The sequence below is a fragment of the Mytilus trossulus genome, chromosome 14 (genome assembly GCF_036588685.1).
Source record: "Mytilus trossulus isolate FHL-02 chromosome 14, PNRI_Mtr1.1.1.hap1, whole genome shotgun sequence".
NCBI classification, from domain to species: Eukaryota; Metazoa; Mollusca; class Bivalvia; order Mytilida; family Mytilidae; genus Mytilus; species Mytilus trossulus.
This window is the reverse complement of record NC_086386.1, coordinates 33978974-34105160: the sequence shown is the minus strand read 5'-3', so window position 1 is coordinate 34105160 and position 126187 is coordinate 33978974. Positions and strand designations below refer to the sequence as shown.

The 126187-nt window shown below is 32.6% G+C and overlaps 1 protein-coding gene across 1 annotated transcript; it reads left to right on the top strand.

The window, feature by feature from the left end:
• The first annotated feature begins 13445 nt into the window (after window positions 1-13445).
• Window positions 13446-70464, top strand: LOC134697424 (protein mono-ADP-ribosyltransferase PARP14-like). The gene is made up of 10 exons (XM_063559702.1): window positions 13446-13503; window positions 15480-15553; window positions 27211-27438; window positions 35025-35246; window positions 45124-45172; window positions 54021-54103; window positions 56498-56734; window positions 60694-60918; window positions 66088-66733; window positions 67709-70464. The coding sequence occupies exons 1-10, from the start codon at window positions 13449-13451 to the stop codon at window positions 67969-67971; spliced, it is 2082 nt and encodes a 693-aa protein (XP_063415772.1). The 5' UTR covers window positions 13446-13448; the 3' UTR covers window positions 67972-70464.
• Window positions 70465-126187: the final 55723 nt, after the last annotated feature.

Genomic DNA, 126187 nt, shown 5'->3' with positions numbered 1-126187 from the left:
TATATTAAAATTTCGAAACTAATGTGGATGGTACGACAATGTTAAGTCAAGACAATATAACGTTTGATGATTCGACAAAATATTTGCCATTTAGGCAGCTAGACCAATAAAAGAAACAATTGATGGAGACTGAATAAAACAAGAACACCAAAAATAGAAAAACACGAGCATTATCTCACGTTATAAACTTTAACTTACAGTCTATCTGAATATCAGAACCACCCGCTGTCCATGCCAGCCCCTTCTAATAGTCCCATAGACACTAAGTGTTACAGTATATATTTTCGTGGTCCGTTAGCTTTCATTGTTTTGAATTACCTCTTTGAAAATTGTATCCGGTCATGATGGTAACACGATTGGTGATAAAGGCCACTCCAGCTTTTTTAATGCAACAGTAGATGAGTAACTGTAATCCATAACATTAGAGTTTTATGCGGGAAAATCAACGGTTTAGCAGAGACACACCGAATCAACATCTAATGTAAAAATTTGATAACACTTTTAGATATTTGGATGATATATTTACTCTATAATGACGACTTCAGTATGTTCACTATAGATATTTGTTCTGCTAAATTGATTTTAAATAAATTTAATACTAACAATGAACACTGTCCCTTCCTTGGTATAGATATCTTTAGATTTAATGGGAAGAATAATTTTAAGCGTTACGATAAAAGGGGTGATTTGTCATGTCCTAGGATTATTAATAATTTGTAGATTGCAACCTTCCCTTTACACCATCGTATGATATTTTTATATCGCATCTTGTGGGGTTTTTCTTGGTTTTTTTTGTCGACCGCGCAAAGGTTGTTTAACCAGTCATGTTCGTTAAAAACTTCTCTATATAGTTAGTGTATGTTAAGCCTCGGTCACACCTTACCGGATAAGACGAACGGACGCCTAACGGATGAAAATAAAAGTTGTCCGTTGACAAAATTGTTATCCGTTGGGAGTCCGTTGATGTATTGACAAACTTAAACGGACGCCTAAAGAATGCATAACGGACATGCAACGGATATGCAACGGACGAGAAACGGAGACGTAACGGACAGAACGGATGTCGAACGTACATCCAACGGACGAGTACCGCATAAAACGGACACCTAACGGAAGCGTACCGGATAAAACGGATAAACAAGATATACGAAAAAATTAAAGGCGACAATAATAATGCATGTTAATCGCATTAATAATGAAAATGTCGTGTGTAACTGGTTTCGGTTTGTTCTTCAAAATGCCGTTTAAGAACAGTGCCTGACCTGAATAACAGCTGCTTGATTGTGAAGATGTGCCTTACTCTAAGATCGATTATGAAAAATAAGAATTCACGAACCTTAAGGTGGTATGGGTGTCTTCCACCATCTTGGATTGGCAAAAACTGAGGATCTAAGGTCCAGATTTTCAATCAAAGTGGCACAATTTGATGCAGGAATGCAGATATTTTATGTGAACTTTTATTCAAAAGAACTAATTTCTAAGAATATATCTTTTTTAAAACTATTAGTATTTTAACAAAAATTGATTAATTTTGGTTGTGTTTTTAAATTTTTTCAAATTAGCATTTTAAAAGGAGATAACTCTTAAATAGTTCATTTTCTGTTGAATTCTACATGAAATTTTCCTATTTTGTATTTTAGATGGAAAACCATACGGTAACCCTATCTTTTCTTTTGATTTTCTCAAAGTATTGTCTGAAAGGTATGTTTTCCAAATTTTATTTGCAATTCAATCATTTTGTTTAGTTTCTAATCACAAAATTGTGTTTTTTCCTGCTTGATCCATACGAAATGTGTCATTTTATCACCACCTGTAGCTTGAGAAAATGTGCGATAACCTATCATTTTTATTTTATTTTTGAACATATATCAATAGATACTACGTTTTGGCAAAGTATGAACAAATTCTATCATTTTTATTTTAGACTCCCATACCACCTGAGGAATTCTAATTGCCTTTATGATGAAAAATTTTCAATTAGCATTTATCCGTTTCAGATCCGTTCATCATCTGTTTTTTCGGTATACGTCCGGAAGAAGTCCGTTTCTCATCCGTTTTATCCGTTAGACGTCCGTTAGAAGTCCGTTGGTAAATTTATCTGCCAGACCTCAAACAGATGTATAACGGACACGTAACGGATACAAAACGGAAACGAAACGGACGAGTACCGTACAAAACGGACGCCTAACGGACGCCTAACGGACGTCCAACGAACATTTCATCCGTTGGACGTCTGTTGAAAGTTTTAAACATGCTCAGAATTTTCCACCGGACAGAACGGACGTCGACGGATAAAACGTACGCTTAACGGACATGCAACGGATATGGACGGACGGCTAACGGATAGGAACGGACGTCTAACGGACATGAACAGATTGAAAAAAAAGTTATCCGTTAGGCGTCCGTTCGAGCTATCCGGTAAGGTGTGACCGAGGCTTTAACAAAAATCAACATACTGACATCCTAAATGTTTTGGCATTTCATATTCAATCTTATTAGGTAATATTCAATGTGAAGCACACATATGTCATCATCACCTCTAAAGCTGACCAACCTTTTAAACAGACTAATTCAGGAATGATATAGTGACTATACTGGTGTCGGGTCATTAAAAATAGCACATTTTGGTATTTTTATTGGTATTGATTTTTACTTATGCGGTCTTTTCATCGGAAGTAAACACATTTATTCAACTAATGTATGGATACAGGTTATGTTATTCTCAGATATTGTATTGTGGTATAATACTAAACCACTAACAAGAGGGATTAATCAGTTTCATTCAGGCCAGAACCTGTCGTCTAAGTTATTGCTTATTGCTATTGTTCTTTTATAATCTTTAGATATGCCTTAGGTTTTTTCAGTTACCTATTCTGACGACGTCACCTCAGACTTTTCTTATCTTAGTTTTACTGTGCGTATGTTTGTTTATTCTACATTTGCTAGAGGTATTGGGGGAGGGTTGATATCTCACAAAGCATGTTTATAAAAGCATAGGCGCCTGTCACAAACCAGGAGTATCTGGTCTTTGTTAGTATTTAAGGTTTTTTCTTTTTTTTTATTTGTATTGTTCTGAGTATATTGTGACGTCAATTTAAATAAATTAGAACACAGTTTTGTTTAAGGGCCGGTCGAGTCTCGCTATTGGGTTTGGGATTTTCACGCTTTGTTGAAGACCCAGTTGTGGTCTTTGGCTGTGTTCTGCCCATTGGTTGGGTTGGGTTGGGTTGTTATCTTTTTGACACCTTCCTAATTTGCATTCTCGGTTTTATCTATGAATTATCAAGATATCAATCGAGATTAAGATGGCTGCCGAGCTGTTAACACTGTAAAAGTCAGCTATTGCAATTTTTGCAAAATTCTTTGTTAATCAAGTGTGGATGTCCATATTTTGTGATTTTGTGATTCAAATTGGAATGACTTATCTGAAGATGGATTTATTCATGTGAAAATTGAGAAATTAATGACTTTTCCTTAAAGACCTTATTATATATAATATATAAGGAAAAATAATTTCAACTATAGATTAATACTCACATCTATTGGTAATTATGCTTATGGCAGAAATACTTTTAATAAAACTTCCACTAAACTAGCTGTACATAAGCCAAGTCCACTTATTGTTCGCTTCTTTAACAGTGATGTGAAGAGAAGCAATTGAATGGGAAAGTGAAATTTGTTGATGATGTCACACATAGAAATATGGAGTGTTCATAGGCTGGAGAACACGTGTGGTACTTTAATTGTGGTGTGTATGGTAGAACCGAATGTGGTGAACAGATAAAGTTTGGGATGTATCAACTTTAGACTCAGACAATTTAGGTCTGGGCGTTAACATTTGTGAACAAAATTTTCTAAAGTTGTAAATTTGAGATAAAATTGAAAAAAAGTTTCATTTTATGGAATGCTTTTTATACATGTATAAATTCAACAAAAAATAGGAAATAAGAATTCTACAATTTACAAAAATTGTACTATACTTCAAGTATAAAACGATGCGAGTTATCTTAGTTTTATATTTATGTTTGTATTCAGTATTTCAACAATTACTTAAAGATTATAGTTTTCAAAAACATTTGATTGTTTGCCTGATGAATATGTGTTCTTAATATTATGTGAATATCGATACATGTATGTACGTATACAGGTATAGTGTGAATGTATTTACCTCATTATGGGATCTCTGATACTTTTAACAGTAAATTGCCAGGGTTTGCAAAAAGAAAAGATGTGTTTAATTTACTGAAAACAAAAAATATAATATTTACAGATTAGAAGATACGCATTTTACTACTGAAATTGAGAATGCTGTCAGAAACCATGGAGGGTTTTGACTGTTTTTTTCTCTTCTTTTTCCTAGAATTCACGAGGAGTATCAATCATGGTTAATAATACTGTAAACCAACTAAATTTCGCGAGCGATTTATTTTCGCGACTTTCGCGAGTAGAAAAATAAAGCGAAAATAAATCGTCGCGAAAATGTATAACTGAGATCTTTCCCTATCAAATTACATCAAGTAAATAAGATAATTGCGAAATTAAATCGCCGCGAAGTAGTCTATCTCGGGATAAACGGGAAATGAAGTATCCGCGAAAACAAGTTGGTTTACAGTAATTTTGAATTAAAGTGCTAAAAGAAAAAAAGACCTGAATGGCAATTACTCAGCATGAGATGTTATAATAGATAAACAGAAACTTACACTTGTGTCATTATATGGACATAATGTAGACAGTCCTGGTTTTTATGATCTGATTATGAATGTTATTAAAGATTTTGGAAATGAAAGTTACATTTTTTGTGGTGACTTTAATTTAGTATTAGATCCATGTATTGATTACTATAATTATTTACATGTTTATTATCCCAATGCCAGAGATAAAGTTCTAGAAATTATAGATCACTGGTCCCTTGTGGACCCCTTCAGATTACTGTTTCCTGATCTACACAGAAACACTTGGAGAAAAAAATCACCATTCAAACAAGCACGTCTTTATTTTTTTCTTATTCTAGACTGTATGTTGATCAATTTAAGAAACTGTAAAATTGAACTTAATTATTATTCAGATCATTCCATGGTAGTTTTGGAATTTGAATTTAATCCTTTTGTCCGAGTTAAAGGTCTATGGAAATTCAATAATTTATAGCTTTATGATAAAGAATACATAAATATTGTTAAAGATAAGACTTTAGATGTTAAAAAGCAGTATGGTGCATTGATTTATAATTTTGATAATATACATGAGATTAGTAACGATGATCTCCACTTAACAGTAACTAGTCAGTTGTTTCTTGAAACTTTGTTGTTAGAAATTAAAGGTAAAACCATTAGAATTATTCAAGCTATAAGAAAACATAAAGGGATAACAAGGAAAAAGATTTATTATGTGATATTAAAATATTAGAAGCTAAACTGGAAGGCAATTTATTACATAGCTTAAAAGTAAAAAAAACAAGAATTAGAAAGTATAAGAAAAGAAAAGATAAGAGGTAAAGAACAGTTGGATTTAGAAGGGGAGATAACTATTAATGAAGCTAGCATTACTTTACAGAAAATGAATAATAATAAATCACCAGTGTCAGATGGTTTTTTAACAGGTTTTTTAAGTTATTCTGGAAGGATTTGAAAGCTTTTGTTGTTAAATCTTTGAATTATGGGTCAAATCTGGGGCATTTATCAGTGACTCAAAGGCAGAGAATCATTACATGCTTACCCAAAGACAATAAACCAAGGCATTTACTCAAAAAACGGAGACCGATCTCCTTACTTAATACTGTATACAAAATTGGTTTAGGGATTATTGCTAGTAAAATTTAAAAAAGTTTTAGACAAACTGATTGATTTTAGATCAAACTGGCTTTATTAGTGGGCGTTTTATTGGGGATACCATCAGATTGATTTATGATCTTTTACAATATACAGGAGAACATAATATTCCAGGTTTATTGCTTCTAATTGATTTTGGAAAAGCATTTGATTCTCTATCTTGGGACTTTTTGTTGTCAGTGTTGCAATTTTTTTTAATTTTGGTGAATCTCTTATCAACTGGGTTAAAGTATTTTATAATAATATCTCATCTGCAGTCATCCAGGGAAGAAATCTTTCAGACTTTATCACCCTACCTTTTTATACTTTGTGCAGAAATGTTGGCAATTAGAATACGTGGGAATAAAAATATTACTGGCAAAACTGTGACTATGATAGAACATAAGTTATCACAGTTTGCAGATGATACTTCACTTATTTTAGATGGAAGTGAACAGTCCTTAAATCAAACTTTAAATGAATTAGATTGGTGTGCAAACCTCTCAGGGCTAAATATAAACTTTTCTAAAACACAAGTGGTTTGGATTGGGAGTAAAAGATACTGAAGTGACAAACTTTGTCCAAACAGGAATTTATCTTGAGGTGCAACATCTTTTAAGTATTGGGTATCAATTTTGACGTAGATCTTGATAAAATTATTAACATCAATTATATTGAGAGAATTAGGCAGATAAAAAATCTAATCAAAATATGGTCAAAAAGAATTGATAAAATCACAGTTGTGAAAACTCGGATTTTACCTGTCCTTAATCACCTTATAATTACATTACCAAATCCAAATCAAGAACTTGTGAAAAAGATTGATGAGCTTATTTTTACATTTATTTGGAATTCACCTGTTCATAGAGTCAAGAAAGAGCTGTTACAAAAGGATTACAGTGAAGGTGGATTGAAAATTATCAATCTTAATTTCCTTCATCATAGCACTCGAATCTACATGGGTTAGAAAACTTTTTCAATCTAACAATAAATGGAAAAATGTTTTACTTTCCATAATAAATCAAGAAAAATTATTTAAGTTTGGAAATGCTTATCTGTTAAACATTAAAGTAAAGATGAAAACTAAATTTTGGCAGGATGTATTCCATGCATGGGACATAACTGTTGAAAAAGAAGAAAAGAATATTTTTTGTCAAGTGCACTGGTGATGAATAATTGTATTAAAATAGAAAATAAACCTGTACATGTATTTTAAAAAAAAATGGTTTAATAAAGGTATTTTTTTCATTAATGACATTGTATCAGATGCTGGAAAAATTCTCAGTTTGGAACAGTTAAAAGAAACATTTAAAAATGATAGAAATATTATGAAATATAACAGCACAATTTCTGCTGTAAATAATGCAAGAAAGGGATATGATTTGGATAATTATAAACAAGTCACGCCTTTTATTTCTTCATTTGCCATGATTTTTTTTTTAAAAGCTCAAGGGGAACTAAAGACATGTATTCACTATCAATTAAAAAAATAATATAGTTTTAACAGGTCAGAAAATATTGGATCAAATTGTAAAGGTAGATGAAGAGGAATGACGATCAATTTTTAAATTACCTTTTTAAAGTCACAACAAATACCAAACTGCAGTGGTTACAATATAGGATAAATCAACATATTTTAGGTACTAATACATTAATGAATAATTAAGGTCACTGACAACCAAAATAGTACTTTTAGCCAAGAAGAAGTAGAAACTATTGTACATTTATTTTGGAATTGTGGGATTCTTCAAACATTCATTGATGAAGTTGACTCATGGTTTTTGTCAAATGGTTTAAGTGTTCCATTTACCATACAATATTTTCTATTTACAAAATCATTTAGAGGGCATGCTTGATTTATATGCAGATAAAACAATATATTTTCAACTGCAAATATTTTAAGAAACCTAAATCAATGCAGGCAGTGCAAAGTAAAATACAAATTTTAAAAACACTGAAAAATTAATTGCTGTTAAAAATAAGAGAGTAGAAATTTTTGACAAAAGTTGGAATGCTTTTGCCATTCTTTTTGATGAATGAACAGATTTTTTGTTTTATATTGTATATGTGTACATCAATTAGAATTGTCATATGACATATTGTGTCTTACACGAGAAAGAACTACATAATTCATCTCTGCAAATAGATAACCAAAAACAACGATTTTGTTTGAATTTCCTTGAAATTGAATTTTTATTTTTCAATTATCTACTTACTTATTTATTTAAATTGTTTATCGTTGACTATTTATTCATTCATTTTATATATATAAAATATATATATATATATTTGCGAAAGCAAATTTACAGATCTAACATTGTTGGTTTGATGTTTAGACGAGTTGTATATACATTATGTACACAGCCATGTATCACCATCATTGATGGCGATCCGATGGATACATCTATTGTAGGGTTGTCACTGACTCAGACGTACTTATGAATATAATTATTTTCTGTGACTGTATCTTACATTAATTTGTAGGATCTTTACTATAGATAATTTAGCTGATCTGTAACAATAACACCTTCATGCCTTATATATCATGTACTGTAGTACGCCGCTAGATTAAAACTGACGTGGAAAGGTAACATATGGCCACCGACAGCTCTTTTTTTGAGAGCCCAGGTGGTCGTGTGGTCTAGCGGGACGGCTGCAGTGCAGGCGATTTGGTGTCACGATATCACAGTAGCATGGGTTCGAATCCCGGCGAGGGAAGAACCAAAAAATTTGCGAAAGCAAATTTACAGATCTAACATTGATTCACCAACATATTGGAGGCCACAAACCTCCTAGAGAATGTCGTTCGTGTGGAGAAAAACGCTGCAAATGCTGTTTACAGATGCAGCATTCGTCAACATTTCACAGTAAGGCAACCGAAAATAACTATAAGATATTTTGCAATGTTACCTGCAAAAGTATGAATGTTATTTACATACTAGAATGTTCGGTTTGTGGCCTCCAATATGTTGGTGAATCAAAGCAGCCTTTCCACAAACGCCTCAATGGCCATAGGAGTGATATATCTAAGAAGCCACTTCTTCCAGTCTCTCAGCACTTCAGACAGTCAGATCACAAACTTGATGACTTTAACCGCATGAAAATTCTAGTGATTGAACAGAACATTCACTGGAGTGATGCACAGCGACAGGTTCGGGAAAGCTTTTGGATAAAGGAACTTAATGTACATCACCCAAACGGCATCAATAAGAAATACTAACAGTTTTGTTTTCACTTATTTTTATTGTTAATATACACAGTCACGTATATTGATTTAAAGTGTTTTGTTTAAATTATGATATTCAGGATTAAAATCAATCGACCAAAACTTACCTGTATTATCACCTGATCTATTTTCACACCTTATACATTATGTATCAGTATTGTTAAAACTTGTGACACAAGAAGAAGGCCATTTGTTGAGCCGAAATATTTGTCAACACGATTTTATAACAACATTTTCGTTTAATAACACCTTATATCAGTACCGTTGTGCAAATCTTTAGACTGATATATTTTTTTCCTTATCTGCATAGTATCGCCTATTCTAGACGATCCGGTACATATTAAATTTGCTGGTTGGTCCTTTTTATAGACTTTTATATATATATATATATATATGTCGTGTGGTCTAGCGGGACGGCTGCAGTGCAGGCGATTTGGTGTCACGATATCACAGTAGCATGGGTTCGAATCCCGGCGAGGGAAGAACCAAAAATTTGCGAAAGCAAATTTACAGATCTAACATTGTTGGGTTGATGTTTAGACGAGTTGTATATACATTATGTACACAGCCATGTATCACCATCATTGATGGCGATCCGATGGATACATCTGTTGTAGGGTTGTCACTGACTCAGACGTACTTATGAATATAATTATTTTCTGTGACTGTATCTTACATTAATTTGTAGGATCCTTTACTATAGATAATTTAGCTGATCTGTAACAATAACATCTTCATGCCTTATATATCATGTACTGTAGTACGCCGCTAGATTAAAACTGACGTGGAAAGGTAACATATGGCCACCGAAAGCTCTTTAAAATGAGAGCCCAGGTGGTCGTGTGGTCTAGCGGGACGGCTGCAGTGCAGGCGATTTGGTGTCACGATATCACAGTAGCATGGGTTCGAATCCCGGCGAGGGAAGAACCAAAAATTTGCTAAAGCAAATTTACAGATCTAACATTGTTGGGTTGATGTTTAGACGAGTTATATATATATATATATATATATATATATACGAGTCTAAATTGAAAACTACGTTCAAACCTATGACTGCGTTGGATAAAAACCGCAATTTTTATACGTGTGCATGTCAAACAAATTTCGTTGTAGAAGGGTCTAAAAACAGCACAAACAACATTTTCCAAAAGACCAAAAGAGTGAAAAAGTATATTTAAACAAAACGCATTTGACTAACAGGTCGAACAACTGATGTTCTTGAACCCTGCTGACTGCCATTGGCGATTGCCAAATAAAATTGATCACAGGTTGTAACAAAATGGATCTTATTATAAGTTTAATACGTCACAGAAAAAAAAAAATTGTTAACTTGTGGACAGGATGTTGTGCCACAAACATTCGGTGTCAATATTTCTTTAGTACACCATATCCGGATTTCGACAATAAATGTCTCTTCAGTGATGTTAGGGATCGAAACGGTATTTGGAAGGCCATATAAAAAGCACCCTCATTTTTAGAGAAAGTACCCTCATTTTTAGATTAACTCTTGAATTTTAAGAGTCAATATATAGGATGAACGGATCATATAAACCGGAGGGAAAATATGATACATGCCCAAACAAAAAATATAAACGAGTCTAAATTGAAAACTACGTTCAAACCTATGACTGCGTTGGATAAAAACCGCAATTTTTATACGTGTGCATGTCAAACAAATTTCGTTGTAGAAGGGTCTAAAAACAGCACAAACAACATTTTCCAAAAGACCAAAAGAGTGAAAAAGTATATTTAAACAAAACGCATTTGACTAACAGGTCGAACAACTGATGTTCTTGAACCCTGCTGACTGCCATTGGCGATTGCCAAATAAAATTGATCACAGGTTGTAACAAAATGGATCTTATTATAAGTTTAATACGTCACAGAAAAAAAAATTGTTAACTTGTGGACAGGATGTTGTGCCACAAACATTCGGTGTCAATATTTCTTTAGTACACCATATCCGGATTTCGACAATAAATGTCTCTTCAGTGATGTTAGGGATCGAAACGGTATTTGGAAGGCCATATAAAAAGCACCCTCATTTTTAGAGAAAGTACCCTCATTTTTAGATTAACTCTTGAATTTTAAGAGTCAATATATAGGATGAACGGATCATATAAACCGGATATATATATATTATATGTTATTTACTAGTGTGAGGCTGGGATAAGGTACCGGTATTTGATGTTTGAAAACTAAATGTTCAGATTTCAATAAAATATGATAAATTATTAACAAAAAGTTATCAATCGCCATTCCATGTTAGATCGGCATAACACGCCTTTCTTGTATTCAGTCTCTTCGTTAAAAAAATCAACAGGTAAAGGTTTTTTCCATATCACAGAATCTAAATGATCTTATTTGCTTGTAGCAAATTGTGAACCGCAAATTGACCAGACTGACTATGGTAATCAAGAAATATTTGGTGAGTACATTCTTAGATATATATTGGTGTGTATTAGAGAAACGTTTGTATATAAACTTTTTACATCGATCTGTTTATGTTACTTAGCTTGATACAATGAATCATGATATAAAATGTCAGATCTACATTAATATGACAATTGACAGATTTTGTTTTTTATTTTATATGAATGAAATTAACCCCTATAACGACTCTAGCGTAGAGTTGAAGATTCGATCCGGCAACTTTGGTCGTGAATTTAGATCTGTCGACTGTTGATTTCAACTTCAACATAGGATTTACTTTTCTTGCACTTCTTTTTTATTTTGCTGACTTTTAACAATTTTGACTGTAAATGAATCAGGTTGCAAATATGTAAACAGACGCCTTATCCCCTCATCTAAATATAGCTTTTCCAATTCAGCTTTCCTTTTGGTAGGTGTTACCTTGTCGTTTGAATGTTATAGCTACATCTGACACAAAACACGGAGTTTATAAGTGTACATGCTTTAATCATTTTATCTTCAGTCTAAAAACAGGATAATTAATCTATGTACAAATTAAATAAATAAATACGTCTAACAAACTTACAAATTTAGGAAAGATCCATCTATTGGATCATCAATGAAGGCCGGAAACACATATTCTATATACTCTGACTGTCAGCACAGTAATAATAAATCTGCGTATTCACGGAAGCAAAATTATGTTCTTCGCTCTCCAGGATTCGAACTTATAAAATCCAACTTCATGCCTAATATATCATGTCCTGTGACACAACTCTAGAATCTACTGACTGAAGAGGAAATGTTAAACTAGGCCACTAAAAGCTGACTGTTTAGTTCAGTCTTAATGGCAGGGTTGTCTAGATCGCTTGACACAGTACAGGCAGTGTTGTCCAGATATCACAAGTCCCGTCCAGGGAAGAACAAAATATGCTAACGCCAATTAGCAGATTTAAAATTGTTGCGCTAATATTTAAAGTGTCTATATGTATTTATCTTGCTATGTTAACTGAATTTTGCGCTATGTCATGTGTCTGTTTGCTTAAAAGTATAATGCAAATTCGGTATTACAAATTCGTGTATGTTGTCCTTTTTTCCATGTTCTGATGTGTAAAATGATTTGTAAAATGAGGAACCTATATAAGATGTAATAGGATTTATATCATTATAATGTCGGTATTGTTTCATTCATTGTAATTGAGTTTTCAAAAAAGAAACATTTACTCGGCTTTTAGCATAGTTAAGCATATTTTGCCAATATATAACAAATACTAATTAACCTGATTTGTTATCTTTTGTATTCTCAATACTAACAAAAAGTTATGCATCTTTGCTATATCAAACTTAAATGATCCTGTTATGTATGTTATTATTAGTATTGAAGTAGTAAAATTAAGTACGATATTCTTTAGTTTGTTGTAAAATTGATAATAATAAAAAGTCTACTAGGGAACACATATGTCCCAATCGTGGTCGGCAAACAAAGAAAGTATTTAACCTTGAAAAGTGAAATAGGTAAGTATTTATGTGTAACATATTTTTTTTTCTTACATTTTTTGTATATATAAGGCCGTTAGTTTTCTTTTTTGAATTGTTTTACATTGTTATCTCGGGGCCTTTAATAGCTGACGATGCGGTATGGGCTTTTGCTCATTATTGAAGGCCGTACGGTAACTTAAAATTGTTAATTTCTGGGTCATGTTGGTCTCTTGTTAACAATTATCGCATTGGCAATCATAACACATCTTCCTTTTTATATTAAATGTAGATAGTTCACATAATAGTATATATGAAGGATCTGATGAATATGATTTCAATATATCAATATATCTAATTGGACAAGTTTTATGAATTCAAGTACAATTTTCATGAAACATTAGAGAAGACGGTTACTTTGTTAAGATATAATGTAAGGTTTAAATTGTCATTTATATGAAATGTATTACAGCAGTTTTATTGGTTTAATATTTGGCCATTAAATTGAAAAATATTTTTCAGGACCAATTATGTCAATACCAAGTGCTCCATCCGACTATGAAAATCCTAATCAGAATGATGAAGGTATGTAGTGTCAAATTATCCAGAATAAAATTGTTTTGAAAAAAACACGTATTTAATGGAATTAAATCCTATTTTTAGTCCACAAAATTCACACAGACGTTTTGATAAACGAATGCATCAACTGAAATGGTTTTTAAATGATAATTTTTAAGTAAACCTATGAAGGATACGATTTATTTTCAAGAAATATATACAACTCTCGCACCTTATAAGTGTTGTTTTTTATATTGTTATATTTCATAATGAAGTAGAACGAGGTTCTGAAAAAGCTTGATTTGGTCCTTGAAATTACTACAATAATGAAACTTGTCAATTTTTGTTTTACTAAGATAATTCAATTTTTCAAACAGTAAGTTGGTAACTTTGACGTAGTTAACATGGTTTAACCGCAAAACATGACCATGCTTACATGTGAATGTAATTTCATACATGTTTTTGGTGAAATGCGCATATAATTTAAGAAGATTTTAATTTTGACGCGAGATTCACAAATCATCTACAAAAGACGTACCAGTGACGCTCGAATAAAAAAGGATAAACTGGCAATAAAGTTAGATTGTACAATGCAAGTGTTAGAAGCCCTTGTGCAAAAATATAAGACACAATTAAATATAAACACTGATATCTGACAGACTATTCTTTTTCCTTATTCATTCGAGTCTTTTTTGTTTTCATGTTCTCAAAAGTATGTTTTGACTTAGCAAACTTTGGTTATTGATTTCAAATAAAGATAAAATCCAGAAATTTATATCCTGCACACGGAAACTTCAATTCGATCTTTGAGCATCCACTTGGTTTGTATCATTGCAGTTTAACTTACAATCATAAAAGGTAACTTTTCAGACATTTATTTCTTTAATTTTCTGTTTATTGGTTTAGGTGTTTTTTGTTGAATCCTACTAAACATAATAAGGAACTTATCTGATGTTTTTATATTCTTCTCACAGCCTTTGAAGCCTTGAGGCTAAAGATGTCTACGAAGTTCGTTTATAGCCTGTCAACACTGATGTTGTTAATAGAGCATTTGAAACATATTTCATTGACATACGTATTCCTATCGAAAGAGTGCCAAAAGTTGCATTATTCACAAACAATCCCTCCACCCTACACCCTTTTTGTTGTTGTTTTCTATCTCAAATATTTTATATTGGTTCATTGTCGAATAAACCAAGTGCAGATTCACTTCAGAGCCATACATATGTCGTACACGCATCAAGCTTTTTTATCGCCAAAATATCAATCAGATATGTGTCTGATTTCGTTTGAACTTGTTATGTGAATGTGTCCAATTGTTCTAATTCAAGATTTACATATCCCTAAGATAAGACTGACCTGAGACTATTAATGCCAATCTGGGGTTTTTTTATACTCGCATGCTTACATTTGGACACACGAATAATTAAGGAGATATCTTTTGATAAAAACTAACAAAACAAAAAAATCGAAACCTACATGTTTGCCTTGTAATGACAGAATGAGAAACAGGAAAACAAACAAACCAATGACAGGATTTATGACAACACAATTATGCAAAATAAATATAACAGACAGCCACCAACAAACAAAATTGCATGCATATGTGTTCATATAAAATGGGACAGGATTAAACATGTTCGTAAGCGGTTGAGCCTGTCTTACTTTAGAACGTAGTGTATCTGCCTAAAGTCAAAACATTGACGAATTAAATAAAATTTACGTGATTCAGGACTTATTTGTACGATTAATGTCTTTAAAAAGGAAATATTATATTCATTTCATACCATAATTTATCAGTACCTTTTTTCTGAAACATGAGGACTGCTAGGCAATAAGGAAAGTACTTCTGTTACCAACAAATCTTGATTGTTACTGTAATAAACGTTACTGAGCAAACACGTGTATGTCTTGTTGACAGTACTGAACCATGGATTTGTATATCATATCATCTATTCTGTCAATAATAAATAACTACGAAAATACATTTATTTTATTTATAGGAATTCAAAGAGAGTGTATAATCTTAAAGAAAACAAATATTCATGTTGTGGAAGGAAATATAGTTACTCAAAAGGTATGCCGCTTTGAAACTTATTGTATCATAATTTTTGAAGATAACGCTTATCATTATCTGTCATGAAATAGGTAATTTAATGTCAACCATTTGGGAATTTCCTGCTACATTGAAGACCTGTTGGTGACCTTCTGCTGTTGTTTTTTTTATTTGGTCGGGTTGTTGTCTCTTTGACACATTCCCCATTTCCATTCTCAATTTATTCATCATTACACGCATCCATGTCTCGTGTCTAAAAGTACATAGTAACCCTTACACCTGACAAATGTAACTTGCAACAGGTTTTGACTGCTTTATATGGTCTTCGGACTAAATGTAATCAAGTTAACATAAAATGTAGACATGATCGAATTGCTTCTGCATTACACGTGAGACTTTTCTTTGAAATCAATGGCTTGTGCTTTAGAAGTGTTTTTGGTCAAATTAAAGTAGAATTTGCCTTCGTACTATACAAAAACTATATTTTAAAATGCGAACTAGTTTTATATTAAGTTAACTATAAAGCCTCCACAACATAATTTTCGATCAAAAAAACTAGATGCATTCATTAATAAAAATGCACATTAACTCGTAATTTAGGTCGACTGTTTTCCTTCCAAAAGACAATAATGGAAGCATTTTCTTCATTCCCTCTGTCCTATTGGTAATTTGATGTGAATAATAACTCGTTTAAAACAATCTGAGATATTTTCAAAGAAGTAATTAAAGTAAGGGAATAGGGAGCATTACCTTTTTTCTAAATCTTAAAGACCTGAAAGGCCTTGGATGCGGCCTCAGCAGGTTATAAACTATCCATTTTTGACACAATTATCAAAATAGTCTGGAAATTCATATTTTACAAAACTGTAAAAAAAAAATAAAGATTTTAACATCTTTGCATTAAAGGTCATCGACTTTTCGTTGACAGTCAAATTGGGTTTTTTATGTCTATTACTTCTCTGTCGCTTAATTTTCTATCACTGTTTGGTTGTTTAACAAGATTTCGTTACGATATTTGCTAAATGATATCAAAAACATGTATTGAAAATATTTTTGTACATATATTCTTGATTTTCATTTTTGCTTATATGCTTTGTCTATATGCCTTGTTGTGATTCTTCAATACATATGTCGTGATTATGTTCTTATACTTTTCGTCATTTTGCTCCTGCGCTTTTCTTAATTGCTTTAATCTTGTCTTTTACTTTTTCTAATGGGCCTTGTCTATATGCATTTTTGTGTTTCTTAGTTACATAATAGTTTGTGTTTATAGTGGTTAAGATTATAACACAATATTGACTGCTGTACTCCTTTTTTGACATCCTTACATATTTTGTCTGTTTGTCTTGTTCACACAGTATTGTCAATATATTTTATGTGACTGTAGTACAATTGAGAGGTTTAGTTAGCTTTTAAACCAGGATTAATCCACCATTTTCTACCTAAAAAAATGCCTCTTCTAAAAAACATATGAAAGTTGTTATTCATTCTTTCGATGTGTTTTAGCTTTTAATTTTGCCTTTTGAACACGATCTTTCATATTTTATTTTTTTTTCGGAGTTCGGTATTCTTAATATTCGACGCTAACCCTAACCCTGTAGTTGAATTACGTGACATAATTGTTGAGTATGAAGTAGCCATGTACTGCACTGATTTCTTTTGAAAGTACTAAAAACCATAGCGTTTTTTTTTTAAGTATGAAGTTATCTATAATATGGTTTGCTATATACCGGTAGTCAGAATTTATAAACTGAAAGTGACAGTTTTGAAACCTGAAGTTGCAATGGGTCTCCCTTATTTCAGGCAAAAGTATCTAAAAATCATATTTTTTGGAATCCGTATGGTGTATTGAGTTTTCAATGAGACAGGAATTGACATTTTCCTAATCAGAATTAGCGAATTATTTTCCTTATTTAAGACATAATAAAAAAAAATTCAATCAGCATGACAAAACCTTTTCTTGAACGCCAACAGTATACCGCATCTATCTTCTTCATAACGTAGAGAGACCTTTAATTGTTTGCATTTAAGTTTAGGGGTATTGCTGTTTTTCCATATACCACAAATTAATTTATAAGCGATCATCTTCGGTATAATATAAACAGATCGTGTTATCAACAAATCTTTGAAAAAAGACCAACTTAAAACTGGTTAACTAAGAGAGATTCATGAGTTTGAGAATTAGGAACGCGAAATCTTGTCATTACACCTTTGGTCGTCAGGCAGAGTATATTCACTATTTTTTTGGTTATTTTCACGTTTCTTGAGCGCGTTGAGGAAAAGTATTTTTCATCACTATTGAAATATCTGTTCACAGCAAATGATCATTCATGTCCAGTGCAGGATGTTTGTTCAATATTGTCGACATCGCGATATCTACAATGTTAAATCGATATCGTGTTAACATCGTTTACATTGTTTGAACCCTTATATATTGTTTACATCGTTGACATCGTTAACATTGCGATGTATACAATGTAAACACGATATCGTGTCAACATCGTTTACATTGTTTGAACTCTTATATATTGTTTACATCGTTGACATCGTTAACATCGTGATGTTTACATTTGTAAACACGATGTCGTGTTAACATCGTTTACATTGTTTGAACCCTTATATATTGTTTACATCGTTGACATCGTTAACATCACGATGTTTACAATGTAAACACGATGTCGTGTTAACATCGTTTACATTGTTTGAACTCTTATATATTGTTTACATCGTTGACATCGTTAACATCGTGATGTTTACATTTGTAAACACGATGTCGTGTTAACATCGTTTACATTGTTTGAACCCTTATATATTGTTTACATCGTTGACATCGTTAACATCACGATGTTTACAATGTAAACACGATGTCGTGTTAACATCGTTTACATTGTTTGAACCATTATATATTGTTTACATCGTTGACATCGTTAACATCGCGATGTTTACAATGTAAACACGATGTCGTGTTAACATCGTTTACATTGTTTGAACCCTTATATATTGTTTACATCGTTGACATCGTTAACATCGCGATTTGCCCAAAGGAAGTTTAACTAAAGCAGGAAAATGATAATGAACATAAAATTGAGAATGGAAATGGGGAATGTGTCAAAGAGACAACAACCCGACCAAATAAAAAAAAAATAAAAAAAAAAAAACAACAGCAGAAGGTCACCAACAGGTCTTCAATGTAGCGAGAAATTCCCGCACCCGGATGCGTCCTTCAGCTGGCCCCTAAACAAATATATACTAGTTCAGTGATAATGAACGCCATACTAATTTCCAAATTGTACACAAGAAACTAAAATTTAAATAATACAAGACTAACAAAGGCCAGAGGCTCCTGACTTGGGACAGGCGCAAAAATGCGGCGGGGTTAAACATGTTTGTGAGATCTCAACCCTCCCCCTATACCTCTAACAAATGTAGAAAAATAAAAGCATAACAATACGCACATTAAAATTCAGTTCAAGAGAAGTCCGAGTCTGATGTCATGTTTTTACAACTGTTATAATTAAATTAAAAATACGTGCCTATAAGGAAGGGTCTGATTGTATTGGGGTTTACGGAATACAGAATAATGGATAAATACTGCAGACTAAAAGTCAACAAAAAAAAGAAGAAAAGATTAGAGAATGATGAGGTGCTAAAATATAAAGAATAAAAATATTGGTAACACAAACTTAATATTAATAAATGAATGACCCTCTATCCAGACCCTTATGATAAAAAAAGAACGTATCTTTTTAAAACACATAATCAGTAAGAACGTTTGAAATTCATAGCATATTTAATATTATTAAGTACCCTCTAGAACCATTTTCTTGAAAACAAAGAATGTGACATATACTTTTTTGGAGCGTATTGTCGCGATGTTGATGCTGTATGTAGGGTTCATGGTGTATTTTTTGGGTAGGAGGGGAAGAGGGATATTATTAGGTCAAGAGTAACAGCTTGTTAGCGTACAGCTTCCGGAATCTGTAGTTTTCTGTTCATCCAAGGAGGTTATATGTCATTGATAACCTTCTTGGTTCATCAGAGTATTGTAAATAAGAACAATGAGTTTCGACTTTCATTATTTTCATATAACATGCAGGAAACGTCATAACTATAGTCTTCTATTTTACATGTATAAATAATTTCGACTCAGCCTGTCGGGTTAATACAAAGCAGAGTCAAAACTAATATGTTCTAATTCTGAATATTGCATTAAACTTGCCACTGGACGTAAATTATGTTTAAAGTGCTATTTGAAATCGTTATTTATTTTACATGTGACGATAGAAATTATCAAAGTGTTGTCCATCTTTCCCAAATGTTCCTATGACATCTTACGTCTTTTATTATTTTTTTTATTGTTTTTAGGGGGGGGGAGGTTGAGCATGGAAATGAGTGATTCGTATTTAGTAATAATGTTTATTAAAATATTAAACGTAAATAAAATAAAGCACCGTTTTAAATTGTATATATTCCTCATAATTTTGACAATAAAAACAATATTTTGACAATAAAAACATTATTTTGACAACAAAAACAATATTGGCACAAAAATAAATTATATTTTGTTGTACTTCTTCAAACTGTCGTTTACGCACTGTAGGACCAGCAAGTTAAACATAAGGCCGCTATAGACGTCAAATAATCTGGGTATATCAAACGATATGCATAGTTCTTTATTTTGGTACTATTGATTAACTACAACAACAATAAAAAGCTTCGCTGAGAGCAGCCTGTGACACCCCCGAATGTTGAATCATGAACAGTTGGGGCACGTTTGGACACAATATTATGATACTGTCTGAGTTTGGATTGTGATCATCAAATATTTGAGATAATATAGGTTTCTGACACAAAATTTATGTGGTCGATGGTCTTAAAAAACTATTGTGCAAAATATGACACCCTCCCCCCTTTCCAACCCTCTTAGAATAATTACCCCAAAACTCAATCCCAGCCTTTCCTTTGTGGTATGGAATCTTGTGGTGCATTTTTAGATAGATCCACACACTTTAACACAAGTTATTGTCAAATAGTAAAACTAGCAAAATGTTTGTTTTTGGCCCCTAATTCCTGAAGGTTTTGAGCAATTACATGCACCCTAAACTCAATTTCAGCCTTTCATTTGTGATATGAAACCTTGTGGTACAATTTCAGAGAGATTCATTTCTTCTCAATGTCATATTAGAAATTTATGAAAATCTAAAAGAAATTTTCATCAACAGATATAAATAGTTCATCAAAGTTGTATGATAATTGGTGGAAGCATTTTAGAGTTATTGTACAAAAACTGGAAACTCTTCCCTTTTTTAATGAATAAAACCCCATATCTCGGAAACGTAAAATCGAAAATCTATAAAATTCTAAAGGGGGCTTACATAAATAGATATGACCAATTCACCAAAGTTTTATAAAAAAATTCTGAAAGCAATATTTAGTTGTTGTTCGAAAACGGATAAATCCCCCTTTTATAATGAATAAAACCCTATAACTGAGAAACATAAAATCTAAAATTAATAAAAAAAACTAAAGGGAGCTCACTTCAATAGATATAAACAATTCACCAAAGATTTATGTTAATTGGTTGAAAGAGTCTGACGTGATGACGACGGACGGACAGACGGACAACGATATACCATAATACGTCCCGTAAACGAAGGTATACCAATTTAGCACATTTTATACATTTGGCTTAAAAAGTCTACATCAGTAGAAATATTTAACACACACACAGGTATTTATGTAGAATTACATGCTAAATAGTAACCAACACATGAATGGTCCGTCTGGTGAAAGAATATTCCACTCATATAGACAAATATTTTGTGATGATGTTTATTTAATATTTGCCACTGAAAGTTTTGCAAAATTCAAGAAAACAATGGAAAAAACACTAAAAACAAGTTATAATAGTTGAGATGTAGGTTCGTGTTCAGGTTACTTAATGTGATTACTTGGCTGTAGGCAGTGATACAGTGAGATTGTCGGATTTCGACCATGAAAAGGTTAACCAGTTCTTTTAATACAAAGGTATTTGAATAGATCTTGATTATTTGGTTCTTGTGAGAGAAAAAAATGGCCAATATGATAAAGCAGAAAGTGCTTAAATTGGCACACTGATACAATCAGTTATTTTCAACTTAACTATCATTAATCAGTATTGGCAAAAAGGTACACATACCGTAATAAAAGATAAATGTAACAAAAGAATATACATCTAAAGAAAAAGAGGTGCACCAATAGAAAATAGAAACTGCAATCTTACTCTTAATTTCGGAGCTCAAATTTTAACTCTTACAAGAATTTGTACTCTACTTTACAGTAGCAATTTTTATACGTGTGCATGTAAAACAAAGTTCGTTGTAGAAGGGTCTAAATACAGCACAAACAACACGATGTCAACATAAAAGTATAGACTCTTTATATACAATATAAACACGATGTTGACACAATATTTTCAACATCGCGATGTATACGATGTGAACGATGTAAACAGAAAGGTAGATACTTTATATATATATTTACTATATAAACACGATGTTGACACGATATTGTCAACATTGCGATGTATACGATGTGAACGATGTAAACATAAAGGTATAGACTCTATAAATACAATATAAACACGATGTTGACACAATATTGTCAACATCGCGACGTATACGATGTGAACGATGTAAACAGAAAGGTAGAGACTTTATATATATATACAATATAAACACGATGTTGACACGATATTGTCAACATCACGATGTATACGATATGAACGATGTAAAAATAAAGGGATAGACTCTATATATACAATATAAACACGATGTTGACACAATATTGTCAACATCGCGATGTATACGATGTGGACGATGTAAACAGAAAGGTAGATACTTTATATATATATTTACAATATAAACACGATGTAGACACGATATTGTCAACATTGCGATGTATACGATGTGAACGATGTAAACATAAAGGTATAGACTCTATATATACAATATAAACACGATGTTGACACAATATTGTCAACATCGCGATGTATACGATGTGAACGATGTAAACAGAAAGGTAGAGACTTTATATATATATTTACAATATAAACACGATGTTGACACGATATTGTCAACATCGCGATGTATACGATGTGAACGATGTAAACATAAAGGTATAGACTCTATGTAAACAATAGAAACACGATGTTAACACAATATTGTCAACATCGCGATGTATACGATGTGAACGATGTAAACAGGAAGGTAGAGACTCTACATACACAATATAAACACGATGTTGACACGATATTGTCAACATCGAGATGTATACGATGTGAACGATGTAAACATAAAGGTATAGACTCTATATATACAATATAAACACGATGTTGACACAATATTGTCAACATCGCGATGTATACGATGTGAACGATGTAAACAGAAAGGTATAGACTACACATACACAATATAAACACGATGTTGACACGATATTGTTAAAATTGCGATGTATACGATGTGAACGATGTAAACAGAAAGGTATAGACTCTACATACACAATACACAATATAAACACGATGTTGACACGATATTGTTAACATCGCGATGTATACGATGTGAACGATGTGAACAGAACGGTATAGACTTTACATACCCAATATAAACACGATGTTGACACGATATTGTTAACATTGCGATGTATGCGATGTGAACGATGTAAACAGAAAGGTATAGACTTTACATACCCAATATAAACACGATGTTGACACGATATTGTTAACATTGCGATGTATGCGATGTGAACGATGTAAACAGAAAGGTATAGAACATATTGATAGGATACAATGTAAACACAATAACGACTCTATAAAGTTGGCATTGCGATGTTGACAATATCGACAAAACATCGTGCACTGGACATATTTCATGATCGGTCGAAATTCAATTGTGATGTTAATTTTTCATACCTCTCTCATTGGCATTATGTTTTCGGTCTATTCGTCAGTATATCCCAGTTTAATTTACAGTGTTTAGGTTAAAGTTTTTGGTCAAAGTAGTTTCTGATGAATTGAAATTCAATAGACTTGAAAGAGGGACGAAAGATACCAAAGGGACAGTTAAACTCGTAAATCTAAAACAAACTGACAACGCCATGGCTAAAAATGAAAAAGACAAACAGAAAAACAATAGTACACATGACACAACATAGAAAACTAAAGAATAAACAACACGAACCCCACTAAAAACTAGGGGTGATCTCAGGTGCTCCGGAAGGGTAAGCAGATCCTGCTCCACATGCGGCACCCGTCGTGTTGCTTATGTGATTACAAATCCGGTAAATAGTCTAATTCGGTAGGTCAAATTCATGAAAGGGAAGGGGATTGTAGTTACGACGTAAGGAACATATCCGATATCATTAGTGAATTATATAATAGTTCTTGAAAAACTGGTCTTATCGTGATATATGGACTGCCCACAGGACAGTGGTATTGACTAAGATAGTGATAATGACTGAGCCGAAGGCGAGGTCATTATCGCTGTCGCAGTCAATACCACTGTCCTACGGGCTGTCCATATATCACGATAATGACCAGTTTTTCTAGAACTATTATGTTTATTTCATTGAGAAACCATGTTTTCAAAATAATTCATAAATTCAAAGTAACCTCATGTGTATGTATTTATATAAGAAAGAGTGAAGACCGGTCATGGTTTTAAATGACTATAAGTCACTGCCATTCATTTGAGTGCAATTTTCAGTATATGAAATACAAAATGAAATTTTCTATAACTTTATAAGTAACAAAAACATTATATGGTTAACAATTCAACAACAACTGCAATATAAAATGAAAACAGGAAAATGTTCAACTGGAATAAATCCATAGTACATGTATAAATTTAGTCTTTTGAAACATAGAAATTAAAGACTCCTCCAGACACATTTTGAATATTAATGCTATGATCATTTCTGTTGCTCATGGACTCTATTTTTTAGTAATTGTTTTGCACATTGGTTTGAGACGAACTCATTTCTTTTAGTACTTGATCAAAGTCTGCAGACTTACTGATAAAACTGTCTGAATCGCGATTGCGTTTTATTACGTTACGTCACTCAAATAGACAAACCACGCCCCACCGGTCCATATCATGTAAAAGTTATTGTTAATGACCGGTTTTCCGGTCCGTTTAAAACTTTTGTTCTGTTAGTGACCGCTGGAATTAATTACTGAAGATTAATGAATGTCATGTGGCCTCTTTTTATCCAATAAGAGAAGCTTATTTTTAACCGATATGAAAACGGTTATTCCATAACGGTCAACCAACTCGTGATGGCGTCTGTAAAATTTACGAAGGGATGATTTCAACTTCACCATTTGGAACTCTTGGTTTAATAGTTTCCTTGTGAGCAGTAACCCTCTATCAAAAAAATCATGATAGGAAATGCAAGCACGGGAATATCGTATCAATTGGGAGATAAATACTCCGTATGCAGGTGCTGCTGGAATGTTGCTACTTAAAAATGGAAAGTTCACAATTGGAAAGCTGAAATCATCTCTTTTGTCGTAAAGTTTTGCCTTCAACCGACCCTCATTGTCAATTTCTAGATGTAAGTCAAGATATGAAGCCGACTTAACTGTATCTGTAGTATCCTTTATCTCCAATTCGATGGGATAGATGCGATCCACATAGTCACCAAATTTTGAATTGTTTAGTGAAAGAACGTCATCTATATAGCGGAAAGTAGAGTTAAAGGATATTGCTAACTTCTTATCTTTCTTCCTAAGAAGTTCCTGCATGAAGTCAGCCTCATAATAATAAAGAAACAAGTCAGCAAGTAGAGGGGCACAGTTTGTTCCCATTGGGATGCCGACAGTCTGCTGAAAAACACGTCCTCCGAACGTAACAAATATGTTGTCAATCAAGAAATCAAGCATCTTGATAATGAAACTTAGGTACACTGGAATAAAAATGATGGCATTGTTTAGCATTTCACTGCAAAAGAAGTCATTTTTGGTGTGTCCGAGGATTTTGTCAATAGTAAAACAGTTAATGATATTTATTGTTATTCAAATACTATATATTCAAATGTAGATATAGGAACATATCCCCCAAACTATGGTTGAATAGAATTTTTACTGAATTTGATTATTATAGAAAAATATTCTGTGTGTTTCTTTTAACCTGTACAAAGAATAAATGGACAAGAAATGGTCTTTTGCTAGAAGCCGCTTTTAATTATTTGTAATGAGTGTATCTTATCATATCTTTATAACTTGATCAATGTTATAAGTGGAACCTTTTTTTATAATTTATTTTTAATACTGTGCTATATCAGTGCACATTAGAAAAGCTTATTTTCAGATCTAACATTGTTGGTCTGATATTAAGACGTATCAAATGTACAAAATGTATTTACAGCCTTGTATCGCCATCACTTATTGTGATCCGATTGATACAATCTTTTGTAGAGATGTCACTGGTTCAGACGTACTTATATATATATACAACTCGTCTAAACATCAACCCAACAATGTTAGATCTGTAAATTTGCTTTCGCAAATTTTTTGGTCTTCCTTCGTCAGGATAATACTGAGATATCGTGACACCAGATCGCCTGCACTGTAACCGTCCCACTAGACCACACGACCAACTAGGCTTCATAAAAATGAAGCTTTCGGTAGCCGGGTGTTACCTTTAAACGTCAGTTTTAATCTAGCGTCGTACTACAGTATATGATATATAAGGCAAAAAGATGTTATTTTTAAAGATCAGCTAAATTATCTATAGTAAAGTATCCTACAAATTATTGTAAGATACAGTCACAGAAAATAATTATATATATAAGTACGTCTGAACCAGTGACATCTCTACAACAGATTTGTCCATCGGATCACCAGCAGTGATTGTGATACATAGCTGTGTACATTCTGTATATACGACTCGTCTACACATTAACCCAACAATGTTAGATCTGTAAATTTACGTCAGTCAATTGCTTTGCTCTTCCCTGGACGGGAACTCATGCTACTGATCATGAGATATTGCACGCATTGAAGCGTGCCCGACGCGCTAGAAGGATTACCAAGTCTAGTAAAAAAATCTTGCGATGTCTGGTTTTAACTTTCCTCGTCAGGTTTAATCTAGCGTCGTAACACAGTACATGATAATTAAGGCATGATGATGGATTTTTTACAGATCAGCTGGATTATCGATGGTAAAGAATTCTACAAATCAAAGTAAAATGCAGTCCCAAAAAAAATTATATAATAAGTACGCCACCAGTGACTACTCTACATCAGATTTTATCCATTGGAATACGAGTAGTGAAAGTGATACAAGACTGAAATAACCTTCTGTATATATAATTCGTCTTAACGTCATTCTAACAATGTTAGATAAGTTAATTTGGGTTAGTAAATTTTTATGCGCTTCCCTCGTCTGGATTCGAACGCATGAATACTGTGTTGGACACAATACATCGATTTCTATATTGATAATAAATTGAGAAGACATAGCTGGTTTATTAAAACAAAATGAAGTGTTCTTTTCTGCAATGGATATTTAATTAACAGTTTGAGAGATGATGGGTTTGAAACTTAAAAACATTCACAGTACAAATTGAAATAAACATAATATTCGCAAGAATTTGTTAGCTGTTATATATTGTAATAACTATGGTGGACTTTTTTTCAGGTTGATGTTATTCTAAACAGTACACACAAAAACCTAGATTTATCACTTGGTACATGTTCATCGGCATTGCGTTATGCTGCTGGACCTGAAATTCAGAGAGAATGTGACCAAAAGTATCCAAATGGTATAGAAGCAGGCGAATTAGCCACAACATCAGGGGGTCGTTTAAATTGCAATGCTATTTTTCACACAGCGTTGTTAAAATGGCCAAGCAGATCTTCTAAAAAGGTAATGTTATGTTCGCGTACATAATTCAATTCAGAAGAAGTACACGTAAAAAGAGACACAAAGAAACCGGATAAATTATTTATTTAATACTAACCAAACCCACAAATTACACGTGCCATCATAAGTAAAGGGTTTAAATTAAATCCTTTGACTGTTGAATAAAACTGAATATGTTGAATATATTATCCACATTACCTTTTACTTAATTTATATCTTAAATGCGCTATTTGATAGTATTTTCAGAAATCTGTATAATTTTTGTTCTTAAATAGTTGAGAATAAACAAGATTAAACATATTTTGTTTGCTCACAAAAATACCCAGAAAGGCTAGCTGAGAAAAAGTTTTAATGTGTATAAATTTAATCAATGGAAAGAATTTATAGTGAAGATCACTTCTAATAAATTCTACGGCTAGAATTGAATTATAAGTTATAAGAACTCTTTGTCTAAATATAAAGGCTTTGGCAAAATAGCGATTAATATTATAAAGAGCTTTGCTATTTTGCCGGTTTTATTTTAAATTTTTCGTCGGCAAGAGACCATGTTTACCCCGCCATATTCTGCATGTCAGTGTGACTGTTCCAAGTCAGGAGCCTGTTATTCAGTGAGTTTTCTTTTTTTGATGTGTTACATACATTTTTTGTTTTTCTTTCATTTTTTTAACATAAATCAAGCCGTTAATATTGGGGGGGGGGCATTATTGTTTCAATTGTTTTACATTTGTCATTCGGTGAGTCAGGATGGCTCGTTTTACATAACAAAATTATCTGACCTTCATGTAATACGTTATTCCGGTCAAAACCAGCAGGGAAGGATCCAGCAGTTTCAAAAGGGGGGGTCCCAACCCAGGAAAAAGGAAGGGTCCATATAAATGTTCTCATTCAAATGCATTGATCGTCAAAAAAAGAGAGTAGTTTTCATACCTCAGACGGACCTGTTATACAAAAATCTTTTGATCGCATCAATCTAAACTGACCTTATTTGCTTTTTCTTCCTGCCAATCTATATACCTGTACAGTAATTCAGTTAAAATTTTAGGTTAAGAGGGACTGTAATATACAAGTTACAGCAATATTGGAAAACAATGACCTAAAAATTTTGTTCGCATGAATTTAAAGTGCAAGCATGTCCTCATTTTATTCAAAGTATTGAATCGTAAACAAATATCAGTAGTTTTCATACTTCAGACAGAGTCGTGTACTAAAATCTTTTGAACGCATCAACCAAAACTGACCATATTTGCTTTTTTATGCAAGTCTAAATAGTTGCACAGTACTTCAGTTATAATTTAAGGTCAAGAGGGACTGTAGTATATAAGTAACTGCAATATTGGAAATCAACAACCACAAAAAAAATCGCATCGATTTAGAGTGCCAGCATTTCCTACTTTTTTTTCAAAATATTGCATCAGAAACAAACATCAGTTAGTTTTTATACCTCAGACTGACTCATGTAACAAAAATATGTGTCTGCATCAATCAAAACTGACCATATTTGACGGCAACAACCAAAACTGACCATATATGACTGCATCAGCCGAAACTGATCATTTTGCTCTTTTTTATGTAACTCTTATAGTCGCATAGTTAATCTGTAATATTGTTATATAAGAATGAATCGTATAATACAAATGATAGAAATATTGGAACACAATGCTACCTAATTTCTTTTGCATCAATTTAGAGTGTCAGCTCATCCTCTTTTTATTCAAAATATTGCATCATAAACAAATGTCTGACAGTAGTTTTCTTACCTAAGACTGACTGGTATAACAAAATTATTTGTCTGCATCAACCAAAACTGATCATATGTGACAGCATTAACCAAAACTGACCATATTTACACTTTATTATGTAAATCTCAATATATAGGTAATTATATAGCTGCATACATGGCATAGAAAATCACTTATAAAATTGAGAAAGGAAATGGTGAATGTGTCAAAGCAACAACGACCCGACCATAGAGCAGGCAACAACCGATCACGATGGATTGTGTTATTCAAATGGCAGCGTGTCCTCTTCTTATTCAAAATAATGAATTGTTTACAAATATCAGTAGTTTCGATACATGTATATCAGACTGAGTCGTTTTAATAACAAACTTATTTGACCGCATCAACCAAAGCTGAACATATATTCTTTATCATGTAAATATATATGGCCTCATTGTAAACCCATTATATTGCTATGTCAGGACAGATATTGTATGATAAAGAGGACACCAAATTTTGTTCACATCAATTTACAGCGCCATTATTTCCTCTCTGTATCGATAATATTATTATTTTAAGGAATGACCATGATGACTGTAATATTTTTTTCTGTTTATGAAAAAATAACATAAAAAAATTGGTGCACACTGAAAAATACGTGTAGCGGGTTTTTTAACAGTGTGCACCACATTTTCTATGTTAGGCCAGACCAATTTGATTCCTTGTTCGACGGACCCGCCCGCACCTATTTTTTTCAAAACAGATTTTTTTTATTTTTATTATATTCCCGCTTCCCGCATCCGGAAATGAAATCATGTCCATTTCCCGCACCGTTTTTTTTGTAAATATTATAAAAAGATCGCAACATTTGTTTATAAAATCACAGTCTAGCCTTTATATAACGATTTTAAACCTATCATTACACCACAACACTTTAAATATCTGCGAGAATATTTGTTTCAGCATGAAACCAATTTATATCACCTGTGGGAGTGCTACGATATAAATATATAACCGGAGATACCAGTACAGAACAAAACGTTGGCTTCTTTCCCCCTAACTTGTATTCCCTATAAAAAATGTTCGTTGTTAAAATAAAGTCGAGAATAAAGTACAAAGAACTTCTGAAGGATTTGCCTTCAACTGGAATTATAATGTATGGTGACGATCATAGCCGCTGCAGGTTTGTGCACCGGTCCAGGTTTATTCAAGGACCTGTCGTTCAGCCGTTATCGTTTGTTGATGTGGTTCATTGGTATTTTCCCGTTTAGAAATATAAATTAGATCGTTGGTTTTCCTGTTCGAATTGTGTACAATACTAAGTTGTGGTCCCTTATAGGTTGCTGGTTGGTCTGGATCAAAGCTCTGTGTAAAAGGCCGTTCTTTGACATATGTTTGTTATTATCAGGTTGGGAACAACCTTCCCTCAGACAAGGGCCTTGAAGGGGTCATTTTACCATGTTTACTGATGTAGAAAAGAAAATAGAAATACTAAGGATTTGTAAAGTGCTACTATACAAAACCTTTGACAACTTAGAATGTTTTACTCAAAAAGAGGAGAAATACATTATATTTTAATCAACTTTTCTAAAAGAGGGATGGGTCCACTTATTTTGAATAAAATTATTAACTGTAAAAGTAAATGTGTTAACATGGTTAAAGTCCAGGAATATTGCAAAATTCTGGGGCACGTTTTGACTATTTAATACCAAATATTATAGTTCTTTGGGAAAATATTAGCCCTTTTGTACTTAAAGTGTTTTTCCGAAAAAAAATATTACTAGTATAACTTATATAATGACCCCTCATAAAAGGGATATTCATAACATTAAGGGGTTGTTCTGAACCTGATTATGACTTGGATGGAGAATTGTCTCATTGTCAGTCACACATACATAAACCAGATTTAATTATTCAACTATTTCTTGTTGAACAGGGAAAATATATTTCATAAATTAAAGAAATATCAAGGTACAAGTGATAAATCAAGTTTTAATATAGTCAAAACCTACTATTTTATGTTTACAAAAAAAAAATATAATCGCTCGCCTTTACTTTTTAAGCTTCGCCTCAAAAATTTGCAAATTAAATATTTTTTTATTAAAATTTTCAAATCGCTCGCTCGCCCCAATTTTTGAAGTCCAAAAATCCGTAGAACAAGAAATTAAATTGGTGTGGCCTTATTTCGAATAGACAGAAAAAATATTACATTTCTTCTAATTTAATACTAAATTCCATTTTAACATTAAACCTTGTCAAACCATGAACAAACATTGATGATGTTACGGCCACATGACTAACTTATGTCTATGGGCGCTGATAACAAAATAACGTCAGAAGACCTGTTACATCCAAACTGAAATTATCAAATAATGAACCGTCACAAAAGTGGCTTTTAAGTCAGTAGTTCATGATGGTTTTTTTTAAACATAAGTATTTAACGGCATCATCCAACACTCACATGAATGATTCATATACATTTTGTTTTGTTTGTATGAATCTTTGAGTGAAATATATATTTATCAGTCTAATATAAATAGGAAGGAACGCAATACCAATTTCATTTTTAATAATTCCTTGATATGAAAAAACGTTACCTGATGATAGCGTTTCTTTGTTTACATTGCATATGACGTCATTACTTAAATAACGTCACAACTTAAATCCCTAACAACAGAACCAAAATCGGAAACGTTACGGTATTTCCGTTTCTTTTTTTTTTAACAAATATTTAAGTTACAAAAAATAATTCATACAGACTTCGTCCCCATTTACAGGTAATGCCTGCCTCATATTAGTGATATTATGATGATAACACAATATTGACTGCTGTACCCCTATTTTTGACATTTTTACTCTTTGAGTATGTTTGTTTTGTTCATACATCGTTAACAATGTAATGGAATTTGATGCGACTGTCATACAAGTGACAGGTTTAGCTAGCTATAAAACCAGGTTCAATCCACCATTTTCTACATTAGAAAATGCCTGTACCAAGTCAGGAATAAGACAGTTGTTATCCATTCGTTTGATGTGTTTGTACTTTTGATTTTTGATTTTCCTTTTTGAATTTTCCTCGGAGTATTTTTGTGTTTTTACTTTTTTCTGCAGTGACGTTATTTAGAACTGTTCTTCAGTCCTGACTGATTTGGTCAGTTCTGCTGACAGTTCTACGGTGAGAACAGTTTTAGACAGTTTTACCCTAGAACTGATCCTGACAGTTTTACCTAGAACAGTTCTAGGGTAGAACTGTTCTAGCTAGAACTGTTCTAGGACAGGTTAGAACTGTTCTAGGACAGATTATTCTGACAGTTCTAATGAGAGGTTAGAAGTGATCTCCACTGTACGTCTGTCATACTAAAACAATATAAAATAATGCAGTCATTTTTCAAGACAAAACACTTTAACAAATCGTAGTGCATGTTTGTGCGAGTTTGGTTTATTTTTCATAACATTAAAAGTCGAATAATTGATTCTATTTCATTTTTTTTTAAATTACTTGCAATAATAAAATTGATGTTAGAAGTGGGAAATATGTCAAAGAGACAACAACCCGATCAAAGGGCAGAATGCCACTAACTGATATGCTTACAAACACAATTTGTAATGGAGCACTGTTGTTAACTAGAGGCGCTGGCGAACACACATCAGACTTGGGGTAATTGTAATTGTAATCGTTAATCAGCTGTAATTGATTACAATTTTCAAAGTAATCATTGTAATCATTAAGCAGCCAAAAATCTGATTACATGTAATTTAATTTAATCAATTACTTTTCAAAATGCCCTGTAATCCTGATTACTTTATGATTACATTCTGATTACAGTGGAAAAAAACCTTGAACTGTGGTCAATAAATGAACCTTGTTTTTTTCAACAAGTTCAGATAGTTTGGTTTACTTTTTAATTGATTTGTATACTTCAGTAAGAAATAAACTGTTACAGTATTTAAAAGTCATCATTAGGCTAAGCAGAGACATGTCATTCAATTTTATGTCTTTAGAAAAAGATATTGTACATATATTCACAATTTAAAGATGTACATATATATTTGATTCAAAACTTTTATATTTAAGTAGTATTATACTTTTCTTTATCCTGAATTATAATCTTTTGTTAATATTGTGATTTTTGTCAACTCTCAATTGACAGGTAGGAAACCAATTAAGGTTTGTTTTTATTGCAATTACCAATTGAGTATACATAATGTAGCTGTAGGACAATATATATGATAAAAGATTAATCAGACATGTGAAAATTTATCTAATTAGCACAAACTAAATTAAAAGTTAGACAAATATCTTGTAAATTTTAGTATGTACTTGGACTGGACTGTATTTTTTTAGCAATTTGTTTAAACAATTCTATTAAAATTTTACATAGTTTTGATCTGGTAACTTTATTTCATCCATATTTTAACTTTCATACACTGCACCTTGAAATGCATACAAAGTCTGAAAGAGGTCAGAAGACAAACAGCAAACTCTTTATAAAGCCAGATTCAATTGAAGTCAAAATAATTCAGAGATAAATGATGATAAAGGTGACACAATATTCATGCATAAATGTCTGTATGTAGTGAATTTTTGTGGTTTATTAAATAGAAGTTTGAGGTTGTCATTTTATAAAATACAAAACAAAATCCTTTGGAAAAAGTGCTATAGTTATATATGAAACGTAAATTCATTCACATCATTCAAAATGGTTTTTTTTGTGTTTTTCTATTCATTGTAATCAGATGTAATCATGATTACTATGCCAAAGTAATCATTAATTTAATCAGATACTTTGAGAAATGATGTAATCGTTAATCTAATTTAATGGTACAAATGACAAAGTAATTGTAATTTAATCAATTACATTGAAAGTAATCGGACCCATCTCTGACACACATGTTGTAGGTTAAGTTACTGAAGGTATTCAAAAGCGGATATTAACGCAGATAATTGCCCTACCCCCGGATTCTGTCAAGGATATTTAAAACATGTAAGCAACGGCCATTTTATTACTAAAAACGTTTTATTAAAACTCAGATATTGAACATATTTTTTAAGGGGTAGCACCCTATATGTAATCAAATATTATACGTGTTTAACGTTCAGACTGAAAAACTACAATACATAGAATGTTGCGCTCAATGTCGCAAGCGTTTCGTCATAGAAGAAATGATGCCATAACTGCATAACTAGGTCCGTAAACCCGGTAATTGACGACGTGTCGCCAATTTACGATTTACTTAAAATGATATCCAAAGATCGGTTTATTAAGATACAATCGTTATAAGGTTCAATATATGCATTTTGGTCATGTCAATTAGAACGATGCATCTATATCTGTCTGACCCTACCTTCTCTCACAAAAAAGACGTTTTATATATAGTTTGGAAAAACAGGATTTATTTGTCTCGGCAAAGCTTTTCATGTCATGAAGGAAATTATCAATATAGTCGGAGGGATTTAGCCATCGGCCATTATATATATTTTGTTAGCATGTATAGAAAGCATATAATAGTATCTTAATCATTTTAATTGATGTCTGGAGCATAAAAAAACGTATATACATAACTGATTTAATAATACAATGTTTAACGTAACTAATGCAAGCAGTTTGTACAAACGAATCTTAAGTATAATAAATAGTCACTGTCTACGCTCTTTGGACACTTAAAAACATCCCTGTTTTTGGTTGAGATCTTTTCTGTGTTGCCTTTAGTTAATTGTACAATTTTTGTGTGTGGTCTTATACTGTTTGTTCTATAGCATAATGTGTTTGTTTTTGACCTATGAGTATGAAAATTCCTATAGAAGGTATCTATCGAACCATATTCAAATTGTATCGCTACTTAAAGTATAAATTGAATTTGTTGTGACAGGTTCACCAGGAGTTCATAGAAAAGAGTTTAAAGGAAGCCCAATCTCGAGGGTATTCTTCCATGGCAATTCCAGGACTCTGTACTGGGTATCTTCAATGTCCACACAAAGAAGCTGCAGAGAGACAATGCCTTTATATCAAAGAATTTATAGAAAAGCATCCTAGTACAACCTTGAAAGATATAAAACTTGTTGCATCGTCTAATGACAAAGACATGTTAAAGGTAACTACAAACTTAATGAACAACTTAAAAACAATTCAAATTTCAAATGCATGGAAAGCACAGATTTACAGACAATAAATATACAAAATTAAATTAGGTCAATTTCAGAAAAATACAAACATTTTTGTATGAGGTTGAGAGACTGGAGAAGGGAGATGTTTTACCGCGCCCTTCCCAAGTTTTGTGCCGAGTATAAAAAAAGTTTACATTTTTTTTACATTGACCATTGTTTTTATACTGCAAGTTAGATTAACGTATTGATAGCTATTTATATTGGAACACAATTTGCAAACTAAATTTCATCCCTAAATAAACCCCTGACTGAAAAAAGTGTCCCATGATGAAACTGACATTGCAAAAAAAATATAGCTGTGTTACTATATTAAGGCAATAAACACAACAAGTTGCAGTCAAAGATACAAAAATTCAATTATCTGACGATTATTGGTATTTAGTCGAATCTTTACTGGAAGTTCTGATATCAAAACACCAACACGCCGAACATCTGTAATTGATTAATTTGATGCAAGTATACGATTTGTATTGTGTCTTATAATATTAGATGTAACAAATCTTTAATAATAATATAACGTTAAGGTAGCACTACAATTAAACATGATTTTTTGAGGATATTTTTGTTATCATATAATTTTGAAGTGAGTAACATTCTGTACAGTTTGTTAAAATCACAAAGTCATTATCCTATTATCATGTTTTTTGTTTATTACATGCATTACTAGGTTTTATTATCATTGTATAATCAGATAACCTACTCTCATTAACAGTTATAAAGTAATTCCTTACAATCTATGTTTATCGGCTTTAATCAAATAATACTTGTTAAATGTCAAATCCAGCATGTTAATCAGCTGGTGGTCCGTTGCTTTGTTTATACAGTGCCTCGGTTGACCTCAGCTTCGGTTGACCTTAGCTCCGGGCTCCTGAAATATAGCTACTGTAGAATATTTTTTTGTTCAGGGTCCTTTAACCAATGTGTAATCAGGATACTTAGGAAGTATAAAAGAGAGAAATTTTTGTTAAGGGATATCACGATACGATATACGAAAAGAAACGATTTTGTGTACGAGAGGCGTGTTCTGAGATTTACGATTATAGTACTGTTAAGCCTGCAGAATATATGTTGTAAACTTGAATTATTGTAACATGTACTTTGGATTTAAAATAATACAGTATTGAATTTTAATCGACTTTGTGTTTATGTTAACTTACAAGACTCCGTTCAGACTACACCAGGATCTATTTATTTATTTATGTGACCAGATTTCCCTTAATCACGCTAAGAGATGATTTTTAGGGTAACCATGTTAAAGGGTATACTTGACATTTGTCGTCCGTGTATGAAACTTATACACCTTACAACATAGCACAACCACAAGAATACACACTTAAGTTATAAGCAAAAAGCAAAACGCAAACCACACCAACTAATCTTTTTCGTCACATTGGTGGCAGCGGTGGGATTAACTTTGCGTGATTTAAACGAACTTGCTAGAGACAATATAATGAAAACACCACGAAAATCAATAAGGACATCAACTCAAGCTCCAGTGCTCTCTCTCAGGTAGGCAAAATTGCTTAAGAAATCAAGTAATTTCCCGAGTAGATTCCGAGTTAAGTAGTTCGCCTACCACTGGACATATTCTTAATGATATTCATACGGTGACTATGCCAGATGTGCGGTTTCGCCGGAGAATCGGGTACTGTTACCCAAAAAAGATAATAATACAGTTATTCCGGAGATGACCTATACGGAAAACGACGGAGGAAATGTTCGGAGGAAATTTTGGCAAATATTGGTTTGTTCGCTTAATCTCAATAGCGGCCTCGTCGCAACAGCGTGGATTTTATTTTCCTAGATACCCGGTTATACAGAAGTCTCAGGAATATGTATTGATTGGATTATTTGTTATAATATGCCTTTTTTCAACGATGGTTTTGAAATATGTATGGAATTTCGTCATTTCGGGTTTTAAGTCAGAAAACATTGTCAATGCATGGTGCAGGAACAGGCGAAGCCCTAATCACGTTTAATGGGCTAAGCCGTACTCCAGATACTGTTATGACTAAACCTGGAACGCCCTATGACTCGGGTGAAATGCCATCGTCCTTGAGCCCTGGGCCTAATCGCCCTGTTATAAACGGGCAAAGGCATATGGACCTTGAGTTACCTGGGCGAACATCGGGAGACATCGTCTTATCACCAGGACATCTTCGATTGCAAGAGACTGATAGTCGGGAAAATTAATGTACTGATATAAACGGAACTACAACGGAATACCCGAATTCGTAGTGTATCCGTGGAAGAAACGTTCCATCTATGAATATCCTGTTCGGAGAAGTTTTTCCGGAGCAAGGAATGATGTCTGGAATGAGTTTATTCAATTTCAAGGGAAGATATCAGAGTTAAATGTATGGAAAAATGACACCTTTTTGTGTGGGAAATTTGGTTGATTCAATCATGTATAGGGAATCATTGAAGCCTGACTGTAGCGGGTCTACTGTTAGGCAGCCAGTCCCCCATCACTTTATGAAAATTTCTGGATATGCCACTGCATGGACTACTGTTGCCTATATTTGCATGGGTGGGCTATTTATGTGAAGAACGAAAAGTTGAAATAGATGGTAAACACGTTCATATTAGATTTTTCAAGCTTCAAATTCTTACATTTATACGGTATATGACATGTATTAATGAAGTTAGTCGAAGAAGTTGTTTTAAGCCAAACAGGGATCTATCATTTGATTTTTATATGGGGGGGGGGGGGGGTTGTACCTGTAGGAAACTTATTTCAAACGGGATAGCACATCCTCATTTTTACGGAAATGTTGTTAACCGTGCCCGGAAATTTAGAAATGATCCATGTAAAATTGTCGCTCCTTAAAATAGCTTATTCTTAAATGTTATTCAACACTGTAATAAGATCATTGAATATTGTTTTTATTGGTTTACATATTGATTTTCTTATCCGTAGATTAAAAGCTAACTAAATATTACTAGTATGTTATATACATATACATATTCATGGATCTACAATCTGTCGATACCTGTAACTTGGTATTGCACAAGGTCATGTTTTTCTCTGGCTGTTTATGACGTCTTTATACTAAATTCATTGGATGTTGGATGTGTACAGATTGATTGTTAAGTCTTAGATGCATGATTTTTTTAGTAGTTGTTAGTGGCTTTGAACAAGCTGTCAGATAACTGCGAGTACTCTCAGATCTGTTATTGTGACTTTTTGTGTCGGTATGTATTAGTACCCGGCCACGTCCACTTGTAATTTTTGTTTATCTGCTGAGTAAAGATTTTTTCAACTGATTTTTATCGTTCGTTCTTATGTTGTACTGTTATACCACTGTCCCAAGTTAAGGGAGGGTTGGGATCCCGCTAACATGTTAAGCCCCGCCACATTATCTATGTATGTGCCAGTCCCAAGTCAGGAGACTGTAATTCAGTGGTTGTCGTTTATTTATGTGGTACATATTTGGTTTTTCCGTTCATTGTTTTACATAAATAAGGCCGTTATTTTTCTCTTTTAAATTGTTTTACATTGTCTTATCTGAGCCTTTTTATAGCTGACTATGCAGTATGGGCTTTGCTCATTGTTGAAGGCCGTACGGTTACTTATAGTTATTAATGTATGTGTTTTTTGGTCTGTTGTGGATAATTGTCTCATTAGCAATAATACCACCTCTTCTTTTTCATATTAAAAACAATTATTCAAATGTATCCGTTCGCGTTTAATTAAAGCAGGATACATGATAATTATGCGAATACTATTTGTATAGATCTATAGTAAAACAGTTGACTGAAGGATACTGTAACAAGTTTTTCTTCCAGCTAACGAAAAAAAAAAACTTTGCTTTATCCTACATAGCACGGTTAGGTTGAAATTAATTAATTTATTGACATTTGGTTGAAAAGTTCTTAATCAAATAACTGTAATTTGTCTTCCGGCGTGTTCATTTTAAGTTTGTATAAACGAATGTTTTCGTCATGATTCAACTACGTTTCTTACGTCTATACTTTCGCAGACCATCGGACTTTAGCGTATGGAACAATCGCACTTTAGTGTATACCATCTCACTTTAGCATGACCATCGTACGTTAGTAACCCTATCACCCTTTAGAGTCCTACATACATATATTGGGCTAGCGCTGATGTTGAGACGAATTATATGTATTTATATACATATAAACAAGTCTAAATTGAATACAACTTTCAAACTTATGATTACGGTGGATAAAAACTGCAATTTTCATACGTGTGCATGTGAAATAAATTTCGTTGTTGAGGGTCTACATACAACACAAACAACATTTTTCGAAAGACCAAAAAAGTGAAAAAGTATATTTAAACAAAACGCATTTGACTAACAGGTCGAACAACTGATATTCACTAAACATTTTGTAGGGGCCAGCTGAAGGACGCCTCCAGGTGCGGGCATTTCTCGCTACATTGAAGACCTTTTTGTGACCTTCTGTTGTTGTTTTTTTTATTTGGTCGGGTTGTTGTCTCTTTGACACATTCCCCATTTCCATTCTCAATTTTATAACCCTGCTGACTACGTACAATACCATTGGCGATTGCCAAATAAAATAAATCAAAAGATGTCACAAAATGGATCTTAATATAAATTTGGTCTAAAAAATAGAAAACAATAAACTTGTGGTTAAGATGTTATGCCACAAACATGAGGGATCAAAATTTATTTGTACAGCAGATCAGGATTTCGACAATAAATGTCTCTTCAGTGATGTAAGGGATCGAAACGGTATTTGGAAGGCAATATAATTTACCCTCAATTTTAGACAGACTCTTGAATTTTAAGAATCAATATAGGATTTATATACATATATATTATCAAGTCTAAATGAAACAACGTTCAGACCTATGAACGCGTTCGACGTTTTTATACGTGTGCATGTAACAAATTTCGTTGTCGATTGCAAAATAAATTGATCACAGGGTGTTATGAAATGGATCTCTATATTTATTTAATACCAAGTATAAAACAATAATCTTGCGGCAAAGATGGTAAACTACAACAAGAGGTGCTAAACATTTTAAAACCATATAAGGATTTCTACAAGTAATGTCTCTTCAGTAATGTCAGGGATCGGAAAGTATTTGGTACAATTAAACCCTCTGATGAATATTGCTTTTAATTGATTGTATTTTTTTTTTTTTTGGACTTCACATTTTTTTCTACTCATAATTGAATGCGTTATTTAAAGATATTATCAGTTAACTGTCAAGGTCTAGGTGACAATGAAAAGAGAAGAGATGTATTTAATATCCTTAAGTCTAAAAAATGCAAAATCTATTGTATTCAAGACACACATTTCACAAATGAAGGCGAAATGAATATTAAGACCATACGGGGCTATGGGTGTTATTTTTTTTTTATCTTTCTCCCCAAACTCTAGATGAGTTGCTGTAATGTTAAATAATAATTTTGAATTTAGTGTATTAAAAGAGAAGAAAGATGTAAATGGTAATTATCTAGCATTAGAAATGTTAAAAACAAGGAGAGAGTAACACTTCTATCATTGTATAGTCCAAATGCAGATAATCCTAATTTTTAACATCTTATAATGTGTATTATAGAAGATTTTGGAAATGAAAACTTTATAATATGTGGTGATTTTAATCTTGTATTGTATCCCCATATTGACTATTGTAACTATTTACATATCAATAAACCTAGTGCTAGAGATAAAATATTATAAATCATAGATCAATGGAACCTTATGGATCCTTTTAGGAAACTTTTCCCAGACTTGCGTAGATATACATTGAGAAAAAAGAAGCCCTTTAAAGAGGCTAGGTTGGAGTATTTTTCTTTTTACAGATAATTTGGAACAAATTTACTAAATTATAAAATTGAAACTTGCTATCGCTCAGATCATTCTTTTGTAATTTTAGAGTTACAATTTAACCCATTTATAAGAGGTAAATGACTGTGGAAATTCGATAATTCCTTATTATATGATTAAGAATATGTAAATATTGTTAAAGATAAAATAATTGATTTCAAGAAACAATATTGTGCACATGTTTATGATTTGGAATATATTGATGAAATTTATGATGAAAATATACAACTTACTATAAACAAGCAATTATTTCTTGAGACTTTATTGATGGAAATCAGAGGAAAGCCTTTTTCATATGCAAGTTATAAGAAAAAAAGAAAAGGATAAAAAGGTTCTTGATTTACAAAGGGAAATTGATTCATAAGAAGCAAATTATAATGAAGAATTAATAAATCAATTAAAAGATAAAACACCAGAACTGGAGGATATAAGGAAAGAAAAGATGAAGGGTAAATTAATACGTTCAAGGGTAAAATGGATTGAGGAAGGAGAAGAGCCAACTAAATATTTTTGTGGTATTGAGTCAAAATTTTACTAGTAAAATTATACCAAAAGTCGAAACAGAAGATGGAAGGATTATAACAAAGCAATATGATATTTAAAAAGAAACAAAAGTATTTTATGAAACACTATATAAAAATAGGGATTGTAGTTTAAATGGCTGTAAATGAGAACAGTTAGAAAGTGATTAAAAAAAAAATTGGAAAAATTGACAGAGAATGAGATTAAAAATTTAGAAGGGAAGATAACTATTGCTGATGCAGGTTTAACATTACATAAAATGAAAAATAATAAATCTCCTGGGTCTGACGGTTTTTCGACTGAGTTTTTTTATTTTTTTAAGGAAAGATTTAAAATATTTTATTGTAAAATCTCTAAATTATGGATTTCACATTGGATCATTATCAGTCCCTCAAAAACAAGGTATTATCACATGTTTGCCAAAGGATAACAAGCCACGACATTTTCTGAATAACTGGGGCACGATTTCATTATTAAATACAGTTTATAATTTTGGGTCAGGGGTGATCGCAAATACATTTAAAAAAGTTTTAGATAAACTTATCAATTTAAATCAAACTGGCTTTATAAGTGGGCGTTATATGGGAGATAATATCCGACTTATATATGATATTTTGCAGTATACTGAAGAAAAAGATAAACCTGTTTTATACTGTTGATAGACTTTGAAAAAAACTTTTGATACAGTATCCTGGGGTTTTCTTTTAGCAGTTCTGACTTTTTTCAAATTTAGGAATTCCATAATCAACGGGATAAAAGTAATTTACAATAATATTAGCTCTGCAGTCATTCAGGGTGGACATTTATCAGAGTTCTTTGGTATTGGACGAGGCTGTAGACAGGGGGACACATTATCACCGTACCTTTTCATATTATGTGCAGATTTTGGCAATACAGGTTAGAAGTAATAAGAAAATACAGGGTATAGAAATTTCTCAAGTTGAACATAAACTATCTCAGTTTGCAGATGACATTTCACTGTTTTTAGATGGAAGTAAGAAATTATGTAAGAAGCTTTATTAGAGCTAGATTGGTATGCGAAACTTTCTGGACTAAGGATAAATTTTACAAAAACTCAAGTAGTATGGATTGGAAGTAAAAAATACAGTAGAGAAATGATAGGGATAAATTGATAATAAGATATTGATCTTGTTAAAATTTTAAACTTAAATTATACAGATAAGTATCTTCAGATAAAAAATTTGATACATACATGGTCTTAAATAAACTTAACAGTTATTGGTAAAATATCTGTGGTCAAAACTCTTATTCTTTCAATACTTAATCATCTTTTTTAACATTACCAAACCCAAATGCTGAGATGATTAAGAAAATCAATGATGCTATTTTATGGAACTCACCAGCTCATAGAGTTAAGGGCATACGATACAGTTACAGGGGAGGTAATGACGTTGCTAACGTAAAATGTTATGTTCGCGACGTCAAACTGTGACATATCGGGAAAAGATGCATTTTTCGACTGATTTTTATCATTCAAACTGATTTAATTTGAAAACGAGTTCATGGACCCCTATTTTTCAAAACAGCAAATTGTTTCATTTTGCAGGGAGATTATGTGACCCAAGTTTTATGAAACTGTAAATAGAGGATTTTTTTTATTTTGATAAACATGCAGCAAAAAATGACGTATTTTTCTCAATTCATGAACATTTGATAAATATGAGTTATTTCTAAATATAAAATGCATACTGTTTTTTTGGATACTTATAAAATACAGAAATTACCGATTATTTAACAAAAAACAATTTGTGTTTATCTTTTATAACAAAAAAGCTATGTCTTTCTTTTGAAAAAGAAATTACGGCCACAAATCTGAATTTTGAGCAAATATACAAAATTTCGACCTCATTTTACTCAAAAAGTAGCACATGGAGATATATTTTTTTTTGCATATTTGATTTAATCAGGTAAAAAATAGCCTATATTCAAATTTTCACGAACTTGTAAATACAGCATCAAAACTGTATCGTATGCCCTTAAACAAGAAGTGTTACACATGGATTATAAGAATGGTGGTTTAAAGATGATAAATATTCATCTTTTTATGATAGCTTTAAAATGTACATGGATAAGAAAATTGTTCAGTTCTATCTGTAAATGGTTAAATCTTTTATTTCAAATATAGAGAAAGACAAATTGTTCAAACTAGGAAATAGTGACACATCAAATACTATTTCAAATGTCAAAAACAAATTTTGGATTGATGTATTTAAAGCATGGCAATAATTTGTAGATAAAGATATAAATTCTACATGGAAATATTTTCTTACTAGTCCATTACGGATGAATAAGAATATAATATAAATATCAACAACAAACCTGTATTTTATAGAAGTTGGTATAATAAAGGTATTGTTTTTGTAAATGATGTGATTAGTACTAGTGGAAAGTTTTTCTCCTAATGGGAAAAAAAGACAAATTTGTTATTTCTGGGAAAATAATGATGTATAATAGAAGCATTTCAGCATTAAATAAGACAAAGAAGCTGTATTCAAGGGGATATAATATCTCACTGAACCTTTTATTCCCTCTTTTGTTCAAACCATTTTAAAAAGAAAAAAGATAACTAAAGATATATATTGGATGGTAATACCTAAAGTGGTTCCTAATGGGGAGAAAAGGGTGAAATGAAATTTTGGAACTAAATGAATTGGAATGGAGAGAAATTTTCAAACTTCCTTTTGCAGTTACTAAAAACACAAAACTATAATGGTTACAGTTTAGATGAAAATAATAGAATATTAGCTACAAACAAATTTTTGTGTAAAATTAATGTCATAAATAGTCAGCTATGTAATTTTTGTAAGGAAGAAATAGAAACTATAGAACATGTTCTATGGAATTGTGAAAATGTCCAGAATGTATTAGAAGAAATAGATATATGGTTTTTTATCTAATGGTATAAGTATTTCATTCACCAAAAAGAATTTTTTGTTTAGTGATGTTTCACATGTATACAAGGGTAAAATTTCAAACCCGATTTTTCTGTGTCTTAAACAATATATTTATAATACAACATATTGCCAGAAAGTTTTATCAATTCATGCTGTGAAGAAAGTACTAAAAGATCTGTATAATTTGAAGAAGTGTATAGCAGTAAGAAACAATAAACTTGAGATTTTTCATAACTAACAAATGTACAGATTTCAATAAAAAATTAAAATTAAAAAAAGATGGTAAACCACAACATGAGGTTCTTAATTTTTTCACCATATCCCGATTTCGACAATTAATGTCTGTTCGATGATATTAGAGACTGAAAAGTATTTCATAGGCCATTTAATTCTCAATTTAGTAAAGACTATTGAATTTTAAAGAGTCAAAATAGGATGAACAGATTATATAAATATATTTACATATGAATATATAAATATAAATTTATATATATAGATTTAATAAACAGATATTGACTGTGATAAAAATTATTTTCAGCACTTGATAACAGCAGTGAAAAAAATTGATAGATTATCAAGAAACCTTTGTAAGTATTGCATTTATAATATACAGATTATTTGATACAATCTGTTAAGTCATATTTAATGTGTGTGTATGTCACCTTTGATTTGATTGATTCATAATAATGCTAGAAACACATTCCTCTGACAACATACCAGTAACATCAGGTGTTCCTAAGGGCACTGTATTAGGTCAAATACTATTTTTGATATATATTATCGACTTACCCGACTATTTACATCACAGTTAAATTAGGCCTTTTGCTGACGAAAGCATCATTTACCGACAGATTAAATCAACATCAGATTACCTTATCTCCAGGAAGACCTAGAAAGGGGCAATCAAATTGGAACAAGACTGGCTATTGTAGTTCCACTCTGACAAATGCAACACAATTCGAGGGACCACAAAGAAAACACCTATCCATTTTATCATAATATGCACGGTCACATTCTTCAGTCAGTTGAAAATGCAAAATGTTTAGGTGTAAAAGAGGGACCAAAGATACCAAAGGGACAGTCAAACTCGTAAATCTAAAACAAACTGACAACGCCATGGCTAAAAATGAAAAAGACAAACAGAAAAACAATAGTACACATGACACAACATAGAAAACTAAAGAATAAACAACACGAACCCCACCAAAAAACTAGGGGTGTAACCATATCATCAAATTTAAAATGTAACGAACACATTAAGAACATGACATAAAAAGCAAGTAAGACCCATGGATTCATCAGAAGAAATTTAAAGATAAACTCAGTAACAATCAAAGACCAAGCCCTTATAAGACCAAAACTTGAACACTACCTGTGGCCCTTACACAACAGAGAACATTAACGTGCAGCGATATATGTATGCTCCAACTACAAAAATACTGAAAGTGTAACAAACATGATCAACACACTCCACTGGCCAACATTACAAGAAAAGAGACTGAAAAGCAGATTAAAGATGTTCCATAGAATAAGAAACAACAAAATTGCCATACCACATACTTACATTTTAATTAAAAGCCAATCAGACACCAGGTCTAGCCACGAACAAACTTACCGACAAATTCCATGCAGCAAAGACAGTTACAAATTTTCATTTTTCTGCCAAACTATCAAAGACTGGAACAAATTATCTGAACCAACAGCCTGCAGCACCATTACTGAGTGCTTCAGGGAGAAACTCACTAGAGAGATGCTCATTGACATTAACAATCACCTACATGTTTAAAATAGTATCTTGTTTTTATCTAATATCAAAATTTCAAAATAAAATTTGAAAAAAATATTATTTAAATATACATTTGTACATATAATAATTGAAAATAATTATGAAATCAAAAATACAATTTTAATCATTAACAAAATTGTTAAACCAGGCATGCGCCGGAAAGTAATCATCAACCAGTTGATATTTTTTTGTATATAAAGAAAAAGAAGAAAATTATTGTTTATGGTGTATGTTTTTTTTTTTTTATAATGAATTTTCTTTATTGTAACAAATAGACTAGCACAACATGTATGAACAAAGGTGTACAGAATGGCATTTTAACACAAAAGAAGTATTATATAATAAAACAACAATTGAATATATATGGTGGTGCAATAGTAGCTTGAAAATAAATAAATATCTTATAACATTGAAGTCTTACTTGTTCTTGCGATATGCATAAGTGGTGTTTCAATCAAATTTTAACATTTATTATTTATTCTATGATAGGGGCCCAGGGACTCCAGTATTTGTTATATTCCTCTACAGAGAGGTTTTTAAATGAAATGTATTTTTCTAAATTCAAGTGTTCCTTTAAATAGTTTTTTAAAGCATTTAAATTTGGCAAAACTTCTTGTAGTTTTGTCCGGTAGATGTAGTATTTTGAAAAAAGAATAATCTTATTTTTAACAAAATTCAATTTAACATTTTCTAAGATACCAAATAAAATAATCATAATATTCAAAGGCAGTTCAATATTTGTCATTTCAAAAATCCAAATGTTTAGTGCATGCCAGACTGGCGACCATCGGACAGCTCCAAAATAAATGTTCTATGTTCTCTGGTCCTTCTTTACAAAATGTACACATGTTGTTACTATTTATTTTCATCTTGTAAAGTAGTGAATTAGTTCCCAAAATTCTATGGATAATTCTATATTGGAACCAGCTAAGCTTAGTGCTTTTACTATATTTTGTACACGAAGTGTGTATTTTTTTCCAGTTAATACCAGTCATATTAAGATGGTTCTCCCATTTTTCCTTTGCAGCAAATGTAATATATTTTTCATTCAATATGTTGTACATGTCTTTTGAACCTTTTTTTGATTCAAAAAAGATACTTATGTTAAAAGGTATTATTGCATGAATTTTTCTCTCGTTTACTTCAATATTTATCGTGTTTAACCACTCATTAAGCGAGTGTGCTATTCCATAATAATGTAAAATATTTGGCCTAAATTGATATAATTGTTGGAAATTTTGAAATGACATAACTTTGCCCTGGTCATCTAACAAATCTTGCACTGTCCAAATTCCCGCATTTGCCCAGTTTTTATAGTAGACTCTTGAACCACCAATTTTAAAGTTTTCTACCTCCCATAAAGAATAAGATAGAATTTCATCAATACATCTTGGTTTTCTAATTTGATTAAGGGTTTTCCAAGCATCAAAAACTTCTTGCCAAAATTTATTTGATGACCTTTTAATAGGCCCAATATAACTTATTTCAATAAAATTTATTTGCTCCACAATAGAGACTAATCTCACCCACTTTGAATTCGAATTATACAAACGTCTCACCCATGTAAGTTTTAGTCCCTGTATAAATGCTTTTAAATTTAGCATTTTTAAACCACCCTTATAATAATCTTGACATAAAAGATCTCGCTTGACCTTATCTGGTTTATTATCCCAGATAAAAGCATACATTTTATTTGTTAAATTAAGTAACATATTCTCATCTGGACTAGGGATAGATAGAAACAGATGATTTAATTTAGCTATGACCAAAGTTTTTAAAATGGTAATCTTTCCAAAGGGGGTGAGATACTGTTTTGACCATTTTTTCAAAGTGTTGTCTATATTATCTAAAACTGGCCTATAATTTAAATTAATCATTCTATCTAGGTCGACTGAAAAAGTAATTCCAAGTAGTTTAAATGTACTGGAGCCCCATTTCAATCCCCACTTTATACAAATTTGATCCTGACTATGTTTTTTGCTACCTATCCAAATAACACTTGTTTTTTCTATATTTATCTTAAGTCCCGAGATTTCAGCATACAATTGGAGAACACGAAGAGATGCATCGAGCGATTCTGGCGAGCCATCTAATATCAAGGATGTATCATCTGCATATTGAGAAAGTACAAACTCTGTATCATCTATAGTAATACCCTTTATCTCCTTACTATTTCTTACCAAAATGCCTAATTTCTGCACATAGCAAGAAAATATAAGGGGATAAAGGATCTCCCTGTCTACAGCCTCTCTCTATAGTGAAGAATTCTGACAGACAGCAGTTTTGTGTCACCGCAGCTGTTATATTGTTATAGAAGGTTTTAACCCAGGATATAACAGATTCACCAAAATTAAAATATCTTAATGTATCATAAAGAAATGACCAAGATATGGAATCAAATGCCTTCTCAAAATCAATCAGCAGTAGAATTCCTGGAATATTATTTTCTTCAGTAAAATGTAGAATATCATATATCAATCGACAATTTTCGCCTATATATCTACCTGGAACAAAACCAGTTTGATCCGAGCTTATTAATTTTGACAAAACAGATTTTATTCTCTCTGCTATACAGCTTGATGCCAATTTATATGTAGAATTAAGTAAAGTTATAGGTCTCCAATTTTTAAGAAATTGTTTTGGTTTACCATCTTTTGGAATACATGTAATCACTCCCTGCCTCTGGGTGACAGACATTTGGCCCTTCCCATACCCAAAATTTATAGATCTAAGGACAAATTTACCAATATCAATCCAAAAAAATTAAAAAAATTCTGCAGTGTAACCATCAGATCCAGGACTTTTGTTATTTTTCATCCTCTTTAATGCTGCAGTTAATTCAGAAAAATTAATATTTCCCTCCAATAATTGCTTTTCATCCTCGCTAAGCTTTGGTATCTCGTCATAACAACATTCCCGTGTTAAATCAACCTTTTTCAAACAATCTTGTTTTCTATAAAGTTTTTCATAAAACACCTTTGTCTGATTTAAGATTTCTTTTTGTTCCTCCACTATAACACCATTTTCTAAAGTAAGTTTTTGAATAGTCTTATTAATATAATTTCTAGTCTCTAGATTTAAAAAAAAATTAGTAGGTTTTTCTCCTTCTTCAATCCACTGACTTCTTGACCTAACATATTGTCCCTGAACCTTCTTTTGTCTATACATTTTAAGTTCTGCTTTTTTCTGATCAATCTCTTCCAGATTTTCTACTGTTAGAGCATTTTCTTCTAATTGTTTTAATTTTGAAATAATTTCATTTTCAATTTTTATACCCGCCTTTTTTTATAAGAGGCATATGAAATAGTTTTGCCACGTATTTCTGTGAGTAGAGTTTCTAAAAATAACTGGTCATCAACAGTAAATTCAATTTCAGAGTTGTCAATATTTTGTAAATTTTCATCTCTATATATCTTGATGGCATATTGTTCTTTTACTATATTTATGAGGTTTTTTATCTCTTTAACATAGTCAGTATCATGAAGAAGAGAATTATTAAACTTCCAAAGGCCTCTGCCTTTTATAAATTCATTAATCTTGAAAGAAAAGACCACAGGTGAATGATCAGACCTGTAACTATTATCAATTTTAACATCATTAACAAAGTGAAAAATATTATCAGAAATCAGAAAAAAATCTAAACGAGATTGTTTAAAGGGTTTTTTTTTCCTCCAAGTAAATCTTTTCAGATTGGGGTATAATTCTCTAAATGGATCAACTAGATTAAAGTCTTCCATAAGCTGTAATACTTTTTCTCTAGACTTTGGGTTGTTGATATTAACATAATTATGGGTATCAAGATTAAAACTTTGAATGAGGTTAAAATCTCCACAAAGAATACAAGATTGGTTATCAAATTCCTCAATAATGTCAGCCACCTTTTGATAAAAGCAAGGAGTGTCTACATTTGGCCCATAAATATTTACTAAAGTAATTCTTTGTTCTTCAATTGTAATGTCCAATCCAAGAAGATTTCCACCCTCATCTTTTTTAACTTTGTGAATTTGAAGATCAAAGTTTTCATTAAAAAAGATGGCCACCCCTCTCTGATTGGATGTAAATGAATTGAAAAGGCATTCTCCCTTCCACTGATTTTTAATATTTAATTCATCTTGTTCTGTAAAATGTGTGTCCTGAAGACAATATACATTAAAATTCTTCGACTTTAAATAGTTCAAAACATCTCTCCGTTTCTCCTTTGTATACAGACCTTGACAATTATAAGAAATTATTTTAAGAATATCACCCTTCATGCATGCGTTTAGCTTTATCAATATTTATAACTCTAATGATTAGTGAGTATACATAAATATACCATGAAATTTGTGAAATCAAGGGACTTTTAAAGTTCTTTTCCTTTAAAACTGTATAGTTTTTCCAGATCTGTGAAACCTTAAGACATATTTGTAATTTACAATAAATACATATATAAGAAAACATAAAATACAATAGCAAGACAAAGTCCAACATTAAAATCAAATACTAAATTTGCACTCTGAGACTTTCACTGTTGTTGTATAGGATAGTCACTCTAAATGGTCTATGGGAGATAACTCAGAAGAAATTTCAATAAATACATTGGATTCAGATGGAAATTTAATTTGAGCACCCAACAGTGAATATCTGTATAGTTCATGTTATGTACATATTTTGAAAGATTATTTCATTCCTATAATTTCATATTACATTTAATTTTCTTACTGTCATTCTTTCGAACACACACAGAAACTTTTCCATTATATGTGGTTATGGCAAAAAAGAAAAGATCACACAAGAAGCACAAGTATACAAATGTCCATTGTTCTGCCTTCAAATCTGATCCAGTCAGATTTGTCAATATTTTTATCATAAGATGTTGTCTTTATAACGCATTCATTCATTTTGAAAAACAGTTTTAGTTAAATGAACTATTAGATGCATTCTAAATAAGCCTATTATGTACAATATTTCAAGACTGTCAGAGTTGTTCAATTGACTACATGTAGATATTGGAATTTCTATGTTTTTCCTTTGTATTTATGTATTAAAACTCCCAAGTCAAATACACAGATTTATATAATCCTATGTCTATTTAAGTAGGCAGAGATGTTTTAAAATCAATATATCTCTGATACATTTGTACCATTAAAGATCAATATTCTTTATGATATTATGAGGTGCAGTAGTAAATATATAAGATTTATCTAAATATTAATATTTCTTGCTTAAAAGAACAGTGCGTAGTTGAGAGATGATTTCAAAAAATTAAAAACTCTGACTGACTTCAAATGTAGTGTCACTATATATATGTAGCAAAACATTTGTATCACAGTGTAAATCAAATTAACGCATGATCAATATATCTTGAAAACTAACAAAACTATCTAACAGTCAAACACAGACTGCACATTCTGAGTGTGTGTATGCATATCTTATTAATGAGTAAGTTTCAGCAAAGATTGTGTAAAACTTACTACAGTAAAGTCATTTCATTATAATGTACATGTACCATAAACACAACCAAGGAAAGATAATTTTAAACAAGCGTCTCATTCTTAAATATGAAATAAACATCACTTTAAAAGTGGTCTGTACTTTACAACTTCAACTCATTTGTGTCAGTCTGTATTTGATAAAATAAAGTAAAGCATATAGCAACCACAGCATTAAGCACATTATAGCAGTTCAGAATAAAAGTAAATAACTAGCAATAGCAAAATTATAAATAACTATGCATGTATAAGCAGCAGAGAATAAACATATAAATGAATAATAAAGGCAAAAATTTTAACTCAGCAAATTGGAAAATGAGTATATGTATATATAAATCAGAATTAGCATTTACATTGATATGTGTCAGCCAATATATTGCAGATAATCATGCAAGTAAGCATAGAGAACAAGCAAAACTAAAGTAATAAAAAGCAAATAACAAAATTAAAAAAAAAATTAAAAAAAACACAAACCAAAAATTAAGTATTTGCATAAATAGATTATAAAGCTGGAATGAAATTCCCTGTTCTATACTTACAATTTGGTATCAATTTATTAATGGTATCTGTGAAAATATGATGAAGAAAAAGGTTATACATGTACATGTATGTATTTAAACAAATAACTATGGCAATGGCTTATTGTTTTACAAGTAAAATTTTGTATAAAGACATGTAAATTATTAGAAAAAGGTATATTGTTTTGTATCGCTGATCATTCTCTTGTGCTCCATGGTTCCCCTCTATTTTTACGGGTTTCAAGTGTCATATGTGCCCCGACATCTCGAATACGTGTTTGCAATTTTTCTTTTTTGCGTATTTTGTAGGCTACGTGAGACAGAAGGAATCTTTCCTCTTTCATGGATACGGGTAGATCATCTAGAATACGAATTTGACTACCTTTTAAATTGTGGGCACTGGACATAATGAGTTGTTTATCTCCATAGTGGATTAATCGAACAATAATTGGTTTGGGTCCACTACCCCTTGTTTGTACGCGGTGAGCATTAGCAATTGGAATGGCATTTGCTTTTCTCTGTTCAATTTTTAAATTTTCGCTAAACAACTGACGAGTAACAGAATAGATATTCTCATCTGCATTACTGTCATCAATACCATAAATCATAACATTATATTTTCTTTCGTGCTTTTCAAGCAATGTAACCTGATCCTTTAACTCATTCATCTGGGTTTGAAGCTCATATTTTTGTTTTTGTAATTTTTCACCTTCAATTGCTTGTATTTGCAGATCCATACCTGCAACACCCTGTTCCAACTCTGTGAAGTCTCGTCTCAAAGTGGTTATTTCTACCTGAGATTCATCGTATTTTGTTTTCAGTACATTAACGTCAGTTTTCACTTCATTGATCATGCCTGTTAAATTATGTTCAACTTTTTTAAGTTGCTGTGAAAAGTCACTTACTTTTTTATCAACTCCCATTATGAGGCTTTTGAGCTCTTTAAAGTCAGCTGATGCCATATTAATATTAATATGTAATTTGGATATTCTTTAAATTGTATGAAAAGATGCTATATTAGGTTGCTTACTTTCAAATATTTTCACACACTTGAAACTACATGTAAACAGTTGCTACTACATGTATACAGTATTGTTCATCTATGTACGACACCGGAGTTTAGTCTAGATATATATGGTTCGTTTCTCAAAGTTATGTGAATTCTATAATTCATATCAAGTAGTCAAAAAAGTCAAGCGTAAATTACAAAAACACTTTCAATAGTCACGATAGTGTGCATGTAACCTGGTAACATTGGCATCATAGCGATTGGGAATATCATTGAAAATCGTAAATTATATCGTTTTTTGTACTGTATTGTTTTTACACGCACTGCATTACCTGCACATAAACATATCTAACACATACATATGTGTCTCTGCCCCTCTCAACAGTATAAATGCCTCAAAAACTAACTCTTATAAAAATATCATGGGCGCATCCATTACAGGGGCGATAATCTAACTATGGTGTATGTTAATGATGTTTTGGTTTTACCTCCTGTAATAGATTGATTGCTTTACTGATTTTTCTTGTTTTTTTTCAAGTATGTGTATACGTAACTTTTATATGAACGATATTACTATGTAAAATTTAATAATATTGTAAAACATTAGACAATTGTTTTCAAAATAGTTCATTTGTTATTTTATTTTTAAAGATGATGAGCAAAGTATTATTATGAACATGGAAATTAAAAACACGAAACTTGTTGTAGTAAAGGGAAGGATTGAGAAGTCACATGTACGTATTGTTTATCCTGAATTATAGAAGAAAAAGAAGAATTATTTATTATAGTGCAATCTGAATATACAAATAAATACATGTTTTAAAATACAAAATAATCAGCCAGCCAAATAGGCTTATGATGATAGTAGTCTATTCTGATTCATGAAAATGATTTTGTTTTAATCAAATTTTAAGTTTGTTTCTAACATGAAAGAAAAATTTAACGCATTTACAACTTGAACAGATGTTATAAAATAGGTTTGGTAATTTATATACACACTATGTAGATTGATTTTTCAAAATTGCACAGTCAATGATAAATTTTGCCACTGTTTTACTCTAATTACTATTTAGAAGTTCTTTTAGTTTATCTATTGGTGAAAGGTCCGGGAAGTCAATGTGATGTAAAGTTTGTTGTAGATCTCGAAGAAGTTCTTTACGGATATTGCTATACAATTTACAGTTCATCATATTCTGTATGATTGGCCATTTAATCTGAGATTACTTTAACACACAAATTGGTTACACACGATTTGGCACCAAAACGGTGATTTCGGTAAAGCTATGTAGTAAAATATATGTAGTGTTGTTTCGAAACGTACCTTACCAATACCTAATATCGATAACGACTTAGAGGTTGGTGTAAAAAATATTATTTTTTTTTCGATGAATACAATTTTTCCCCAAAAGAATGTTTGATCCATTTTAAATAAAGGAATAAAGGTTTAGCGTTAATCTTTTTGACCAAATCAGATCCAGTTTTAATAAATCTAATCAGCAAAAGTACAATGAGATGGTATACTAGTTAGACGAAGTTTGAAATGTGGTTAAAGAACACAGGTTAAAGCTTTACAATAATGAACAACTCATTGAACATTGTATTCAATATAAAATCTCGAAACGATGTTTAGCCAAAATTCATACATATAGTATATTGGCTTTCTTTTCATTGATATAGCTCGAGAGTTGTAGTTCAAAGCGAAAATTCTGCATCAAGGTTTACAAATTGTACAGTTTTCGGGACTCAATGACAGTTTTGTAGAACTTATGGAACATTTGTGTGATAGATGACCATGGATAATCTCCATTTGTCATTAAACTCATACCTCCCTCGTTTTCACGATTGTAGCATGAGTTGTAAAATGAAAACAAATCAAAATATGTTACTTTGATTGGTAAAAAGATTTTCATGGCCCCTTTTAACCTTATTTTTTTTTATCAAGTTATTCAAATTATAATTTGTTCTCCCCTTGAATATGCTTGATATGGATGAATTATTTTATAATAACCATTAATCTTACAACAATCCGTTTAATTTGTCTATCTATAGTTAGATAGTGTGTTTATTTCAAAATTAAGAATAAGATAAGATGTAAGTAAAAAATAATCTTGCTACTTTTATCATAATCCTGCCTCAGTTATTACATTTTCCTGCAAATAACGGAATGATAAAAAATAAATGACCTTTATATAACTGCATATCAGTGAGGTGTTTATAATTTTAATAAATGAATATAGAAAAATGCGTATATGTCTTATATGATATTGAGAAGTTATTGAACTTTATTCTTTAACAGATATTTTTTTTGTATATGGTTGTTTGTCTTATAACACAGTGATGACTGCTTTAACAATATTTTGACTAATTAACAAATTATGTCTCTTTTGTTCAAGCACCGTTGTAAAAATAAAGGAATGAGAAGCGACTGTCATCAATGTGATAGGTTTAGCGCTATAAAACCAGGTTCAGTCCACCATTTTTTACATTTAAAAATGCCTGTTCTAAGTCAGGAATATGGCAGTTGTTGTCCATTCGTTTAATATGTTTTATCCTTTGATTTTGTCATTGATTAGGGACTTTCCGTTTTGAAATTTCCTCGGAGTTCAGTATTTTTGTGATTTAACTTTTTTTTTAAATCGACGGATGTTCATTGTATCATGCGCACATGACGCATCTGTTTAATACTTTTGAATATCATATTGAATTTTAGTTAGCATTCAAACACACTTATCGTTAGATTTCGATACATACGAAAAATAACAAACAGCATACTAATCGATGAAGTGCAATTGTAAAATTTGATGACTAAATATCCTTTATTATTCAAGGAATTCAATATTATAATTAAATTTTCATTCGTCAAAACGTGAAGATACGTATATTTATCTATATGTTATAGTAGTCTCATGTTTAATTAGAGCCTATCTCTGGTAAGTAAAAGCCTCTCCTTTTCAAGGTCTGCACCTTAAGGCTTGCAATTATAAAGCAAACTTTCATATTTCAAAACGAAGCAAACATGATTTATATAAAAGTGAAAAAACATAATAAGAATTTTGCCAAAAGGTTTAGTTTATTTAATCGTGTTTTCTTGCAACATTTATTATGAAAATTGTAATAAATATTTTAAGGTGGACGTCGTTGTCAATATTGTTAATTCAAGACTACAGCTTAACCTTGGGAAGGTGTCGAGAACACTTTTGAAAGTCGGTGGGGATATTATTGAAACCGAATGTCGACGAAGTTCTCCACATGGAATAAAACTTGGAGAAATTGTTTCAACATCAGGTGGAAACCTACCTTGCAAAAAAGTATTTCATGCCTGTATGTGGGATTTCAATTATAAGGATTCCAAAACCAGCAAACAGGTAACCGTTATTTGCCCAAATAGAATAAACACTGACTGCTTATTTCAGACAAAACGGACGAGACAAGAGTTAAAATGTCTATCTGAGTCCTATACGTATATAAACGAGACTTTATTGAAAACTACGTTCAAACTTATGATTGCGTTGGATAAAAACCGCAATTTTTATACGTGTGCTTGTAAAACAAATTTCGTTGTAGAAGGGTTTAAAACAGCACAAACAACATTTTCCAAAAGACTAAAAAGTGAGAGAAAAAAAACATATTTAAACAAAACGCATTTGACTAACAGGTCGAACAACTGATGTTCTTTAACCCTGCTGACTGCCATATATATATTTAAACATATAGAGGTCACTCTATGAAAAAAGACCAACCAACAAATTTACTAGAAAAGACGATACTATGCAGATAACGAAAAATATATATATATATATATCCATGTTATTACATCTTGTAGTCAATTTATTTGGCAATCGGCAATGACAGTCAGCAGGGTTTGGGAACATCAATTGTTCGTCTTGTTAGTCAAATGCGTTTTGTTAAAATACACTTTTTTTGTCTTTTGAAAAATGTTTGTGCTGTATTTCGACCCTTCTACAACGAAATTTGTTTACATGCACATGCATGAAAATTACGGTTTTTATTCAACACAATCATATATATATATATATATATATATATATATACGTTTGAACGTAGTTTTCAATTAAGCCTTGTTTATATATTTTTGTTTAGGCTTGTATCATATTTTCCTTCCGATTTATATTGTTCGTTCATCCTATTTTGACTCTTTAGAATTCAAGAACCTATCCTATATTGAGTGTAAAAAATCAAACTTGCAACGACAAGACGAAAAATCTGAAAAAATAATTAAAGATTGGAATAAAAGAAATTCTTCATCACACATCGTTGACACAGTAATGGAATTTGATGCGACTGCCATACAAGTGACAGGTTTAGATAGCAATAAAACCAGGTTCAATCCACCATTCTCTACCCAAGAAAATGCCTGTACCAAGTCAGGAATATGACAGTTGTTATCCATTCGTTTGATGTGTTTGTACTGTTGATTTTGCCATTTGATTTGGGACTTTCCTTTTTTGAATTTTCCTCTGAGTTCAGTATTTTTGTGTTTTTACGTTTTAACTATGCTAGGTAAGATAACTCTTCTTAAATCATTAATCTTATCAAATATTACTTATGTTGCATCTGTAACCGGAATTGGTAACGAATACCTAGCAAAATTCAAAAAAAAAAATATATATATATATATTGCTTTATATGGAATAATAAATCAGAAAAAGTTAAAAGGGATATAATAAGTAAAAATTACCATGCTGGCGGACTTAAAATGATAAACATAGATAAATATATAGAAGCGTTATATATTAGTTAAGTGAAAAAATCATCGATAACGAAGATCTATCACCCAATTGAAAAGTCTAACCAAAGTTTTATTTTGATAAATTTGGACAAGAATTCCTTATGTTTAAAATGAATTTCAACAATATTAATTTGGTCTATAAACTAAAAGAGCTAATTCCACAATTTTACTTAAGAATAATCATATTATGGATAAATTCAAAAATCTGAACATGAATCAGATAATATATCATATAAACAAATTAGTCAGCAGCTTATATGGGGCAATAAAAATATCAAATTAAACGGTAAATGTCTCATTTTCAAAAACTGGATAAACAGTAAAATTCCATTTGTAATGGACATTATTGATAATAAAGGGAAATTTAATCAAACATGACCCTTGATAAACTATCTTGCCATGCTAACGGTTTTCGGAATATTCAAAATTAATGAAAGCAATACATAAACAGTGGTTACAACAGCTAACTAAAGAAGAATCAATTAAAACAAAAGTTACTTTTGAATCCGAATATAAATCTAAAGATAGAAAAGGAAAAATGGTATCCCTTAAAAACATTTCTTCCAAAGACATTTACATCTCCCTCTTAATTAGATATTATGAAAACCCAATAGGATTTCAAAAATGGGACAACATATTTATCTTATAAAACAACACAAGCAAACGACAACAAATGCTAAATTATATCTTTTATTATATTCAAGATAATATATTCAAAATGTTAAGATGGAAATTTTTGCACTACATTTTACCAACCAAAAAATACTTTTCTCTTGGAAAATAACTAAAACTCCTCTATGTATTATTTGTGATGTCATCGAAGATTATGAACACTATTTTTTGACATGCAAGTTTCTGAAATCATTTTTGGATCAAATAAAACTATTACTTGATACACTTAAAATAGGACATCATATACTATCAATTAGATCACTTTTGTACGGATATAAAATAAACGATACAAGTTATTACAGTATTAATGATCTAATCACAATTATTCTTTTTACTGTATACAAAGGATAATATATATCAGAACAAAAAACAAAACAAATAAATGTGTTTGAAATTTTTTAAAAAGCATTTCTTCAATATCATGAAATATTGATAAATAAAAAAGGCAATTATGAAAAATTCCAAAATCTGGTTGCAGCAAAAATTAAATTAATTTCATGAATTATAATTTATAATACATTATCTTATCTTATTTCTATTCAGTCACATACATGTCATTATTACTATTTATATATATATATACACGAGTCTAAATTGAAAACTACGTTCAAACCTATGATTGCGTTGGATAAAAACCGCAGTTTTTATACGATATATTGTGCACTAACAATCTAACAAGTACTAACTTTATCACTGAAATGCTATATACTAACGTTAACGAGGCCGGGATAAGGTACCGGTACTTCATGTATCTCTAGATCTAATAAAATGTAAAATGGAAATAAAACATTATAACACTAAAACAAATTGAACAAAGACAAATAAAAGCACAATATAACAAGTTATTTAGTTGACAAACAACGTCAGTACGCAGAATTTATACATCAAGAGCATCATGTATTATTTGTGAAGTTGATACGAAATATTATGGGGTAAATTTATCGTTTACCAACCACACAATGCAGTGGTTGAATCTTTATGTATACTAGAACACACCCGTGAAATCGCAGGTCCGTAACTGAATTAAAGTATATAACTATGAGTAGGCCTTATTTTAGTATTGGTATTGTCATCCGATTATAAGATACACCGTTTTCTCTGCTTTCTTTGTGAACCCGTCGACCTGGAACTTATCAATTATTGGTAATATTAGTTATTTGGAAAACAAAAGTTCAAGGAATGGAGTATTTTTAAATCAACAGCATTGTCCTATATTAGTTATGAATAAAGTTGAATTCTTTGATACGCTATTTTACGTAATGCCCGCTAACAAATTGAAAACTGTACCTATATATAAGCATTATTTCAAGTCCAGATTTTTAGTATTCGTATTGTTATCTTAGAAAGTCTTACTAATTAAAATACTACAATAGGGAACAATTTGACAATGATTGAATATAGTAGTGTCAAACTTGTGATTAAGACCCGTGTATATAGCAAACTCCTAAATACACCGCTTGGTGGTGCACCTGTCAGATGTAGAACGTACAGATAAGACATTTGATTATACTATTAATATCTGTATCGGAATCGACCCGGAACTTGTTAATTATTTGCAATATTAATTATTTGGAAAACAAAAAGGTCTGGAGTGGTGTAATTTTTAATCTACACCATTGTCCTATAATAGCTATATATAAATTTAAATTCCTTGATTTGTCGTTTTTACCCGATGACGATTGACAAATTGGACCTCGTTATTTTAGTATTATAAATATGCACACTGGTTTCATTGACAACGAATTCGTAAATTTAATAACAAGGAAGTTGATAACACTTCAATATCGCCTTTTTTATTGTACATTCGTTTAACTTCTTATAGTTTATATATATTTAAATTTTCATTTATATAGTATGATGTATTTTTAAAGGTACAAGTTAAGGTATTTATTTTCTATTCAGATTGTTTCTGACCTAGTTGAAAACTGTTTAATGATGAGTCACAGGGCCAATATGATGTCTATTGCATTTCCATTTATGCGATTTTGGAATATTCCTCCAAACCATTTTGCAAAGGCTATGTATGATGGAATACAGAGATTTCTAAGCAGTCTGGATGCATCAACAATTCAAAATATAACGATTGCTCTGTCTGCACCAAAGTTTCCTTTAGCACGTACTATTCGAGTGAGTCTTATGTAAAGTGGTTAATTTGACGACACCATTAATTATTCTTTTGATGAGAATAAAATCATCAATTATATTTAATAATACTAAAAGCAAAATCATATGAATTTTGCAAGAATTAGACAAGTTCAATGAAAAATATATGTAGGATAACTAATCGAAGAATTCATATATAGAAAATTCACGCATGAGTTGATTATACGTATTCGATCACGTGATGAATAGTTTTAGGAATTTTAATTCTTTGATTTGTTATTCTTTTTATTTCATTCAAGGGGCGTAAGGTTGTTCTGCGAGAGAACTTTCTGTACTGGGAATTCGGTTCTGACTGGTGCTGGTTTGTTTGTCTACATTGTATAAGAACGGCAATAAAACAACCATTCTGTGGCTTCTCTTTTCTCCGATATGTCGAAATTACCATGCGAAGAATATTACAACAATTTGAACTGCAAATGTCGTGCAAATTTGCTAAGCGACATTGTCCTGACAACGTGCTGGTGGTCAGAAAAGCTGCCCTGGTTAAGTGCCTTTTTGTTTTAGTTAAAAGTGGCAAATATTCAAGATCGTTTATGCAAAAACCTGTGTGTTATTGATAGAAAATATACCTAGCATGTTTTTGGTGGATATTTCATATGAACAAAGTTGAGTCTATGTTCGTATGCCCCATCTACGATAGTAGAGGGTCATTATGTTTTCTGGTCAGTGCGTACGTTCGTTCGTCCGTTCGTTCGTCTAGCTTAAGGTTAAAGTTTTTGGTCAAGGTAGTTTTTGATGAAGTTGAAGGCCAATCAACTTGAAACTTAGTACACATGTTCCCTATGATATGATCTTTCTAATTTTAATGCAAAATTAAAGTATTAACCCCAATTTCACGGTCAACTGAACATGTAAAATGATAGTGCGAGTGGGGCATCCGTGTACTATGGACACATTCTTGTTTTAATTTGATATTTGAGATAGGGTTCAAGATCGTTGAGGTACCCAGTGTTTAAGGCATTTTTAAACTTTTGTTAACTGTTGTTTCGAAGATGTATTCTAATTGACTAATAAGATGTTATCTGTTTTTTTAAACAATATTTATGTATAACCCGAAAAATCATAATGTAAAAGGTGTTGCATAAAAATGGAGAGCATACATAATAAGAACTTGTTTCTGATAAAACTAATGATGTACTAGAGACAACCCGACAAAAGAGCAGAAAACAGCCGACGACCACCAATTGATATTCAACAAAGCGACATCGGAGGCGTGCTTCAGCTGGTCACTAAACAAAATGTGTACTAGTTCAATGAAAATGGACATAACATAAAAATGAATTAAAATTTAAAAAAAACAAAAAAACATACAAGACTTAAGACCGGAGGCTCCTGACCTGGGACAGTCGCACAAAATGCAGCGGAGTTAATATAAAAGAGAAGATAAGGTACGATTGCCAATGAGACAACTCTCCACAAGAGACCAAATGACACACGAAATTAAAAACCATAGGTCACAATACGGCCTTCAACAATGAGCAATGCCCGTACCGTACAGTCAGCTTTCGAAGCCCCCGAAATTACAAATGTAAAACAACTCAAACGAGAAAGCTCACGGCCTTATGTACAGAAATTGACCGAATAACAAATATTTAATACATTAAGAAGCGATCACAACGAATTACAGGCTCCTGACTTGGGACAAGCACATACATATAGAATTTGGCGGTTTAAATATGATGGTGGGATCCCCCTTAACCTGGGACAGTGGTGTAACAGTACAACATAAAAACGATTTATATAAATCAGTTGAAAGAGGGTTTAACTCATCAAATAAATACAAATATAAATACATTTAATAAAAACACGTGGCCGGATACTTGTATATACCAACAACAAAAAAGACACTAAGTACAGATTTGAGAGTACTAGCAGTAACTGACAGCTAGTTCAAAGCTATTAACAACTAATATAAAAAATCATACATCTTATTCTTAATTATCAATCAGACTGCACACATCCACCATCCAATGTAGAGGTATAGAGGGAGAGATCTAAAAAAAAAACATATGTTTTATCTCGCCGCTTTTTTGCGCCTGTCCCAAGTCAGAAGCATCTGGCGTTTGTTAGTTTTGCATGATTTTTTTTTATCACTGATCTAGTATACTTTTTTGTTTAGGGGCCAGCTGAAGCACGCCTTCGGTCGTGGATGTTTCTCGCTGCATTGAATACACATTGGCTGTTGTTTGCTCTTTGGTCGGGTTGTTGTCTCTTTGACACATTCCCCATTTCCATTCACAATTTTATTTGTGAGATCTCAACCCTCCCATATACCTCTATCCAATGTTAAATGAACTAACACACAGCAATACGCACATTAAAACTCACTTCTTAAGAAGTACGTGTTCAAAAGGTTACTGAAGAAATTAAGCAAAATGGCAATGATAAATAAGTTATGAAGAGAATTCTAGCAGTTACTCCAATGCCAGTTCAGACCTTATTAAAATATAACAGATTGACAGATTGCGTCTTCTTTATATGAAATGGCAAACTATCAGGTGAGCCGGGACACTTCTTAGATGCGTTAAGATAATAAATTCAGTTTAGTCTAAGCAACCTGGGTATTGTTTCGCTGGCGTTGTACGATACTGTAGATAGTTTATTCAAGATTTCTTTGCAACAATTATTGTTGCAGTTTAAGGAAGAAGGAGGCCACGGTGAGAGTTGTTAAGCTTTGAATAGTTTTAAAATTCTAAAAAAAAAATCAAAAAAATAATATGTCAGAGAGTTAAGACTAGATAAACTAGATAGCACACAGTTATGATATTTTTAATTTACGCATTTTAAAGATGTAAAAGTAAAATCTGTTGTCATGGGTGTGAAATCTATGTCATTTGAAATATATACTATTTACAGATAAAAATTACATTTGAACAAAAAACTCTCTTGTATCCGATTTTTTTGGCAGTTACGTTTTGTCTAAACAAAATAAATTACCACACATTATTCATTATGTGGATTTTTTTTCAATTAAAGTGTTCGATACTTTGGTAACACTGTCACGTATGAATTGGATAAAATATTTCATAAAAGAAGATGCAAATGTGAAAGTTTACTTGTGGTAGGTACAACAGGATACCGACAACTTACATGGCTCGTCAGAATGGAAGCTAAAACGAGAATAAAAGTCCTTGAAAATTTGATTTAAAACCTTTATTATTTCCAACAAAGTTTTTGAGATTTTAACCATTTATGAAAACAAGACAACATTTTAAATCTAATGAAAAGAAAAACTCTTTCGCCAAAAAAACTATCAATATATACTTATGCTAACTTCCATGCAATCTCCATCACTTTATAATGACCAGTAAGTTGAACCACTTAGTATCTTCCACGTGCCTTTTAATGTCTGATGTACCTTAAACATATTTATGACAACTGGTATAAGCACAATAATTACTGCACAGTTTTAAAGTTCTAAAAATAAACCATAAATTAGACTTCAACCTTGCGAAATTTGTTTGATGAGTACCGATTGAGGTTTATCATGTTTAATCTAAAGGAACATGGTTTATCAATTAGTTGAAAATGCGGCTTTGAACTAGTTTTCAGAAGCTGCGAGTACTCGTTGTTCAATAATGTGTCTCTTTGTGTAATTTTGTGTGCTAAGTATTGTGTTGATACTCCACTGTACAAATGGGAGAGGAAAGGAGGTTGGTATTTGGGTGGTAGGAGGTGGAGAGGATATGCGGAGCGCAAGCAGACATCTTAAATCATGTTACGAGTGCCCAAAACCAGTGGTTGTCGATGGTTGATATCTGTCATATTTGGTTTTTCCAAAGTTGTATTTGAAATCCGGCCGAATACATTTGTATAGCTAGTATTCTTTATTGTTTTTGCTCGTTGCCGAATGTCATACTTTTACTTGTTCCATTCTAGTAAGTTTTTATCAGTCATGTATGAAAAGCAAGTCATGTTTTTTTTTCTCAACCAGTCGAAATGTATTGGAGACAGTGTATACATTAAGAAAAAAATTAGAGGCACCAGTAGTTGGGTAATCTAACATCTTATATTTAACTGGAATATACCAGTCAAATGTTTATTGTTGTTACAAATCTCGACTTACCTAAAGCACCTAGTAAAACTGTTATAGGTTACACTTTGTAAATACAGATGTTTCTCAAACCTCGCCTCTTTTGGGGAGATACATAATATTCATAGATAAGTTATTTTGTTAATGTACTTTTCATGATCTCTGTTTTTGATTCATCTCATAAAGGCATCACTTTGAAATGTAACCAGTATAGAAAAACATTGTTGCGACTAAATTTTAATTCTAAGTAGGTAAACAAATGGAGGGTGGTTTAGAATTTTAATATAAATTTAAAAGGTCCAGGGCTTATAAATGTTGAAAATATACCGCACAGCCCTATAGTTTGACCTTGGAATAAAATAGTAGTGCATATAAACTTTTCGTTCTGTAATATTATTTTTCACGAAAATTCATAGTAAAAATGTCAGTTTTCAGTTTTAGCTGCAAAGGGAGTTCCTATGGGAAATTACATTGTCTTTATTTACCTAATTGCAAAGAATAAAGAGGTGAAAAAAACAAACATACAGAATTTCACAAAATCTGGTTTATCTCAAAGGTTTTAGAGATTTCAACTCAATTATGAAGTTTTATGAATATTTAATGAAAATTGAGAAACTCCTGGGCCTATAATGACTAAGCATATATTCACAATTTACATTAAGCATGGTTAACTTAATGCACTGATTTCAAAATAATTTCATTATATATACATATTTGTAATTTAAATTGTTTAGAAGTACTGAAATTTGTTATTTGCAGTCATTTCAATTCATTGATCTTCTTAAACATTTTTGGTGGAGTGTTTTGGTCCAGTCAGTCGATAACCCAAAAGTAAGCGGTAACATCTAAATGTGCTTTTATTTTGTGATCGTGGCATAAATAAGTACAAGCTTGAATTACAAAAAGATCTCAATAAAACTTACAAAAGTGTGGTCTGTCCTAAATATGTACTAAATATTCCACATTGATAGAAACAGTTGGAAAAAATAGGAAATGTGAGACTCAAGGGGCAAAAAACAGAGAAAAATGCCTACCCCTGGGTCATAATTTCGTATGATTAAATTGTTAACAATGTTTTCTTATTTCAAAATTCCATCTAGGCATTCAGAGATGAATTCGGTGTGGATAATTTAACTACAGAAATTCCAAAAGACGTCGTAGGCTTTTGTTACGAGATGTATAAAACAGAAGTAACGTGTCCTGATTACTGGGATGCCTTTAAAGAGGGAATGCCGTTAAAACAACTGGCACTGGGCAGGACTCAGGTCTATAATTTAATCAACATACCAGTCAATGACAACATGTACGAGGCTATTGAACGACTAACTAAAAACACCTGGGATCCGTCTAAAATAGGATTTGGTAGAGACGCTGCAGGTCTTACCGGCTACCAGGATATACAAATAATAAAGATTGAAAGAATCGAAAACATAAACTTGTGGATGCGTTATGGAAATGAGCGTACCTATTGTTTTAAAAAGGTTGTCGATCAGAAATGTAAATTTCGTAATCTCACACAGTTACCAGGATCGAGAGGTGTATTATTAACAACCCAACACTTACCGTCAGTCCTACAACCTCGTCTATACAGTGAAATAAATGAGGTCTACCTGTTTCATGGTACCAAAGAAGAAAATATATATTCCATATTGACAGATGGACTAGATAAAAGATTAAGCAGTAATGCAATGTTTGGCAGTGGAATCTACTTCGCCGAAAGCTCAACGAAAGCAGACCAGTATACAGGTAAATGCAAATTATGATAACATCATTAATAATTGACGTCCTATTATGATCTATTATGAAATTGACAACTTCGTGCAATATGAAAGGCACTAGAAGGGATTTTCGGTTAACAAAAAAGGAAAATGTATGTTTCAACTATTAGAAGAAACATATTCTTACATAGTTACTCGTGGATTATCGGATTTATCCAATCTCGATAGTTAAATTATAAATTTTAAAGTCCTCGCCGAGGCTTGGACTTTAAAATTTATCATTTAACTATCTCGATTGTATAAATCCGATAATCCGCTTGTATCAATATAAGAATCTATTTTATATCACGATCCGGTTAGCTGCGACAACAAACTCTTACATTACATATAAACTATCTTCTGATAAACGATCAATGAATGAAATGTTGTGCCGATAATACGTTTAAGGCATGTTATGTAACAGAGAAACAAACAGTGCATCCAGGACTTAGTTAAGTATATATGCACGCATTGGTTCAAAAATTATGGACACATTATAATTTAGAGAAAAAAAATCTTTGCAAAATTAGTTTATCTTATGTACAGGTAATGACAGCACTCATTTGTAGCCCATTTTCCTTACATTTGCTACAGAATTTTTAATACAAAAAGTTTTAAGTTCCATATTTGTCATTATGGGTCTTTATATTTTAATTTATGGTAAGGCTTTTGCTTATTTTCGAAGGATTATGTTGACCTAGAGATGCTTTTATACGTGTCGCTCGAACTCTGATGAGTAGTTTCATCTTTGGCATTAAAACCATATATACTTCTTTTACATTGAGCATATAATAGGTTAGGTTATAATGATCTATGTCGTTCTGTCTTTCGATTCATTGATGGTAAGGTTAAATCGCCACCAATTGTTATAGCAACTTCTTTCTTCCTGTTGTCCTAGCATACTTAAGAAGTGACAAAATTGATATATATAGCGATAATGATTTATTTGCTTCTCATTTTGTAGATTGCAAAACAGACAGAAGTATGGACCAAAAAAGGTTTTTTTTATCAAGGGTCTGCTTAGGAAATACTTATATAATAGAAGAACCACGCTCGTTGAGGAAACCCCCCTGTACAATTTGCAAGGAAGAAGTATGTAGGGTACATGATCGAATCAACTTTGCTGATAGTGTTGTGGCTGACGGTAAATGCTTGTTCAGAGAATTTATTGTTTTTAACAACAATCAGTGTTATCCGGAGTATTTGATTACTTATGCACGAAAATAGGTTCTCATAGTTAAAAATTTGTATGAATACAATAACATTTTTTGTACAGAATTTAATTGAAAATTTAAAAGTTTTCCGGTAAAGTGAAGTATATTTAATTCGGTATTTTCAGATTTTTATGAAATGCTCAAATGTTTTGATGATCACATATGAATTTATTGGCATTTTGATGGTACACTTATTCATTTATGTTTAACTGTTACAAAATATGTGGCCCAAAATTTATACAGTTAAACTTACGTATTGAAAAACTATTAATATTGTAAAGTGGAATCCTACTATGGTGCAAAATTTGCGTGGTCTGAATTTCTTCGTTTTAGTTGGAACAAATCATTAATATGTATACCGTAATATATGATATTTACCTCCCACTTGCTTTCGTATAATCTGTGTATGTCTGTACATATTCATTATTATAGTATTAATGTATGGACTTTTTCATATTGGCCCTGTAACATGCCCGAGGTATTAATAATGGCCAAGGATGGTTGTAATGGCCCTGAGGCAACGCCGAGGGCCATTACAACTGTCCGAGGCCATTATTTATATCAAGGGCATGTTACAGGGCCAATATGAAAAAGTCCATATATTGATACTTTTATTAACCAACAAGGCAACTTCATTCAACTGTTCAAGAACAGTCTTTGAGTCTCGGATACACCTATCCACAAACTTAACAACAGGATCAATACAGAAAAGCCCGTTTTATAATATTTTTATTAAATTGTTTTAATTCTTCGTTTAAACAAAGAGTAAAAAACTTACCGTGAAGAAGATACAGGAATTTCATAGCTGAACTTCAAGTTTCAACTTGTCTTTTCGCATGGAATTTTGGTCAACATTGTGACTGTCAGATGTAATTTCTGATTTCTCATCCAAGTACTTAATTTTATGCTATTAAAATTCATTTCATCTAGCAAATATAAAGTAGCTGGGAAGAATAAGTCAGACAGTTCAACTATTTCTGAAGTCTGCATTCTCTCTTCTGGCCTTGAAGGCATAAAACTTTTCCCAGTGCTCGGAGCGCAAAAATCATGCTCGAAAAATGAAAACCAGCAATTTGATTGGTTGATTTTTGAGTCTGAGTACAAAAATCATGCTCGAAAGTTTTATAACCGTGAGGCCTGGAGATTGAACAACGGAAATGAAACAGTGATAATAATCGAAAGTCGTACTCGAAAAAGTCTGTGAAATATTTCCGTTTCAAGTCGTTACAAAACAATGAACATCATTTAAAATTGTTGTTATGATATTAAGTTTAAAAAAAAATAAAAAAAATGTCACACTTATTTTAAAGATATAAACAACATTTTGATTTAATCGATGTCCCGTTTCATCTGTTCATAATGCAGACTCTGATTTAGTAATGCACGGGTGTGATTTCGTAATGCATGACTGAGATTTCGTAATGACTGGCTGTAGCAATTTCTCCGTTCATAATGACCAGATGTCGAAATTTTCCTTTTATAAAGCATGGGCATTTCTATACATATTGTAGTAAGTTGGTTAATAAATTATTATTATGAATGTTGTGTGTATCTCTACGCCATTGAAATTTGGTTTGTTGAGAAATAAAGATATATGTTGTGTATGAAGAATTTGCGAAAAAGTATAATTTCAATACTAATTTTGTAGAGTTTTATGGTATTTTAAGTGCTATTCCAAATATATGGAAAAGTAGGATAGTAGGTAGTTCTAAACTTGATAATATTGAAAATAAATTAGTAGATAAAGTTAAAAAAGAACCTAAGTCTTGTAAATTTTTCTATAATTTATTTCTGGAGGATAATAAAGTATTATCTCTTTCTTCCCGTAACAAATGGGAAATAGACTTAAATTTACAGATTGAAGATTGGAATGCTATTTATTCCATGCCCTTCATTATAACCAAAAATTCGTTTTTACAAAATTTTCAATTTAAGATTGTTCATAGGATTTTACCATGTAATTCCTTTTTATATAAATGTAAATTAAAAGAAACTGAACTATGTACATTTTGTTCAGAAGTTAAAGAAAATATTTTTCACATTTTTTGGGAATGTAATGTAACACAAAACTTCTGGTTATCCATTATAGATTGGATTAGAAATTATGAAATCTTCTTGCCTTTTAGTGCAAAAGAAGTCATTTTAGGTGTGTCTGAGGATTCTGTCAACAGTAAAACAGTTAATAATATCTTGTTGTTATTTAAATACTATATATACAAATGTAGATGTAAGAGTGTATTGCCCACAAAATATGGTGGGGTAGAATATTTAAAGTATTGGATTACAATAGAAAAATACTCTGTATGTTTCTTAACCCCTACACAAAAAATAAAAATGGATCAGAAGTGGCAATTGTTAGAAGCAGCATTTAATTAACAAAATCAATTGTAATATTTATATCTTATTATACCATTATGATTTAATCGATCTGACAAGTATTAATTAACTTTTTATACCTTGTGTCTAATACTGTATTATGTAATTTCACATGTTTCATCTTGAAAAATAAAATAATTACAAAAAAAAATCTTCTTAGATTAAACTATACCAATCTTGAAATTAATACAATAAAAAAAGTCAAACCGAACATCAGTTAAGACGTTGCTCATTCTAAAATAAATTTAAACATGACATAGGTTATACGGCTTATAACAACAGAGAGTTAAAATACATGCTTTTGATACAAATCATGCCAAGAAATTTGCGGTCCTGAATTGCTCACCATCAACGAGCGCCTCCTTGACATCTTGCGCATTGAATCCCGGAAATTACACAAAAAACAAATTAATATAATTAAACGAGACGGCGATCTTTTGGACACTTTTGAAAGAGAGCAAACCACATTAAAATTAACTCTCAATCGTAACATCATAACTGGAAAAAAATCCCGGAATCATCGATTGAGGAGAGAAAAAACAAAGATACGTCATGAACTCTACAAACACTGTAGTCAATTTGTTTTCAGTTGCTTTGTCGTAGACCGAGACTAAGGTACTGTCAAAAGGTCTTTACTTTGGGAAGATGACCTGAGAGAAGTTAGGAAGATCCCTCAGAATAACACAGTCCATGATACATTGATACATGAGTGATCTCGACTCATATGACGACCGAGACGATGTCGATATTCCCAGATTTAGAAAAAAAGTTCATAGATTCCTAAACCAAGTAAATGTGCAACTTTAGAACATATTATTGACAAAATTAAATCCGACGTAACACATTTGTCCATTGCCACTTCCCAAACATTCAGCAATTTATAGTCTGAAGAAAATGAAGCTGTGTGGAAACTTAAGAACAGAGACGACATCTATACTATTAAACGAGAAAACCTCATATTGTGTGTCGCTTCTCTTCCGTCCTTGATAAATTAATCATCATGCCTCTATGTTATCATGCATAGTCGCATTTGTCATCCATTCTTATGATTATTCAGATTTGGTTATTTTTGGAGAAAAATGACTAAAAAGGAATCCAGATATTGATTCCGTCATCAGACTATCTCGACTATCTTTTAGTCATAGATAATACTTCCGGTTTGAAACATGCACAAGTACAACCAATGGTATGATAAGTAATAAAAACTAAAAATAAATAAGCCAATCAGAGCGTTTTCCATATCATGGTGTTTGGATCGCAAAATCCACAACTATTATACCTTAAAGGGGACAATTAATTTTCGCGTTTATCTACAGGGAAACTACGATTATACTAATTATATATATATAGACTCTGTATTCTGTCTACTGTTTTCTATGAAATATTTTCTATCTAAGGGGTCATACCAGTTGCATATATACATATTATAATAAGTAAAACATGTGGAATCAAGAAAGTGTCCATAGTACAAGGATGTCACCTCGGCACTATATTAACTTCAACTTTATCAACAAGAGTGCACACACTGAAATGTCTCGACTTCTATACTAATCATTGATATTATGTTGATAGTCCTAAATATAAAGCTTTATTACAACTCACATAAACTCAACATTAACCAAGAAAACAAAACATTTATCATTGAACCATGAAAATGAGGTCAATGTCATATGAACCATGCCAGGCAGACATGTACAACTAACAATGCTTCCATACAACAAATATAGTTGACCTATTACTGATAGTTTAAGAAAAATAGACCAAAACATAAAAAAAAATAACACTGTGCAATAAATCGTGCAATTAATGTCATGGTCAAATAAAACCTGCGGGAATGACATATAGATCATAATATAATTCCATTCACCAAATATAGTTGACCTTTGGCATATAATATTAGATAAAAAGTCCAAAACTTAAAAAACTTAACTTTGACCACTGAACCATGAAAATGATGTCATGGTCAGATCACATCTGCCCGCTAGACATGTACACCTTACAATCATTCCATACAACAAATATAGTAGACCTATTGCATAAAGTATGAGAAAAACAGACCAAAACACAAAAACTTAACTGTAACCACTGAACCATGAACATGAGGTCAAGGTCAGATGACACCTGCCAGTTGGACATGTACACCTTACAGTCCTTCCATACACCAAATATACTAGCCCTATTACTTATAGTATTTAAGATATGGACTTGACCACCAACACTTAACCTTGTTCACTGATCCATGAAATGAGGTCGAGGTCAAGTGAAAACTGTCTGACGGGCATGAGGACCTTGCAAGGTATGCACATACCAAATATAGTTATCCTATTACTTATAATAAGAGAGAATTCAACATTACAATAATTCTGGAAAAAAAATTCAAGTAGTCACTGAACCATGAAAATTAGGTCAAGGACATTGCACATGTGACGGACGGAAACTTCGTAACATGAGACATCTATATACAAAGTATGAAGCATCCAGGTCTTTAACCTTCTAAAATATAAACCTTTTAAGAAGTTAGCTAACGCCGCCGCCGCCGTGGATCACTATCTTCATGTCGAGCTTTCTGCAACAAAAGTTGCAGGCTCGACAAAAACTACCTCGACTAAAAACTTTATTTTACATTTTCATGGATCTACAATCTGTCGATACCTGTAACTTGGCATTGCACAGGGTCATGTTTTTCTCTGGCTGTTAATGACGTCTTTACACTAAATCCATCGTATGTTGGATGTGTACGGATTGATTGTTTAGTCTTAGAGGCATGATTTTTTTATTAGTTGTTAGTGGCTTTGAACTAGCTGTTAGTGGCTTTGAACTAGCTGTCAGTGATTGCGAGTACTCTCAGATCTGTTCATTGTATCCTTTTGTGTCGGGATGTATAAGTTCCCGGCCACGTCCACGTGTATTTGTTGTCTATCTGATGAGGTTAGCCTTTTTCAACTGATTTTTATAGTTCGTTCTTATGTTGTACTGTTATACCACTGTCCCAGGTTAGGGGGAATCCCGCTAACATGTTTAACCCCGCCACATTATCTATGTTTATGCCTGTCCCAAGTCAGGAGCCTGTAATTCAGTGGTTATCGTTTGTTTATGTGTTACATATTTGTTTTTCGTTCATTTTTTTACATAAATAAGGCCGTTAGTTTTCTCGTTTGAATTGTTTTACATTGTCTTATAGGGTTTTTTATAGCTGACTATGCGGTATGGGCTTTGCTCGTTGTTGAAGGTCTATATTTGTTAAATCAGTGTTTACAAAGGCAGACAATATGACCCAACACTACAAGGAATGTTACAGGGTGCTTACGTAGTCAACAAACTGTTAGATGCCGCAGGATTGTTTAACAAAGCTTATCATTTATTTACTGACAGTTTTTTCTCCTCAATTAATCTGGCTAAAGAGCTTTTAGCAAAAGGAACATTGTTCACTGGAACATTACGCGCTAATCGGCAAATGCCAAACACAATCAAGAATCCTGTTTTGCAGGAAAAGGAGAGCATTTATATTAGACAAGGAAGAATTCTGTTATGTGCATATAAAGAAAGGAATGGTCGAAAACCAGTTAGAATCATATCCTCTTTTTCTAAAGCAGCACAAGAAAATGATAAACCGGCTTTGATTTGCTCGTATAATAAATTTATGGGGGGGCGGGGGGGGGGGCCTAGATTTGGCTGACATGATGACAGAGAGTTACAATGATGGACGAAAACGTTAAAGGTTTGGAAAAAGGTTGTTTTTAATCTTATGCACCGTATGGTAATAAATGCATACATTATTTATAAAGAAAACATTTCCGATAATCCGAAATTGTCGAGACTATCCTTCACACAAAGACTGATAGAGGATCTCGCTAAAAATCACATGGTGCTAAGAACCGAAAACCAAGACGACAATAGACAAAATAAGAACAACAACGGGATCAGAAAGTTGCCCGGTCACAGAGAAAAAGATTGCGATGTATGTTCAGACAGAAATGGTTACGGGGGTCGAAGGAGGAGTAGGACTGTATGTCGAGTTTGCGGAAAAGGTGTTCACCGGGAATGTAAAGACAACCATTTATGTGTTGAATCATGATTAAAATACATTTTTTGTTTCTTATCAAATGTTTTTATTTTATAGCAGGTGTTCAGACAACCCACTACAATTACATAAATTAGTCATGTATATTGCATCGAATTCTAATCCCTCAAATAAAGATGTCTCTGTACCAGGAGCATGACAAGCACTTTTGAAATTACCCTATTTGACCTATTTCTTGATGGTATTTGGGGTTTTTTAAATTGATTTTAATCGGTCATTCTATTTGGATTGGAATTCGCTCATTGAATGTTTTATGCTTGTTGTATTGTTTGATTTCGATTCAGCGTACTTCTGAAGAATCATTATTCCATAAAAGTTGCGCATGCAGTGCATCGAAATTGGTTTTTCGACTGCTATCATTATTTAGTGAAACTGTAATATTTCTTTGATTTTTTTTTTTTATACAATACAAAAAAGAAAAATCAGCAGAAAATCCACACAAATTAAAACAAATTAAAAATTGCATAAAAGTATGGCCAACGCGGCTTAATGAAAAATTGAAAGCACTTTGCATGCAACTACGCAGCGTGCCGTAGCCCCTCCCACAGTACACAAAAAAAGCGACGTCACTGAAACCTATTGTTCGACGTCAAGAAAAAAAACATTGGCCGAAAATCGGCCCGTGGCAGTCAACGTAGTTTATACAAATCGGCCTAAAATCGGCCCATGGCACAGAAAACGTTAAGGTTTCTTCTTGTGAAACCTAAGGATTTATTTGCTTTTGCAGCAGTTTGTTGGATGTGGGTGTTCCATTTTAGGTCTGCTGAGATGGTGATACCTAAGTATTTTGCATGTTTTACAGTTTCTAAGATGTGTCCATACATGTTATAATAAAAGTATGGGATTTCTTTTTGTTGTTATATTCATGATGTTACACTTGTCTGGATGAAAAGACATAAGCCAATCTTTTCGTGTTGTTTTCGCGATGTTGGTAACCAGAACGTTGTAATTTCGCGATATTTCTAATAAGAACGTTAACATTTCGCGATGTAACTTTAAAGAAGACATATTTCGCGGAATATTCACTGAGGTCATAAACTCGGTTGCGCGAATTTTAAAAAAGTATCTGCTAAAAAAATGTCCATGCCGTTTCTAAAAGACGGAGAAATCCGCCGAAGAGCAGGGAGATCAAAGGAAATACTTGAGATGAACAAAAATAAATCAAATACAACTTTGCATGACGAAATTGAAGAAATGGTAAAAGACACAGAAGAGAGTACTGACAGTATAACATGGAAAGACGGAAGACGAATTGTGAAGCTTTTTTTTCGGCCTCTCGGGATTTCATGTTTTAAAGCCCGGTATTTCGGGATCAGGACCCCTCCGACCACCCCTCAAATTAGCCTTAGTCGGTCTTAGTCATTTATACGAGATTCATATCCTACCATTGGGATGTTAATAAGGCTCTCACCAAAAGAAAAAGCACTGATGGTTAGCTGTCTTTGGAGAAGGATATTTGCCGAAATGATTGAGTATGTAATTTTCTTGTTCTAGTATCTGATGGTATGAGGACTAGTGATGGGATTGCAATGAATCCATGAATGATCTTGTAGAACATGACAGATCTGGTTTTGCGGCGGCGCTCAGTGTGTGTGTGTGGGGGGGAGGGGCATTGTAATTCGTTTAACATGGATTTAACACTACTGGTGTTGTGGTAATTGTTACATAAATATCGGGCCGCACGCCTCTGTACCATTTCTAGATTATCTTTATATTCTGCTGTGTGCGGATCCCATAAACTACAGGCATATTCAAGTTTAAGTCTCACTATTGAATAATTACATTAGATGTGTGTTTCATTATAATACTTTATTTTAACTGGTTAACTGCACATCCTGTGTTATTCCTTTAGCAATTGCATCACTCAATAAAACTTTTCATTCATGATAGCACGTGGTCCCACACTAAAGTGCACAGGTGAATAAAATACAAAATATATAAAATTCATGTTTTCATGATCATAGCTAAAAAAATGTAATTATAAGTATTGAATGCTTCTTTTTGTAACTTTATAGGGTTGTAAAAGCGCGCTTCATACTAAAAATGTGCGCACGTTCAACGCTTTTACACCCCAATAAATTTACAAAAAGAAGCATTCAATTCTTAATTGGTAAGCACGGGATTGGCTATCAGTGTTAGAAATTTTTAATTTTCGCCCCAGGAAGCCAAGCGATTTATTTGCATTTGATATGATTTTGTCGAAGTCATTGTTCCAAGTTATACATAATCACAGTGTGGGAACGGAACTGTACGGTGTTTTAATATTTTGGTCATTCGGGAGACTGTCAAGCGGTGCTCCGACATTCGAAAAATAACAAGTCGATGAATGTAAGTTTTGATTAACGCAAACATTATAATATTAAGTTTCTGCTTAAAGATTTGGTAACGAAAACATTCTACACAATATAAAAGACCAATCAAATGCTGTAAGCGACATATACAGCCAGACGTTTTCTAACAAACGGTTGAGCTCCGAGTAAATCGCTCAAAATTCGTCATCAACATCGAATAAAAGTTAAAAAATAATTCAAAAGGATATTCATAACTACACCAATTTTTACAATTAAGCCTTTGGTGATATATAGTCTAACCATTCTGAAAGTTCTATAACGATTGTTTCAGTAGAAAATTAAATAAATCAATTTTCTTGATGTTGGTTGATATTATTGACTGTACAATCACTCGCTCGCTGGCTGTATTCTCGCTCGGAGCCTTTCTGTACAATCACTCGGGCAAAATAATAAAATAGATTGCATATTCAGTTCATTGTTTTCTATTTCTTCACTCAATATTGATGTATTAAATATATAAATAAGAGTGACCATAAATTTTCTCCTCGTTTTCCAATTAAGTTTCAATCGAGTACACCATTCTAACGCACACGTAGTTTTTCTATACCAGAGACACATAAATCGAAAATCAGTATACAAGACAAAAACCAAAACGTAAAGCACACATCATAATAAATATCGATTAAGAATAATAAGCTCGTCACACAAAATTCAGTCAATAAAGTAATTATTTCAAGTATTCCAATATTTTGCATATAAAAAAATGATGAATTTACTTTCAAGCTTTGGGAATTGATTTCAACTTTGGTCACAATATAAAAAAGCGAGGATTTCCTCTGTTTTCTGTGACAGCTTATTTACTAATATTATTAATATTACGGCTAGCCCGAGATTAGGTCCCAGCTTGTCTGGCAAAACAGCCGTTGGACGTCAGAGTAATCTCGGACTATATTACGGCCTGATTATGCACGAACTAATTGTCACTGGACAATAATTAAGTGTAGAATTAATCTTACGACATAAAAGTTTAGTTGAATTGATAAGGAATATACATGTAAGATGCATGTAATACTTAAGATTTTTAGTGAAAAGAGTTCGTACAGATTCAAAGATTTAAAGTCGAGCGCTGAAGATCAAAAGTCCACATCTTAACATTTTAGCTCAAGCGATCGGGATGTAACAAATCCAGTGGTCGACTTTATATCTACACAGCGCACGACTTTGTATCTCAATTGCTTTTAAATCTTTAGCAGTGTGGATGGATTTGAAATCTGCAGCGCTGGACTTAAAATTAATGGCTCTGGATTTTTTTAATCTCCAGCGCTTGATTTCAATAACCACTCTCAGTAGGAAACAATCCGCAAATTATTGGGATAAAAATTAAACACCATGTTTAAAGTTGATAAGGGAGGTTTTTTTTGTTTGTTTTCATATCGACGGGTTGTCTGTTTACTTTTTATTGATAAATTTTGGAACAAGTCTACATATCATATTATATGAACAAGAGGCTGTCACAACGACAGCAAACCGGATTTATTAACAATTATTTGTGTCCTGGCAATATCACAAGAACCATTACTGGTGAATGGTGAAAGTGAAAATCGTCCATATCAAATTTGACCTCCATTTTGTCATCAGTATCAACATATTAAAATTTGAAAAGCTTAGATTGAATGGTTCATGAGTAAATGCAAAAAAGTGAATGGAAACGCCATTTTATGATCTTTCATGAACCACAAATACTGAACGGTAAAAGTCAAAATCAGAGACACATAAATCGAAGTTTATTTTATGTTTTCTCCATTAATAAACAAACAAATTCCAAAATGTACATTCTTTTATCTTGTGTTTGTATTTGTCAGCTAGTTGGTTAATAATAATATAGATCTTACGTGTGTGATCGTGCTCAATTCTGTGAATGTAAATGATAAGGACGTCTCGATTACTACTTACTTTGGAGTCAATTCAATAATTTTTAGGAACACTACAACTGATGATATCAATATAGATAAATAAAGAAGTTTATCAGGTCAATGTATATATTATAAATATCCTATTGGCTATGAAATATAATCTGAGTTTTTATTTAAAGATATTTGATTTGTAAATTTCCGTTTTCTATACACATTTGTACTAAAAGCGAGGTTTCTCATGAATACTGTAGCCAAAATCATTACTCTGCTCCCAGGCGACATTACAGAACTGCTCCAAGTGATAATACAGTCGAAAGTTGTTTACCAACGAGCGACCGTACAGTGAAAAATATTTAGTGACTTCTGTTTTCAAAGATTTAGAACTATTTTCTAGTGTAAACATGGTGAAGTTGTATATGATGGAAAAATATATAAAAATTCTTATTACACAACTTAAAATTTTGTTAAAAAAACCTTGTAAAGTCAGATTTTCAGCTGAATGAAGACAATCATTTGCATAATTTGGGTCGGAGCTCTTACTTTTATTCCATTTTTTTCCCTGTTTTCTTGCCTCTAGAATATTTTCTGACCCCTGGAATGTTTGAATATTATTGACAGATGCAATACTTTTCTCATATGCATTAAAAGTGAGCCCAGAGATAGTAATTATATAAAACACTTAATTTCTCCGTAACTGAAAATGCTCTCGAATGTCGGAGCTCCGCTTGACAGTCTCCCGAATGACCAAAACATTAAAACACCGTACAGTTCCGTTCCCACACTGTGATAATAGTCATAATGTATTATAACATTTTAACGGCTGTTTGTTTGCGATGTTTAAATACTCACTCTGTTGTAGCTACTTCACTCTGTCAATTTGATTTTTTTATAAATTTAGATCGTTAAGGTAGCACAATACATGGATTTTTTTACTTCCAATCACTAACCTTTGAAATGCTGTAACTTTCTTATGCATAGAAAATAATAAAAGAGGTATACATAGATAGATAAAAGATTATTTTTTTAAATGAATGCAATATTTTTATTATGCAATCATTATTTAATCAATTATTATGTAATTAGCGGTAAAATCTGGGTAAGTTCACTCGAATGAATTTAGCTCTATCATCTCTTTAACTATACAGAAAATTTGAACGAAATCTTAATCAACACATCATGGGCATCAAAAGGGTGTCTCAGATTGTCTCTATGGTGTTCATTATCTCATAAATCTCTAATTAGTGTAAACATCCTAACCACATAAAAGAAGATAATGTTTAATTAGGTGTAAAATTTGTTCTATACATTCTATCTGAAATCTGAGACACTCTTTGTAGATAATGGCCATAGGAACAACATATACAAAAATTCAACCCTCTAGGGATACCAATGCAGAAGCTAGTTTCATTTGAAAGTGGAAATTTGGTGAAAAATATTTTAGACACAGTTAACATAATAAGCATTATACATAATTGTTGCATAATACTAACATTGCATTAATTTGAAAGAGTAATCTGTTAGCTATCCAAAACTACCACTTTTATAATTTTTTCAAGCATTATTAAGAAAGTTACAGCATCGTTCTAGTACTATCTTAATATGTCGTTACCGTTTAAGTTTTAGAATTGGGCTCGTTCATTTAGCACATTATTAATTGTATTTGAAGAATATATTTGAACTTTCTGTTGTAATAAGCCATGTAACCTATGTCATGTTTAACAAATTTTAAGAATGGCACAAGCGTCTTTACGATCTAAATGTGCACCAAGAGGGATTTTTCTATATTGCGGCTGTAGGATGTGCTGTCGATGGATGTGTGTTCTTTCTACTAAACTATTACCGGCTTGTCCGATGTAAATTTGTTTTGCAGCCGCAGCATTCAATGCAGTACAAGTAAATCAAATTTTCACTTTTAAACGTCATGTTGGTCCGCATTTTGTCTTAAGTTCGCTTCCGATATATATGTATGCACATGTACCTAAACGAGAATCTGTGCATTTCAATACCTTCTTCTTTTCTTCGTATGAGCTTCCTATTATAAGGAACACCCCTTATCGGGTAATATTAAAATATGAAAAAGGAGGAAGAAACAGGGATAAAATATATTACAAGGTAAAATCCCATGGTGGTGCGCTATACATTGACAGTGAATTGTAAAACAATCATAGTAGAAAAAATATAGAATTATATACATAAAAATGATATACCAATCTTCAGAAGGTCATCATAACCCAAATAATTAGTCATTCATTTTACCGGCAAATAGCTTTCTTAGAATTATATATAACAATAAAATACATGTTACAGAATATTGGGATCGATATATACAGTATCATTCACGAGTTTAAAAAATTATCTAATATATATTTTTTTATTGTCTATGTTTCACCATCCAATTCTTAATGATAATTGTCAGCCATCTAGCTTTTTAGAAGAGATGATCTTTTGTAATGTAGCTTGAAACAGAAGTGTCTTGTAAGCGTTTTCAGTTTTAGTATTAACTCTTCTTTGAATCCAAGTAGTCTGATATATTTTGTACAGTCCAGTACAAGTTACGTAACTGCTAGTTTATCATTAAACATCAGTTCCCATGTTCCAGGAGGAGAGTGTTCAGCCACAAGCTGTTTGATAGTAGTGAAGTACTAGTATTCTTTAATCTCATTGCCTAGAACAGGACACTTTGTAACGTCGGAACATGTAAAATATCCTCTATTTCCATAAGGCATATAGCAAATGTGCATATATACCAAATACGTTCTGTCAACTACTTACAGAAATGTACCAATAATGAAAACATATATTGCAAACTCAAGAAGAAGTAATGACAAACAGGCACCTTGGATTGTTTTTTTTTCTTTTCGGTTGGGTCGAACTTGGCACGGGTCAATAGACGTTTTTTAAAAGTTCTTAGATTGCCCTTTGCCTTGTACCAACGTTTCTTGGTTTATAAGGGTATTTAATTTTGAATCTTGTCCAAGGATTGCTAAATTTTGTCCTCAATACAGAAAATTTATTCTGGTTATGAGGATTGTGTGTGACTTCTTTTCTTCGTATGAGCTTCCTCTGTTAGGAACACCCCTCTTTTGAGGCTAATATGGTCAAAAGTCTTTAACTATATACACACTCCGTGAATATATACACTTGCTAAAATCTAAAATAGACTTTAGAAACAGTTTTTAAGTTGAGTGATAATTGTCATCAGCCATTACACGCTTATCAGTTTAAGTCTCGAGTTATGCATCTTGTAGCACATATCTCTTGTGAGCATTTCTTGTTCCTCTATTTTGAGCTTGCTTTCACTAAATATATATGTGAAATTTGTACAGTCAATAATAAGGGCTGTAATTTTATGTCTATCAAAGAATGTCTCTTTCCACTTCATTTCTCCAATAAATTTAGTTTTAATCGGGTTGAAAGTTTCTTTTCTTGTCTCACTTAATGCTGAGCAGGTAGTAAGCATATGAGTAAGATCTTCTGGTTCTTGATTGCACATTTGACAAGTTGGAGCAATTTCATATCTGCTGAATTTGTGCCGATCAGCTTGTAGGGTGAACGTTCGTGTCATCATCCTACTTTTGATTATAACTTTTCGAAAATCAAGAATTGTAGGTTGCAATGTGGTGTAAGAGATATGTGGCTTTCCATTTTTAATTTGATTTATAGCTAAATATTTAACTGATGTCTTTTGGATTGTATCAATTTGAAGAACATTTTTCCAGTAGTTTGACATTTTGAGATTAACTAATGTTTTCCAATAGACCACTTTCGAGTTCATCCGTCACCGGAAAAAACTCGTCAATTATACACGCCTTTATGACGTCATTTACCAGATAGAGGGGGTCGCCTGTATCCCTGCACTATTTACGTTCTTCAAGCGTCTTAGTGATCGTCATTGTGTAGGATAAACTAGAAATAATGATTGTTCTGTAGGTACTTAATGACAATTCCCTAATGACAGCAGTGCTGGTTGTAAATTTTGAGAATTCAATTTGCCGAATAATTCGAACAATATAGAATTATAGTTTTCCAACCACTCGCTCAACATTGGAACGGAAGTGACGACGCCCCTCATAGCCAGAAATTAGTAGTGGTTTTGCTAATTAATATTCATAATATGTAAATGAGAATTGTACCACGTGATAGTACTTTGAACTTGACTGGCTTGATAGGCTTGATATCATTAAAATCTTTAAAACACGGATATTATAAGTTGCCCGTCACAGAGTCCTTATTTACAATCACTTTGATATTTCCGTAAAGTTGTCAGGCGGTCAAAATCAAAACAATGAACGCGAATTTAGTGAATTTTTCGTGCTTTCGTGAGTTTATTCTTCTTGAAATAGTGACATTTTAATTTTACGTGGGAACCTAGAGTTCCACGACTACACATACAAGGTTTGGACTTGCTTATTCTTTGGAAATTCAAGTTTCATATTTCACCCCGGCAACCTGTTTTTGTAACGCCCTTGTAAGCCAATTTTCAACACGAAGTTTGCAAATTTGACGTTTCAGCCATTTTAGCCTGTATTTTACACTGCAATGTTAAAAGCCTCTCGCTTCGATTTTTAAAATAGCTCAGGAACCTGTATTTTTCCAACAACAGTCATTATGTTTCGTTTAAATGGTGTATATTGTTGTGTATATTCATTTTCTGCCCCGGCAACCTGTCTATCACTTAAATTAAAATTAAAACAGACATTTTTTCAAAATTCCCTATCATTTTAATGTAATTTCCGTGACCCGTATCCGATTTCTTTAGTATAATATTCAAATAAGCAAAGTGGCGTTGATTTCTGGATATGTAAACGCACAAATGACGATGATAAAGGCGCGTATAATTGACGAGTTTTTTTCCGGTGACGGGTGAACTCGAAAGTGGTCTATTACATTTAGTAGGCAGACTGCTTTGAAGTTCCCATACATTTGGAAGATTATATAATTGTAGGGTTTCCATCACACAAAAGAAGAAGCTTTTTGGATTGTCAAAATTAATTGATGCTCGTCTTTGAACAAGATCATGAACAGTTTGGGTTTTTTTGGCGGATAATAAAGAGTAGAGCATAGATAGCTGCCGCTTGTGTAGCTCTCCTTCAATAGGTATTGCACCTAAGAGTAGATATATTGTTGATGTAGCTGTTCTTTGGGGGAGATATTGAATATGTCTCAAGGTATTTTTATGAAATTTTTCTAGTATTTCAATTTGTCCTTTAGTAAGTGGTAGTATTTCTAAACCATATAGAAGCCTTGGGAGAATGTATGTTTTATAAATGTTATATCCAGTAATTGGGTCAACCCCATTTGTTCCATGAAGACCGGAGCTCATTAAGAAGTATTTTGTTCTTCTTGCTAGTTTAATGCGGTCATCAATGTTAATTTCATTTTCTCTTTTGTTTGTTCTTTGGATACCTAAATGTGTTGTAGCATCTGTTGGTTCTATAGTTTTTCCTTTAAATACCCAACTGTTGTCTTTTTCTTTCATATAACACTACGATTTTAGTTTTTGTTGGATGAATGTTATTTTGATGCTGATCAGCATATCAAGCATTACTTGCATTTCCGATTAGTCCGAGATCAATAAGGCAATGTCTCCTGCACATGTAGGTGCACCAATATAAATATTTCCTAGTTGGAAGCCAATTGAGTTGCTTTTGAGTTCTTGAAGAAGATCTTGGACATACAATTTATAGAGATGGGTAGATAAAATTCCTCCTTGTCTTACTCCTTGTTTTATATTAAAACTTTCACTGATATCCCTCATCCACTTTACTTTTTGATTCTAAATCTGTGTATAGTCCCCTTAATAAGTTGTAATAAATCTGGAGGAATATTTTGGTCTTGTAGTTTGTCCATTAGTATGATATGTTTGACTACATCAAACGCTGATTGTACATCAACTGTTGTTCTAAATCATGGTATGTTGTTTTTCCCATTTTGCTTCTGTTATAAGTAAGCTTGCCATAAGGGGACATAATCCTTCTGTGAAGCCAAATTGTAAATCTGGACCCGGCTGTAATTGAAGTTTCTTTAGAATACACAGTTCATGTATTTTTCCAATGATGGGAGTAACAGTAATTCCTCTGTAGCTCTTGACATCTAGAGGGGTTTTGCCACTCTTTATAACAGGAGTAAGGATTCCTGTTTTAAAGGCTCTTGGAATAGAGATAGTCTCTTTTATTGTGTTGAATAAAGTTGTTAATACTGGTGTTAATACTGATTTGGCATTCTTAAGATGTTCGGCAGTGAGCCCATATTCATCTGGTGATTTCCCTACATTTAAAGTTTCTATTGATTTTTGAATTTCTGTTTCTGTGTATGGTCAGATGTTACTGGATTTTCTTTATGAATTTTTTCAATCAGGTTTTGGCGTGTTTGGCAGATATCTAAAAAGTAAAATCACAAAAATACTGAACTCAGAGGAAAATCAATACGGAAAGTCCATAATCACATGGCAAATTCAAATAACAAAACGCATTAAAAACGAATAGACAAGAACTGTCATATTCCTGACTTGGTACAGGCATTTTCAAATGTAGAAAAAGGTGGATTAAGCCTGGTTCTATAGCGCTAACCCTCTCTCTTTAATAACAGTCTCATCAAATAGGAGTTGTCATATTCGGAGTTTTTTGGCATACTTAAGTCTTCATGATAGTTAGCAAATACTTTTCTCTGGTTGGAATGACAGTATTCCTTTTCACCATCTATTTCTATACAAGTTGTTGTACTAGTTCTGGAATTTCGATTTCTATTAATCAGTCTACAGAAAAGTTTTGTTGTTGGTTGTTCCATGATTTGTTGGTAGAGTTGTTTTCTAGCAACAGCTTGCTCTATTCTCTGTGAGTTTCTCAAAAGTTTCTTTGCTGTTTTTAATTCAGTATGTGTCGGATGATTTTGTGGCCGTCCCTGATTTTTCCATTGTGAATATAGAATCATCCGATTTTATTTTAAGGAGACCCACTGATAGATTTGAGTTGTACATTTCAGTGTTTATTTCATCCCAAAGAAGTTTTTTGTATGAGGTTCCTTTAGATGGTTTTCTATTTGCAGCACTTGGAATTGTTACAGTGGTGTTTGTTTCTACTGGCACATGCGCTGAGCTATTTGTCGCTGAACGGTCCCAAATTTGGTATTCTTTGAAGATTGATAAATTTCTTGTTAAAATGTAATCTATTTGAGAAGATGATTGTCCAGAATGATGAAAGAAAGTCATTTTAGAGTTATAATTTCCAGCTGTTTAAAGGCTTAATTCCTGTACAAAACTCTATCATGCTTATTTGATCTTGAATGTAATAAAGTTTCATTGAGATCCCCACAGAGAATTATTTCATGAAGGTCCAGATATTTTTGTTTTATATCAAAGATTATATCTAGACATTCTGAGTACTCATATGCCGAGTCTTTGTCATTTGTTGAGAGATACGCATTGATTATGCAGATATTGAAGTTAGAGGATAAGGTGATAGCTACAATTCTTTCATTTCCCTCTTTTAATTTCTTAAAGTTCCCGCTCCATGCATCTGGCTATAAAATTGAGATCCCTGATTGTCCTTTTGGTAGTTTTGATCCATCTAGTGTATCGTTTGAGTCGTGACAGCGTGTGAAGTTGTCAAAATTTGGTAGTATATCGGAGAGAAATAGTTTTTGAAATTCCCATAAAAATGTTCTTGAATACATATAATTTTGTTGTCCAATGCCAAAGATACCATAAATGCTGTGTTAGATTTAACACCTTCAATGTCACATGTAACAATATTGATCGTCTCTTCCCTGATTCCATCATTTCTTCGAGTAGAGTTGTATTGTCTGTTGGTTTGTATTTGAGGCCTTTTTGCCGAAAAGGATGACTTTTGATTTGTGAGATTTTAGTTAGTTTATCCTGATTGTTCGGGTCTTCCATTTGGGTGCGTGAAATGTGATCTAATATTTCAGCCCCACTATTTTTAGTCTGATGCTCTTTGTAAATCTCTGAAGTACTAGGTGAATGGTTTAGAATGGTAGTTTGTTGTTTTTCCTGTTGGTTGAGGTAGGTAGTACTGTTCGTGTGTTGTTCGATATGTTGGCGGACAAAATGTTGACACTTGATGATATGTTGGTACTTGTTGACCTGTATGTCTTGAAACATTGATATTATGATTTGGTAATATGCCAAAGTGTGACATCCCTCCTTGATTTAGATGGTAGGGGTTGTTGTATGTAGGATGTCTAAATTTTGGAACACCTTGTCGGTACATCTGTTCTCCATTGAACATGTTGAAATTGTTAGGATGATGTGTATTGTATCCCATTTGATTTGGATAGGCGTAATGTCCTTGAAATTGTGGGGGTTACACATAAGGTATTTGAGTTGGTTGTTGGTTTACTATTCTAGATTGTAATGATATATGAAGATTAAGAGCCGTGCTGAATTAATGTGGTTTTCTAGAGAGCGTAGACGTTGTTCCATTAGCTCTTGTTTAAAGTTGGAAGATTGTTGTCTATCATTGCACGAGTGGTTGTGACAAGTATTACAGCTGCTATATTGCTAATTTGGTATGTTGTTTTGGCAGTTGTTAGTTATAGAATTGCTTCCATGATTTGTGTTTGGAGCTTCTACATGTATATTGTTGTTTGTGCCAGTTGATGTATTTTGTATAGTCTCAATAACTCTCTTCAGTTGTACAATTTCGTTTTCTAGACTCAATATTCCTGCTCTTTGAGAGTTGGAAATATTTCTTTCCTCTATCTTTGGTTGGTTTTTCCTTCCTATTTTGTACATTTGTATTTTGTGTAACAGTGTTTGCTGGTTTGAATGTGATACCAGTTGTAGTGTTGTCTTGTAATATTGTAGGCATTATGTCTGGTTCAGAAGATATATTTTTATCAGAATCTCTGTGTCAGGATTTTGTGGTACCCTAATATTTTACTGTCTCAGATTTTTTGTTTCACTATTGTGCTCTTTTGCCGGAAGATTTGGCATATTATTGTCTACATACTTTGGTGTAGTTTCATGTGAATCTAGATCTCTGTCTTGCTCTTGAGTAGGACAATTTGGTTTGTTTTGGTCTACATGTACATGATTTGGTGTAGTTGCATGTATATCAATGTTATCAAACAATAACTGATCATTACACTGTGCACAATGAAATACAATTTCTTTGTATATATTGTCAACTGCTGATGGGAGTATATTGGCGCAATTGAAGTAAAACTATAAGTCACAAGAGTCACATGCTATACCCTCAACAGTTACATCGGATTCACAGATAGGACATATGCATGAGTTGTTACAGTTCGTATTTTATGTTGTATTTGTATCCATTATACAATTTGTGTTGTAAACCTTGTATTCTAATAATTGTCTAGATTTTAACATTGTTTTATCTGATTGTTGCTCTTGCGAGTCATTATCTTTGATGGCTAATTGATCAGTTGTACTTGTTCTTGAGACAGTTTTCTCTTTTGTATTTTGGTTGTTCAACTGTGTTGAGAAGTTTTGGTTTATCACAACCAATGTTTTCAGATTTACTTTGAGAATATTGCATAATATTTCTAATATGTCATTAACAAATATATCTACATGATTTCCATTTACGGTAATTGTATTGGTGGAATTATAGTAGTTTATTGTGAATTTTAACTGATTGCCAGGATGGCCGTTGTTTTTTCTATTGAAAACTTTGTAGCAATGATCTATGATCGAGTTTGAGTTGTCTATGCCCGTTTGTGTTTGGATAGTATAAGGGTCTCTAAATTTCTTTGAATTTAAAATATACATAATAGATGTTTTAGCTAGCTCATATGCTGCTGTACTATATATAAGGACAGAGTTTTTGCCCGCTTTCATTTCATATTTGATATGCTCACGGTGGCAGTTGTCATACTTTTTGTCTAGAGCTTTTTGATTGTTTAAGTGATATGGTCTGTTATGGGTTATAGAGTTTGTAGGCAGTAGGCTGCTTGTAGAAAGCGCTTTTGATAGCTGTCTAATCATTGAGCTTGACATCGTGATACCTGATGCAGTTAATATATTTATTGTACAGGAACGTAGTGGAAAGTCCCACAGTCGCCCTGCCAATATATATATATATATATATATATATAATGAAAAAGTCAGGAGATTCACTGAATGTTCTTTTTCAGGGTCGTAGTGGAAATCCCACTGTCGCCCTGTGAACGATTGAATTGTCTACCAGCAGTCAGCTTTTATTTGGGTGCTTAATTTTCGTAGCCAAACCCAAGACAGGTTTCTATTTGGATGTACAACGTCCTTATGAAGAGTCCAATTATATTAGTCTCGAATCCTTTTGTGTTGATTTTTGGAGCTTTTCAGATTTGAGCGTTTTAAATCAGCATTTATGTTTGGAGGTCTACTATTTAAAGTTGTATTCAATTCTCTGATTTTATCATTTACTCTAAAAACTTGTTCTAGTAGTTTTTCGTCTTGAGCTAGAAATTGATTTGGGTCAGAATGATTTCGACTTTTATTCGTATATTGAATAAACTGGAATTTAAATAAAGGTTATTTTGCTCTCTGGATATCTTTGAAATAGTTCAACAATTTTATCTAAATTACTCAGTAACGAGTTGATTGCTTCATCAGATTCAGTTTTGAGAGAAATCAACCCTGTATTATATTGGGTTAAATCACATGTCCCTAGCCAAACGTATGCAGAGATGTTATGCAAATGTTAAATTTTCTTGTCAATATTTTGTGTGAGCCAACTTAACCCTTGTGCGGAAGTTCTTGATTTTGCGCACCACCACTTAATTTGGGTCACAAAGTTAGATGTTGTTGGCTTGCTCAAATATTTCAATAGCTTATGCTCAGTCATTAATTAGTCTTTGGTGTTATGATTGAAGTAATTAAATGTCAATCTCAAGAGATAACTTAAATGTTTTCTAGAAATTCCAAGATGGCTGCTGAAAATGGCTGCCGACAATGATCACTCACACATGGTCCATGATAAAATTGTCGTGGTAAAAAATATATACAGTCATAAAAGGTAAAATGTTCATGCGTTGGTATATATATACACTGGTACTTAGAAGGAAGTGTGTAAATGTTAAAAATGTTCGTGCTAAAACAATAAAAAAAGGATAAAATGCTCTCCCACAATTTTCACATCCACTCTCCTTGCTGCCTCGTTCTCGACAACAAACTGTATCTTATCATTTCCGGTAGATTTTCAATTGATGTCTGTAGTTGTTTTAATATTCGGGATTTGGTTAGCCATTTTAATACCTCTTTTGATTAAGGCTTAAAGGATATTTTTGTGCAACAAGAAAAACTTCGAGTTTTTGCAATCGTTTATTCCTTAATAATTCATTCTCAACTACTGTGCATACTTTCCTGGCTAGACAATAGGGTATGTTTCCTTGTACAGGGATTTTGTACAAGTTATAAGTTTTTTTACACCTACCTTCTTGCAACCAGTGATACAGGTTTATCTTATAAAATGTACCAGAAAAAAAATTTAAATTCAAAAAAATATACTTCAACCTAACATTTATATTAGTGACATTCTCCTTGACTTCAAACTGCAAATGAGGATACACGAATGGTTTAAATACTAATTTTATTATTTTCCACATAACATATTCATATCCATACACGGAATGACAGATTGAAGGAATGACAGAATGACAGACAAGGGTAAAACTATATAGCAACGACAACTTGGTTGCGGGCCATAAAGATCTATAACTCATCATAGTTAGTTCACATACCAAAAATCAGTGAGTCCGTTCACGCCCATTCGCGTTTGCACCCACTAATGTTTGCCCCCTTTCACTTTTGCACCCTACATGTTCGCGCCCAATTTTTATTGGTTTTGTGTTTAATAACTTTGTAATCAAGTTTTGGCAAGTGTATTCCTATAAGTATATTTGTTGTCATTGTCTCATTATAAAGTGAGACAGCATTATTTTTTGTGTTGAATAAATCTAATTAAATTTTGGATAGTGTATTGTTAAAAAAAATAACAATCCTTCTAAATAAAGTTGGATTCTGTCAACGTTTTATTTTGTTTAGAATAACTCTTAATCATGTTTTGGTTAGTGTATCGCTATAACTTTGTTTCAATCATTGACTTGTTTCAAAATAAAGTGAGATTCTAACTACGTTTTTTTTGTGTGTTGAATAAATTTTATCATGTTTTGGTTATAATAGTGTATTGCTATATTTTATTGTTTCTTTGTTTCAGATCAAAGGGACCAAGCCAAGGCTTCCAAAACGGTCATATATTCCGGAATTTGTATTATGTCCGGTAAAAGTCCGGCTTGGCAAAGCATGAAACGGTCATCTACTTTTTAGTTCAAGGCTTTGTCGGTCATTTTAACATTATTCACGAACTTTTTGACCCAACATTTTGCTTTTAACATCCACACATTTCCGGTCATAAAAGTGACATGATGATTAATTGCTATCAAAACAAACCCTACTTCAATACTTTCTAATTTATTCAAGGCAAATTAGTTGTTGGGCAGCTGAAATCTACCTGTTCAGGTGACAGGTAAACTATTTTCAGTACCGGACATAGTATAAATTGATCGGTCTATTCTGGGGGTTTTTCACAATTAATTTCCTACATTTCAACAGTTTGTATCTAATTAATTAAGTCCAAAAGATTAAAATTATTAGAAATAAGTTTATCAACATGATTTGATGAAAAATTTAAAAAGATTTAAAGGAGGTAAACCTAGGTTAAGGGAAATAACTCTTAAAATTATCAGAACGTTTGTGTCAACCATTTTGAAACATATATATTCTAAGCTTTTCGGTAACATGGATTATTTTCAATCTGTTTCAGGTAAATGCTTAAAATACATTGATGAACTTGACTTTTACAAACGCTTATCTGATTTAAAGAGTTATCTCCCTGAACCAAGGTCTATCCCCTTAAATGAAAAATTGTCAGAACTACTTTGTATGAACTAGAACAGTGAGCGCATGTGCACAGGTGGGAAATTTAATTTTGCATCCTACATTTCTTAATAAATGCTACCATTATCATTGATACCTGTATATAACGTTCATTTCAAGTATTTTGTTGAAGAAATTACGTGGAAACAGCTTTTTCACTCTAAACATGCTTAGTAAACGTACATGGATTTACCTATCCGTTTATGGTCCATGTTTTACCATTGACAAGTCAACTTCCAGTTAGAAAAATGTGATTTTAAAATGAAAAGTTTTTGACAATGTCATTTTGAACAAATAAAGAGTCGAATGCAGTTTAGTCCGAGATTACTCTGACGTGCGACGGCTGTTTTGCCAGACAAGCTGGGGCCGTGGGATGTCAGAGCTGGTCCCATATCAAAACGTAGATATTTGCCCACCCAAAATAGATGCGCTGCTTTGACACTTCTGGAGCCGACTGGGGGCCTTGGAATTTTATAAATCAGGCATCAATCTCTTCGTTTTTCATTTATCTCTTAATTTATGTAAGTTTCACCTACCTGCAAACCTTTAATTTTCTATATTTAAACAGTTTTCATGGAGACCTCTCGATTTCTGAATTTTGCTTTTCGTTTTCAAAGATTATCATGTGACCACGAGAAAACAGTGCAAATGACCATAATGTAACACCGCGATCATTTATGATGCAAGTTACCTAAATATCCGAGACCTTCCGATTGTTATCATGGTCGGAACTAAATGCCTCTTACCGATCTCATCTAAAGGAGGTGAAAAAACGTGGTTGCTTCTAAATGGTAAACATCGATTTCCTATAAAGGAGGTAAAAAAGTATAAATATTTGCATATTTTAGTCTCGAGGCCACTAACTCTCTCGTAACTTGACGTCCTTCTTCTTCGTCTGTTTGTATAGCCTTCCTTTAAGGAACACGAAGAATATCTTGTCATGAATGTTATGTACACTATCTACATATCTCAAATTCTCCTCACAGAATGTTTTATATATACACAAGCATACACGACCCACTTTTCCACTTTTATCAATTAATTTTTCAAATCAAAAATAATTATTTAAATTGTCTTTAGTGGAATTATATATAGTTAACGTTAAATTTAAAAGACTACATTGCCAATATCTCCAGCAATCAGATTTATAAAGTCACTGTTCATATACATGTATCATTCACTTCCACGTTGTTTATTGGACACTTTTGCTATCTTTTCTAGCATGCAGTTTCAGTCTCATTAAATATAGTTAATGACATAACACACTATACTTTGTAATAGTATCTTGTTGATCCACACTAAAATATTTGCTAAAATTTGTACAGTCTAAAATTAGCAGAAGAATCGCATCTTTGTTTCTAAACAGCTCAGACCACTTGCTTTCACCAATCACATTGATAACCTCTATTTTGAGACGGTTATAATATATTTGTCTAGTTGAAAATAAGGCGGGACAATCAAGAATGATGTGCTTTAGATCTTCGGAATATATTGTGCACAGTTTACAAATCTGATCTGAATGTTCTATGTTGTACTTGTGTTTGATAACTTGTGTCATAAATGTTCCAGTAAGCATTCTGGCTTTTGTAATGCCCATTTTAACCTCAGAGACCATTGAACGCAACGATTTCCATATTAAATGGGGCTTTCCAACAGCCAAATCTTTTGTATTGATATATTTCAGAGTTGATTTTTTGTTAGACTCAGCCACTAATATATTAGTCCATGTTTTTTGAATTGCACTTTTACATTGATGTTTGAACGCTAATTTTGAAGGTTGTTCTGCAATAAGAGTATAAAAATTTCGGCAACTTGTACTGTTCAAGAATATCCTGTATTCGACCAAAAAAGCTTTCTTGATTTTCACCGTTTACAGCCAAATGTCTTAGCATGAGGTTCTTCATAGTAGAGTTATTACAGGAGATAATGTTATATAGAAGGCTTAAGTGTATTTTATGCTACTCTGCTTCTACAGGCAATGCACAAAGTAATAAGTAAACTATTTCTGTTGCTGTACGTGTCGGCAATGATTGGAATCGACGTAGATTTGAAATATGAAATTTCCCTAAGATGTGTATTTGTGATATGTTGAGTGGCAACACTTCTAACCCAAACAGGAGCTTTGGCAGTATGTAAGACTGATAGATTTTGTAGGCAACAATGGGATTGATTCCGTTCGAGCCATGTAGTCCTGTGCTAATCAATGCATACATAGTCCTCCTTGCTAAACTTATACGATCCTCTAAATTCAGATTATTTTCTTTAAGCTCAGATCTAAGAATTCCCAAATGCACAGTTCGATTGGATGGCGAAATATCAGAGTCACCAAGTTTCCAAGATAATGTAGATTTAATACTGTTTGATTTACTAAATACCACTGCTTTGGTCTTTTTTGGGTGAATTGAAACTCTGTCTTGCACAGCATGTATATGTAAGGTTGATAACATACATTGTAGTTCGTTTGGATTTGAAGACAAGAGAGCGATATCGTCCGCACATGTAGGACATTCCAGATAAACATTGCCCATCCTGAAACCTAGCCTTGTTTCCTGTAATTCCATCAGTAAATTGTTGTTATAAATTTTATACAGTAGTGGAGATTGCACCGGCCCATCAGACTTTTGAGGTCATACCATCATATAGATCTCTAACAATTGTCCAAATTTTAGGGTGGACTCCTATTTCATACAACTTATCCAAAACAATTACATGGCTGACAACATCAAACGCTTTCATACTATCAACAGTGATGAGACATAATGGAATTAATGGTGTAAGTTAGCACTCGCATTTTGCTTCGGAGACTATTAGTGCTGCTAAAATCATGGAAACTCCTTTCGTGAAACCAAATTGAAGTGTTTGTTATCAAAATTTTTTTCAATTTTTGTTAATAACACACATTCCAAAAGTTTGGTGAAGACCGGCGTTACAGTTATATCTCTATAATTATCCAGAATCGAAGGATCTTCCAGGTTTTTTTTTCAAAATTGGTGTAAGTATTCAAGACTTTAATGTTTATGGAAAGCTGCCGAGGCTTAAAATAGAATTAAATGTTGTTGTGATACTTGGTAACAAAATGTCCCCAGATGCTTTCGATTGTTCTAAACATATCTCCAATTCGTCAGTAGCTTTACCAGTATGTAAATTTGTTATGCCATTTTGAATTTCCACTTCTGTAAATGGTTCCAGCGGGTCATCATAGCTATTACAAAATTCAGTTATGAGTTTAAGACGGATAGTGCAGAGCTCAAGATATTTTCCATCATACCCATTGTCCTTTGGGATTGCTAAATCTTCAAAATATTTCAAAAAACATCCTCTCTGTTCGTCTGGGTCAATCACTTCATTGTTGCTCTCTCGTAAATAAGGTGTTTTAACTACCGACTTCCTATCTGTTCCTTCGAATTAAGCGGTGGAACAATTCAGTAGTAGGATTTTCCATAATTTGATTATAGAGATCTTGTCTGTCCGTATATTTTTCCAAGTGGAATTGACGACGAAGCTCCCTTTGAGTAGTATTTTTTTGTTGTTTAAGTGGGCCCTCTGGCTTTCCTTTTTCACACCACTCTCTGTACAATTTGTAACAGTTAGTTATCAAAATTCTCGCTGCTGGTGAGGCCTTCCACTTTGGGCCTTTAAGATCGATAATCTTCATTGGCGTTGATGCTTTTGTGGCTTTTTGCAAGATTGACATTAATATTTCAATAGTTGGATTTGAGCTTATTTTGTTATAACTGTTTTCAAGTTCAAGACGAAGAGTATTCTGAAAAGTATCGATATTCATTTTCTCCCATTGATATTTCCAAATTGCTGAAGACTGTCCGTTTGGTCTTTGAATTGAGGCAAAGATTATGTTAATGACAGCAGACACAATGGTATGGCTAGAGAGATTAGTGGCATGCTTTTCATAAATAATGTAGTCCTGTATCAGATCTTTGTGTGAAGACAAGATGTAATCAATTTGTGAAGATCCAGCCCGGGAGTGTTGCATAAATGTGTGTTTTGTTGCTGCTGACACAATAAGTTTGTGGTCCCTAACAAACGAGTGGATGCACACGTCATGTTTATTACCAGCCCTAGGCTCTAGAAGTGTTCCGTTTAGGTCACCGGCTATTACAATTCTATGGGTATCACTATAGTTGTTTATTATAAAATCTAAAATATCGAGACATTCTCCGCATTCCACAACAGAGTTGACCGACGCATTGTTCGTTGGGAGGTATACGCAAATAAGACATATCTTTGGATCTGAGTTGATAAAAATTCCGATGATTCTTTCGTTTCCTTCATCAATTTTAGTGACTTTACCAGAAATTGAAGACGACCATACAATTCCTACGCCCCCTTTCCCTCTTGGCAAGTTGAAACCAGAAATCTGTTCATAGGTGTCTGAGCAACGAACAAAAGATACTTTATCTTGGAAGAATTTGTCGAAATTATGCACTTGAAAGTCATAGAGCCAGTGCTTTTGAATACGTATGATATCGTAATTTGAGCCAAAAAAGTCTGAGAAGGCAGAATTTGATGAAAATGAAATGCCTTCGATGTTACAAGTAGCTAATTTTAATTCCGATTTGAGATCACTTCCTCTATAAGTAGGAGAGTTCTTGCGATTTCTTGTGTGACAGGGTTGTTTCTAAAAAATGGTTGGAAGCATTAGTTTGGTCTTTTCCTGAGTTGCAAGTGTTTGTGTGCACATCGGCTTCAACAGAAATTACCTCCCTTTGATTATTATCATGAATTGAGAATGAGTTGTGTATATCAGGCTTATGAGTTTCATCCTGCATGTTTTCTTGCAGTGTTAACAACTTCCTTTCTATAGGAACATTTGTATCTAAATCTGAGATATTTTGTCCTGAGTGACTGATATCTGATTGTATTATGTCATGAATATCTGGTGTTTGATCTATTATTTTGTTATGTCTCACATTTATTTTTGCTGGTTTTTCCTCATTTTGAATAAGCCTGCATAGGTCGTTTGATTGGATTTGTACCTTGAGATCTATGGTTATGTTGTACTTCCTGTACTGTGGAGTATCTATGGTTTGAGTTATTTACCCCTTGATTGTAGTGTCCAGGATGTATAAAGTGTCTATTTACGTGTGGCTGACCAATCACATTGTTTGGAAGTTGCATAGGTTGTGCAAATTGACCATGGATATGTGGGTTGATCATCCCATAGTTTGGGTGAAAACCATGTTGATTAATGTTGGTATGAAGCGGATGGACTGGCTGCATATGAACATAAGCCGGTGGCTTTGGCGGAAGGTGTTTATACGTTTGCATATGATACATGTTTTGTTGATGTTGCTGAGCCTGCACTTGCATCATAAGTTGCGTTTGTTGTAAATGTGTGATTTGCATGCTCTGTGACATGTGGGTCTCCATTGATCTCATTATTTGTTCTAGAAATTTTATTTCAATGTGTGTATGGTTATCAGTTGTTTGTTCAAAATAAGATGGACCTACTGATTGTTGTTCTCTGATGTAAGAGTTGTTGCTAATTGGTTGTTCCAGTAAAGGTTTTTCAGTACACATACCCTTTTGTTGGGATTTTTGAAATAATTCAACCGTTGATCGCAATCTGTCAATTTCACTTTCTAGTTGACCAATATAAGCCTTTTCAATAGAATTGTCACGATTTGGTTTAGAGTTTTGTCTGGTGGGTTGTTTCTTATACTTTGACTTAGGCCCCTCAGGTTGTTTTTGCTCCATTAAATCTTTGTTTTTATCACTTGAGAGACGGTTTAGATTGTTGGGACTGGGTCCCATATTTTTGCTTACATCAAGAGTGGCAGGTGGCAGTTAGGTCCGCTGCTGTATGCCCTGAGGTAATCGGTGCCCTGAGGTAATCGGTGCCCTGAGGTAATCGTGGTAATGCGTCATTGATTAAATACGCACGAAAATATAGTTCTTATTTAGATAGATCTTAATACCAAATTTTAATGTGACCAAATACCAAAGATGTCAATAAACTTTCCAAATGATTTTATTATTTGTATTCACCGATCATTCATTTCGTATGTACGTGTAGGGTGGGGATGGCTGGTAAAATTATAAACTTTTTTTTTCTTTTAATAAAAGTTCAATTAATGATCTGAAGTATTCATTCATGACAGAGTTACCTGAGGTAACCCAAATTATAACAACAAATACAACCATTAAACTCAAGTCAACTGAAGTAACTTTATATATACATGACATAAACAATACAAATCTATGAAGTCCTACATTCTAAATTACGAAAGTGTGAAATTAAAATATAAATGTAAACACTAGCAAAGTATGTACTAAAAATTCTTTCATAACAGGGTAACCTGCGGTAACCCAAAAAATAACAGTAAATACAACCTATTTAACTCAAGTTAATTCAGATCACCTTTACATATACATCACATAAACAATATAATTTCAATGAATTCCTACATAAAAAAAGAAGAAAGTGGTTTATTACAGCATAAATGCATATACTAGAAAAGTATCTACTAAGTATTTTGTTATGACAGGGTTACCTCAGGTAACCCATAAAATAGCAACACGTATTATCCATTGATATCAAGTTAACAAAAGTCACTTTTCCGATATATCACATAAACAATACACATCTATGAGGCCTACATGTAAAATAAAGAAATTGTTTGATTACAACATAAATGTTTTCACTAGCAAACCATCTAATAAGCATTCCTTATAACATGGGTACCTGAGGTAACCCCAGACATAATTACAAATATAACCCACTTTACTTAACTGAAGTAAACTGAGATCACCTTTACATGTACATCAAATAAACAATACAACTTTCATGAAGTCCTACATTTAAAATAGAGAAGTTTGTTTATTACAATAAATGTAAACACTACCAAAGTATCTACGAAGTATTCGTTCATGAGGTAACCTCAATAATTACAATAAATAAAACCCATTCAACTCAAATTAACTCAGGTTACATTTATATAAACCTCGCAAACACAATATAAATCTATGAAGTCTTACATTTAAGATTAAGAAATTGTGTCATTACAGCATAAATGCATATACCAACAAATTATCTACGAAGTATTCTTTCATAACAGAGATACCTCATGTTATTTAAAAACATAACAACAAATATAATCCATTCAAATAAATTGAACTAAAAGAGAGACGAAAGATACCAAAGGGACAGTCAAACTCGTAAATCTAAAACAAACTGACAACGCCATGGCTAAAAATGAAAAAGACAAACAGAAAAACAATAGTACACATGACACAACATAGAAAACTAAAGAATAAACAACACGAACCCCACCAAAAACTAGGGGTGATCTCAGGTGCTCCGGAAGGGTAAGCAAATCCTGCTCCACATGCGGCACCGGTCGTGTTGCTTATGTGATTACAAATCCGGTAAAAAGTATAAAGTCGCCTTTCCTGAATATCTTAACATGTGCATCAAATAAACAATACAGCTTTCATGAAGCCTTACATTTAAAATAAAGTAGTTTGTTTATTACAATTAATGTAAACAATAGCAAAGTGTCTACAAGGATTCATTCCTTACAGGGTTACCTCAGGTAACCATAACAATAATAACAAAGATAACCCATCTAACTCAAGTAAACTGAGATCACCTTTATATATATATATGCATCACATAAACAATACAAATCTATGAAGTCCTACATTTCAAATTAAAAAATTGTCGAATTACAATATAAATGTATACACTAGCAAAGTATCTACTAAGAATATTTTCATAGCAGGGTTACCTGAGGTAACCAATACAATCACAACAATACAACCTATTTAACTCAAGTTAATTCAAATCACCTTTACATATACATCACATAAACAATATAACTTTAATGAATTCCTTCATTTAAAAAGAAGAAGCTGGTTTATTACACCATAAATGCATATACCAGCAAAGTATCTACTAAATATTCTGTCATGACAGGTTACCTCAGGTAACCCATGAAATGGCAACAAGTATTATCCATGCATATCAAGTTAACTTAAGTCGCCTTTCAGATATATCACATAAACAATACACATCTATGAAGTCCTACATTTAAAATAAAGAAATTGTGCCATTACAACATAAATGTTTACACAAGCAAACTATCTCAAAAGCATTCTTCATAACATGGGTACCTGAGGTAACCCCAGACATAATTACAAATATAACCCACCTAACTGAAGTTCTTTCAGGTCACCTTAACATGTGCATCACATAACAATACAAATTTCATGACGTCCTACATTTGAAATAAAGAAGTTTGTTTATTACAATTAATTTGAACAATAGCAAAGTATTAATAAAGAATTCATTCATTACAGGGTTACCTCAGGTAACCCAATAATAACAACAAATACAACCCATTTAACCCAAGTTAACTCAGGTATCACCTTTAAATATATATGCATCTCATAAACAATACAAATCTATGAAGTTCTCAATTTTTAAATTAAGAAATTGTGTAATTAGAATATAAATGTACGCACTTACAAAATATATACTAAGAATTCTTTCATAGCAGGGTTACCTGAGGTAACCAATACAAAAACAACAAAAACAAACTATTTAACTCAAGTTAATTTAGATCACCTTTACATATACACCACATATACAATATAACTTTAATATTCCTACATTAAAAATGAAGAAGTTGATTTATTACATCATAAATGGATATACTAGCAAAGTATCTACTAAATATTCTGTCATGACAGGGTTACCTCAGGTAACCCATGAAATAGAAACAAGTATTATCTATTCACATCAAGTTAACTAAAGTCACCTTTCAGAAATATCACATAAACAATACACATCTATGAAATCCTACATCTAAAATAAAGAAATTGTCCGATTACAACATAAATGTTTACACTAGCAAACTATCTCAAAAGCATTCTTCATAACATGGGTACCTGAGGTAACCCCAGACATAATTACAAATATAACCCACTTAACTGAAGTTAACTGAGGTCATCTTTACATGTGCATCACATAAACAATACAACTTTCATGAAGTCCTACATTTAAAATAAAGAAGTTTGTTTATTACAATTAATGTAAACACTAGCAAAGTGTCTACGAAGGATTCATTCCTTACAGGGTTACCTTAGGTAACCATAACAATAACAACAAAGATAACCCATCTAACTCAAGTTAACTGAGGTCACCTTTAGATATATATGCATCACATAAACAATACAAATCTATGAAGTCCTACATTTCAAATTAAAAAATTGTGGAATTACAATATAAATGTATACACTAGCAAAGTATCTACTAAGAACTCTTTCATAGCAGGGTTACCTGAGGTAACCAATACAATAACAACAAATACAACCTATTTAACTGAAGAAAATTCATATCACCTTTACATATACATCACATAAACAATATAACTTAAATAATTCCTACATTTAAAATGAAGAAGTTGGTTTATTACACCATAAATGCATATACTAGCAAAGAATCTACTAAATATTCTGTCATGACAGGGTTACCTCAGGTAACCCATGACATAGCAACAAGTATTATCCATTCATATCAAGTTAATTTAAGTCGCCTTTCAGATATATCTCATAAACAATACACATCTATGAAGTCCTACATTTAAGATAAAGAAATTGTCTGATTACAACATGTTTACACTAGCAAACTATCTCAAAAGCATTCTTCATAACATGGGTACCTGAGGTTACCCTAGATATAATTACAAATATAACCCACTTAACTGAAGTTAATTGAGGTCACCTTTACATGTGCATCACATAAACAATACAACTTTCATGAAGTACTACATTTGAAATAAAGAAGTTTGTTTATTACAATTAATGTAAACAATAGCAAAGTATCTACGAAGAATTCATTCATTACAGGGTTACCATAGGTAACACAATAATAACAACAAGTACAACCCATTTAACTCAAGTTAACTAAGGTATCACCTCTAAATATATATGCATCACATAAACAATACAAATCTATGAAGTCCTACATTTTTAAATTAAGAAATTGTGTAATTAAAAAATAAATGTATACACTTACAAAGTATATAATAAGAACTCTTTCATAGCAGGGTTACCTGAGGTAACCAATACAATAACAACAAATAAAACTCATTTAACTCAAGTTAATTCAGATCACCTTTACATATACATCACATAAACATTATAACTTCAATGAGTTTCTAAATTAAAAACGAAGAAGTTGGTTTATTACACCATAAATGCATATACTAGCAAAGTATCTACTAAGTATTCTGTCATGACAGGGTTACCTCAGGTAACCAATAAAATAGCAACAAGTATTATCCATTCATATCAAGTTAAATTAAGTCGCCTTTCCGGTATATCATATAAACAATACACATCTATGAAGTCCTACATTTAAAACAAAGAAATATAAATGTTTACAATAGCAAACTTTCTAAAAAGCGTTCTTCATGTCATTGGTACCTGAGGTAACACAAGACATAATTACAAATATAACCCACTTAACTGAAGTTAACTGAGTTCACCTTTACATGTACATCACATAAGCAATACAACTTTCATGAAGTCCTACATTTGAAATAAAGAAGTTTGTTTATTACAAATAATGTAAACACTAGCAAATTATCTACGAAGAATTCATTCATTACAGGGTTACCTGAGAGACATGGTTACATCAGGTAATCTAATAATAACAACAAATACAACCCTTTTAACTCAAGTTTACTCAGGTAACATATATCTATACATCGCATAAACAATACAAATCTATGAAGTCCTACATTTTAAATTAAGAAATTGTGTAATTACAACATCAATGCATATACCAGCAAAGTATCTACGAAGTATTCTTTCATAACAGGGTTACCTCAGGTAACCCCAAAAATAACAGAACATATAATCAATTCAAATAAAGTTAATTTAAGTTGCCTTTCCTAAATATCATATAAACAATACACATCTATGAAGTTCAAATTTATAAAAAAGTAAATCGTTTATTACAACTTAAATGTATATTCTGGAAAACTATCTACAAAGTATTCTTACATGACAGGATGACCTCGGGTAACCATAACAATAACATCAAATAAAAAATACAAATCTATGAAGTCCTACAGTTTTAAATTAAGAAATTGTGTGATGAAAATACAAATGTATACACTAGCATAGTATCTACTATATTTTTTTCATAACAGGGTTACCTGTGGTTACCCAAGCAATAACAGCAATACAACCAATTTAACTCAAGTTGATTCAGATCACCTTTATATTTACATCACATAAACAATATAACTTCAATGAATTCCTACATTGAAAATGAAGAAGTTGGTTTATTACACCATAAATACATATACTAACAAAGTATCTACTAAGCATTCTGTCATGACAGGGTTAAATAGCTACAAGTATAATCCATTTAAATCGAGTTAAGACAGATCGCATTTTCTAAATATCGCGTAAGCAATTTACATCTGTGAAGTCCTACATGTAAAAAAAAGAAATTGTTTGATTACAACATAAATGTTTACACTAGCAAACTATCTAATGAGCATTCTTTCATAACATGGGTACCTGAGGTAACCCAAAATATAATTGCAAATATAACCCACTTAACTGAAGTTATTTGAGATCACCTTTACATATATATCCCATAAACAATATAACTTCAATGAAGTATATTCAAAATGAATAAGTTGGTTTATTACAATTAATGTAAAGACTAACAAAGTATCTACGAAGTATTCATTCATGACAGGGTTACCTCAGGTAACCACAATTATAACACCAAATACAACCCATTTAACGCAAGTGAACTCATGTAACATTTACATATAATCGCATAAACAGTACAAATCTATGAAGTCTTACATTTTTAATTAAGAAATTGTGTAATTTCAGCATAAATGCATATACCAGCAAAGTATCTACGAAGTATTCTTTCATAACAGGATTACCTCAGGTAACCCAAAAAATAACAACAAATATAATCGATTCAAATCCAATTAACATAAGGTTGCAGTCTTGTTATTGACTGCTCCATAGGCTTACATGCAAAACAGCTGATCTTAGAAAAAAAATTCATGTTCATATCATGTATGTTCCAAAGTGAAATTGTGATTTAATTGAAAAAAGGGGGTCTTGCCACGAAGAATAAGACGTTACGCAATCCTGAAGTCAACTCATTTTTTTCTACTTTCTGTTTGCTATTTTTACTAGACCTCACCACTTCATGTAAACATGATATCCTTCCAATTTCCTGGAATGATATCCCCAAAAGATGCAAGATTTTTTTTAAAAGTCTATCTTTATGTTTCCATTCACCATAAACCTATAAACAAACAGAAAAAGATGAGTTCAGAAAAAAATTCAGTCTACTAAATTATCTGTGAATCTCATTCTTGTCTATCTTTATGAATAACCTGACCATGCACAGTTGTACAGTGGTTCACTGAGGTAACCTGGCCATGCACAAGAGTACAATGGTTCCCTGAGGTAACCTGACCATGCACAGTTGTACAGTGGTTCCCTGAGGTAACCTGACCATGCACATTAGTACTATGGTTCCCTGAGGAAACCTACCATGCACAGTAGTACAATGGTTCCTGAAGTAATCTGACCAGGCACATTGGTGCAATTGTTCCCTGAGGTAACCTGACCATGCACAGTAGTTCAATGGTTCCCTGAGGAAACTTGACCATGCACAGAAGTACAATGGTTCCCTGAGGTAACCTGACCATGCACAGTAGTACAATGATTCCCTGAGGTAACTTACCATGTCCAGTAGTACAATAGTTCCCTGAGGTAACCTGACCATGCACAGTAGTACAATGGTTCTCTGAGGTAACCTGAACATGTAGTACAATGGTTCCCTGAAGTAACCTGACCATACCCAAGAGTACAAAGGTTCCCTGAGGTAACATGACAATGCACAGTAGTACAATGGTTCCCTGAGGTAACCTGACCATACACAGTAGTACAGTGGTTCCCTTAGGTAACCAGACCATGCACAGTAAAACAATGGTTCCTTGAAGTAACCCGATCAATTACAGCATAAATGCATATACCAGCAAAGTATCTACGAAGTATTCTTTCATAACAGGATTACCTCAGGTAACCCAAAAAATAACAACAAATATAATCGATTCAAATAAAAAAAAACCTGACCATGCACATAAGTACAATGGTTTCCTGAGGAAACCTACCATGCACAGTAGTACAATGGTATCTGAAGTAATCTGACCAGACACAGTAGTGCAATTGTTCCCTGAGGTAACCTGACCATGCACAGTAGTTCAATGGTTTCCTGAGGAAACTTGACTATGCACAGAAGTACAATGGTTCCCTAGGGAACCGGACCATGCACAGTAGGACAATGGTTCCCTAAGGTCACCTGGCCATGCACAGTAGTACAGTGGTTCCTGAGGTAACATGACCATGTACATTAGTGCAATGGTTCCCTGAGGAAACCTGACAATGCACAGTAGTACAATGGTTCCCTGAGGTAATCTGACCATGCACAGTAGTACAATGGTTCCCTGAGATAAACTTACCATGCACAGAAGTACAATGGTTCCCTGTGGTAACCTTGCAATGCACAGAAGTACAATGGTTTCCTGAGGAAACCTATCACGCACAGTAGTACAATGGTTCCTGAAGTAATCTGACCAGGCACAGTAGTGCAATTGTTACCTGAGGTAACCTGACCATGCACAGTAGTTCAATGGTTTCCTGAGGAAACATGACCATGCACAGAAGTTCAATGGTTCCCTGAGGTAACCTGGCCACGCACAGTAGTACAGTGGTTCCTAAGGTAACATGACCATGTACATTAGTGCAATGGTTCCCTGAGGAAACCTGACAATGCACAGTAGTACAATGGTTCCCTGAGGTAATCTGACCATGCACAGAAGTACAATGGTTCCCTGAGATAAACTTACCATGCACAGAAGTACAATGGTTCCCCGTGGTAACCTGGCAATGCACAGAAGTACAATGGTTCCCTGCATTAACCTGACCATGCACAGTAGAACAATGGTTCCCTGAGGTAACCTGACCATGCACCATAGTACAATGGTTCCCTGAGATAAACTTACCATGCACAGAAGTACAATGGTTCCCTGAGGTTACCTGACCATGCACAGTAGTACCGTGGTTCCCTGAGGTAACATGACAATATACAGTAGAACAATGGTTCCCTGAGGAAACCTGACAATGCACAGAAGCGCAATGGTTCCCTGAGGTAACCTGACCATGCACAGAAGCACAATGGTTCCCTAGGTAACCTGACCATGCACAGTAGTACAATGGTTCCCTGAGATAAACTGACCATACACAGTAATACAATGGTTCCCTGAGGTAACATGACCATGTACAGTAGTTCAATGGTTCTCTGAAGTAACCTGACCATGCACGGTAGTACAATGATTCCCTAATTACTTACCATGCACAAAAGTACAATTGTTCCCTGAAGTACCCTGACCATGCAGAGAAGTACAATGATTCCCTGAGGTTACCTACCATGCACAGTAGTACAATGGTTTTCCTGAGGTAACCTGACCATGCACAGTAGTACAATGATTCCCTGAGGTAACTTACCATGCACAGTAGTACAATGGTTCCCTGAGGTAATCTGACCATGCACAGTAGTGCAATGGTTCCCTGAGGTAACCTGACCATGCACAGTAGTACAATGGTTCCCTGAAGTAAAATATTGAAAACAACACGTTATTAATTTCTTCCGTCCGAAGCGCTTTTCTGGATTTACCTTCATCAGGAACGCTCTAAGCCAAACATTTGAAATCCGAACCTGACCATGTCAATAGTACAATGGTTCCCTGGGGAAACCTGACCATACCCAGTAGTACAAAGGTTCCCTGAGGTAACATGACAATGCACAGTAGTACAATGGTTCCCTGAGGTAACCTGACCATACGCAGTAGTACAGTGGTTCCCTGAGGTAACCTGACCATGCACAGAAGTTCAATTGTTCCCTCGGTAACATGACCATGCACAATAGACAATGGATCCCTGAGGTAACCAGACCATGCACAGTAAAACAATGGTTCCTTGAAGTAACCCGATCATACACAGTAGTACCATGGTTCCCTGAAGTAACCTTACCATGCACAGTAGTACAGTGGTTCCCTGAGATAACCTGATCATGTATAGTAATTTACATATGACCTGAGGTAACCTTGTCATGTACAGTAATTTACAGATGACCTGAGGTAACCTGGTCATGTACAGTAATTTACAGATAACCTGAGGTAGCCTGTCCGTGAAAAAAAAGAATATAGATGTAATCTGGACTGACTAAGCTGACGAAGGGAGTTATGAACATTCAATTGTGGTAACCTGAGGTTTGTAGAAAATTAGCGTTTTGCAAAGTTTATCTGTGGTAACATGCAGCTGGTACAATGACCATGATGTTGTGACCTTAGGTAACCTCGCCATATTCTAACATACAGAGGTATTCTGAGGTTACATATTTATATACAGTAGTTAAGAAATGACATTAGTTAACATTTGCACTTAGCCATGTATAGAAATGCAGAAGTGCCCTGAGGAAAACTTAAAAAAATAGTGTTTTGTAAAGTTTATACAGTGTGGTAATACGAGTATGTGCAGTAATACAGAGTAACCTCACCATGTACAGCAATATAGAGGTAATATTAGGTAACCTCACAATGTTCAATCATACAGAGGTGACCTGAGGTGACCTCACCATGTGAGCAATCATAGATATAATCTGAGATGCAGGAAACACACAGTAATTTAGAGATGACCTAAGTTATCTGACCATGTACAAAAGTCCACTGGAGATGTGAGGTTTTACCTTGAAAATATCCAACATCTCTCAAATAAGATTGATTAAGACCATAAACATTTAAAAAAAAGCAGTTATATACTATATAACCTTTGCTTGTAACTACGTTACTTTCAAAGTAATGGCAAATGAAAAAAAAATAGATTACTGTTCGTACTGCAATGTTTCTCTTTTTCAATACTGGTGAATAAAATCCTTACAGTGTGTACTGGCTGGTCATCATCGCGTATGATACGATTTTGATACTCATACACAGCTAATGAATACTATTTATGAATATAAATAGGTTCAGCACGTGTAGCCATAGACTGAGAGTTGTAGATTTGTAGTGTAAATATATAGATGCCGTTTATAGAATACAAAATTAGATCAGAAACATAGTTATTAAAATTGAGAAAGGAAATGGTGAATATGTCAAAGCGACAACCACCCGACCATAGAGCAGACAACAGCCGAAGGCAACCAATGGGCCTCCAATGTAGCGAGAATTCCCACAGCTGTAGGTGTCCTTCAACTGGCCCCTAAAAATATGCATAATAGTTCAGTGATAATGGACGTCATACTAAACTCCGAATTATACACAAGAAACTAAAATTTAAAATCATACCAGCCTAACAAAGGCCAGAGGCTCCTGACTTGGGACATGCGCAAAATTGCGGCGGGGTTAAACATGTTTATGAGATCTCAACCCTCCCCCTATACATCTAGCTAGTGTAGAAAAGTAAAAGCATAACACTACGCACATTATAATTCAGTTCAAGAGAAGTCCGAGTCCGATGTCAAAAGATGTAACAAAAGAAAATAAATAAAATGACAATAGTACATAAATAACAACAGACTACTAGCAGTTAACTTACATGCCAGCGGCAGACCTCAATTAAAATGATTGAAAGATTATGTGTTCATCATATGATTATCAGGCACAATCCCTCCCGTTAGGGGTTTAGTATCATACTATCATAAAATATATGAGAAGAAAATAACCCGTGTCATGCCAACAACTGTTTTTTTTTTAAATAGATGTGTTTAGTTCCGATTCAAAGACTCTATCAGTGAATCAATATTAAAGCCAAAATATGCAATCTTTAATGACCTGACAACAGTATCGTAACTATATCCCTTTTTAATAAGTCTATTTAAAGGTTTTCTTAGTTTCTAAGGAGACTTCTGACATTTTTGTTATTTATATAGATTATTTCCATAAAAAATTGGATGTGAAATACCCGAACGTATACGATGTCTGCATGTTGAGTTATATTTACGAATTATTTCCTTATACCGATGATAAAATTTAGTAAATGTTTTGACCAGTTTGTGATATCGAAAACCCTGGTGTAATAATTTTTTAGTAATACATAAATTTCTCTCGCTAAAATCTAATACGTTTTTACATACACGAGAGAATCGTACAAGTTGAGATATATAAACACCATAAGATGATGACAAGGGAACGTCACCATCTACAAATGGATAATTAACAATAGGAAATGAAAAAACATCTCTCTTATCAACAATAATTGTATTAATCTTCCCGTTTATGATATAGATATCAAGATCGAGGAAAGGGCACTGGTCATTGTTATCATTAACTTTAATTAAAGTAAGTTCTACAGGATAAATTTCTTTAGTATACATACGGAAGACGTTATTATTGAGAGCCAATATATCATCCAAATATCTAAAAGTATTGTTAAATTTTTGTATCAGATATTTTTTTGATGGGTCTTTGCTAATTTAAGGAGGCTCGAGGGTATAAAATTTTCAGAAAAATATCAAACATTTATTTTTCATTACAAATTTCATTAATTACCTTTAGTAGTTGTTACTTAATCATATGGTTAAAAAAATTATTCCAAAAAATCCATTCGTTTTGGCCCCCAGGTGACTTTTAAAATGTATATTTCATTTAAAAAGCTCCAAATTATCTCCCTTTGGTGCAAAATGTCATTTTTTTTTGCATTAAAATTGAAATATCTTTTTTAACTCATCGGTGACCTATGTTTTTTAATATAATTTCCATATAAGCTGTACTTACACTAAATTATTGTAAAATTTGAGCGATTTCTGTAATAAATTTCTTTTTTTTAACAGTTAGTCCCCATTGGAATTCCAATAACTTGACGATATACGGAATCTCTAAAGCGAACAAAAATGTTATCAAATAAAAATTCAAGCGCATAAATAGTATCAAAGCATGTCCAATTGACATTGTTCTTTTGTTTATTGCTACTAAAAAAATATCGCAAAGAGTTTGAACATATGTACTCGCATTCCGACTTTTTATATGCCCAGTTAATTAGGGATAAGAATATGAGGCAAAGTGGTATATAGGGTAGAAAAATCAAAACTTTGAACAGATTTAAAATCACCAATATATGCATGCAATTTATCAAGTACTTCCAACGAGTTTTTGACACTCCAAAAGTAATTAATTCCACTATTTTCAAAAGCCTTATTTGAACAATTTATTATCAGGTTTTTTATTGTACCAAGTGTACTAGTAAGTAAAACAGACAATAAAGTAGTTAAACAATGGACAGTGGCGGGTCCAGGGGTGTTCTGGGTATAGCAACCCTTTTTTTTTGTTTGAGATCAATGCATTTGAATGGAAACATATAGTTGGAACCCCCTCCTTGTGTCCTGGATTGGAAACCCCCCTTTTTTAAATGGATTTATCCGCCAGTGCCCCTCATGCAGTCGGACAAGATGGACTGATTTTCAATAACCTATCTATTAAATGTTATCATTTTCTACTTATGTTACGTTAAAAGAAGTAACCAAAATCAATGTATGCGTAATTTGTCCATATGCTAGTGTCATATATTATTAACTATTTTAAAGCCAATCGAGTAAAATATGGATCTATAAATGTATGCTTTGCTTAAATGATAAAGATTTATGATTATTTATACTTTGATATATTTGATGGAATACTTTTCACATATCGATTGTTTGTACAACTTTTATGAGAGAAAAAAACCGTATGTGCCTGCCCCAAGTCAGGAGCCTGTAATTCAGTGGTTGTCGTTTGTTTACTAGTATGTGCTACATACTTGTTTTTGTTCATTTGTTTTATATAATTAAGGCCGTTAGTTTTCTCGTTTGAATTGGATTTCATTGTTATTTCTGAACCCTTAATAGATGACAATGCGATATGGACTTTGCTCATTGTTGAAGGCCGTACGGTGACCTACAGTTGTTAATTTATGTGTCCTTTTGTGGACAGTTGTCTCATTGGGATTTATACCACAGCTTCTTTTTTTATATGTATCATTATTGAACGCATACATATCGTTATCTAGGTTCTTCTGTTTTAATTGTATATATATAAAATTGAGAATGGAAATGGGGAATGTGTCAAAGAGACAACAACCCGACCAAAATAAAAAAACACAACAGCAGAAGGTCACCAACAAGTCTTCAATGTAGCGAGAAATTCCCGCACCCGGAGGCGTCCTTCAGCTGGCCCCTAAACAAATATATACTAGTTCAGTGATAATGAACGCCATACTAATTTCCAAATTGTACACAAGAAACTAAAATTTTAATAATACAAGACTAACAAAGGCCAGAGGCTCCTGACTTGGGACAGGCGCAAAAATGCGGCGGGGTTAAACATGTTTGCGAGATCTCAACCCTCCCCCTATACCTCTAACCAGTGTAGAAAAGTAAAAGCATAACAATACGCACATTAAAATTCAGTTCAAGAGAAGTCCGAGTCTGATGTTAGAAGATGTAACCAAAGAAAATAAACAAAATGACAATAATACATAAATAACAACAGACTACTAGCAGTTAACTGACAAGCCAGCTCCAGACTTCAATTAAACTGACTGAAAGATTATGATTTCATCATATGAACATCAGGCACAATCCTTCCCGTAAGGGGTTTTGTATCATACCATCATAACATATATGAGAAGAACATATTCCGTGTCATGCCAACAACTGTTTTTAGAATAAATGTGTTTATATATATCTACTACCCCTTTCAAATAAACATAGAATGGTACACAAAGAAGCTTTAAATAAAATACATTTCAAACAAAGATAAGAAAAAACCAACGAAAGTGGTAATTATTTAACAATTTTGCATTAGTGTTAATGCTAATCTTAGAGTGCAAGATGCATGCAGTACACTTAAATTCAAATAATGCCGTGACAGTTTATAGCGATATTTTTTGTAACAGCTCAGTTGCGGGTCAAGGGGTGTTCTGGGGATAGGAACCCTTTTTTTTTTGAGATCAATGCATTTGAATGGGAACATATAGTTGGAACCCCCTCCTTGTGTTCTGGATTGGGGACTCCCTCCTTTTTATTTAAATGAATGGATCCGCCACTGCCCCTCATGTAGTCGAACAAGATGGACTTATTTTAATAACCTATCTATTAAATGTTATCATTTTCTACTTATGTTACTTTAAAAGAAGTAACCAAAATCAATATATGCGTAATCTGTCCATATGTAAGTTTCAACAGGACAATCACGAAACTTGGGCAGCAATCATTTCATTTTCAGGGGGGGGGGGCTATGTTTTTTTTTAAAGTTTGTTTCTAATTGTTCTGCCACTATATGTAATGCTAAAATTGAAATGAAAGAAAAAATGTTTTCGACCTGTCTCCAAAAAATATTGTCTTTCGCCGAAGGAATAAAAATCCATAGCCCCTCCCCCCCCCCCCCCCCCCCCGAAAATCAAATGTTTGCTGCCTTAGTCATGTGTGGATAACTTTTATTCTTTAATAGTTAGTTTAAATAATTGTATATACATTTATTAACATAAATCTCAATGAAACCAGTTTTTGACAACAATTATTATAAAAGTTTAATTCGTCATTCAAAAAGTGTTTTCTTTTTAATTATTTTAAGTCATTAACGTTTCACTAAATAAATATCTGTTCACGTTGCAATGATCACAAATAAACCAAATATTTGGATTTTTTTCGTGAATTATTTGTCGTAACTTATTGTAAAAAATTGTATGTGTTCCTGTTTTCTCCTATTTTTCGCACATATACTGTCAGTCGAAATAGAAAGTACAATGATGTATTTTTAGTTTATTCTATTTTTAGATCATGTTATTACTACGCATATATGGGCACTATTGCCACGATTACCTGAGGGCACCGATTACCTCAGGGCATACAGCAGCGGACCTAACTGCCTTCTGCTCAAGAGTGTCACTTGTGAGACAGTTTTGTTTGTTGGGACTAGGTCCCATATTTTTGCTGTCGTCTAAAGTGTCAGGATTCATGGCATTGATTGTTAGACTATCTGAGACTAATCTTTTCCTGTTTGTAGCATATGTTTTGGAATTTTCAGAGTTAATATCATTTGAGTGCGATGACATTTTATCAGGCGATTGCCTTGGAGCATATACGGGTATTAGGTTGTCTGAGCAAACTGGACATACGTAGTCCTTGTCTCTATAGATGACGGGTTATTAATGTTCCCACATGAAAAATGAATCCATTCCTTGCATTGACCACATTCAATAGTATTTTCGCCTGCCTCCTGATTACATAGGGGACAAATACATAAATGTACATGTATGGAATCCTGTATGGCAGATACACTGTTGTTAGTTGCAATTTTTATAGTATCTTGAGCACTATCGGATGAAGTACCAGTGCTTTCATTACAAGATGTGACCATTGTAAGTGCCTTGAGTGGGCCATTTGTTAGACAAGGGTTTTCTACCAGATTGCTTGATGACGTTTGACAGTATGGAAGCCCTAAATTGTTATCCTTCTGGATGTCATTATGATTTTGTTGTTCTTTGGTCTTAGAAATGGACGTAAGATCAATAGTGTCAAATATGCCCTTATTTATAACAAACAAATCTTTATAATGTGTGGATAGTTTGGTACATAAGTCTCTATAAATATCAGATATAAATAAATCTACTCTGTTTCCATTAACAACTACCCTAGAGGAAGTGTGATAGAGATTGATTACAAATTTAAGTGTTCTACCCATAGAACCATCTCTCAGTCTATTGTTTACTTTTATACATGAATCTACTATAGCATTTTGATAGTCAACACCCTCCGTTGTTTTAGGTTTATAAGAGGTACTTTTTGCCAAGAGTTGATGTAGCAAAGTTTTGAAAAGTTCATATGTTGAAGTTCTAAATTCAATAACTAAGTTATTAGCCTTCCATTCTGATACCACATGTTCTTTATCAAAACTCACTTACTTTTTCTCTAAAGCTTTTTGGTGGTTTAGATTATATGACCTTAGGACGTGTGATGAAGGTTGTGCACCTAAAGAGCTGGTCGATGCACATTTCATAATAATCATTTTTTCTGTGACTTCCATTTTGAATTATTGACAGACAGACAAGTTTATTGTCTATCAAGATAACTGACTATAGGTATTAAGTTCTACTAAGATATATATCTTGATGTAACAATGGAGACAATGGCAAGTAGTCTATCACAATTGTTCAGCTTTAATGTAATTATGTTTTGTAAAATTATTATTATTACGACTTTTTAGCAAAAATTTAAGACAGGAAAGATTATATGATGATTATATATTCTCAGACCAGCAAAAGTCCTGATATGCCTTCACATCACCGCTGGTTAAAACAAGATAAAAGTCTCTTGACTAAAAGTTCGCCATTTGGTTTTTTTTAAATGGTGGATGTCTCGCTGATAAAATCAAATATATAGTTGGACAGGTAGGACGTGTATGTACAAATTAAAAGTCAATAGTTCGTTTAAAACACTAAAAGGATTGTCTCATCACTAAAAACTACTATAACCAGATGCTCCGCAGGGCGTAGCTTTATACGACCGCAGAGGTTGAACCCGGAACGGTTGGGGCAAGTATGGACACAACATTCAAGCTGGATTCCGCTCTAAATTTGGATTGTGATTAAATAGTTGACACAGCATATGATTCTGACACAGAATGAATGTATTCAAATGAACTTAAAATTTTTGTTTTCTCTTAGAGCAATTCACTATGCTGTTGAATATTAATCCTCTCAAAAAAATGTTTGAAGAAATTTTCTTTTTATTTATGAAATTTCAAATGAGAAAAATTGAACCCAATTTTTTAATCACATCCCCCTTTCCCTTATTCCAAAACTAATTTCAATTAAAATATTCTAATGGAGTTTGCAACAATTACTACTCATTTAAATACATCATAAAATATTAAGATGTAAAAAAACTGCTTGTTATCACTGAATGGTAAAGATTATTTAAATTTATCAGTTGGTAGTAAAAAGTGAATATACATTGTATATTGTATATAACAAAGATTTAAGTTGATTCTGGACAAAGATTGATAACTCCAATTAAAAAAAATTCTTGCAGATATTTCTTGCTTACTATACTGGACAAAGAAAGATAACTCTTAATTAAAAAAAATTGCTATTTCACAATATTGTGAAATTAGATATTTCTTGCCATTGCACAATACTGTGCAATTGAAAAGACTTGCTATTGCACAATACTTAATATAATAATTTTAGATCCTGATTTGGACCAACTTGAAAACTGGGCCCATAATCAAAAATCTAAGTACATGTTTAGATTCAGCATATCAAAGAGGCCCAAGAATTTAATTTTTGTTAAAATAAAACTTAGTTTAATTTTGGACCCTTTGCACTTTAATTTAGACCAATTTTAAAACTGGACCAAAAATTAAGAATCTACATACACAGTTAGATTTGGCATATCAAAGAACCCCAATTATTCAATTTTTGATGAAATCAAACAATGTTTAATTTTGGACCTCGATTTGGGCCAACTTGAAAACTGGGCCAATAATCAAAAATCTAAGTACATTTTTAGATTCAGCATATCAAAGAACCCCAAGGTTTCAATTTTTGTTAAAATCAAACTAAGTTTAATTTTGGACCCTTTGGACCTTAATGTAGACCAATTTGAAAACGGGACCAAAAATTAAGAATCTACATACACAGTTAGATTCGGCATATTAAAGAACTCCAATTATTCAATTTTGATGAAATCAAACAAAGTTTAATTTTGGACCCTTTGGGCCCCTTTTTCCTTAACTGTTGAGACCAAAACTCCCAAAATCAATACCAACCTTCCTTTTATAGTCATAAATCTTGTGTTTAAATTTCATAGATTTCTATTTACTTATACTAACGCTATGGTGCGAAAACCAAGAAAAATGCTTATTTGGGTCCCTTTTTGGCCCCTAATTCCTAAACTGTTGGGACCGAAACTCCCAAAATCAATACCAACCTTCCTTTTGTGGTCATAAACATTGTGTTTAAATTTCATTGATTTCTATTTACTTTAATAGGATTTAAAATCTAAATTTTAAATCAGTTATCGGTAGTGCTCATACCACTGTCCGTCGTTATACTACTTCATCAAGTAATAGTATTTGGTTTCTTGTTGGATTATCGATCTTTGAAAGTGATTGATTTACCCATAATCCTCCTTTTGACGTCGACATTTAGGAAAAGCAGACGCATTTTTAGCCATAGATTTATCTTCTAAAAAATCGACACCAATCTGACACATAAGTTGTTAAAAACCTTATTTTTTTTAAAACTGTTTCAAATGATATTTATCATGGATTTAATTGTCGATTGTTTTGACTCGATGGATACAATTGTCGAAGGGTCATGGCAAAATTATGATTCTTAGCAGACGGCATGGTCAGGTTTTGTCGTCATTCCGAGAAGAAAATAGTTACTTCTACATCGAATTATTTCTAAATTTTATTTCCGATATGCAATTTTGACAATTTGAATTTAGTTTAAATTTACAGCAAACTTCTAAATCTAAATTTAGCATTAATTTTGTTGATTGGAGACGCACGTTAAAATGTTAAGATGGCTGGATTATTGAATACAAAATAAAAAATATTGTTTTTTTTACGATGGATGGGGCCATTGGCAAATCTTGTATTAATATTATTTTCTCGTGCGTTGAGACACGATCGGCCACAGCAGAATCAGCAGTTATTTTTTTAACGTTTTTTTTTTTTTTTTTTTTTTTTTTTTTTTTTTTTTTTGTTTGTTTGATTTGCATTGTTTTTAATTCTTATATGTTCATATACATATTTACATGATTTATCATAGCATGTCTTTTTCAGTTTAAAATGCTTAGGGTATCTGGTAGTACATCGGCTAAGAAAACTTTGTTTGCGTTCAAACATTGATGGAGATTCGGGTGTTAACAGATCTATAGAGGGTCCAGTAGCAACAACTTTACACAGTTCAGAGGTTATGACTATGGCTCCGGTATTTACGACCGCTACTTCTAGTGCTGCTGATGATAATCAGGTAATTTTCCAGTTTTTCAAAACCCATCTCCGTGTAGTATAAAGGACAAAGACGAGCTTGCAAGAAATGTCGATAAGTTAAAACAATTCAGGAGAATATGTTGATCTGGCCTTACCATTAGTTTATTCACAGGCCTCTTCTGGGGATAATTAGAAAGTCGTTGTTTCACAGGATCTTTTGATACCCCGGAAAGGGGGGCGTATGTGTTCTTCCTATATTTTTGTATATACGAATGGACGCTAAAACAGGGTCCCTTATTTTCATGTCTTGCTGATTAGAACAGGGTTGCTTTTTTATGCCCTGCTGTCGGGAACAGGTTGATTTTTAAACAATCGATTTAAAAAGGACAGATTGGATACTGGATATTATCACAAATATGTTTTTGCTTACATTAATAAACTGTTTGGTGACAGGTTTTATATTTCTGAACTAGTCTAGAAAATATAGGTCTCTGTCCAGAACAAGGTATACATTTTCCGAGCGTGTCTAGAACAGGGTATACATTTTCGAATTCTAAGCATTTCTAGAACAGGTAAATTTTTTTTTCAATATTTCTGTTTAGAACAGGGTATGTTTTGCAATGTGTTCTGGTTAGAACATGGTATGATTTGCAAAGTGCTGCCGGCAAAGAAATTTACACAATAGGTACATTGTGTAACTGGACAGATTCGTTTTTTGTCGAGCCTTCGACTTAAGTCGAAAAAGCGAGACTAAGCGATCCTACTTTCCGTCGTCGTCGGTGTCGTCGTCGGCGGCGTCCACAAATATTCACTCTGTGGTTAAAGTTTTTGAAATTATAATAACTTTCTTAAACTATACTGGATTTCTACCAAACGTGGACAGAAGCTTGTTTATGATCATAAGATAGTATCCAGCAGTAAATTTTGTAAAAATAAAATTTCATTTTTCAGTATTTTACCTTTAAATGGACTTAGTTTTTTCTGCAGGGAAACATTACATTCACTCTGTGGTTAAAGTTTTTAAAATTTTAATAACTTTCTTAAACTATCCTTGGTTTGTACCAAACTTGGACAGAAGCTTGTTTATGATCATAAGATAGTATCCAGAAGTAAATTTTGTAAAAAAATAAATTCATTTTTTTCCGTATTTTACTTTTAAATGGACTTAGTTTTTCTGCGGGGAAACATTACATTCACTCTGTGGTTAAAGTTTTTAAAATTTTAATTACTTTCTTAAACTATCCTTGGTTTGTACCAAACTTAGACTGAAGCTTGTTTATGATCATAAGATAGTATCCAGAAGTAAATTATGTAAAAAAAAATATACATTTTTCCGTATTTTACTTTTAAATGGACTTAGTTTTTCTGCGGGGAAACATTACATTCACTCTGTGGTTAAAGTTTTTAAAATTTTAATAACTTTCTTAAACTATCCTTGGTTTTTACCAAACTTGGACTGAGAAGCTTATTTATGATCATAAAATAATATCCAGAAGTAAATTTTGTAAAAAGATAACTCCATTTTTTCTGTATTTTACTTTTAAATGGACTTAGGTTTTCTTCCAGTTAACATTACATACAGTCTGCAGTTAAAGTTTTCAAAACATTTATTACATTCATTATTTAACTTTCCTAGATTTTTAACAAACTTGGACAGAAGCTTCTTACAATCATAAGATAGTATCAAGGGGATAATTTTATTGATTTTTTTCCTCATTTTTGTTGAGCCTGAGATTTACAGCAAAAGTAGGCGAGACACTGAGTTCCGTGGAACCCTTACAAATTTTTAGTCTATATAAGTATATTTTGTACTACTGCTCACTCGACTGTTTTTTCAAGATTTACTCAAGTACATGAATAGTATACGGCTAGGCGCTAAGCGGTGCGCACTAGGATGGAAGTCGTACGATGAACAATTTCGTCTCAGAATGTCGCAGGATCCAGCTGGTTCTTGGGCTGTCTTTGACCCTGACTTATGGCTGCTCAATATGTATCCTACGTCTAGTATTGGTAATGGCAATAAGCATGAGGCGCTTAAAATGTTACGCATTCAATTGCCAAGGTTTATGCGTTAATCAATCATGTGCTTATACTCATTCTTGTTTAAGATGCTTTGATCAGCACCCAGACAAGACTGTTTTCCTCAAGGCAGGCAAAATGTAAGATTTGAGCAAACAAGCCTCAGTTAAGACCGAGATTTAAGGCACATGTGAGCAACTCGATGCAGTATCCCATCAATACGAACTCGTATACTGGGCAAAATATGAAGTGAATTTTTAGGAAATTCAATTACAATTGATCTTAAAGAGATATCAAATTGAGAATTTTTGTGATATTTATCTTATGTTCAATTTTGTATAGAATTTGGATTGTATTGATTTCGAATCCAAACTGATGTATCATCTATTGGATAAAGGGTGGACTCCATTTAACACAACTGAATTAAAAGAATTAAAAGAATGTAACTTGGGGGTTATACAAAAGTGGTGATTCCTAGCTCCGGCTGAGGGGTTTACTTTTGGCTTACGGTTATCATATGAAGGTTTAAAAAAAACAAGAAGATTAAATTAAACTACCGCAAATAAATTTAATGTCTTAAGCATGGAAATTCGTATTATCATGTGAAAATCAATCAAGAGCTGGGATCGGATACTTTTAAACTTATTAAATGTTAATTTGAACCTCTCAATTTAGCAACATTTTATTTTATTTATTAAGAATATATTAAAACCAAGCACTATATTTGATATTTAACAAGCAAATATCAAAATCAAAGTTAATAATGATGTTGATTTGTCCTCTAGTATTGTTATTAATGAGTAAATATTTTCAGATTCGAGCGTTGTATATTCCAGGCTCAAGTAATGCATGTGCAGATTCTCTGTCTCGTTTTCGGGTGATCCGTTCCCGTACATTGGGACCGGAAGCATTTATAATACCAGACATTCCTAATGTGAACTTTCATATGATCATTTCGAAACTGGAATAGACTTTCAAATAAACAAATCGGTAGTTCAACTAGTTGATAGTACAGAAAAGTTTACCCGGGCTTTAAATTTGTTAAACAGTTTCAGGAAGATTTAGGTCTTGCCAAAGTATGGCTTTCGTCCTTGCTGGACTTTATTGCTCTTACTGCATATATGTTAAATTAGTACTCATCGATCAGGCTTTATTAGGCTTAAGCATTTACAATAAGCTAATTGATTATGAAGACTTAACTTAAAATTAATAGTAAGCGATGGTTTTGAGCGTTCAAGGTTGCTTCAGATGGACACTAGGCTGACTTTTTAAGAGAGGTATTGCATCGTATTTTGTCAATATTATCCGGTATATGAAGTTCTGCATACAAAGTTAGGCTATTACAGGCGGTTTTTTCCTTGGCTTGACGTGGTCTTTTTATGCACGGTTGGGGAGTTGACAGTTCAAAATATGAGCAATGCATGTTCTAAAAATCATGCTTTAAACAGGAATGATGTCAAAATTTACAAGAAATATGTAGAAATTCAATTGGTTTCATCTAAGACCGATCAGTTTGCTAGAGGGTTAACTATACACATTCCTGCGCAATTAGACAAAGGTTTTTGTCCAGTGGCTTTTATTGCATTGCTATTTGCCAGATAGACTTGTAGTAGGTGGACCGCTATTTTGTCTTTTGATGGTTAGCTAGTTTGACTAATTACCAGTGTTCTACAATACTCAAAATATCTATACATGTTTTAGGTATAAATATTCTCGTTGTTCGTCGAACTCATTCACCATAGGTATGGACCTATAATGGTTTAATTTTATAAATTGTGACTTGGTGGAGATTTGTCTTGATGGCACTCATACCACATCTTCCTATATCTATATATGGAGATAGCTTGTATCTTTACATATACGAATTCCCATTTAATTCTGTGTGTGGCGCTGATTGATCATTCTCCTATAAGGGTTTGGATTGTTAGGTCGTCAAATATTAGGAATGTGATTTTGGAACGACCGGGAGGAGCTAATTTGGCTTTGAAAAGGTCGGGAGTAAAAATTTGATGGTAGGTTAGATTTTACCGATGGTTAACTATCTCTAAGGTGAAGAATCGCATTAAAATAATGCGAAGATTTGAAGATCCTCCCAGCTATATTATAGTGCACATTGGGAAATGATATGGATATAAAATATCAAACTAGGTTACTTTCATCATTAGCTTGTTCAAATTATGTCAAGGTTATATATTGATTTGCCTGATACATCTTGATTTGGTCTCAAGTTTTATTGCCAAGACTGCAATGACGGTCTTCAAACAATGGGAATTGAAATGTATGGACAAGTGCAGGCGTAGGTTAAACAGTTCCATTGTTGTCAACATGACAAAGCATGGTGTTACATTCGATATCCTTACATAACACGAGTCTCTAGCAGAAGATGGGGTGTATTTAACAAAGAGAAGAACATTTTTTTTCTGAACTTAATACAGGGAGCCCTATAAACAATAATTTCTAGTAAGACGGGTAGCATTACTTTTCCAGACGAATATTCCATGCTTTAAATTTTGATAGTTGACTCGTTGTCAGTAACAAATGCCTATATATGATCTTAGTAAACAATTAAAGGAAACAACTGCGTTATTGGGCTGTTTTATAAATAATACAAATAGTTGCTTGTTAATTTATAATTTATACCATATAATGGCATATTCCTTTATCAGAAAATTATTTTAATCAAATTTTGCATGAAATGGCACAGCTATGCGCAGCTCCCCCCAATTTTATTGGCGGTTGACGGTTCTGTGAACATTTTAACTGTAGGCTAAAATTGTCGCAGCACCGCCAATTTGGCAGATTTCGCTGCGCTTAGATAACATATTTGCAGTTTACAGACTTATTGTAATCGTATGATAGCATTAGCCTCTGATTTCCAGGGTTAATAGCTTATCTTAAACTTCCCCTTTTCATATATGGTCTGCCACCTCAAACATATTCGGCGATCATCATATAACATTTTCAAAGACACATATGCATTTTTATCAGTTAATTTTAGTTCATAGATCTACATGTATCACACATTGCATTTTATATAATAGTACTTATATCATATCACAAATTGCATTTCATATAATAGTACATATATCATATCTGTTAATAAATGCTGTGGCCATTTCCTGCCAATAACAATCTTGTTATTTTTTATGAGCATCTAAGATAACTAAAGTTATTGTGCGAAAACCAAGAATAATGCTTATTTGGGCCCTTTTTTGGCCCTTAATTCCTAAACTGTTAAAACAAAAACTCCAAAAATCAATCCCAACCTTTCTTTTGTGGTCATAAACCTTGTGTCAAAATTTCATAGATTTCTATTAACTTGAACTAAAGTTATAGTGCGAAAACCAAGAAAATGCTTATTTGGGCCCTTTTTGGCCCCTAATTCCTAAAATGTTGGGACCAAAACTCCCATAATCAATACCAGCCTTCCTTTTATGGTCATAAACCTTGTGTTAAAATTTCATAGATTTCTATTCACTTTTACTAAAGTTGGAGTGCGAAAACTAAAAGTATTCGGACGAGACGACGACGACGACGACGCCAACGTGATAGCAATATACGACGAAATTTTTTTCAAAATTTGCGGTCGTATAAAAACTGTGCTTGTGGGTGAATAACAACTTTAAAAAAGTAAAAATTGGGTGCTCGATGAAACTTCGTGCTGCTTGCTGTACAGGTAACTGGAAATTTGAAAGTGAAAGTCAAAATTCAGAAATCGAGGGGTCTCTATGAAAACTGTTTAAATATAGAAAATTAAAGGTTTGCAGGTAGGTGAAACTTGCATAAATGAAGAGATAAATGAAAAATGAAGAGATTGATGCCCGATTTATAAAATTCCAAGGCCCCCAGTCGGCCCCAGAAGCGTCAAAGCAGCGCATCTATTTTGGGTGGGCAAATATCCACTTTTTGATATTGGACGAGCTCTGACGTCCCACGGCCCCAGCTTGTCTGGCAAAACAGCCGTCGGACGTCAGAGTAATCTCGGACTAAATGCAGATATGAGCACGCTGATTTGCACACTTTGAATGATGCACTGCCAATTTATCAGTTTACATCTGAACATCAAATTCATTTTTTTTTTTATCTAATATCAATCATTGGAATGGTCATCTGATTACCATAATTGTCTTTTGTGACTTTGTCTTAATGGATTAAAATCGGGATCAGATATAAAATGTCCGGCTGGCTCAAATATTTTTTGGAAGCCCTGGACCAAGCTGTAAACCAGATGCTCCGCAGGGCGCAGCTTTATACGACCGCAGAGGTTGAACCCTGAACGGTTGAGGAAAGTATGGACACAACATTCAAGCTGGATTCAGCTCTAAATTTGAACTGTGATTAAATAGTTGACACAGCATAGGTTTCTGTCACAGAATGAATGTGGTCTAATGAACTTTTAAAAAAAAATGCCTTTGAGCAATTCACTATGCTGTTGAATAATAATCCTCTCAAAAAAATATTTGAAGAAATTTTATTTTTATTTATGAAATCTGAAATGAGAAAAACTTTCCCTTATTCCAAAACTGATCTCAATTCAAATTTCTAATGGAGTTTGCAACAATAACTGCTCATTTAAATACATCATAAAATATTAAAATGTAAAAAAAAGTGCTTGTTATCACTGAATGGTAAAGATTGTTTTAATTTATCAGCTGGTAGTAATGGTGAAAATACATTGATTATTGTATAAAACAATGATTTAAGTTGATTCAACTACTATTCTGGACAAAGAAAGATAACTCAAATTTACAAAGAATATTGAAAATATCTTGTTATTGCACAAATATATATCCTGGACAAAGAAAGATAACTCCAATTGAAAATTGATTGCTCAATATTGTGAAATTATTAGATATTTCTTGCTATTGCGCAATACTGTCAATTGAAAATATCTTGCTATTGCACAAATATCTATTCTGGACAAAGAAAGATAACTCCAATTGAAAATTGATTGCTATTGCAAAATATTGTGAAATTAGATATTTCTTGCTATTGCGCAATACTGTCAATTGAAGATTTCTTGCTATTGAACAATACTGTGCAATTGAAAATTTCTTGCTATTGCTTAATACTGTACAATTGAAGATTTCTTGCTACTGCTGAATACTGTGCAATTGAAAATTTCTTGCTCTTGCACAATACTTGATAATTTTGAATCCTGATTTGGACCAACTTGAAAACTTTGCCCATAATCAAAAATCGAAGTACATGTTTTGATTCAGCATATCAAAGAAGCCCAAGAATTTAATTTTTGTTAAAATCAAACTTAGTTTAATTTTGGACCCTTTGGACCTTAATGAAAACCAATTTGAAAATGGGACCAAAAATTAAGAATCTACTAACACAGTTAGATTTGGCATATCAAAGAACCCCAATTATTCAATTTCTGATGAAATCAAACAAATTTTAATTTTGGACCCCAATTTGGACCGACTTGGAAAATGGGCCAATAATAAAAATTCTAAGTACATTTTTAGATTCAGCATATCAAAGAACCCAAAGATTCAATTTTTGTTAAAATCAAACAAAGTTTAATTTTGAACCCTTTGGACCTTAATGTAGACCAATTTGAAAACGGGACCAAAAATTAAAAATCTACATACACAGTAAGATTCGGCATATCAAAGAACCCCAATTATTCAATTTTTGATGAAATCAAACAAAGTTTAGTTTTGGACCCTTTGGGCCCCTTTTTCCCAAACTGTTGGGACCAAAACTCCCAAAATCAATCCCAACCTTTCTTTTGTGTTCATAAACCTTGTGTTTAAATTTCATTGATTTCTATTCACTTATACTAAAGTTATTGTGCAAAAACCAAGAATAATGCTTATTTGGGCCCTTTTTTGGCCCCTTATTCCTTAACAGTTAAAACAAAAACTCTCAAAATCAATTCCAACCTTCCTTATGTGGTCATAAACCTTGTGTCAAAATTTCATAGATTTCTATATACTTAAACTAAAGTTATAGTGCGAAAACCAAGAAAATGCTTATTTGGGCCCTTTTTGGCCCCTTATTCCTAAAATATTGGGACCAAAACTTCCAAAATCAATCCCAGCCTTCCTTTTGTGGTCATAAACCTTGTGTTATAATTTCATAGATTTCTATTCACTTTTACTAAAGTTAGAGTGCGAAAACTAAAAGTATTCGGATGATAACGATGACGACGCTAACGTGATAGCAATATACGACGAAAAAAATTTCAAATTTTGCGGTCGTATAAAAACAATTATCTTTTGTTTTTTTTAATTTAAAATCTTCAATGTTTTACTCATACCAAGCTACATTCAGTATTTAAACTAAAGCAATTAAAAACAACAATCATGATTTTCCAATTATTCAACTGGAATTTGATCTAAAATTGGGTGCTAAAGTGTAGAGTGCGAACAGACCTTGGGTGCCAACGTTCAAGGTGTGAACTTGTAGGGTGCAAAAGTGTATTGGGCGCGAACGGACCTGATACCAAAATCAGTCCAATATGTGAAGGCGTTTAGAACAAAAATCTGTAAAATAGTCATTAAAACCAAGAAAGTTATCAACAGCAGGAATTCTTTAAGTTGTACATATTTTAAGATATAGTTTTACTGTTTAAGACTGAAAATAAACATCAAAACTAACATTAAAAAAAATCAGGAAATAATCAAAATTTAAGGAGACCTAGAAACTGTGTTTAACATTCATAAAAATCTGTTGTAGCAATTTGGAACATGATTTGTAGTTGAAGGACAGTTTGACAGATATACAAGGTACATTTTGTATCTTATCACATTTTTATCAAATTTCTTCCTGCAGACTGAATGATCAAAAGGAAGTAAAAATTTCAATTTCATTAGAATAAACCGATTAAAAAAACCCAGTTCAAGATGATTAAAAAAGTGCCAAGTAATGTCAAAAACTCATCTGACTTTAAAATTTTACATATTTAGAATATATAAAACAGGAAGATTTAGCCATTGGACACCAATTGCAAGCACCACACACAATATCATATTTCTATTTTGAGTAAACCTTGAAATCTGGGTAAAATCTCTTGCTAACCTTTTATAGAACATTTCATAATGAACACATTTTATCAGTTTTGAATTGAATTAAACACGGACACAAATAGGAAAACATAATGCTCATCTACTATCTTTCATACACAGATTACAATAAAACACAAATATTTCATTATTTTTATTGTAAAACAATTTTTATTGCAGTAGTGACTGTATCCACAAAAGGTAGACATGATGTGAATGCGTAGATTATTATGAGTATTCTTAACAAAAACATAATTAAAAATGTTAAAAATACAAAACACTTAAGTAACAAAAGCTACATCACTATATTAGGCATGTACAGTTAAACCGTGGCATTCAGCACTTCTAATAGAAATATTTAAGACAAAATATTGTTAAAAATAAATATCAAATTTGGTGCATAATGAACAGTAAAAGCCTATACTAGGATGAAGGATGTGGAGAAAGAAAACATAACAATGAAACAAGGTTTGATGTATTTTTTACACTAGGTAAAAAATGAAAGAAAAAAGATATTAAAATTTCTAAATGTAAAAAAAAAATGTGTTAATTGACAATCATTTTGTGTATTTTTTTATTTATA

Excerpts from the sequence above, each read along its gene's own strand:
- LOC134697424 (XM_063559702.1), top strand. The coding sequence starts at position 13,449 with ATGTCAATACCAAGTGCTCCATCCGACTATGAAAATCCTAATCAGAAT. Across the intron at positions 35,247-45,123 it reads ATGACAAAGACATGTTAAAG|CACTTGATAACAGCAGTGAA; the intron begins GTAACTACAAAC and ends AATTATTTTCAG. Across the intron at positions 60,919-66,087 it reads CTTTAGCACGTACTATTCGA|GCATTCAGAGATGAATTCGG; the intron begins GTGAGTCTTATG and ends AATTCCATCTAG.